This window comes from Agaricus bisporus (genome assembly GCF_000300575.1).
Source record: "Agaricus bisporus var. bisporus H97 unplaced genomic scaffold AGABI2scaffold_18, whole genome shotgun sequence".
Lineage (NCBI taxonomy): Eukaryota > Fungi > Basidiomycota > Agaricomycetes > Agaricales > Agaricaceae > Agaricus > Agaricus bisporus.
The window spans coordinates 68,464-197,004 of NW_006267353.1; the positions used below are offsets into that span (position 1 = coordinate 68,464).

Sequence of the window (128,541 nt, forward strand, 5' to 3'; positions counted from 1 at the left end):
CGATCATCGAACGACCGGTCGCGCGCGTACAAAACGACCCGTCGTGTGACCCTCATGCGTTATTCGACCATCCCCTACCCCGAACAAAAAAAGTGATTCGGCGTGACCCCGCTCCCAAAAGGATCACGCGCTGCCAGTCGACGCTCCCGAACTCTTGTTCGTGTAAATCTCGACGCTGTTAGGTGACACATGCGAGCAAAGCGGGTTACAGTACAATTTTCCCTATTGTGGGATGGGAATATCTTCAAAATTTGAATGATCATCCAGCAACGGATGGAACACGATCAACAGGGGTGATGCAATGAGCGCCGAAATGCTGTTTCCGTAACACTTGGAAATTCGAACCACCATGTCATGATCAGTGTGATCATCTCACCCGTGCTTGTGCTCCTCGTCCTCGAGCATGTCTGGCAAATCCTCTTCTAGCCGAACAAAGCATGTCTCTTCTCAGATTTCGCGCTTTAAGAACCATGTCTCCTCTATCTTCTCTCGTCCCGTTCCAGTGTCTCCTTCTGTCAGCCAGCACTCACACTACGTGAAGCAAGGACCATTCAACCGGGCCCACAATTTCGTTATGAATTCTCCTGTGTTTATCGATAACAATACTACTATGGACAACTGTAAGGGCTGTCCATTTTTGTTGCGCACATACTTGCTGAATTTTCTGTCAGTCATGAAGGAGCTTCTGCAGGCGACGATTATTGGAGCCGAGTTCGACTCCTCCGACCGCGATCCGCCCCCACGATGTCACCCTGGAACTCGCCTTGCAATCATACAACGGTGCCTTGAGTTCGTCGTTGGAGACAGTGGCGACAGAAAGCTACATTGGGTGGTTGGCCGTGCTGGAGTCGGAAAGTCGGCTATCATGCAGAGCGTTGCTGAAAAACCCCCTGAAGGTGTCATCTGTGCTTCAGTCTTCCTTTCCGTCAATGGTAGACAAGATGGATCCAAAATCTTCGTGACCATCGCATACCAGCTCGCAGTCAAGTGTGAGCTCTATCGTCAATTCATTCAGAACGAGATTAGCAGGGACCCTTCTCTCCTTCGAAAATCACTCTCGGTACATTTCAAAAGATTCATTGTTGAACCGTTTATCCATCGGCATCTATTCGATCTTTCGAATCGGTTTCTCATAATCGTTGACGGTCTCGACGAGTGCGATAATCCCTTTACACAAAAAGAACTCCTCAAGCTAATCTCCGATTTTTGTATCACGTACCCTACGTCCCCCATCACATGGACTGTCGCTAGCCGTCCAGAGCCTCACATTACTTCCTTCTTTGAGAGGTCCGAGGTCCAACAGGTTTATACAAAGGAAGAAATCGAGATAGATTCGGATGACGCATGTCAAGACGTCCAGCGATTTCTTCGCGATGAGTTGAAGAAAATTCAACTCGCATATCCTTCACTCAAACACAAACAGGAGTGGCCCTTACAGCTTGAATTTACCAAAGTTGCTGCGGCTGCCGGTGGACTATTCGCCTATTCTTCGACAGTGATCCGATATGTTGGTGACCCTCACTACCGAGATCCCGCCGCTCGACTTCGTTGTGTAATTGAGGTCATTGACTCTGTGGGAAAGGACGACTTGTCGCGAAGGGATCATCCAATGACTCAGCTTGATGCTGTGTATACTAGGATCCTCTCTAACATCCCGAGTGGTGTTATGATCAACGCCCGAAAGCTACTACTCCTGTATTCAAGCCTCGGTTGGAAGGGAGAAAAATTTCGCTCGCAATGTAATGTGCTTGGGCTGACGGAAGATGCTGTCTATGGTGTCGTTCGTCATCTCCACGCAGTCACGAAGGTCCCTGAACCAGACGGAGCTGATGATGAATGTCTCCGATATTTTCATAAATCGTTCCAGGACTTCCTATTCGACTTCAAGCGATCAGGATTTTCCGCTGACGTCAAAGAAGAGGCTCAGCTACTCAAGAGTCAGATATCAACGAGAATTGTCGAGGAGGTTCCCGATGACCCTAATGGTATGGCGAGTGATGAAGATATCAAGTGTGGTGGTGGTTCTCTGAAATGTGGCACTGAATCTATTCGCAAGATTTCACTTTCTTGGCCTGCCGATGAGCGGTACCAAATGACCGATGATGAGTTACGGCTCAAGTTGTACCGTGAAGCATTGTTGGATATGTGCCTCAACTATGACTCTGATAGTCGCTCATATGGAAGCATGCCTTGCTTTCACGCCTTGACTACACGTTTCGCTATTGCCCCTTCATATCTACCTTTTGATCAGTTGCACGAATCTGCATTCGTAAGTCCCTCTAGGTTTTGTCCCATCTACCCTACTGAAGCTTTAATTTAGGGGAATTTTCGCCAAGAACTCACGGAACTTGGCCGATTGAAGCAAGTGCCACTTCGAGCATTGGATTATGCCTCAATCAGCGGAGGCATTCAGTTACAGTTCAGAAATCCTATCGGAGTGGAAGTCGAGCTTTCTGATCCTTGGAATCCGTCTTGCCGGGTGAGTTTGAATTTCTTTGATAATCAAGTTCTCCGAATCTAAGCATATGTAGCATGAAAAGCAGGAATTGGCCGGATTACAGCAGAAGCGAGGTTGGACGACTCGGTTTGAGAGGTTTATTTCAAACGATGTGAACACTGAAGACGATGTAGCAGAGATGGATATTCCCCGGTTTAATTTCCTTGGAGGTGACCTGTCCCACTATAAAATCTTGGCTGGCTATGGACACGAGGAATGTGACTACTGCTTGCGACGCCTTGCCCGCCATTTCATCAACAACCCGGATCAACCTGTTACCATTTTTGTAGATTCGACGGATTTAGGTTATGTGGAACTCTCGTTCGTTGACCCAGATGATGGTGTATCGGAGTGGAGATATGGATTTTTTCATTCTGGAGCTCCGATGTGTGTGTTTCGATGATTAGCAGACGCGTTGGTACTGTAGGCTGTAGCTATCATTTTCTCCCGATTACTACTATGATGGATTTTTGCGTCTGTCATAATAATCTTCTATCAGGTTATTCGCCGTGCTTGCACCACACATGGGCGTCTAATGTGCTGTTTGTCCACGTTAGGGTCTACTCTGCCAGGCTTCCCTTTCCCATCCTCGAGCATGCCAGGAAAGCCACCGGCTGGCCATACAAAACGTATCTCTTCTCGGATTTCAAGCTTCAAGAAGCGGGTCTCCTCTCTTTTCTCTCACTCTGCCCCTGCGCCTCTTTCTGCCAGTCAGCGTTCTCACTTGCCCGAAAATGATGCGGGAAGGCTGGACGTACCTGCTCATCATGGACCCCCTACATATCCTGCACCCTCTTCTCCGCTTCAGCTACCAGAAGCCGAGGTATCAGCCTTTTATGATCAGGGATCAAGTGTGAGTGCCCTATTCAAACTTGACGATATTCCCTCACATGTCTCGTAGCAGCTTTCGCACTATATGGGTCAAGGCATGTTCAATCGATCCCACCACCTTTTTCTAAAGGGAAATACGTTTATCGACAATAGTATCACCGGGGACAGCTGTAAATACTGTCCACATTGTCTATCTGTGCTTTTATACTTACAATTATCTTTGGTAGTCATGGAGAAGCTTCTTCAGCACACCATTAATGGAGCAGAATTCGACTCTTCCGACCGTGACCCGCCCCCACGATGCCACCCTGGAACTCGTCTTACAATCATCCGACGGTGCCTGGACTTCATCCACGAGTGTAGCGGTCAAGAAAAACTTCGCTGGGTATTTGGTGCCGCTGGAGTCGGAAAATCTGCTGTGATGCAGATTGTTGCAGAACAGGCCCCGGATGGTGTCATCTTTGCGTCAGTCTTCCTGTCTGTCAATGGACGACGGGATGGAACGAAAACGATCGCCACCATTGCATATCAGCTCGCAGTGAGATATGCGCCCTATCGTCAATTCATTCAGAACGAGATCGCGAGAGATCCATCTCTCCCACGAAAATCACTCTCGGTACATTTCCAAAGGCTTATCATAGAACCATTCATCCATCGACACATATACAATCCTTCAGATCGGTTCCTGGTTCTCATCGACGGTCTCGACGAGTGTGACAATCCCCTCACGCAGCGAGAACTTCTCAGGCTGATCACGGATTTCTGCATTAATCACCCTGTCTCTCCTCTCGTGTGGATAGTCGCCAGTCGCCCTGAGCCTCACATCACATCGTTCTTTGATGACGCCAGGGTTACGCCAGCTTACACAAGAGAGGAAATCATGATAGATTCCGATGAAGCATGTGAAGACGTTCAACGGTATCTCCGTGCTGAGCTGAAGAAAATCCAACTCGAATACCCTACCCTCAAACGCAAGAGGGAGTGGCCCTCCGAGCTTGAGTTCACCCAGGTTACCACAGCTGCCGGTGGGTTATTCGCATATGCTTCGACTGTGGTCCGATATATCGGCGACCCTCATTTCGGAGATCCAGCCACTCAGCTACATCGTGTATTCGAGGTCATCGATACTGGTGGAAAGGATAACATATTACGAAGGGATCACCCGATGGCTCAACTTGACGCATTGTATGCTAGGATCCTCTCCAATATCCCGGATGATGTCATGATCAACACTCGAAAGCTACTGCTCCTATATAAAACTTGGAGATCGCGGACATTTCGTCTCCAATGTAATCTAGTTGGATTGAACGAAGGTGCCGCCTATGGCGCTGTCCATCATCTGCATGCAGTCGCGAGGATACCCGAGCCTGATAAAGCTGACACAGAACCTCTCCAATATTTTCACAAGTCATTTGAAGACTTCTTATTCGACTTCAACCGATCTGGATTTTCGGCTAACTTTCAACATGAGGCTGAACAACTCCAACGTCGAATGTCATGGAGAATCATCGAGGAAGTGCCAGATAAATCTGATGATATGTCCATTGCGAGGGCAGGCATAAAACACAGTATCGGTGTTCTGAAAGGAGGTTGTGAAAGCATTTCGCTCTCGTGGCCTGGCGACGAGCGTTTTCAAAGGACGGACCGTGAGCTAAGGCTCGAGCTATATCGTGGTGCAATGTATGATATATGCTCCGAATTTAACTCTGATAGCAAACTGTGTGGGACCATGTCATGCTTTCATGTGTTAACCACACGTTTCACTTCGCCACCCAATAATCTCCCATTTGATGAATTACAACACTCCGCATTTGTAAGTCCTATACTTTATGCCGTCTACGGTGCTCAAAATTCTGGTTAGGACAAGTTCCGTCGTGAACTCACGGAGCTCGGCAGGTTGAAACAGGTGCTACTCCGAACATTAGATTATGCTGCGATCTGCGGAGACATTCAATTACAGTTCACGAGTCCTACTATTGGAGCGGGTGTCGAACTTTCTGATCCCTGGAATCCATCTTGTGATGTGAGTTTTAACTTGTAATAGTCAACAGCAATTAAATCTGAGTCTATGCAGCATGAAACAAGGGGGTTAGACGGTTTACAGCATGCGCGAGGCTGGACGACCCGGTTTAGAAGATTTTTTCAATCTGAGTCAAGCATCGATAATCACTTGGACACTGGAGACGTAGCTACAGACACTCCGCGGTTTGATATTATGGTGCGCAAAGATTCTCACCGCGGGATCTTTAAGAGACCCCCTTGTGGCAAGCAATGCATCGACTGCTCGAGACGCTTTGCCCGCCAATTTGTCAATCACCGAGATCTACTCGCTTCTGTTTTTGTTGACTCGACGGAAATGGCTTATGTAGAATTCTCATTCGTCGACCCAGATGATGGTGTGTCGGAGTGGAGATACCGCTTTTTTCATTCTGGAGCTCCGATGTGTGTCGATTAGTAGCATATGTCTCTGTACCGTAACTAGTATCAGACTCTTCTGATTACTTAGAACCGGCCGGTGATCCCTCTTGCAGCCATATTTTTTCGCATTAATATTCTAGTCCGTGCTGTCTGTCACCAATTGAATTGATACCTCTTCCCGCAGTGCTAAGTAGAAGAGCAAGTTATACCACTTCTACTCTTTGGGCCAACGCTAAACTAAATATTGGCGTACAGCCATGTGTTCAAAGTCTCAGGGAAAAACTAGTACAGCACTAGTCTTCCGGACACATTGTAAATGCGCACCAGAAGATCTTTTGTCGCATCTCCATACATGTACTAGCTAAGGATTTGCTGGAGTATTTAAAGGATGCACACTCCTTCGAGAGAATCCATCGTCATTCGTCAACAGCATTTCAGTCTCACCATGAGATTTGTACTCGCTATTATCCCCGCTTTTCTCGTATTGTCGGCTTTCGGTAGTCCTATCGAACTGGACGCTCGCCAAAAGTTGCCAGATTGCAACTATAAAAGTCTGTTCTCTTCAAAACTTGCTATAAGTCATGCTCTTTGCTGATCTTTAAATTCAGAATGCCTTGCGGCGGTTGCCCCCCAATTTACACGTATTCACGCGTGTGCAGTTGCCTTGAAGAATTTTGATGATATTCGAATAGCTCAATCTATGGGCAAGCCACCTAGTGAGTATGTTTATGTAGAAATGGACGCCGTGCTGGAAACAGCTCTGTTTCTAGAGAAGGAGGATCAAGTGGGTCTTGCCGCAAACGGTGGCGAATGTCTTGTCAAAGCCTTAACTTTGAACCTCAACCCTGTAAGTCACGATTCCGACCGACAATGTGCCAGCCCAGTGTTAACCCTAAACGATCGACTGCAGCCGCCCGTCTGTAGAACCTTATTCACTACCCCAGCTTTATGTATCCCGGCCTGAGCGAGTGTGATCGAAGTTGAAGTATTTGAAGAAAGGCTCCATTTTTAAATGTGCGATGAATTGTGATGAGATGGACGAGGATAAACGTTTGAACGCCGGCAGCAGAGCACGTTCTTTGTGAGCCGCAAGTCTGAAAGACAACCGGGAGAAGGTCCGACTAACCCCGAAGTCCTACTACAGGATCGGGTGTCACGCTAAGTACGCGTGTATGGTCGGGGGCGGGCTCGACTATTCTTGAGCTTGAACTGTGTTCTACTACGTTTTCGCGTCGTGCCCACCATAGTTGTAGACAAGCGAGGCTATCAAGACTACTTCAAAACTGGTGACATATTTTAAAGAAGGGGCGAGCAACCATGGGGTATATATATCTACAGTATAAGATATTCCAGCCAATTTCTGAAGCAACGACCTATCCAGACTCTCACGGGAAATATTCAGGGAGAACGTAAGCCAGCTTTTCCAAGTCCTCCTTGTTCTGCTGCGCCGATCGAGGCATGATGCTAAATTTCATCTTCCCTATTTCGTCAAGGAACAATTTTCCGTTGTCGGGATCGTTGATCGTCGCATTTAATTCATCGAGAATCGCCTCCGCGACCAGGCGGGACGTGTCAGCGTTGGTTTTAAGTGTTTTGAAAACATCTGCAGCTGTTACGGCTGCATCGTGTGGTCTCCAAGAATCGTAATCCGTGGCGGTTGCAACAACAGCATAACTGGTATCACTTGGTGAATAGTGTATATGATTCGTCGTAGACACGTACCTTAACTCGGCTTCCCTTGCAAGCTTGGCCTCGGGTAATGTACTCATGTTAATAAGGTCACCACCCCATTGGCGATACATCTTACTCTCGGCTCTAGTGGAGAACTGAGGACCTTCCATTACAACGAGACACTTGTCTGTGAAGAGCTTAGTGTCTCGCCCTTCCAAAGCCTTGTTAATTCTGGGTTCCAACCACGTCAAGAATCCGCTACTGAAAGGATCGCCGAATGCAGTATGTGCAACGACAGACGTCCCTTCGAAGAAACTGCAAGGCCTGATGCCTTTGGTACGGTCGATGATTTGATTGGGTAGGACGAAAGATCCTGGAGAGATTTCTTCGCGAAGGGAGCCTACGGCGGAGAAAGCGAGTATGGCACGAACTCCTAAGGATTTGAGAGCGGCGATGTTGGCACGGGAAGGGACAGCTGAGGGACTGATTTCGTGGCCGGTACCATGTCGAGCGATGAAAGCGACTTGAGTTCCTGTCGGAAGGGAGGATATGACAATGGGCGAAGATGGATATCCCCAGGGCTATAATATAGTCAATCACACGAAGTAGATATGTTAAATTAGACTCACAGTTTCTGGATGAACTTTTTTTCTATAAGTTTGGGTTAGTACCTCTAGTACAAGTGACGGAGTGGGTGGGTGTGTTGAGCTCACACGAAAGTAAGGTTGTCCAAGTGGTAAAGACCACTGCCGCCAATCACTCCGATTAATACTGGACTCGAGATGAGCATTATGACGAACTAGTAAGGTATATGACCTACCTCGCTGTTCAGTCATCAGTGATAGTCGACGGCAACTGTTAAACACACTGAACGAACTTGATCTTATCATCATGAACTATTTGAAAATTGACACTCCGATCAGGAGCATTTGATATCGGCACTTGCCCCTAGATTCATACTAGGATATTCAGGCCTGTTTATGCTCGTCAACACGACAGACTTGTGAAGAAGAAATTCGCGATTGCACACACGTCGGGCAACTGTTAGAGTCTGCAAAGGGTCGCTAGTGGATTGTTTGCTAAGGGCGTGTGAAATAACTACACTCTGCTCTATCATGACATAAGCATGTTGTGATATGGTGTGATATGACTATACTTATGACTGACTACCTGGCTCTCTCGCCACCGAGCATGCGTGGAAATTGCGCCTCACTCTTCAGCCGGAAGAAAATCATTTACTTGTTACGTTATGGCTCTGGATTTGATCTCGTGTACCGCGAGTTTCCGACATCAAGAAGTCTTGGTGCCTTTGTTCGTTGCCACAATGCCACCTCCGAAATACCAATATCCGACCGTTTTTGCAGTGGCTATTTCCCTCAGGTCTGCTCTTGGCATTCCGACTTCGGGGAGATGTAGAACCGAATTTGAAACTGCCGCGTGGCGCGTGCCTTCTCCCGACGTTCTATGTTTTACACACACCAACACATTGAAAATACGAAGCGACACCTCGAGTCCCTGCACCAAAACTAGTGGCGCCTCCGTACACGACGGCAGGTGTTGCTCAGGTTCTCCCTCCCCTACGTTACCCTAACACTCCTTTGATTCAGTTCCATGAGGCTCACATTCAGCCGCTTATAATGTTACCTTAGAAACCCAATATAGCAAACAGTAAGCGGCTTTCGCTTTTTTAGCGACTATTGATATCAGCAACGCTTAGCATTCGATCAGCAGCCTACCTCGTCACCGACGTCAGCGCCCGTTGAGCGGCGTCCGAATACTTGAAGCTTGGCCTTGATCTTTCATCACCAGTAAGTATTTATACTTCATCTTCCATTTTTGAGGTCCTGAAGAGTGTTGTTCGCTTACCTTTTTGCGTGAACGCAGACATCCGCATCACTACGGAGTTGTGACCGAGTGAAGCATAAATATTTATTCGTTCCTCTTATTCGAGGTTCTGACCGTCATCTACGTCGCATGATTGTGAAAAATGCCCAGCGAAGAAACACCATTACTGTTGAAAGAGCATGATCTCATCTTTGAGCGTTTCTCGCCGGAGAAGAGGAAGATGCTCGTTGCGATTGTTTCTTGGTGTGGACTCATTGCATGTAAGCGCTTCCTAATCTCTGTGGCGCAATTCCATAAACTGATGAATTTTATACAGTTTTCTCCGCGGGGTCGTTTATACCATGTATACCACAGATTGCTCAGGAGCTAAATTCGACGGGCGAGGTTATCAGGTACTTGCCTTTTTGTCAACATCATGTCTATGACTCAATGACCTATGTCAGTTACGCTGTCAGTATATGTGTTTTCGCTGGTGCGATTGGTGGACTCATCGGATCGAAATATGCGAAATTCTGTGGGGTTAACGTTGTCGTTCTCTTACCCCCCTACTAAAACCTTGACAGATGGACGCCGTCCTTGTTACATATACCATCTACCGATCATGATCCTGGGCTCTTTGGGGACCGCATTGTCACGAACTGTGCCACACCTAATGGCGTGGCGATTTGTTCAGGCCATGGGGGCCTCTCCTGGCATTTCGGTTGGCGCTGGGGTTATTGGCGATATTTATAAACTCGAGGAACGGGGTACACCTTATGGGAGCTATTTTGGCGTGAGCCATTCTGTCGCGCTACTATCTCTGAACCTTTGACGTCTGACATTCATCAGATAGGTCTTCTCGGTTTCGCTCTTTCGCCAACGATTTCGGGTCAGTCTCTTCCTGCTTTGACTATCACGATTTATCTGACGCACCGGTCGTAGGTATTACTGCACACTATTGGTCATGGAGGGCCGTACATTATTCACTTGCTGCCTCTGGTTTTGGCGCTCTTGTTTGTATCTTTTTCTTTTTCCCAGAAACAAGCCATCCGAATTCTAGGGGAATTGATGAGTATCGCAAAGCGGGGAAAGCCCTTCCCAAGTGGAGACCGGTCATCTTGAATCCTCTATCCCAATTGTTGATGCTTCGCAGTCCAATTCTCTTATCTATGGTATACTGTTTCGTTTTCTATCACCGTCAATCTCGCCTCATTCGTACCTCTAGTCCCTCTTCACCTTTCTCGCTCTCTTCACTGACTTCGGTCAGTGTTTACTCATCATGTCCCAAAATTTGTCCTGACTATCATTCCAACTTAGCATTGACGGTCCCTCTCGCTTATACCATCGTACGTCTTATGTCGAGTTTTCTTGATCATAGGTCTTATTCCCCTCTGAATTTTCAGGGAAAGCGATATAACATAGAGAATGAAGCTTTGGTTGGTTTGTTAATCTTACCTCTCGGGGTCGGCAACGCGGGTAAGTACGAGTTCTCCCTGACAGTTCTCCCCTTTGCCAATTAATCTTCTTTCTATAGTCGGCGCACCTATGTCCGGATGGATATCAGATCAGATAGTTATTTATTACAAGGCCAAGCGTGGATATTGGTGCCCTGAGGACCGCCTCCGTGCCTGCCTCTACAGTGCTTATCTCCCGATAACTGTCCTTGCCTCGGCTCTGGTGACGAAATATGTTGATGGGACTCCTGGGCTAGCATTGAATATGGTATTATTTTTCATGAATGGCATTGGCGTGAGTGCATTCTTCATACTTTAGCCATGAGGAGCCGTTTTTTAACTGGATATGGCGGGCTTCTTAGTGTGATGTTGCGCTGACACCCTGTGGAGCATATGTCGTTGATGTATTACATTCTAATAGTGCAGAGGTCACTGCCGCGGTTAAGTATGATGATTCATTCATTTTCTTGATTGATGAAATTTACTTACGATTTTTTCTATTGCCAGTGCTTCCCGCTCTATCATTCTCGCAATATCTACAGCGGCACTTTTACCTATGATCAATACTTATGGGCATCTCTTCACAAATGCTTCTATTGCCTTAGTTGCCGCATGTGGATTTATGTGCGTTCCCAATTGCTCTATATAAAGAATTTACGTCCTAATATTCTTTTTCTTTTGGTTAATTATAGTTTACCTGTGATAGTTATCGTTCATGGAGAAGCTTTGCGCGCTTGGATCGATATTGGTTACTCAACCACGGACCACACGTAGATTTGGTCATGAATCGTATGATTGGATGTGCCGCTTAGATTCTGGTATTTAGAGGGATGTTGTCTTCAGCGATAGGAAAATTTGTGTTCTGAGTATACATATACTATATATATAACTTGTAAGTAGTATTAGAGGGTTTTGGACCTTCGTAATCTTCATAACTCCATAACTTGCGCCTGAGGGTCTGAAACTCGTAAATTTGTTCACATCTCGCGTCATACGAATAGGTAAAGCCAGAGCATGGTAAAATTTGTGGGATATGAATACTATAAGCATACCTCGGGTAGTATCGATGAGCCCCTGGTGAGTCCAGGCCACTGACGCCTGTACGTTGGTATTATGAGCTCAGTGTATGTATTCAAAGATCCGGTTTCTATCTGCCAAACAACTGGCGATGTGTTTCAAGTTCTTTGGTCTCGGCTACTCCCGATTCACTTAGTAAGTTTCGCAGTTACTCTACCGATTTGTCCTACTAGCCCATGCCTCGCCATTTGCCTCGTGCCAGGGGAACAAACAGTGCTCGAACAAATTCAAGGGTCGACATGATATTCTCATACCGTGACTCGCACCATGTCCAACATCAGCCAACCCTCACAGGATTCATGCGGATTGCCAACGGGATTGGATCGTCAGGTGGAGTTAGCTAAGGCGATATTTCACGCGGCCAGAGAGGATGAAGATCATAGACGCACATATAGGAGTCTGTTTTCAAAACGTGGAGAAATAGAAAAGCTTCACAGGTTATTCTTCAAGAAACTCGCCTTATTGATCGCGGATAGAGGAGACTAACAGGTACCGCAGGGGTTGGACTACATCGACTGTTTTGCAACTCTGTTGGACGAAAGACAGCTACAATCGTATAGAGAGTTGAGAATTGGTAAGGAGGGAGAGAAGGGTGATCCTGAGGAAAGCCGGATACGATATTTGATCACTTATAGTTCGTCCCCGGTTTTTGTATGAACCTAGGCTATGACACTCACGATCTTGATAGTTACCACGGAAGTCGAGAGCCATCGAGTGATGAAATACAGGCGGGCGTTGTCTGGTGAGTCTCTGGGACATTTCACTTCCCATGGACCACCAGTTGAGTTCTCGCCTTAGATGTCCCATCATCCGTAAAAGATGCATGGAATTTGGACTACGTGGGTAAGACTGACAAGCTATTACGAGAAGCTATATCTTCTATGTATCGCAAGTCTTCCGAGAAGCCTTATTCCAATTTTTGTCCAATAATCCAAGGATCGGGTACAGGAAAATCTAGGCTGGTGGACAAGCTCGCAGAATCCGTTTTCACGATTCCAATCACGTTGAGGCCAGAGAGTGATAGGAAAGGTGCGTTCTTTGACTTGGCATTGACATTGGGCATCATGATCAGCTAAGACCTAGTATTCGTAAAGGCTTTCCGATCGGTGACACTGCCCATGAAGATGCGCTTGTTGATTTTTTCTGCGAGCCACGCTATTCTAAGTCGCCCCCGAGTCACGCACAACTGCTCTACCTCCAATTCTTGTTGAAAGTGCTTGCCCTCGCTGATAAATGGATTGACGAATACAAGAAATCGGGCCGTGAGCTCGAAAACATGGCTGCTGAGTGGAAGAGATACCTTGGCCTTCCTCGTACTCCTAATCGCAGCAAAATGTATGGTCAGGCGATTGACAAGTCCTCTCTGGAAGGTTTTGAAAACATTTTGAACGAAAAGATTGAATTTAACGCGCTTCAAGCACGGGGTGCGTTGACCGATAGTAGCGAAAATGCCAAACGTTGACACTGTTTTTATGTATAGTGAAAACGTTCGTAGGTGCAATCGCTGAAAAGATCAAGCCTACGAGCGATGGAGAACCTTCAATACTCTTCTACTTTGACGAAGCGCAGCATCTCACCACATTTATGGTGACCAAGGAACAGGAAGAACCGAGGTGGACAGGATATCAATGCCTTTGCCAAGCTTTGGCGTACATGCTTGGCGTGCCTGTTTTTACTCTCTTTCTTTCGTCCGACTTCCGACTGTCCGAGTACTCCACCAGCGCGCGTAACTTTTGGTCGTCTCGCCTGCTATCGTCTTCATCTAAAAGCTGTGACAAAAATTTAAATCCCCCCTTTGTCGAGCTTCCCTTCGACGTATGGAAAACATCCAGTATTGTGACTGAAGGATCACACTCCGCTGACGAAATCTGTTCCCCGGCATTCATGGCGCGATTCGGCCGTCCCATGTCAGTATCTGTTTTTTCTCTCTTTATGTAGACTTGAAGTTTCGTATTTTAGGTTTTGGGCGAACTTCGAGTGGCCATATGCCGAAGATGACAGAATAGTGGATCTCGCCATGTGGAAGTTTGAATTACGTTTCGAGGATCCAACGAGAAAACAAAGGAGTGATTACCCATCCTATGAACTTATTCCTCTTCTCGCGGCTCGGCTTGATTTGACTTTCAAATCTGACCAGGATGAAGCTGTTTATCTTGAACAAGTTCTTGTGGCCAGTGGCATGCGTACTGTGTACTCGGTTCCGGAACATCGACAATATCTCTGTGGAGGATACCCATCCGAACCTTTCTTGACAGAAGCTGCTTCCCGAGTGATGTTTGCATACTTTAAACACCAGACAAAATTTGTGGGACAGGATATTACGACGATTATATCGTATTACAAGAAAAACATACCGGAGGCAATTTGTAATTGGATCTGGGGAGGGCTTATTGACGAAGGATCAAGAGGAGAGTTGGTCGCGAGGATGTTCTGCACTCTGGCACATGACTTTTCGATCTTGAAGAAACTTTCTATTGACGACATCCGCTTCCTCTCCTTCAGTCAAATGGTTCCTGTTGTTGATTTTTTTTCATGCCCTCATTGCCCCGGAGCTTGTCGACAAAATTCTAAATGCACGACCGCAGAATACAGAAGGGAGGCCCCTCAAAGAAGTGTTTGAAGATGCGTATATCCATTTTACGCAGTTTGTCAAGGCGGGCAATAAACCTGTTATATCGGACGAGGCTGCGTACTTGCTTTTTACGAGGGCCGCTGCGATTCGAAGTTGTGGTACTTTGGCTGATGTGGATTTGATTATACCCGTGTGGATTCGCGGTGAAGGCAATCCTGACCGATGGAGTATGACTGCTGTTTTTATTCAAGTGAATCATGGTGGAACTGCGAGAAGATCGATCCACAGTGATGTGCAGGAAAAGTATAACTTTTTCTCTGGGGGTAATGGACGACGACCATACATTACCATTGCGATGCAATTAGGGCTTACCGTCAAGAATAAAAATCAGGACGAGCTTGTGAAAGTTTCACCACCTCTTTTGGAAAAGCAACAGGGTAACGAAAGGATACATCCACGCTACGAGATATCCATCAACGGGTGTTCGAATGAAGTTTACGATGTGATTGGTTCTTCGAAAACCTATTATGATTGCTATTCTCGTCTTTTGGAAGATGGAGAAGATATGATATTGTCGGAGCATCCCCGTCAGGGCCGGTTCCTTGATGCAGTCAAACGGATGAAACCTTGCTGGATGTTGGGATCTTATGAAGGGGCGATGATGAAGGAGAACTCGGGATCAAAATGACAGATGGGCGAGTTAAACTCGATGGAGAACATAATGGGCGGAATGATTCATGGCATATTTAGAATTCCTCTCTTTTGCTTCGGTGTATGTTGAATGCCATTTGACTCATGTTTGACAACCGAAGTAAGCGTTCAAATGAAATTATGCACTCGGGGGGAATATAATAAATCTACTTAAAGTATCTATGTGCTGACCATTCGAGACCGTCGGATAATCTAGTACCGAAAGAGCTCGATTGTTGCAAGTTGGTATACGCACCGACCAATGATGATGATCACTACTGTAAGGGCGGAGGTAACGATGGTAAAACGCATTCTCTAACAAAATATTCGTGGAAACGGTTATCTTGAGTTAATTCTGGATGGAATGTCGTGAGGAAGTGAAGGCCTTGTTGGAGGGCTACGAATGTTTTGGGTTCGTGCGTCAAGTTTGATGAGGTGAGAGATTCGGGAAGATAGTGAGGGGAAAGTCGAGAGATGACTTTGATAGGAGGATCTTCGGGGGTTGTATCTAGTGAAAGAACCACCTATGCATGATATTAGATGGGACGGTTGTAAAAAGATTTGATGAGTCGACCCACGGGTGCTCTAATAAATATTCCAGTGAATGGACGTTCCGGATCTCTCAGCAGTGGAACATCAAGATCGGCTTCAAACGACTCGACCTGAAAGGTATATATAATTGATATTAACATCAGAGTAAAGAGTTGCACAAACGCACCTGAGATCCCCAGCCATTCCGTGCAATCGTGATGGACATTCCACCTAATAGCTCTTGTCCACCTTTCTTGGCACCTTCTACGTTTTTCGATAGAAGGATGGCTCCGGCACATGTTCCCCATACCGGTTTCGTTTTAACGAATTGCCGCAGAGGTTCTAGGAGACCTGAAAGTCGCGCGAGCAACGCTATCGTCGTCGATTCTGGTGTAAACAGATAAGCTTTACGGAGAGAAGATCATGATGTAAATCAATACGAACCTCCTCCAGGAATTACAAGTGCAGCGCATTTGGCTAATTCCTCAGCGGTACGCACTTGTATTATTTCGATCTTTTTCTGGAGAGAAATTTTCTGTAGAGCATCTTGGTGTTCGATAAAGGCACCCTGTAGAGCTGGATGCGATGTGAGCAGCGGATTCTGGTTAAGAAAGAAGTGGCTGACGCACCTAGGATGCCAATGACGATGGCTGCGTCCGGATGGGGGTGGATCATGTCTAGCGGAGGAGATTTGTCAGGATTATATGTTTTATAATTTACCTCTGACTCGATTTCTACAAGTTCAGAAAATAATAATCAGCAAGCTTGATAGCCGTTTACTGACTCGGTTAAGTCAGAAATTTGGGCGTGGAACATTCCGTGTGATCAATGTGACTAAGCGTGATCGCCACACCGCTGGTGTCACGCGCGGCTGGCACAACTTTTTCTCGCTCCAACCACGACCATGTCTGACCTCGATGCTGATCTCTACGGCGGTGCGTGTATGCTCAATCCCAGTATCTTGTTTTCTTATTATCTCTGTAGACCTCTATGGCAACGATGAGGTAGAGCTCACCGAGGATTTCCAAGAAGACGTGGATGCTGCTCAAGAACCAGCTCCGGCCGAAACATCCACTCCTACGTCTACAAAGCCAGCGGAAAGGGCACCGACGCCACCACCCCAAAAAACGGCTCAAGAGGCGCCAGTCAAGTCACAGATTCCGACGTACACAAGTTCCGGGTCTCCGGTGGCCTCGGTGAAACCTATAGCCTCGTCTTTCGGGCAGTCAGCACTCCAGCAAATACCCACGTTTGAGCAACAGCAAACTCAGGACTACCGTGACGGTCAGCTTTCGCGTAATCAAAACATTCCCGTCCCTGAACGGTCCGTGCGGCCATCAGAGATGAAAGACGAAGGGTAAGCGCGCCTATTCCCGCTTCTGACTAAACTACCTCGCGGTCCCTCCCCGCATACGGCCACCTCAGGATTTCTGCTGTTGGGCGCTCTTTGGGACGCCTGTGTCTAGGTCAACATGGCTTGCATCAGTAGATGACTCGTGTAGTCGGTCGTGTCGTCCTCTAAGCTAGCTCTAGCATATCTGCTGCCTATGTTACAACCCAGGCTAGGCTAGGCTATACCCGATAAGCTAGGCTATCCCCAATATCCACAAAGCACCACAGTAGAGTCTTCCCCTTTTCTTCCCCTTGTCATAACCTCGCTCTGTTTTAGCCTACCCATACTAATAGCAACTCTTTGCCTCCTCTACATATCTTTCACTCTTTCCTCCTCAACTTCGCCTTGAAATTCCTGGCATGCTCTCCAATATTGTAGGAAGATGTTCATCGGTGGACTTAATTGGGATACGACAGATGGTACATATACTACTTTTTTTATCTCCTCTTGAACAGGTTTTTTGATACTTCTTTCGTAGACACTCTCAGAGACTACTTTACTCAGTTTGGCAAAGTCGATGCTTGTACAATCATGAGAGATGCTGCGGGTCGTTCTCGATGCTTTGCTTTCCTGACCTTTGAAGACCCAGCAAGTGTAAATGCTGTCATGGTACGCGAACATGTACTCGACGGTAAAATTGTGCGTTTCTGCTCCCACCTATATACTACCACGCCTCATCATGCTTGCTTTAGATTGACCCCAAACGGGCGATTCCGAGGCAAGAGCATCAACGAGCCACTAAGCTTTTCATCGGTGGCCTTCCGGGAAGTGTCACATCAGAGTCTATGCGCGAATTCTTCTCGCAATTTGGCAAAGTCATTGATTCAACAGTTATGCTGGATAGAGAGACAGGACGAAGTAAAGGTTTTGGTTTCGTTTCATTTGAGAATACGGACGTTTCCTCGTTCCTCGGTTTTGGGAATCTTGAAATTGATGGGAAATTGGTAAGTGGGAGTTGTTCACTTCTGTCAAGCGCGACTAGCCAACCTCTGGGATATTCTCTTTTGTAGATTGATGTTAAGCTTGCTCAACCTCGATATCAACGTGACAGCCAATTTAGTGAAGATGGTCAACCAGAGCAAGCTACGGGCGGCACTTTCCAAAGTGGCAGTGGAGGACAAACTCGTTTCGCGAATGCCGGTGGTCAACAAGGGAACTTTAGCGGTGCAGCGGGTGGTGGTGGAGGCGCACCACAAACACCGTTCGATCCTCAAGCTTTAGCCACGCTATATACACGTATGATGCAGATGGCTGGTGGAGGGATGAATCCCGCTATGATGGGTGGTATGGGTGGTATGAATCCTATGATGGGCGGAATGGGTGGACCGGGATTTAATAATGGTATGAGACCTGGTATGGGGATGGGGATGGGGGGGATGGGGATGGGTGGTATGCCTGCTGGTATGGGGGGAATGGGACAGGCTGCTATGGGTGGAATGGGTAGAGGTATGATGCAGGGTAATGCTGGTGCAGGTGCGGGTGGTGCGGGTGGTAATATGGGTGGTAACATACCGAGAGGACCGAGAGGTGGATCTGGAGGACCTGGTGCTGGTGGTAGTATGCCATCTAATGCGAGTGTGGGACCACAGAGAACAGGTCAAAGAGGTCAACATAACTTTCATCCATACGCTCGGTAATCTTTTTCAGTCTCATTTTGTGACCTTTCCTGGTTGGGTGTCTTGATGACTGTTTCTTCTTTTTTTTGTTCTGCCGCTTTAAAAATGATGTTGGTCTGGCGGTTCGGTTGTTTGCGTATGAGATGATGAGGGAGTGATTATTAATGCTTCTGCGTCTTCCTTCTTTATGTTTCTTTTTTTCTTTCTTTCTTGAAGGCGAAGCTTGTTTGGAATGTATGCCTCCTCTCTCTCCCTCTTATATTTTGTTCTGACCTGTTTTGTGTAAAATACTATTAAAATAGCATATTACCTAGAAAAATGGCGTTTGATTTTTTTAAGTATTCAGATATACAGGTTTTTTATACTTATTTTCCAAGTAGACAAGCGATAGTTCGCCGTAGTCAAAATTTCATTATCTGCGATATGTCTGATGCATAGGTTGGCGCTGTCGGAGTCAAGCACGTCAATTCATTGATTCAATTTAATTACATCCACAATAGTCGTCGTAATGTCATAACAAAGTTCGTTATCTCAATCCACTAAGCACGCACAGAATTACATACTGAAACACCATCAAGCAATTGGGAATGTAACATCGACGAAAGCCGAACTATCCCAATCCAAAATTTCACCGGTATCAAGTATACTTTGTACGTACACTCTAACCGTAGGTAAATCTCTCAACTCGCCTGGAAGTTGAGTTCTGTCAAAAGAGAATTGGAAGTTGCCTTTGGTGAGAGAATTGTCCGGGCCAGAGGTTCCTAGCCAGATTAATCCTGGTATCGGATTGGTATCGGATGGTAATTGGAGTAAATGTTGGTGTTGTCGATTTGGCAGTTGGATGAGACTGATACCGGAAGAGGTGATGGGAGAAGGAGGTGGGGAGGCGTAAACATTGAAGTATACGAACCCAGGCCACCATTGTTTCTCTAAAGGAGGTTGTGGAGTCCAAGCGCTGTTCGGATCTTCAGGTGAAGTGATCGTGATAGGACCAACTTGAGATAACGATGTAGCCGGTTGCCAATTGACGTTCGTCACCTCTCTGGTACTACCATCGTTAAATCGAACTGAGGAACTGGAGAAATCGGACCAGAGAATACGAGGGAAGTTGGGTTGGATTGTTGAAGAAGGTGTGCTGTGGACGTTCAGTTGGCCGAGGAGAAGATTGAGTGGGAATGGTGAGATCTGGGAGGATGTGATTGTAAGGGTGAGACCGATAGAACAATCGAGAGATACGATGCCGGGAGGTGTATCGGCGATGATAAATTCCATTGTAGATTTCACCCAGTCATTTGTGAGTTCAGTGGTGGTGACCGAGTTGGGTGAAATAGCGCAGGTCATAGCGCGCATCTGGTCCTGAGTGAACGTGTCCCCGGTTTGAAGCGGGACAATAGAGAGTGCGGTGCTGAGTTCGAACGTAGTGGTGCCATCAGGTATGAGTTTGTATATGATACTCGCAGTATAGCTCTTCTGAGTGGTGACAGTCAGAGTTTGGATAGGGAATGAGAACGAACGGAAGGAGTGATCTGGATTGATTTCCTTATCGGTGAAAAGGAGGCGTATAGAAGTGCCACTATTCCATGAATCAGTCATATCGACAGAAGCAGCGACGTCAGGTAAAGGTCCCTCGGAGTTTCCCTCCAACGTAAGAGTGGGGATTGGCCAAATTAAATCTCCCATAGTAGTCTGTTTATCGACGTCCATCCATCCGGCAGGGTATTGATGCACTGGAACTCCAGCAACGAACCAAGAACGTCCAACTCCGGGACAAAAAGTCGTATGGAATGGAACATCATCAGGATCAGGAGGAGGGAGTCGAGCAAAGAACGTGCTGAGAGGTTTATACGGCCCTTCGTCGGGGGTAGGAATACTCGGTACGGGTATGACAGCATTAGGATCAGGGTTTCCGACCCAGAGATCCCGCTCATAGTTCCACCAAAGATCCCAAGTGAAGTCAGACTCATTTTCTCTGGTTTCCCAAGTCCAAGCCTGAGCAAATAGAGCTGTGCTGAGATGGGCTGGAGTGATGTGGTTCAGGGATTTATAACATCCAAATCCTCCTCCACCATAGGAACCTCGGCCCCAGACATCTATTCCCATGAGGACATCCTGAAGAGTCTTGGATCTGCTATCGGACGCAAGGCCAATAAGTTGATGGTCTAAAGAGTTGTAGTATTGAACGCTTATGTCGGTAAAGGAGGGACTCCACTAGGAAAGTAAAGTGTCATTATATGTTCTTTTGTTGATGGGCCGAAATACTCACCGAGTAGTTTGAAAAGAAACTTGTAGACGGGATGAAGAACGGCAGATTGAAAGAATTCAACCGATTTTGCCATGCCAGACTTCCGGTGAATATAACACTATCATACCAAACCGTCTCAGCATGGGGACCGACGCGTTTGACGAGCTCCGATTGAAGAAGAGTAATCCAGGCGGCGAGGCTTCGAGCTTGTTCAACACCTCCAGTCAAGACACATTCAAAATTGAGGAGATATCCATCGAAGCCCCTCTCTGCGGCAAGATCGGCAAGAGCGATAGCATAATGAGAGGAGATTGGTAGAGTTGAGGGCGCAGATGATTGCAGCGAGCCTGAAGTTTGAGGGAGTTTACCTACAATCAAACGGAGAGCTTCCGCTTGGGCGTCGCCTTCAAATATCCTGATATTTGATTAGATTATTTTTTAAATAGAGTGAAAATTAATTCACAAGACGCCAAGCATCTTGACTCCTTGACGATGAGCCGCGTTGACCCATCCCGGAGGGGGTATAGTAACACGGTGATGAGAGAAGCTGAGCAACGAATGTGAATATAGTCAACTATTTAAATAACAGAAACTTACTAGACAAATGATTCGCAGAGGGACCAATAATTAAACGTATAAGAGAGGCCTTGGGGATCTTCTACATACCCTCCCTAAAGCACGAGATAAGAAACGGAAGACGATACATAGGGTTCACCGCTACCTTGTAATCATGGCAAACCTGTTAGGTCTATCAGTAACAACATTGGACGCAGGAATGTACTCTCCAGCTTACTAGAAGTCTTCCTCGTGAACCTAGGGCCGGGGACTTTCTTGGTATCCACTCGGTCGTTTGGCTGACAGCGGGTCGTTCAGACTGTTTCTTCGTCTGATACGCGTCTAGTTCAGCCAAAGACCGAAAAAATTGATCCTTAGCAGGCAAAAGATTGGTGGTAGGCATCGAGGGACGTATTGCTCATAAGATCAAGAGCACGTTTATATAAGATCTTTGTGCCTCATTGCCGTGCGAAGCTCGGTGTGATGCATTGATGACCCTGTCCGAGTCATTGATTGGTAGGCATCTAAACCTCAAAAGTCGCTGAATAGAGCTGCTGTTGCTCACTGTCTTCCAACGTCAACTGTAATCATTTTCGTCCTGTCTAACGCCTCACAATGCACCCTATCGCACCTGAACTCTTTCACTCAGAAGACCTTGCAGCCTTAGGAGACGACGAGAAGCGCGAAAGGAACGTCTCAGGTAAAGATGCTGAAGGTATAGAGACGTGCGGGACATACGCTGAAGCGAACGTAGCAAAGCGAGACGCCTTGCATGGATATCCTCGGGGGACCGAGAGAGAAAAATATAGGACCAAAGACGGCAGAGTCAGTCTCCCTATTTCTTCTTTCACTCACTTCCCGGCATCCTGCTTTATTTAATGCTTTTATTCGCACAGCTAGTCACCGCTTACCAATGGGCTGTTTATGACTTCATCTTGCAAATTCCCAAAGGCCAGGTAACGACGTACAAAATTGTTTCCGATAACATTTCGGGTTCTGCTCAATCTGGTATGTTTCCTATCTCTCTTTCGCATCCAATCTATCTTAGGCTCTCGTTCCTAGTAGGAACTGCGTTAAAACGCAATCCGTTTAGCCCCTATATACCATGCCACCGCATCGTCACCTCAAATCTCTTTATCGGGGGTTTCTTCGGAAAACGCGCAGGACAGAAAAGTCAAGGAGACTCGAAGAAGAAAGTGTTCAAACTTAACGATGAACCACCTGAGATCAAACGAAAAATTGCTTATCTCAGAAACGAAGGCGTAGAGATCAATAGCCAAGGTTTTTTAGTCGATCATGAGATAGTCTGGAGACCCTCTGTTGTTTAGCAGTAGCGCCGCAGCATCTACTTGTTACTCCTTCTGGAGCCCTAGTCGCTTTGCATCAACCCTCGGAGAAATTCTGACATCCATTCTCCGGAAGGAAGCATTGTAGCTACCATTTCAACGGCACGCATGGTCCCGCCAGGGTTGCAGAGCTGAGGAATGCGGTGAAGAGTTATTTTTAGTCTCGAGCAAACTCGGTAGCACGAGGCTAGCTTGACCTGTTTTGGATATAAACGTTGAAGAGACAAGACTAGTTCGTTACTGTGACCTTCAAAGTACATCATGTGGTCAAAAGCACAGTCCGAGTACAGCCCGCAAAATCTAGATGATTATGTGTCCTTCTCATTCCTCGAATACCCTAGGCAAGGAGAACGGCAAAGATAAAACATGGCAGAAGATATCAGGAGCAAAGTTAACAGTCGGATAAACGAGGCGGTGAAAGAGGAAGAAGCTTGACATTCTACACAAACATTATTAACCGAAATCGGTCATGGCCACATCAACAAGGTCTACGTATCTATACATGTCGGAGGTCCGGAGTGGAACAATCTGTATCTCCACTCAGAGACACCATCATCTGGGTCGACAAACGAGAATTCTACGTAACACATTTCAGTCGAGTCAACAAAAATGGCAGCAGGTTGATCCGGGTTGTTGATGAAATGACGGGCTAAGCGTCGCGAGCAGTAATCGCATCTCACGTGGCGAAAACGACGAAATCCATGGTGATCGCTTTTACCCGCCACAAAGTGTAACCGGGGAATATCTGTATCTGCCATGCCGTCTTCAGTGACTACTTCATCTTCGCTTTCCGAGTCATGGGCCCCAAATCTACCAAAGCTAGTTGTCCAACCTTGCCAGTGCTGTAAATCATCTAATTCCCGCTTTTCATGCTACACATGCTCAGATTCAGTGAACTCAGAGTCACAAAGCTGAAACTCACATTGCAAGACTCTATCCAGCGATCAGGAAGTGTGACATCGACTCCAATAGGACTCGTGAACCGCAACTCAACGTCCCCGCAGATTGCAGCATAATCTAATGCTCGAAGCGGGACTTCCCTGAGCTTCCCAAGGTCTGTGAGTTCTTCGCGAAACTGGTCCTGATGGCTAGTTTCAGCATTATTGAAGGGATAGAGCTTTAGAACTTACGAATGCAGAGTCCCGCAAACGATTAAATGGAAAGTCGAAGGTAGGCGCAGTGAAACGCGTAGTCAGGAGATTAAAGCAGGACATGCTCTTTTGAAAGTTACAATCAAAGTTAAATGCGCGGCACATATCAAATAATGCATCGGTATGCAACTCGTGCCTTAGCTCATGATCAGTCTTTCTAAAACGTTCATCACCAGGCCAAGAGAGTGAAATGTCGTCACAACATACGGGGCGACCTCCCTGAGAACCATCACCCAAGCCAATACATTTACCAAAGGCCAAACCATCAGATTCTGAAACCTCCTCGACAATCCTCCATGATACCTGACCCTTGAGGTCCTTAACCTCGTCTACAGCATTACCAGAAAATCCAGATCGTTTGGGGTCGAATAGGAAGTCTTCAAATGATTTATGAAGATATAGGAGAGGTTCATCATCAGCGTTATCGGGCTCAGGGATTTTTGCCACTGCATGTAGATGGCGAACAGCACCATAGGCAGCATCTTCCGTCAACCCGAGTACATTACATTGCGTGCGAAATGTTTCACCGTGCCAACCGAGGCTTGAATATAGGAGTAGGAGTTTTCGAGCGTTCACCATAACATTATCCGGGATATTAGATAGGATCCTAGCATACAACGCATCAAGTTGAGCCATCGGATGATCCTTTTGCAACATGCCATTCACTCCGCCAGCATCAATGACCTCGAGTACATAGCGAAGCTGCGCAGCAGGATCCCCATAGTGAGGGTCGTCGATGTATCGGATCACTGTCGAAGCGTATGCGAATAGCCCACCGGCTGCTGTGGCAATCCTGGTGAATTCAAGCTCGGCGGGCCACTCCTGCTTGCGCTTGAGTGGGGCGTATTCAAGTTTGATTTTCTTCAACTGAGCGCGGAGATACCGTTCAACATCTTCGCATGCTTCATCAGAATCGATCACGATTTTCTCCTTCGTGAACGTGGGCTGGATCTCGGGCTTCTCGAAAAACGAAGTAATGTGGGGTTCGGGTCGACTGGCAACCATCCACACGACAGGTGAGAGAGGGTATTTGATGCAGAAATCTGTGATCAGTCTGAGGAGCTCTCGCTGGGTGCGGGGATCGTCGCACTCGTCGAGACCATCAATGATGATGAGAATTCGATCTGAAGGACTGAATAGATGCCGATGGATGAATGGCTCAACGATGAACCTTTTAAAATGTACCGAGAGTGATTTTCGAAGGAGAGACGGATCTCTCGTGATTTCATTCTGGATGAATCGACGGTAGGGCTCATACTTGACTGCGAGCTGATATGCAATGGTCACGATAGTCTTGGTTCCATCTTCTCGTCCGTTGACCGAAAGGAAGACTGATGCGCAGATGACACCATCCGGTGCCTTTTCTGCAACGATTTGCATGATAGCTGATTTTCCGGCTCCGGCGGGACCAACCACCCAACGGAGCTTTTCTTCGTCACTACACTCGAGAATGAAGTCCAGACACCGTTGGATGATTGCAAGACGAGTTCCAGGATGGCATCGTGGGGGCGGGTCGCGGTCAGAAGAGTCGAATTCCGCTCCGATAATGGTGTGCTGGAGAAATTTCTCCATGACTGACAGAAACGATAGTAAGCATATGTGTAATAGAATGGATGACCCTTACAGTTGTCAACAACGGTATTGTTATCGATGAAAACAGGATCTTTCATAACGAAATTATGAGCCTGGTTCAATATCCCTGAACTCAGGTATTGTGAATGCGGCTATGAACGTGGTGAGGGGGCGTTTCAAATTTGAACATGCCACTCACACTTGTATTTGGAGAGGTCAGTACTTGTTCTTGCGGAGGCTGGAGTGGAGAAGGGGGTGCGAGATGTGTAGAGGAATGGTTCTGACTAGCCGATTCTTTCAAGTGACGAGCAAAGGGGAGGGGACTGGCAGATGGATGGTCGGGTATGTGATTCACATTGGAATCAAGGGAGATATTCGAGACGGATTGACGATGAGAAGTGGACGCAGAGGGGAGTCTATCCTCCGCATGATGAGTAGGTATACCTAGCCTTCCTGTATCATCATCAGCCAATCGGGAACCCTGGCTGGAAGGTGAGAAGACGGAGGAAACACGGTTTTTGAAGCGAGAAATCCGAGAAGAGATACGTTTTGTATGGCCACGAGAGGGCTTGCCTGACATGCCTGACGGCGGGGGAAAGAAGGGTGATCGATGATGGTGGAAATCCCACGTCCAGTATTTGTTGACATTGCACCGACATGGCAAAACAGTACTAGGCGCCCGTTGCATATTGTCCCTGTTGATTGCCAAATATTATCCGAAAAATCAATTATCGCATCTTTCGAAGTGACCAGCTGAAGGTAAGACGTTGAGGATTCTAGCATCCGTCTACGCAAGTACTATTCTCCATATTGGAATCAAGGGAAGTCACTAGGCTTAATAGGTTCGGAAAGAGATTGAGTCAGGAAATCGCGCGACTCGCGATAATGGTGGGGTGGGGTGGAAGTGAACCGATTACATAAATCCAGCCCTTTCAAGCTCAAAGGTCCACGGTTGCTGGTAGAAAACTGAAGTATATAGTTAGTGAAGCAAGTAGTTAAATGGTAAACATTGAATAGGGGAGAATCTTGCTGGGTCGGAGCATGAGAAATTTGTGGCGGAACCACGGGAGGGGATGGAATTTTGAAGCTGCGAAAAATGTGTAGATAGTTGGGCAAAAGCCAGTTGACCACAAATATGACTCCGGTAATAATGATGTAAAACGTTCACTGAATCCTGGATGTCAGGATATAAGTAATACTAATACTAACGTGGGGAACAGAGCGTGCAAGAGCATGTCTGTAGCTTGCGATTAAGAGGAAAAATTGTTATTCCAAACATAAAGTACTAGTAGTAGTAACAAAGTAGAAGCTACGTATAAGTATTTGTCGGAAGTCCGGAATGGAGAAGTCGGTATCTCCACTCGGACACACCATCATCTGGATCGACAAACGAGAATTCGACATAACACATTTCAGTCGAGTCAACAAAAACAGTAGCAAGTTCATCAGGGTTGCGTATAAATTGGCGAGCAAGGCGTCGCGAGCAGTGCTCGCATAGACCAACGCGGTCAAAAAACTCTTGAAAGCATTCACGGTGAGGTCCTTTATGCGCGACAGCATTAAACAGGGGAATGTCCGCGTCCGGTACGTCGTCCGTATCGACTGGAAAATCTCCAGTGTATGAATCCTCCTGAACAAATCGTGTGAAATTAGTCCTCCAGCCCTGCCCCTGCTGCAAATAATCTAATTCCCAATTTTGATGCTACATCTCCTCAGAATCCCTGAACGCGACAATCACAAAAAAAACTCACTTCGCAAGACGGATTCCAGGGATCAGTACGTTCGACATCCGTCCCAATGGGACTCGTGAACCGTAATTCAATGTCTCCGCCGATCGCGGCATAATCCAATGCTCTGAGTGGTACACGCTTTAATTTGCCAAGTTCCACGAGTTCATGACGAAAATGGTTCTAATGTGAGGCTTTCAGCACTGTAAATGGATAGAGCCTTACGCAACTTACGAATGCAGAGTCTCTCAAGGCATGAAATGGAAAATAAAAGGGGGGCGAAGTGAAACGTGTAGTCAATGAATGAAAGCAGGACATGCTCCCATGAAATTTACCAAGAGGGCCGAATTTGGAGCACATATCCAACATTGCATCGCAGTACAGCTCTACCCTTAGCTCATCATCGGTTTTTTCAAAACGCTCATCACCAGGCCAAGAAAGCGAAATATTGTCACAAAGCCCAGGGCCACCTTTCAAATAACATTGACGGCACTTTATACCCTCACCACTGGACATATGATCGGAGTCATCTGGAACCTCCTCCACAACTCTCCAGGATGCCTCACTATCGACTTGATCGATATCATCTTGAATATTGTCAGAAAACCCGGATCGGTTGGAGTCGAATAGAAAGTCCTCAAACGATTTATGAAAAAATTGGAGAGGTGCTTCATCGGCACTGTCAGCCTCGGGGACTTTTGCGACTGCGTGCAGATGACGAACAGCAGCGTAGGCGTCGTCCTCTGTTAATCCTAGTGCATTACATTGCAGGCGAAATGACCGCATTTTCCGAGTTGCGTATAGGAGGAGTAGTTTTCGGGTATTAACCATAACAGCGTCAGTGATGTTAGAGAGGATCCTAGCATACAATGCATCAAGTTGAGCCATCGGGTGATCCCTTCGCAAAGTGTCATCCTTTCCACCAGCATGAATGACCCCGAGCAAATAACGAAGCTGAGCGGCTGGGTCTCCGTAGTACGGGTCATCAATGTATCGGGTCACCGTCGAGGCGTATGCGAATAACCCACCGGCAGCGGTAGCGATCTCGGTGAATTCGATCTCGCTGGGCCACTCCCTCTTTCGTTTGAGTGAGGCGTACTCAAGTTTGATTTTCTTCAGCTCAGCGCGGAGATACCGTTGAACATCTTCGCATGCCTCGTCCGAATCCATGACGATTTCCTCCCTTGAAGCTGCGTGAACCCCGGCCTTCTCGAAGAACGAAGTAATGTGAGGCTCGGGCCGACTGGCAACAATCCACGCGACAGGTGAGTCACTGTGCTTATTGCAGAAATCCGTAATCAGCCTGAGGAGCTCTCGTTGGGTGCGGGGATTGTCGCACTCGTCGAGACCGTCAATGAGGATAAGAAGTCGACGTGCAGGATAGAATATATTTTGATGGATACACGGTTCAACGATGAACCTTTTAAAATGTACCGAGAGTGATTTTCGAAGGAGAGATGGATCTCTCGTGATTTCATTCTGGATGAATCGACGATAGGGCTCAGACTTGACTGCCAGTTGATATGCGATGGTTAGGATAATTTTCGTTCCATCCTGTCGTCCATTGACAGAAAGGAAAACAGATGCAAAAATGACGCCATGAGGAGCATTTTCAGCAACGATCTGCATGATAGCCGACTTTCCGACTCCGGCAGGACCAACTAGCCAGCGCAATTTTTCCTCGTCCCTACACTCTACAATAAAATAGAGGCATCGTTGGATGATTGTAAGACGAGTTCCAGGATGGCATCGTGGGGGCGGGTCGCGGTCGGAAGAGTCGAATTCAGCTCCAATAATGGTATGCTGGAGAAACTTCTCCATGACTGACAGAAACGATAGTAAGCATATGTGTAACAAAATGGATGACTCTTACAGTTGTCAACAGTAGTATTGTTATCTATGAAAATAGGATCCTTCATCACGAAATTATGAGCCTGACCCAGCGTTCCGGAACTCAGGTATTGTGAATGCGGCTATGAGCTTGGTGAGGGAGTATTTCAAACACTTGAACGTGGTACTCACCGATACCCGTTCCCGCGGAAGCTGAAGTGGAGAAGAGGGTGCGAGATGCGTAGAGGAATAATTCTGGTGGTCTGGAGCCTTCAAGTGATCTGCGTAGAGAGATGGAATAGGCGGCGGGATAGAGGGGGACGCAGGGGGAAATTGATCCTTTGCAAGATAAGCAGGTACGGCTAGCCTTGCTCTATCGTCTCCGGACAAACGAGAATTTGGATTCGGGCTGGAAGGTGAGAAGATGGAGGAAACGCGCGCCTTGAAGCGAGAAACTCGGGAAGAGACATGATTTGAATGGCCAGTAGATGACTTTCCTGACATGCTGAAGGACGAGAAGAAGAAAGATTGTAAATCCCACGTAGGCACTGCGGCCCGGACATGTATGACAAAAACGGCACTCACGCGCCTATTCGATCCCAAACCATTTGCATGGGCGTGCGGCCGAACCACTTTCCTGAGTCTACAATGATATAAAGCCGCGATTCCTAGCATCCAATGGTTTTGATTTACCGTTAGATGGATTACAATATGGATGCATAGAAATTTGGACACATACCCGAGCTTCACAAATTTCCGAAATCCCACCGACTTCAATGGTAGGACTGTGGGACAGATAACAAAGTTTTTGTGGCTTTTGGCGTTGACTCAACGACATCGTATCGTGCCTTCTGGTGAAGATGCTTTTGGGTTGAACTACACTCTTCTGGGCCGAGAATTTAATAGACTAGATCTGATCAAGTTTTTTATAAGGGGATTTGTGGTGGTGGTTCAGGGTGACCGAGAGAAGAATTTCGGCATCGTCGGTGCCAAACTGACAAATGTGAGGATATCTTGTCGTGATAGAGGGGGAAAATTCCGTAGGTTTCCCTCGATATTGTATGCTCGGAAACATGTTAAGGGGACATGCGACACCTCGTGTTCTGTGTGTTTCCCTAATACTTGGTGGGGGTAAGAATAAACTGTGGGAACACTAGGTTTATTCCTTTTCTGGGGTTGTCGAGTCAGATTTCTATACTTGCACCAGACTCAGTAGGTCCGAATGGTTGGTCCTGAAATAAGATAAAAAGGCCAGCCTCATTTGTTTTGTCCGTATACTAACTGTGGTCTGCGACTGGGGAAGGTTCGTGCTTGTGTGGAGGCGAACCGTGGGAAGATTTCCTGGCTGGACATGGTTGGACCGACAATGCCGGCCCTTCTTTCCGTCAGTCTTCCCCCATGGCTTCAGAGCAAAATCCGCCCGACGACATGTCGGTCGACGTCGCTGGCAGCGCCCAGCAGTCTCAAGAGACCCAAAGCCCCTCAATGGGCGACAGCCCAATGCGGACAATGTCGGGGTTCGACGCCCTCCTTGCCGATCTCAAAGAGCGACCACACAACCCGGACGGATGGCGCCAGCTGGTGGAAATGGCAGAGCAAAGTGGCGAGGCGGAGAAGATTCGAACAACGTTCGATATCTTGCTCAAGCAATACCCGAATACCGTACGTGGTCTCTTGTCATGCGAGAGGCACGTCGCTGACTCAATGGCGGCAACTTAGGCCTCTGCGCAAATTGCCTATATCAACTTCTTCCTGAACGACCAGTCGACATTCTCCGACGCTGAAGAGTTGTTCAAGAAATTTCTGCGCAGCTCGCCCTCGGTTGATTTGTGGAAGTTTTACTTGACATATGTCCGGTGCGCGCGATCCGTTGGTCACGCGATTTTCGTCGATGCTGATTGATCCTAGGCGCCTGAATGCTGGACCTGGTCCACAGACAAGAGACACCGTTCGCAAGTCGTACGAATTTGCGCTGAATCACGTCGGTCAGGATAAGGATAGCGGTGAGATCTGGTCAGATTTTATCCAGTTCCTCAAATCCGCGGATGTATGCTATCCATCTTGTTCATCAGACGCTCTCGCTGACCGAGTCCTACCCCGTATAGGCCGGTACAACGTGGGAGGAGCAACAGAAAATGGACGCCCTCCGGAAAGTGTATCACCGTGCGGTACAGATACCTTTGGACAATGTAGAACGACTGTGGCAGGAACTAGAAACTTTTGAGACGAATCTAAACAAGATTACCGCAAAAAAATTCATGGCCGATCTCTCTCCAGCGCATATGCAAGCTCGAACCGTGCTTCGTCAACTCACAAACCATCTGAGCGGGCTGTTTCCTTCGTCCTCGCCCACAAAAACAATCAATGGCCGTCAAGAGATTTGGCTTCCAACATTACCCAAGTTTGACCAAGCGGAACGGACCCTCGTCGGCAAATGGAAGGCATACCTTAAATGGGAAGAAAGTAACCCGCTTGAGATTGAAGATAAAGACAAGACATCGTTAATAACTCGGCTTCAAGGTGTCTATCGCAAAGCTGTCATTCGAATGCGCTACTACTCCGAAATCTGGTATGACAACTCAAATACGCTTCGTGTGATCCTGAATCTCAATTGGTATTACTTCTTTCTCTTCGTACACGTTGTCTCAGGTACATGGCGTACATTTGGACCAGTAACGTCGGAAAGTCTGATGAAGCCCTCGCGATCCTCAAAGCCGGTATCGAAGCCAATCCGACAAGCTATCTCCTCAATTTTGCATATGTAGAAGCCCAAGAAATGCGAAAAGATGTGACGGAAGTGCATGCAGCATATGATCGATTCCTGAGTGCTCTCCGAACTGAACTTGAAACGATGGAGAAAGCAATGCCTGCTAGTGTGAATGCGAACGGAACTACGAATCCGAGTGCCGCAAATGGTGGTGCCGGAGATACTACTATGGTTGATTCAACTCTTCCTGGTGCAAGTACTTCACAACAGAGTCAATTTTCGCACGACGATAATCGCGATTCGAGAGAACTGGCCGAGAAAAAATCTGAGTATGGTGTTGCATGGGTTATGTATATGCGTTTTGGTAGGAGAGCTGAAGGTGTCAAATCGTCGAGAGCTATTTTCGGAAAGGCGCGCAAAGATCGTTGGACGCCTTGGGAGGTCTATGAAGCTGCCGGTGTGTATCGTGTTACGACAGGGCTAGCATGATCACTGAATTCAATCCAGCTCTGATGGAATACCACTGTTCAAATGACAAGAATGTTTCGAGTCGGATTTTTGAGAAAGGCCTCGATTTGTTTAGCAGTGAAGTTGACTTTGTACTGAGATACCTTGGCTTTTTGATATCGATGAATGACGAAAATAGTAAGTGTTCTCAAATTTGGCCATATCTTTCCGCTGACAGCGACGACATGATGAACAGATGCGCGTGCACTCTTCGAGAGAATGATTGGAACATTCCCTCCAGAACGTGCAAGACCGCTATGGGACCGTTGGGCGAGGTATGAGTACCAATATGGTGATCTGGAAGCAGCACAAAAACTGGAAAAGCGGATCGCCGATGTCTATCCAAACGGTATGTTCCCCGTTGTTTGCACATCTCGTTCTTTTATGCATATATCCTACGCAGATCCTCCTATCAAACGATTCGCGCAACGACACATTTATCTATCAATAGATGCCATAGCCCAGCGCGATCTCGGTTTCGCCATCGCTCGTAAAGAATCTTCAAATTCGCTTACACGTTCTGAAACTCAAACTTCTCTCTCTTATCCGAGTATGCATCAAGCTGGATCCATAAATTTGTCATCTACTAAACGACCTTCGTCTGTGGATCGTGCGCGAAGAGATGATAGTCGAGGTATACCACGGCCTAGATCAAGGTCACCATTACATCGAGAGAGGGATAGGGATAGGGATAGGGATGTGAGAGAGAGGGATGTAAGAGATAGGGAGAGAGATAGAGGTTGGGATGGACCTGGTAGAGGGAGACGGTTTTCGCCACCACCTCCGTCAGGTTGGGATAGAGATGCCGGCGGTGGAGGTGGTGGCGGTGGTGGGGGTGGAAGAGATAGATCACATCGAGGCGGTGGGGGTGGGAGGGATGATGGTGAGAAAGGAAAACATGTGGCTTTACCCCCCGTTTTACACTGGTTTATTGGAGAGTTACCTTCTCCTAATTCGTTTGATGGTCCGTATCTTTCTTTCATTATCTTCCTTTGCTTTCCTTCAACTAAAATTTGATAATCCTTTATAGGACCGGTGTTCAGAACAGAAGACTTAATGAGTGTATTCAAAAATGCCGTTATACCAAGTAGTACACCTCGAATGAGGTCTCCACCTCCACCTCCCAGAGCAGGTATGTCATCTTGAACTTCTGATGCGCCATTTATACTAATTATGCGATGGTTTAGGTGGGAGACCGCCGCCTGATTACGGACCCTATCAAGGACCTGCTGGTGGCGGTGGTGGGCGGAGAGGACGTTATTGAGTTTGTGAAGTCATCTGCGAAGATAACTTGACTGCTACCGCATTGTTTGTGTTAATTATTGCTTCCAGGATTGCCTATACTTGGGAGCAAAAGGGATGCGGAGCAGAAAAAAGGAAGAGGAGGTAGATACGTCGGTTTGGAGAGTCTAGTGGTTTCTTTCGTACTCCATTGGGTCTGAAGGGGATTGGTGGTAGGTTGGTTTGTATTCTAGTATCGGTTTTCTTTTTTTTTCACCACGTTGCATTTTTTACCCTTCTTATCCATTGCTTCACAGTTCAATAATTTGCATTCGGCAGTAGTCTTTATCTTAGAATTGAAAAAAAACCGTTTGGATGATACGCTTTGGATTGAGTGAGTGGGTATAACCCTCGTTGTGGGTGGTATGCGGTTTGCTTCGAAAGGATGTTGATATGTTTTATCGGGTTAGTTGAAATGCGGAAGGGTGAAGGATGATTTAGTGAGTCCGAATCCAAAATTCCCGGAATAATGATGGGTCTACACGAGACATAGCGAACAGTATGTCGGGAAGATGAAATTTAAGACCATGTCTCAATCAGTGGAAGGTGAATGAGAAAAACGAAATGGCCGGGCATATACTAATATTAATAATTACAATTGTGCTGTAACTGAAGTGAGTACTAGTAGATAAAGATTTTGCGATGTCACTGGAGGGAGACATCTCAATTTAAGTGAAAGAGACATAGGGATACAAGGGATACACGGCAAATAGGGTCAAACACCTTGTTAGTGCATTTTGGTTCGACCGACAACGCCGGCCGTTTGCCTTAGAGCGAACCTCGCCAGGCGACATGTCACTCGACGTCGCTGCTGGTAGCTTCCAGCAGTCGCAAGAGACCAGAGCTCCCTACTCCCCAGTGGGGACGATGTCTTCTCGCAGATCTCAAAGAGCGACCATACTAGTGGAGATGGTGGAGCAAAGATTCGAACAACGTTCGACATCTTGCTCAGGTGCAAGTATCTCACAACCGAGTCAATTTTCGCAAGACGATAACCGCTGAGAAAAGGTCTGAGTATGGTGTTGCATGGGTTATGTATCTGCGTTCTGGAAGGAGAGCTGAAGGTGTAAAATCGTCGAGAGCTATTTTCGGAAAGGCGCGCAAAGATCGTTAGGCGCTTGGGAGGTCTATGAAGCTGCCGGTGTGTACCATGTTTTGAGTCTGATTTTTTTAAAAAAGGCCTCGATTTGTTTAGTGGTGAAGTTGACTTTGTGCTGAGGTACCCTGGTTATTGATATCGATGAATGACGAGAACAGTAAGTGCTCTCAATTTTGCGCACATCTTTTCGCTGACAATGACGACTTCATAAATAGATGTGCGTTCTCTCTTCGAGAGAATGATTGGAACATTCCCCTCCAGAACGAGCAAGGCCTTTATGGGACCGTTGGGCGAGGTATGAGTCAAAAACCCAATAAGCGGATCGCAGATGTATATCCAAATAGTATGTGCCCGTTGTGTGAATATCTCATTCTTTTACGCACATATTCCACGTAGATTTTCTATCAATCGATTCGCACAACGACACATCTATCTAATGGTAAATTGGACATGATCTCGCTTTCGCCATACACATAGTGGAAGACCGTGTGAGGGATTTCGAAAGACTGTGTGAAAGAATTGATCTTCTGTTCGGATCCTAAGGTCTAAATTCCCAACTCACTATATTCTGATCCCACGGCTTCGAAACCATGCGGTTTTGAAGGTTGTGCCAGCCAATGCGCATTTAAACCAAGTTAAACGGTGATGTAAAGTACTCATCTATCTTTACTATCGGTGTAAGTAATCTTCCTGGAAGTCTGGACTCTGGACAGCCAATGAAAGCAGTTGATGTTTATGCATTTGGGGTAACCTAACTACGTTCCGACTTCAATTGAACCCCCTAGGAGTCTTCGAGCCCTCAGCTCCTAAATTTGAACTTTCATTATTGGCAACCTGGCCCATGCATGAAACAAAGGATTTTCATTTTCCCCCAATGTGAGATGCTTATCCCCGATTTTTCCGCTCACACGGTCGCCTCGAAAAAGGGCTTCGGAGTTACCCCCATCAGCTTCGGTGCAACTAATCATGGGAGGCACTTATCACTCACTCGAATAAGTATATCAGGGCCATCATATGCATACGGGATGGCTCCACCTGAAGATTCACACAATTCTGCAATCTCGTCTCATCGCACAGCTTCAAAAGCTCAATAGCATGTTCTCTCCCGGTTTTCCCACCCCCCAGGTCTTCTCCCCTCAGCAACCATGGGTGTTTCGCGGAGCATGGTAACCTCAACTATGCTTTCCGTTCTACTTGCTCTGGTACTCTTCTCGGGTTTGGTCGTGGATGCAAGGCAAATGAGGAAGGATGAGTTGAGGGAACGACAGCTTGAGGCTGCAAAACGCTTTAATGCGCCTGTGGGAAGGAGGGCAACTTCTCCTGGCGTCAAAAACATCACTTTTGCTAATCCCAAAGCAGCTGGTGAGTCATGTTTCTCGAGTGAAACTGAGGTAGATACTGACGCGTTTCATATGCTTTTGTTAGAATTCTTGGTTGATGGAACTGCTATACCCGAGGTGGATTTTGATATCGGACCAAGTTGGGCGGGATTATTGCCCATCAGCGATAAAGCGAATGAAAGTCGCCAGGTATGACTTGTATTCAAAAGCAACAGAGGCCTGCATTTCTGATTCTTCAATCTCGAGTAGCTTTTCTTTTGGTTCTTCCCACCTGGCCCGGAAGGAAGCCTTGACGATTTGATTTTTTGGACAAATGGAGGCCCGGGATGTTCATCACTTGAGGGGTTGTTACAAGAAAACGGTGTAAGCATTAAACGTGAAATGCGCGTCTAGGCTGACCTCGATATATTGACTAGCCATTCTCGTGGTCTTGGGGCCAAGCAAAGCCGACGCAGAACGATAGAAGTTGGACTAATCTGTCAAGCGTGTTGTGGGTGGAGCAACCAGTCGGAACAGGTTATTCACAAGGAGAGCCCAATATTCGAGTAAGCATCGCATTCATCTCGCAGTAACCTGACTGACTTGATTGATTTATTAGAACGAGGAAGATCTTGCGGAACAACTTGTGGGATTCCTCCAACAATTCCTAGAAGTATTTTCGGAAATGAAGGGTAAAAAGCTCTATTTGACTGGTGAAAGTGTACGTGACTTCTATTCTATGGCTTGTATATGTGGAAGGGACAGAGCTAATGTGATTTTTCTCGATAGTACGCTGGAACTTATGTGCCATGTGAGCATTATTGAATCTTCCCCTTTTGTATACTGACATGTCAACTTCGGCGTATAGATATCGCAAACCACATTTTTGAGAATCCAGACAAATTGGAACTGGATCTGCAAGGCATCTGGATTGCTGATCGTAAGTCATAGTGCTATGCTTGCAATCTCCACCTTAACCTCTTAGTCAGCTTCGCTTTCTTGGGATGTGGTACAAGAACAAATACCTGCAGTCGGTTTTGTTCATAAATATGAGCACGTCTTTGCTTTAAAGTAAGCATCCAGCCACATTTAGGCATGCTTCGCGATACTCAAACTATTTACAGCCAAACTGCTATGAAGGAACTTGACGAAATCGCCCTTCGTTGTAACTACGCGGGCTATATGGATGAATTCGTAACCTATCCGCCGAAAGGTCCTCTTCCGCTCCCTGGAAAGTCGACTTTTGCGGACCCAGGTTGTGATGTGTGGGATTTGATTTTCGAAGAAGCTATTCGAGTCAACCCGGCTTTCAATATTTATCGCATTTTCGATACTTTCCCAATCCTGTGGGATGTCCTCGGCTTCCCGTGAGCTTTCATCATTCCTTGCCCGATTTGCCTCTGAATTTTATTCTTTCTTCCCTGCTTTTCTTTCCTTTTGTCAACAGGGGTTCGTTCGAGCAGGTCCAACTTGCACCTGTCTACTTTGATAGGCCTGATGTCAAAGCAGCCATCAATGCACCCTCGGACGTGACTTGGTCTGAGTGTTCCAATGTGAGAGTCTTCCCCAAGGGGGACGGAAGTCTGCCTTCGGCTTTGACTGTTTTGCCGAATGTGATAGAGAAGAGTAATCGGAGCGTCATTATTCATGGTTTAGCCGACTTTATTCTTATTGCCGAAGGGTGAGTAGCCTATTGATATCTTTCGTATTTGCTTTAACTGAAAGGAATTGGCATGGACAGAACGAGGATTGTACTTCAAAAGTAAGTGGCTATTCGTATAAAAGAAGCGACGTTACTCAAATCACGAATTATATGAAGTATGACTTGTACGTTCTTCCACCTCTTCTCTTCATTGTGTACCGACTGATGCGGAAATGGCCTCCAGGGAACGGCAAACAAGGCTTCCAAACCCCTATTGAGGACGACAGCTTCATCGTAGATGGAGTTGGAGCGCTGGGCAATTCGCACACAGAGCGAGGGTTAACATATGTCGAAGTTGCACTTAGTGGTCATATGTGAGTCGAGATTTTTCTCTTCATTATGTTGATATTTATAACTTGGGTGATCAGGATACCTCAATTCTCGCCAGTGGTATGTTTCGCTTTTTCGGAGTTCGTTACAATGCTTATGATGCTCTTATAGGCCGCGTTCCAAAGCATGCAATATTTGATGGGATTCAGAGACAGTCCGTAATTCGAGTATTACTGCGGATCAATTTTGACGATCGAGTGGATGTAAATACAAATCATGTACAATCAATGGAATATTTGGAGTCTGCGATCGCTCTTTTCACTCTAGCGAGCAGAAATATTTTGTGCCCTCGATGTCCCCTCCAATGTTCCCATCAGTGTCAGGCAGTACAGAATTTCGAGGAAAAACTGGCTAATCGGAGAAGAAGCTGGCTAAGATGGAAATTATGACCAAACAGTGCCAAAGAGAATATATATGCTTTTTATTCAACGGTCCCGGCAAACCCTCACATTCCCTTTAGCTTGATCTCGATCTTCAGATGGAAACAGCTGAAGAATTGTTTCTTCAAGTAGTGGAGAATGATCAAGTGAAACTGGAATATAAACGCTTGTACGAGGGCGATACTGCATCCTTAGAAGAGTTGGAAGCCTGTTACTTGCCGTTCTTCAAACAACTCGCGTTGAAGATCTCCGGCAGGGATGACATACCAAAGCCTCCCGCAACGACATATTCCATCTGTTTTTATGTCCTGTGCGAGCGGAACGACGCGAGGTCGAAACGGGCGCTGATCGATTACAGTTCGTTCCTCATATCTTGCATAATCTCTTTTTACTCACGCGTTTATAGTTAGGACAGAAGCCGACAAACTTTATAAGCAAGAGTTCGAGTCAAGAACTGGTGGGGTTTCAGGGCACTCATTTTCGCATGTTCAACTAATCAAGTGCCACTCGTCTCAGCTATCGCTTTAGAGACAGCTTGGAAGGTGAAGTATGTCGGCGATTCCGACGAGTTATTGAAAGCAGCCATGGTCGCGATGTTAAAGCGCTACTTCGAACCTTTCCAGAACTTCTGCTCGATAATTCAGGGCTCGGGAGCAGGTAAATCTCGGCTGGTGGATAAGATCGCCGAATCCGTTTTCACGATCCCGATCGTGTTGCGACCGGTAGAAGATAAATTGGGTACATTCAAATTGTTGACAATGGACATCAGCTGACTTTTCGTGATTGAAGGATTTCCACCCGGTGATACTGCCAAAGGCGAAGATCTAGTTGATTACTTCTGCAATCAGTCTGGAACGGACTTTCGTGTCCAGCGTCGCTACGTTCAGTTCTTGTTGAAGACACTCGTTTTTGCTGACAAGTGGATCGACGACTTTATCAAAGAGGGACGTGCGATCGAAAATGTTGCGGCTGCGTGGCGCGAATATCTTGGGTCTCCTCGTAGCGCTCAGCGCAATGCCATGTATGCACAGGCGATTGACGACTCACCTTTGGAAAAGTTTGAAAATCTATTTCATTGGAACATTTCCATTGACGAGCTTCAAGGACAAGGTTTGTCAATGAACAGTACTGGGGCGACACAGTTCATCAACACTTGTTTGCAGTGAGGGACTTTGTCGATGTCATTGCGCAAAAAATCAAGCCCACGATCGGGGGAGAACCTATCAAAGGAGAACCTGTCATAGTTTTTTATTTCGACGAAGCACAATACCTCACCCAATCCACGGTGACGAAACAAGGGGAAGAGCCGAGGCGCACTGCTTATCAATGCCTATGCAAAGCTTTCACGTACCTGGTCTACGCACCCGTTTTTGGCCTTTTCATTTCGGCTTATTCGGGCCTAGTTGAGCACCCCCCAATCGTGCGACACTCCTGGTCGTCTCGCCTAACGACAACTACGGCCAGGGAGCATGACGATAAATTGCACGCACCCTTTGTCGAACTTCCATTTGACACTTGGAATAAGTCGTATCTCGTGTCCGAAGGGGAACACTCCGGCGACGAACTTTGTTCATTGAGGTTCATGGCGCGGTTTGGCCGGCCTATGTAAGCGTTTATATACTCCTCTCAATCCCACACTAAATTTGATTTTCTCAGGTTCTGGGCGGTATTAGAAAACAATGGAGCAGATGAAAATGATGTTATGAGATTGGCCATGTCGAAACTGGAGTTACATCTCGATCCATCAAGCGATCGCGTTCTCGAATGCCCGTTTCAGGCGCTGGTTCCTCTTCTGGCAGCTCGTGTCGATCTTTCTTTTGACTCTAGCCGAGATGAGGCCGTTTTACTTGAACGGCATCTCGTAACCAGTGGCATGCGCACTGCATTCTCGATTCCACAACATCGGCAATATATCCACGGTGGATACCCATCTGAACCCTTTCTGGCGGAGGCGGCTGCCCGGGCATTGCTCAAGCACTTCCGTGCAGATACGATAAGAGAAGGCAACGCTATAACTGATATCAACAAGATTATTGCAAAATACAAGGATCTGGTACCGTCCGCGATCTCGGCATGGATTCAAAAAGGGCTGATTGACGAAAAATCGAAAGAGGATTTAGTCACAAGATTGTTCTGTTCTCTGGCCCACGACATCTCGATCTTGGCAAAGCTCCTTTCTAGCGGAATCGAGACAAATACGCTTGATGACAGAGTCTCGTTCAGCCAGATGGTTCCTGTCCTTGATTTTCTTCGGGCCCTCATTGCGACGGAGCATGTTGAGAAGATTCTGAAGGCAAAGCCGAGTAACTTGTCGGGAACAACACTGGAGGAAGCGTTCAAACACTCCTTTGTGCATTTTACTCAATTCGTCAAGGTGGGCGACGCGTCAAGTATCACCAACGAGGGCGCATACTTTCTTTTCACAAGAGGAGCAGCCATGCAGGGCCATGGGGATATGGCTGATGCTGGTCTTGTTATCCCTGTCTGGATTCGGGGCGACGACAATCCTCACCGATGGTGTATGTCTGCGATCTTTATTCAAATGAAAAATTGGCTCTACGAAGAAGTCACTTTCGTCAATGCCGAAGATGAGTTCAGTTTCTTCTCTCCGTCGGACGTCAAAGAATACCAGGAAAGGCCGTACATCAGCATCATTATGGAGTTTCCGATGGGTGGAACTTGTGAAGAATTTCCGCCTGATGAAGTCAATGTTACCAGTTACAAACCTGATGAAGAATCTCAATCGAATGACACTCACCCGCGTTACGAGATATTTATCAGGGGATGTTCGAAACAAGTTTATAACGTCGTGGGTGATGTCTCATACTCCGATATTTTGGTGCCCGAGAATATAATGAAGGAGCATCCACGAGGTGGCGCGTTCCTGGATGCGGCGATGAGAATGAAGCCTTACTGGGAGACTGGATCGTATGATTGGGCGACGATGAGCGATACGGAACGCATCAGTACTCCTGTTGATGACCTTGGACCTGAAGAGGGCGTAAGAAAGTCTGTGCCAGGAGAGGAAAAATAATCAAGCAGCTGAAATCGAGTGGTTTATTGGCGGAGGGTGTTATTGAGATGGTACGAAACGGTTGACTGTAAGATATGGGAGGGTGAAAATTCGACTTGTGTGTTTTATTATGTTTTTGGTCAAGTAAAAATCAAAGTGGAGGAAGAGACCCTTCTCAGTCATTTTTTGTACGAATATACTGATATTCAAATTTAGTGAACCTTCTTTGTCGAACGTTGAGTTACAGATCAATTTTTCATTTGTGTAAGTAGCGGCCGATGTTCTCTTCCGCGGAAAAGTCGATTAAAAGACAACATTTTAACTAAGCACATTAAAATGAACTCCGGAAATTAGGCGAAAGGATGTATGCGCTATCGATGACTCTAGCACGATCGAGTTTCTGATTGGAGCGAAGCAACATATAACTTGGTGGACTAGTGAGAAATTTAATAGGCGAAGCACCACCCGGCAGCTAGTGAGTTCGTGAGTAACCGACAAACAAAAGGTCATTTCGATATTCCTGGACCACGGCAGGTCACGTACGGCTCACTTTCATTTCCTCAATTCATCTCCACGGCGTTCGGTTAGACCATATTCTAAGTCATGTGGGATTATGATGTGTCGGAAGAAGGTGCCAAGTTGGTCAAGACATGAAAAGTGAGATTGGCGAGAGAAAATAAACGCGAGATATGGTTTTAAGCCGCGCCGGTCCCTGGGCGGCTGAGCCTGAGTTGTTACAGGCATCGTGTCTAGTATGATGCCGAGGAAGGCATCTAACACTTTCATGACCGGTCATTACAGGGATGTTTACCTCTAATGATGCATTGATCTTCTCGGTTCATTGCGGATACCACATTCACTTTCAACACCGAGAATTTTTCATCAATCAATGGTTATCTGGCACCTCTGATGCACTAAAGATTCATTGTCATACTCGTTCGTTAGTGCCTCCGAGTCGACATCACACTTCGAAAATCGAACACCAAGCATTCCGCATAGAATTTGTCATCGAGGCTGGACCCGCTAGCGTACAAATATGAACACATGTCTTGCTGCCTGTGTCAGATTACCTTCTCATTTTGCAGTGAGTGTCAGTCGACCTCCGGACAGCGGGAATGATTTTTATGAACGTTTTACATAAAAGACGTCTGCAGGAATCGCTTCTCCCGCCGTTTCGCTCTCCTTCACCTTAGACCCTTTCTAATTCCCGCCGCCATCGCTGTGTACTATGCGAGCGTCCATGGATAACTCGTCGGGCGAGGTTGATGAGCCTTGGACTCGCCAAACGAGCGGTACCGGTGGTGGGCCTTATAAGTCAACATCACCCGCTCTTCGTACTCAAGCGCACAGCGAGCTCCACCCAAAAGGTGTCATGCGGACTCCTTTGCCAAAATTTCAACTATTCCTCGTCATGCTCATCCAGGTCGCCGAACCTATTACGGGACTAGTAATATACCCCTTCATCAACCAATTTATCAGAGATACCGGAGTGACGAAAGGAGATGATAGGAAGGTGGGGTATTACGCTGGTATCATTGTGAGTCGGGCGCTTGTTTCCTTAGTTTGTCTAATGATTTCTTGTAGGAATCGGCTTTCTTCTTTACAGAGGCACTCACGGTGTTCCAGTGGGGATGGTTATCCGACCGTATTGGAAGAAAACCCGTGTTATTACTTGGTCCACTGGGTCTCATGTGTGCGATGTTTAAGTTCGGGTACTCAACTTCGTTCTGGCCATTAGTCTGGTCTCGATGTCTTCAGGGCGCATTTAATGGTAATATTGGTGAGAATTCAGCTTCAAGTTCTAAATCGATCCATACTCAGTTTTCAAGTAGGCGTTTCAAAGACTGTTGTTATTGAAGTACGTTGCTACGCAGTATCAAAACCAGAATTTTTCTAACGAATTTTTTAGCTGACCGATGAGACGAACATTGGGGATGCCGTTGCTATGATACCTCTCATGTGGAGTTTCGGCTCGACCATCGCGTATGCCTTTCAAATCCCTCCTATGTTGACTCATGCTCATGAATAGTTGGCAGCCCGTTCATGGGTGGAATCTTGTCCAATCCCGCAAAACGATGGCCCGAAAGTTTTGGAAAATTTTCGTTCTTCACGGACCATCCCTATTTTCTACCTTGCTTTGCTGCTGGTTGCATTGCTTTGCTCGCTTTCGTCGTCACTTTGTTGGGACTTAAAGAGGTATATTTTCAGGACGCTGCTCAGTCTATGCTTCCGGTTGACTCACATGCCTCATAGACACATCCCACTGTTTTGGCTCGTGAAAGCAGCAGAAATCCGAAGACCAAGCAGTTCGTTTACGACTCCGAGGGAAACGTCAACGGTTCTACGGAAACACTTTTAGGACAAAACAATCCTGTGGTTTATGGATCAACCGATTCCACGCGCTGCCCTTCAATCGTGTCCGATTATGCCATCATAGGCGAACTCGACGCGATTCCTCAAGAACCGCCAGATCCAAATACTCCAACCCTACTTTCTGCGTTAAAATCTAGGACTCTACAGTTAACGATCGTCAATTTTGCTTTCCTCGCGTTCTCGGAAATGTGCTTTTCGGCCCTGATGCCTCTGATGTATTCTACTTCGATTGAATACGGTGGACTGGGACTGAATCCGTATGAAATAGGAGTTATTATGGGCATTTGGGGTTTTCTAAATGTCTTTGTACAGATGACTGTGCTTGGGAGCGTCATCAGGAGATTTGGGGCTAGTCGGGTTTATCAGTTCTCGTATTCGGCTTTTTTCATCGTCTTCTTGACGTTTCCTTTTTCTGCATATATGGCTCGGAGACAGGGAGGGATGGGAGCTGGCGTCTATGCCTCGATATTCATCCAGCTTACGTTCCAGTTCTTTATTCCCATGGGCTTTGGTACGTTTTCTTTGGATTACTTTTAAAAGTTTGTTATTGATAAAACCGCATACTCAAAGGATCGATACACGTCGTCATTGCCGAAACGACACCGAAACCTGTTTTGGGATCTATCAATGGTATTGCGCAGATGGTTGGATCCATGATGCGAACTATTGCTCCGACATTTGCTTCTTCGTTGTTTTCTATGTCTTTGGAAGAACGACTTCCTCTAGGGAGGAATTTTGTGTATGGTGTTATACTTGTGTTGGTTGCGGGTGGGATAGCGTGCAGTTTGACATTACCGGAACGAAAGAATAGGTTGTCGTCTGCTTCATAGCCTTTGTGGCTCAAAAAAAAAAAGACTCCTGGAAGTGGGAGTTGATTGATTGATTGATTGTTTTTTTGTGTCAGGATTTTTGTTTTCCAAGTTTTGACTTGTACGTTCTTTTTTGCATTGCGATCGTTGTATTGAGCACTTTTATGTAACCGACACTCTCTGACTTGATGCGATCCCCCCTCGTCCTCACGATGCTCTAATAATAGTAATTTCAATATTGTTGCTGCGCTGCGCAGTAAGTTACCTCGGACTGCTTACTATGTAGAAGATATTTTGGGGGGGATATAGGAGGCTGAAACGACCAGTAATACTGGTACCCCTTGAAGCTTGACGGATGACTCAAGTCTGATTGTGCAACTATTGACCAGGTCAGCGCGCCTCTCTGAATTGATATTCAATGTTTTTCGGACATTTGCGCCAGTAAGTGGGTTGATCGGCGAACATATGTATTCTCGGTTAAGCGATATATAAATATCGTTCAGCGATCACTTTGATTTGGGAATCACATCTGCATCTATAGATGCTATAACAAATGATTGAGAAGATAGCGGCAAGCTGTATTTGCGGTGGAATTCCCTTAGTGTAGATAAGTGTGATGGTTTGAAATTATGCATGCCATGGACGAGCTGCAATGACTATTATTTGGAAGAGGAGACGATGCCAAACAAACAACAATGGTACGGAGTTTCGGTTAGAAAGGTTGATATGTTCCCGAATTGATTGCTTTGCGACAAAACCAGGTGCGGCATTGATGCTGAACAAGTCAAGATTTATTTTTTGACTGACGAGATGTTCCCAGTGCGCCATCACTTTCACTCTGGATCGATTCCTGGGCAACGCTGCAGACGATGGACGTCGACGGTGGATCCATCCAGGCCGTCAAGAGTCTCCGTTCCAAGTTTGAGCAGCTTGCGGTCGATGTACGACGTCCCACAACCCCTTCGGAGTCGCTCAATAGCAAATCGGTAGATGTGTATGCTACCCAGGATCGCCTGCGTACTTCGCTCTCGTCGTCCGGGCTTAAAGTCGGCACCAAGCGCCCGCCACCGCCGCCGCCTCGAATAACCAAGCCTCCACCGTCGCCTCTGCCTTCTCGGACGCCATCACCTCTCCTGAAAGGTTTAAATGGGAGCCCGGTCGAGTGCGAGACACCGCAGGGAGTGGCCGCACTCAAGAGCAAGTTGTGAGTTGCCTTTGTCTCTTCCGAACGCTTCTCATCTTGCCACACAGCGACCCTCCTTCCAGGGCTGCTCCTCACTTGGAATGCCCTAGACCTTTGCTGCCACCTAGGCCAGGCAGAAATGGCGATGGAAACCTCCTTTCTGTGTCACCGAACAGCACTGGATCTGTTTCTCCTGTGAACTCTCGGCCCACCACTCCGAATGCTCATCATCGCCTTCCACCTCCCCCTCCAGTCTCAAAATCACGTCTCCCAGCAGAATCTAAATCGTACGCAACTTGTCGCTCTGCTTTTTCACTTGGCTAATAATCATCGTCGCTAGCCCCCAAAACCAGAACCACTCCAAGTCGTCTATTAAACCCGCCGTGCCCCCTCGCCCACCTAAATCTACAGAGCTACCTCCACCGTCTTTATTGGATGATTCTCGACCCCTTGTTCACAGTCCCGAGGCTATATCGCCCAGTCTTGAAACTTGGTCTGCTCCATCAAGTCTTCGATCATCTCGAAAACCACAACTTGAATCACCCAATCTTATTGACCTAGTCTCATTTGAGCCTGAAAACCACCAGCAGAACAGCCCTCCTGCAAAACCGTTTCGCTCTGCAATGCCCCCTCCTCCACGTCATCACACCACTGTGCTTCCGAATCCTTCAAATGGTGATGTCAGCTCAAGTACGTCGCCGCTCAAGCTTCAGCCGCGCCTTCCAATACGTCGGCCCACAGCACTCATTGGTGAAGAGCCAGTATCTCCTTCGGCATATGATAATAGTGATGTCACTACTCCCCCTACTCCCCCTCGACCGCATGAACGCAGCCCTCCATCGAGTTCATCTGATCGAAAGCCGATAGGCAACAGCAAACTTCCTCCTCCTCCTACGCGAACAATCAGTCTTGGTGACAAACTTCCACCTCCTCGTCGACCATCTCCCGCGGAATCCGACGACGAATCCGGTGCTGAAGAGGATGACCCCAAGGCACTAGCGGTTGATAATATGCCAGATATGTCAGCCTCATATCGTAGCCTTCCCGTACTCAGGTTTCGTGAGGGGCTGAGTGACCCGAAGATTCATGTTCATCCTCACTCGGGTACATTTGCGGTATCAGGGTCGTATGTGATTACAGGATATGGCAGTCAGATTAAAATCTTTGACTTGGCTATAGCTGACGTCCCGCTGCTGGGCCTTGACATGAAAGAGTCGGGTTTTGGGTTAAAGGAGTTGAAAGTCACTGCTATGACTTTCAGGCCCTCGGTTCATGAAGCTTATCGAGGAGTATTTCTATGGATTGGAACTAAAGAAGGACATTTATTCGAAATGGATATCCATGCAGGTCAAATTATTGCCGCGAAACATGTCGCACATCCGCATTCTATAACTCATATATTCCGATACGGACAATCGATGGTTACGATGGATGAATGTGGAAAGATGCTAGTCTTTTCACCGTCAGAAGATGGACAAGATATATCACTACAACATACCCAGCCTCGTGTGGTACGAACGACCGAGAAACAAGAGTTTGTAAAATTGATAGATGGGAAATTATGGACCGCTTCGCGAACGGAATCACACGGGCACCAAAAGATACCTGTTATACGCATATACGATTTATTCACTCCTGGAGCTGCTGGTGGTCGATCTTTATTACCTTCTGAACGTGTTGGTGCTGTCACGTCTGCGACTATACTTCCGAGTCAACCAGACTACGTTTACGTCGGTCACGAAGAAGGATATATATCTATCTGGGCTCTTCGTACCGATGATGGATACCCAAAATGCATTGAAGCTATTCGAGTGGCTATGTCGGATGTTTTGTGTTTGGAAGGAGTGAATGATAGATTATGGGCTGGAGCTAGGAATGGTTTGATTTCGGTTTATGACGTGTCGCAGAAACCTTGGGTGGTAACAAATAGTTGGAATGCACACCCTGGATTACCGGTGTTGAAGTTGGGCGTGAATTGTTGCGCGATTGAGAAGAATCGGGAGTTGTGTGTTGTGAGTGTTGGACGAGACGAATGTTTGAAATTGTGGGATGGTTTGTTGGGCGCTGCTTGGATTGGTAAGTTTTACCACTTGCATTACGAATTCTGACTAATTTCTCTTCTTTAGATAACGAGTTACAGAAAAGAGAATCGGAGTTTAGTGCCTTCCGCGACGTCTCCATGCTCCTCGTCTCTTGGAATTGCGACTCTGCGCGCCCTGATTCACTCGTGTCCGATCCCATCAATTACGAATTCTTAAATGACACGTTATCCAGTGTCGACTCTCCTGATATAATCACATTCGGATTCCAAGAAGTCATTGATCTGGAAAATCGAAAAATGACGGCGAAGAATGTGTTATTGGGTGGGAAGAAGAAATCGGAGGATAATGGATTGAGCGATAAAGTTACTGGAGCGTATAAACGTTGGTATGATCGATTGTCTGCGGCTGTCAGGACTTCGATGTCATCTTCGTGCCCTTATGTCTGTGTGCATACGGAGAACTTGATTGGCTTATTCACTTGCACGTTCGTCAAGCATAGTGAGAGGCAGAGGTTGAAAGATATCGCTGTTACGACTGTTAAAAGAGGTATGGGAGGGAGGTATGGTAATAAGGTCCGTTCTCATCTTGTTACGTGTGAAGAGTGATTCACTGTTGTGTTTGATTTAGGGTGCAATTGTTGCGCGGTTTGTGATTGAAGATTCGTCTATTTGCATTATCAACTGTCATTTGGCTGCGGGACAGAATGCTGTTAGAAGAAGGAATGCTGATGCTGCTGGGATTTTGGAGGAGAAGGCTGTATTTCCGGTAGGTGATCATCCGTTGGCGTATATCGGTGGTGGAGATGGCACGACGGTACTGGACCATGAGATTGTATTTGTGAGTTACCAATATGAACGTTTTCAAAGTGCCTCAAAGTTAATCTTAATTACAGTTCCACGGTGATCTCAATTATCGTCTTGATCATAGACGAGAGGCTATCATTGCTGCTGTTCGCGCTAACGACTTATCAGCGCTTTACCAACACGATCAGCTCCTTCGCGAAATCAAATATAATCGTGGATGTCGTCTACGAGGATTCTCAGAAGGTCCCTTACTCTTCGCGCCGACGTATAAATATGATCTGAGATCGGATGAGTATGATACTTCTGAAAAGCATAGGGCACCATCGTGGTGTGATAGGATTTTGTGGAGATCGAGAGTGGGATCGAGAGTGAGGTTGAGGGAATACAGGCGTTATGAAGTTGATGTATCTGATCATCGGCCGATTTCGGGAAGCTTTGATCTTATGGTTAAGGTTGTGGATTGGAGTGCGAGGGATAGGATGAAGAGAGAGATTGAGGAGTTGTGGGTTAGTGTGCAGAAGGATTTGTTGGAATCTGCGAGACAGTTTTATGTCAGTCAGATGTTGCTTTGATTATGGTGTATGTTTGGCTGTTTTCTTTTTTTTCTTTGGTTTTTAAGTATGGATGGAATTTTTTGGACCATTTTCTCCCTTCTTTTATTATTCTGGACTGTTATTAATACTATTTTTAATGTGTATGATAACCTGAGATATATACCTTCTCGCAGGCTATTAGTTTCCAGCATAACAAATATAGAGGCTGCATTTGGTAGGCGGCTTAGAAGCGGCATTAGCAATTCCCTGCGATATGTCCGGCGGTTTCTGTTCCGGTTACGTGTCGGCAGCAGTTGTTCCTTATCATCCACCACCACCACGATACCCAGGTCCTTTGCTTCACCGGACAAATGGCGTCTGCTAAGCCTCCTGGGATTGTGAGTGCTCCCAGAATCACCACACTCATCGCTTCGCTGCTGGTATCTACCAGCTCTGGAACTAACTATGTGAGTAAGAGCCGCATAGTTCTTCTTGAGGTAACTTACGCGGAAGAAACTTTCTTTCGTTCTAGGCCTTTTCTGGTGGGTGTCTTACAACCTTGGTTGATTCCTAAAAGCATATTGGGGGGGTGCGGGATTCCCCGCGTATCGGAATGCAACGAAAGAATAATGCTGACTGTGTTGGAAACGAAACACAGCTTGGGCACCTCAGCTTGGGTCTCGATTGCGCATTAATCATACAAGGCTGAATGTTATCGGATTAGCTGGAAACGGTGTGTGTCATTTCGCTAGGGTCGTGTCAATGTTGGAAATTTATAATTGTGTCTGTTCACTTTTTTTAGTTGGCGTGTACAGTTCTGGACCAATATGGGGGCGCATTGTGGATAAGAGGGGACCTCGTATTCCACTGATTGGAGCATTTGTATTGCTCTTTCTTGGATATTCTGGCGTGAAGAGTTTCTTCGATGCGGGGCTTCCTGGTGACGCTCAGACGGCGGGGCTATCGACTTTCAGTTTCATTCTGTTGGTTTTTTGCAATTACATGACCGGTTCAGGCGGGAATGGAGGCTTGACGAGTTCCGTAAATTCGACGGCGAAGACGTTCCCAGACAGGGCAGTGCGTGATTTTCCCCTTTTTTCGTGGAGAATACTGATTATGACTTTCAATAACCTTTGCGGTTGCAGCGCGCTACGGCAACGGGCTTCGTTCTCGGTGGATTCGGATTGTCTGCATTCGTTTTTTCGACCCTGGCCCATGTCATATTCGCTGGGAATACATCAGCTTTCCTGCAAATTCTGGCGCTGGGAACGTCATTACCTATGATCATCGGGTGTTTCCTTGTCAGACCCATCCCACTGCCATTGGATGTATCGGCTGGTCCTGAGCGAGGGATTGGTGCTTTGCCCGGAGCCGTGACCAGCACTTCAGCGTTGATTGATGATGACTCTCGTGGACCATTATTAGCTCGCGAGTCGGACTGGGAGTTGAATGGGCCGGAAGAGCCATCTTACAATCATGTTCGCGCGTTGTCTAGATCATCCTCCGACGCAATCTCGGCAGACGAGCTTCCTAATCGTCGCTCCCACGGACGAACCGACGACGATTTACCCAATATTACTGGAATGCAATTATGGAAGAGTGGAGATTTTTATCTGCTTTTCACGATACTCTCTATACGTATGTGCTTCTGCGCCTTCTTAATCTTGTTTCGTAATATGCTTACTGTCCCCTGTTTCGTGTACGCCCCATTCAAATCAGTCGCTGGAACGGGCTTGATGTGTGAGTCTCGCTTGACACTCTTTTTTGGAAATGTTTGCCAATATACATCTTTCCTTTCAAACGTACAGACATCAATAATGTTGGAACCATGTCTCAAACACTTTATGCGCAAAACAATTCCCAGTACGATGAGGTTGAAGCTGGGAAGTGGCAAGCTATGCAGGTATCGGTCATCAGTATTATGAACTTTTCGGGTCGCATTCTCATTGGTGAGTCGCCTGAAATTATTTTCTTGTGCTACAATCTCTTATCTAGCTCTCCTGTGTGGGTTTTGGTTTCCGCCGCTCTCCGTCGCCATTGATCCAGGTATTATTTCCGACGCCGCAAAAAATAGATTCAAGATTCCACGCTCCTACTGCCTCGTGTTGGTCTCTATTGGTGTATTCCTTTCTCAAGTCGCCGCAGCACGAATTACTATGACAAGCGATCTATGGTTAGCAAGTGCAATGCTTGGCATCTCCTATGGCGCTGTATTCTCCATTATGCCTCAAATATGTATTGAGTGGTTCGGTCTACGTGAGTGTTTTGGCATCATATAAGGGGCCTTGTGCATTCTTCGTACTCCATGGTTCACGAGTCCCATCATCCATTTTCATGACGTTTTTTTCGATTATTAATAAATCGCTTCCCGTACTAATTTCATATCCACAGAGCATTTCTCAGAAAACTGGGGATACCTATCCATGTCGCCAATGGTCGCCGGCAATTTATTCATGTTGTTTTTCGGCCGCAATTTAGATGCACACGAGCCGAGAACTTCACTGCAATCACCTTATACCGCCAGACGGGAAAATTTGTTGACCCCTGACGATATACCGCGGTGTCTGGAAGGAAAAGACTGTTACGTTGCGGCCCTGTATCTGACGATGTTCATGACGTTCACTTGTATCTTGCTGAGCGTATGGGCAGGCTGGAGGGAACACCAACGGTCGATGGATTTGGTTAGTACTGTGCCGGGAAAGCGCGGCAGGTCGCGAGGTGGCGCAAGCATCGAACGAAGGTGAAGTATATAGATGATGAAGTTCCGATGAGCATCTCTTGAGGAGTACCTCGTTCATCTATTCTATTATCCTAAAAGTCTACTATCAATATCACTTACTTGATGCTTCTCGGGATCAATCATCTGGTAACTTCGATCACGACGTATCTCAGACGTGATTGTCTCTCGCGTTGGTTGATTGTGTTGATCTTGCCGCAGATCATCCAGGTGGAGTTAAGTAAACTAGCAAATTGAAATAGACGACACACTGTTGGGCTATAAATATTCCTATGGTTAGTAGGAGGAGCCGCGCGTTATCAAATCGCAAGAAGAGAAAGTCCATCAGAACTCTATGTCGTTGCTTATCCCTGGTCCCGTCGAAGTCCTTATGGCACATTATATATCCTCCTCTAGCTTTCTACATTTCGCACGTCAGAATGTGGGTGATCTCTCCATCTCATGATTTCATGCCATCATCTTCGGCTTGACTTCATGAAATTATGAGGAATAGAAAGCAATGAAGTTGAGTTGGAATACTCACAATAATATACACTAGACCCTCAAAGTCGCTTCAAATGACACCGATCTTTTTTGGAGGAAAATGCGTAAGGTAAATACTATCATGATGATAGTTTGATCGCCTAGTAACTTGTGGGATACATACGTTCGTGTGATTTGCAACTGAAAAATGGATTTAGCCCGAAGATGGTACTACCTCGGCAGGGTTTGGCTTCGTCGGATCTAAGTAATATTGATTGGAGATCTAGGATATGCTAATCAAATTATTGCGTATCTGGGCTCCTAGATCTCCAAAATCAGGAGTCAAACCAGGTCAAAAACCGCCAAACAGAAATGTTCAACGTACTACGTATCATGCACAATGTGGATATATTCTGCAAACTTAGATACAAAGTAACATCGCTCCATGCCAATTCTCGGATCAAATCTGCACGCTTGCACGTGGGAAGAACTAGTGAAGCTTATAGTCACATGTTTGCTTTCCACTTCTCTTTTTACCTCACTGCGGAACTTTCTCGAACTATACTCGGGATTTAATACTGAGCTCAGGTCAGAGCTCATATCCGCTGGTCAATGAGCAGATGCAGTGCCCATTCAAGGAGCTTCCAGTCGAGCGGGCTGGCAAAGATATCACGTAGCTTTTGCTACTCCCATTATGCGGCGTAAAAAAGGCAGCACGAACTCACGAACTCTCAAAAAACTAACAATAGATCAAGTAAATTGATCAGGTTACTTGAATTACGCCTGCTTTCCGGCGGAAGCGTTGTTCTGATAGTATGTGGCGCACAAACCTCGGAAAAATTTGCCCATCAAGTACGTGCTTCTCCAACTTTCTGAGCCTCATAAACGCCCCTTGGTGTCGGATCTTTCGGTCTCTCATTGCCCCTGACATGTTCTCCTTTTCTAAATGTCTAGCCTTAATAGCGGGGGTCGTCGCTGGAGTCAATGCGGCGGGCCCTCTGCAGCAACAAACAGGCAGCTGGGGAGCCAATCCCACGAATGTTGGTTTTTACTACTATAAACCAGCCTCCGTATCGTCAAATCCTGCGCTCATTGTGGCTATTCACTATTGCTCGGGTACTGCGCAAGCTTTTTACTCGGGCACTAGCTATGCCAACTTAGCTGATCAACACGGATTCATCGTGATATACCCCGATGCGCCCGATGCTGGAGGTTGTTGGGATGTCCACACTACTGCTACACTTACCCATGACGGTGGGGGTGATTCGCTTGCCATCGCAAACATGGTCCGCTTCGCTATCTCGAACTGGGGAGTTGATGCGAGCCGCGTTTATATGACGGGACTCTCATCTGGAGCTATGATGACTAACGTACTTGCTGGTGCGTACCCCGACCTGTTTGCGGCGGGATCAGCATGGGCTGGCGTTCCATACGGATGTTTCGGTGGTCCGGACATGTGGAATAGCGCCTGTTCCACGGGACAAATCACAAAGTCTGGACAACAATGGGTGGGCACGATTTTGCGTAATTAAGTCCGTGTTTTTGACAGCCTTTATATCAATCAGGGTAGCGACGTGCGCTCTGGCTACCCTGGCTATACTGGCCCTCGACCAAAGTTGGAAATATGGCAAGGAACCCTGTGAGTTGATTTGCAACCCAGTCAATAAATGATTGTCTTACATGAACCATTCAGCGATACTACTCTCAATTATCACAACTTCGGTGAGGGCATCAAGCAATGGACCAATATATTTGGCTATTCCGAAACTCCGACCAAGGTTGACACGAATTGGCCCCTGCCCAACTGGACTCGGAGTGTTTACGGGCCTAACTTTCGGGCCATTAGTGCAGCTGGTGTAGACCACAATATTCAAATCCAGGCCGACCAAGTTCTTGACTGGTTCGGAATCACTGGTGACGGATCAACTCCTCCTACTTCGCCACCTCCGACTACGACCCCTCCTTCTACTACCACTTCACCAAATGGACCAGCTCAAAGCCAATGGGGGCAATGTGGCGGGTATGCTGCTTTTTCGGAAATTGGCTCTTGACATCATTAGCTGATAATGTCTAGAATCGGATGGCAAGGGCCTTTCACTTGCGTAGCGGGGACGACTTGTCAGATGATAAACCAATGGTATTCACAGGTACTTGCAACGCCTTCATTCATACCTTCGCCGGTAGATCTAATTTCGACTGTAGTGCCTTTGAACTTATGCCCAACTCTCAAACCGGCGGTAATATTTGTGTGCGACAATATTCTCTATGAATGTGATTTTGGCGTTTACTATGGAATCTTATATCGGGAAATGAACTATTTTCCAGAAAACAACATATTGTGACTTTTCGGTCCCAGTATTACATTTGGCCGGATAGTTTTCTTTCCTGCTTTCAAGCGAGCAACTTCCAGTCGGCCATCCGAAAAGTATCAGGCACTTAAGTATCCGCTGCGTTAGTGCTTATTGGATCACCAACGAAGGAAATAGTATCGGCACCGTTTATGACTCTGTACACGCGTATTTCTCCAAATCCATCAACAGCTTCTGCCACCGACCATTGCTCCATGTTGTTATGCTCTTCCATTCTGCACTATCCTCTCCATGAATAATCTTGAGCGAAAGAAGGAAGCCTCCAACAACAAAGTCCGCAAATGAAGGATTATCTCCCATGAAATACGGTCCTCTGCTCTTACTATACCAGCCATTCAATGTGTCAAAGAACTCTTCCGCCTGCGCCAAATCCTTGACCAAATACTCTCCCACAGGATAAATTTCCTCAAATGGCTTTCCGAACATCTTCTCGCGAGTATCGCGGTAGTAATCACGTGAAACCTGATTGAGCACGTTCGGAACTTTGCCGACGATGAATGGTGCAAAGGAGAAAAGTTGTTTGAAGAATTGATCATGAAAAGCGGCTTGTAAAGCTTCGCTTCCAGGAGGGAAAGCTTTGGGCGTGTCGGGATACCGCTTGTCAAGGTATTCAGCTATTTTGAACGAATCCGAGATAGCTGGTTCTGTTTCATTGTCGACAATGGCTGGCGATGTATAGAAAACCATCCCATGCTTCTCAGAGACTAAGGGCTGAGCACCTGCTTTTTGGAGTACGCCCTTGAGCTCCGGAAACTCGAGATAGATGGTTTTGTAGGGAATTTTCTTGAAATTCAAGACGTATCTACCGATTATTTCTGTGTCAGAGTGGTGTTCATAGCTCTCATGTTAGACAGCTTACCGAGTTTTCCATGTGTTTGGAGACCAAGTTTTTATCGGCTCCTTTGCCGCAAGATCATAGAAGACAAGCATGGTCGGGCACGAAGAAAAATATGATGATGATTAATCTGGAGATAGAGAGATATCTTCTCAGAGTGAGATCGATTTTCGAGTTGTTTTTATAGCTATGAGTCACCGAGATGATATATGGGATTAATAAAGCTTGGAGTGGCGCAGCGTACTGTTTCCCACGTGCTGATCGTAGAAGGGTGGAACAGCGGGAAGTGGTGTGATTTCTCGTAGTCAAAACACCACCAATTCCTACTAATACTAGTCACTGCACACCGCATACTCTAAGCTGAGTATCTCTATTCATCCCTTTAGCACTCACAAGTGACGGTTTCCCACTCCCCAGTACTGATTGAAGTTGTCCTCACCGGAAACATACCATCAATACCATCTTTCCCGCAGAACAGGTCAGTTCAGACGGACCCTCACTAGTGACCTTGTGTATGCCAACCAAGCCAAACCCGTACAGAGGGCCGGGGATTGGATAACACTGCACTATCATCTATGGAGGCTACAGCCATGATGACTCCATCAGACTTTTATCGTAGGGTTTTTCATCTCGGCAAGTATATGAAGAAGTTGATTTGTATCATAGCATACGATGCTCATCGAACTAAGTATACGAGCATCGGCCCCGTTTATGACTCTGTACACGCTAACTTTCCCAAATCCATCAACAGCTTCTCCCACCGACCATTATTCCCTGTCGATATGCTTTTCCATTCCGCACTGTCCTCTCCAAGAATAATCTTGAGGAGCTGAAGGAAGGCTCCAAGGGCGAAGTCCGCAAAAGAAGGAATATTACCCATGAAATATGGCCCTCCGCTGTGACTATACCAGCCATCCAACATATTGAAAAACTCTTCCGTTTTCCTCATTATCTCAGCCAACTCCTCTTCCACAGGATAAACCTCCTCCAATGATTTTCCCAACCACTCCTCGTGGGTATCGCGGTACCAACCAATTGAACCCTGATTGAGTATGTTCGGAATTCTGCCGTAGAAGATCGGTGCAACAGGTGGACGCGCCAGGTTGAATCGATCATAGAAAGCGGCTTGTAATGCTTCACTTCCAGAAGGGAAGGCTTTAGGTGTGTCGGGATACTGCTTGTCGAGGTATTCAGCTATTTGGTACGAATCTGAGACAGCTGATCCTGTCGCGTTGTCGACAATGGCCGGAACCGTCAGGGAAACAAATCCACCCGGTTGGCCGCCCACTCTCTGAAGTACACTTTTAAGCTCCGAGAACTCGAGATACACGGTCTTGTAGGAGAGCTTCTTGAGATCCAAAACGTATCTAGCGAGTATTTTACGGTTTCCGTCAGTGAAGCCCACATATTTCAAGTTAGGAAGCTCACCGAGTTTTCCAAGTGTTCGACGACCAATGTTTTATGGGCTCCTTTGCTGCAAGATCATAGAAAGTAATCATGGTTGGCGATTAATATGTCCGATGCAACAGAGAGAAGATATATGCCTTTTTAATGACCCCGAGTTACCTAGGTCATACTCCAATGTGGAGTTAATGGGATTGCTATAGCTAGTTAGTCAAACTCGAGTCACCTTCGGTACACATGCTTTAATAACTCTATGTTCTCGCCATATGCTGCTGATGATATCCCCGGGAGATGTATCGCGGGCGCGGTATCAGAATTCCATTGCTTCTATCTGGATCAGGGGGTCACACTAACCAAGGCTTTCTTATGCTGCACGCTGTGATTCAACATCCACTGCAAACCGTCTCTTCTCTTGTCAAGCGTCAGTACCAATCAGAACTGTGGTCAATCAGCAACTCCATCCGATAGAGAGATTATCAGTCTTCCTCAGATTTGTCTGTCCAGATGAAAGTCTCGCCGTAAGTATCCGATTCTGATTAGAACCAGTGTATGATGCTCTATCATCAATTGTAAATGAAAGCGCCCAAAGTTTTTTCTATCTCTGAATGTCGCCATACGAAAGATTTTAGTGAGTATGGGCGCACGCGCCACTGATGAGTCGTTAGCGGTAAGATCGGTGCTGAGAATCCGGCTATTTCGTCATGCATGGGCGCATCCGAGAATGGAGTCCCTTCACTGGCTTCGCCTTCCAATTCACCTTTGTTTAATTTCGTCTGTAGGGTTATGGACTCTGGAAGACAACACTTACAAAAGTGTAGCTCAGGGATAGTACGACGCACGATCTAACAGGTGTAAGCAAAAATAGAGAGGCCAAAGTGTGAATTGGGCGGCGAAGCTTGTCCAATCTTTGAAACACTCACACGGACGCGGACGCACGAGGCTTCTCGGAGAAGTTTCGTTGCGCTCGCTCCTCTTCCGGTGTTCCACAATCAGCTTCTTTACTAAGGTCCAACTTCTCGTATCATTCTTAAAACTGGATTCTGTAATATCAGGTATACTCTTCGACTCTATCGCAGAGGCTATTTTAGAAGTCGGCAACATGGGCCTCGATATCCTACTCTCATCGGCCAAAAATGAAACTAGGAATCTCGCTAGCAGGCGTAGGAGAATAATCCGGTTCCTCGAATTGGGTTATACACAAGAAATGGCACCAGTTGATCCTTTACTGAACATCTGAAAGCGCACAGATCAGAAGGAAGAGATGTGAAATATATTTAATTCTAAGCTAATTCTGACCTTCATAGTAGTACGTATTAGCAGATACCCAGATGCTAAATGCCTACATTGTTGATAGGTGTAGTACCTCTGCATCAGCAGGCACGTATACGAACTGATCACAGCAGGAGACACCAAATGAGAGCATGTAATTATGAAACAAAGCAAGGTAGTCTATGTCTATAGACAATCTGGTATGAGCGCAATAAAGCAACGGAACTTAATGCTTCCGTTTCCTAGCAGGACTTTCACCGCTTCTATCCCTGGATCTCTTCCTTCCGCCTCTCGTCGGACTCATTGGATACGTGGGTGGTACGGTTGTAAAACTATTGTTTGAAAAGGGAGTAAGAGATCCTCTTCTGACTTTCGCCGATGTCCCGCATGAACCCTCGCCTTCAAGCGTCTGACTCAGAGCAGGAGGGGTCGAAGGAGGCTCCGTGGTTGGTGGGGTAATCGCAGTAACGCCAATATATTCACCGGTAGAGATTGTCGTATTCAAATTTTCCAATATTCGCCGATATCCCGCTTGAACACGCCCCCAGTAGTCAGGTTTTTTGGTGTAGATCCGGAGTAAAATCTCAGCAAAAAGTTCGGGCTGGAGATTCGAGTAATCCCCCTTTTCGGCACTGCGGCAGCCTGAACGGAGGCTCATCCAGCGGAATAATATATGAGGGAGTATATGACGTACTAGTGGGATCACGTTTGGAATAGAATTTGACATATTTCAGCGGATTCTGTTCCTTCATTCCATAGTGCATGGTAGATAAATCCACAATAATATCGTCTTCCACTAGTTCAGGAAAACTGGCAGGGAATGGATCAGTGAGAGCGTATCGTTTGACTTCATCAAAGATTTTCCGACTGGTGACATGCGTGCGGAAGAGATCTTTGAACTGCCAGTCTATGACCTTATAATCTACGCATTTGTAGATATCACGATCACGGATCCGGCGAATTATGGACCTCGAGGCTTTCAGCTCCTGAATAATGCATGCATCAGTCTGTGTACCAACGCCATGGAATTTCTGACGTACGGGTTCAATGGACGATTCGATCTCATTCATAATGTTGTCATTCAAGAACACGAATTTTTCTGGGTCAAATACCCGTCCAACAATATGCAGGTGTGGTTCCGCAGCCAAGAGCGCATCAATCAGCATGTACTCAATAGATCTTGCTATCAAGAGCGTCAGGGACTGCGAATCACAATGCTCGAGAGTCTAATACCTGCTTTGTGATTATAAATCATTTTGTGCAACTTAAATCGCGTTGCACATATTTCGTAGAGCTGATTCGCGTCCTTGATATCATAGCAGATTTGTTCCCCAATCACACGAGCGGAATTGATGATACTGACGTTGAGCAATTGAATCAGAAAACAGCTGCCAGGAAGAACGAAAAGTACTTGCCGAGTTAAGTCGATTCGGATAGGTTCGCCAATCATCTGGGAGTCCCTTTGGATGTAATCGAATCTAGGGCTTCCAATGAGCCACATGAGTTATCACAGCCAGACCCCTTACTTATCAACGTCAAGCCCGTTACGTTTGTTCGCCACGATATCAAAGAGAAACTCCTTCTCATCTGAGCTGATTGACATAAACGTAACGTGAGTTAATTGTGTTAATCGTTTGCAGGGCCACAGAAGTACTCACCTGCATTTCGAAGGATCACCGGCGATCAAAGCCTTGATAAATTGCTGGTCCTCCTCTGGGATGGGTATTTCGTACTCGGAGATCATGAAGTCAAACATCATTTCTGACCCTTGCTCATGTCGCCATTTTTTCCCTGGTCTATGGAAGCATGTCTATCAGCCAACTCCTGTCAATCATTGAGCTTAAAGTACGTAGACGTACAGTGCTCTCGGAATGAACATCCCATCCCACACGTGGCTCCATGGTCCGTGCCCGAGATCATGGCACAAACCTGCAATCTCGACACAGTCTACGTCGCGGTCCGTGATGCAAAGCTCGGGCTGGTCCCGCTGAAGACGCGTGGCTATTAACCGGGAGAGATATGCGACACCTATTATATGACGTTCGCCTAGTATGCGCGAGAATCACCTCTCAAAAACACTGACATACCTAACGAGTGTTCAAACCGGCTATGAGAGGCGCCAGGCCAGACATAGGAAGAAGTCCCGAGCTGCTTGACGTCGCGGAGTCGTTGGAATTGTCGGCTAGTCCAGGACCAAGTATATCAGTTCGAAGAACATATAGGGGTCGCATTAAGGTCATACGTATCAATAAACTTTGATAGAAGCATGTGCACCGGGACTACAAACGTGTCACTAGTTCCAGATGCGAAGACGCGAAGTAGACGTACTGTAGTCGTGGATCGGGTCTTTAATTGATCTAACGAGGACTCTACGATTTGCTTCAATATATTCTCTGGAATGCTTGACAATATTATCGTCATCGTCGTCGCACACAGCATACTCCGTTGGTGGTGGCATGGTGGTAGAGATATGAAAAGCGTATGCTGCAGGTGGCGAACAAGGACAGAATTATGATGTCCGCACATTCCACGAATTTTACATGAGGTCGCGTACACATCTGCAAATAGTAGCATACATTGCCAAACAAATGTCCTTGCCTACGAAATTTCCTTTCCTCTTCAACCCTGCCCTGTAAGAAGCGCAGCGTGAGTGCAAGCTTAAATAGAGTAATATGTCTTCCTAAAGCTTGGCAGGTCGGTCCGTGATGGACGCAAGTATCTTGTAAAAGAGACGTCCCAACTTGTCCGGAATACGCTGAGGTATCTGCAAATTCCAGCACACCGAGTAAGTACCAGCAGTATGTTTGTAAACAAACAACACGCTAACCAAGTGACCAACTTCATTTATTTCCGTCACACTAGCAAACTTCCTGCCGGTGGATGGATCTACTAATGCTTCATGGACTTCCTTAGGGCTGCTTATTCGACGCGAATAGGTAAGATGCTCTGAAGAGACAACAAAGAAATAGCGCACACGAAATCCTTATCTCGCCCAATTATCAAGTGGACAGGAAGAAGAGAACACAGTCTTGTCAGTTCTTCCACAGGTCTTGTCGCGCCCGGTATATCAAAGTACATCGCCTAGAAAAAAGTCAATACATCGATTTATCAACACGCTGAGGTATATCAAACCACCTTCTCTTGTTCAGGAGCGCATGCTAACCTCACGGTGTTAGACGAAGCCTTTTCGGTAATTGCATGGTTCTGACAGCCAAAATGTCTATGAGTTATCCGAATTTCGGCTATTCCAAATTTCACGAACCACGAAAGCCTTGATCACTCTTACATCCCATTGAGCTACTTGCGGATGGGATACTAATGACTTATGGGCAGTCTCTCGATCTGACCATTCGGAAGTCCTCCTTTCAGCTCCCCTCCCAAGTCTCTTCCTCAATTCCGTTAATGGCTGATCACCACCCGGACTGACCATAGGTTCAACGATAATCAGCGATATAAAAGGGAAATCTGGCTTCATTCCCTGCAACAGCAACCTGGGTATCATACGGCGTCAACAAACGATTACCGATGACGTCGGGGAAAGTACTCACAATGCATTCGCGCCCAACGAGTGTCCTATGCCCACTAGCCTTCTCTTGCCAAAATCTACACCAAACACTTCTGGCGCTCTCGTCAAGAATCGATGTACGGCTGCTGCATATCTTTCACAGCTAACTGCGTTCCAACTAGTTAGTACTATTCCTGAAACCGAACGACGCGTAATGGAAATCTCACAACCACTATCACCCTTCAAGATTTCTTCATTCAAGACACCGGAGTGTCCGTGATTAGGGCAATCCACTGCCCAAACCTCTCGCACCTCCACCTTCTCAGCCCCCCAGAGAACTATAGCCTCGAATAATGCTTCCAGCGTCGGTTCCCACGTCTCTTTATGAAAACTGGTAGAATGCAGTGCTAAGATCGTCACCGGAGTTTTACCTTCATTAGGCCTATCAATCTCTCTCAGGGAATACTTTTTCGCGGCGATAAAGAACGGGTAGTCTTCTCCATTCTCGTTCATATCTGGTGGCAATACTATTGATTCCTCCGATAACATCATTGTCAGACACTTGATACCCCACACGGAGAGAGATGTGTGACTGGAGAAATTAGGGTCAAAGTCCTTCTCGGAGCTGGAGGTTGTTGATTCGTCGACGTCCGTGCACTAGGTTTATTACTCAAGGGATCACGCCGATTGGGGCACAAAAAGACAGGGCCCCTCTTTCCTGAGCCACCCGTCCTCCCACGCTCTCATTTTAAGTTTAACTTGCTTCCACAACCGTCGTAAAGCCGCATCGTTTAAAAATATCAATAGACTACATGTCATACATTTCAAAGACTGGTGCTAGCAGTAAATTGCAAGCGGAATTCGAGACGAAATTCACGTCAAGCCTTTATCTCTCCGAGGTAATCAGAAGCTCAGGTTTTGGCCGGCTGTGTTAGGGACATTGCTACGCGTTGTAGCCGCGGATTGGAGACTGTAGCTGTAGGGAGGGCTATTGAAGTTGCCTGACGGAGCCGTGTTTTCACCTCCACCGAAATCATTGCCACGAGCAACAGCGAAGCCTCCGTCAGTAGAATAGAGAGGCTTCTGCTTCGCAGGGTCTGCAAGGAACCTTATCAGCTTGGGGCTTCGGTCGCAAAATCAGGAAACGTACTCGTCCAAACATTGTTTTCAACGAGCAGCTGTGCACCATCACGAGTGTTAATGCCATCGGCGTTGGCGTCGAAGACATTGTTGAAGATGTGTCCATGACCAAACCGGAAAGAGGGGGTACGAGAGTTGAGGTTGTGCCACCAGTTGCTGGCATAGGTTACGGTCATAGGCGTGTCTTCGCTGCCGTTACTGTCAGAATGACCGACGAGAGAGCCTTTCCAGTGGTCGTGGAGCCTGGAGTTAGTGACAGTGATACCCGTGCATCCGTGGGTGATGTCAAGAAGGCCATCGTAGCTAGAAACACAATTGAGTTAGAGAAATTACAAGCGGCTTGTCTGACCCACAAGTCTTTGTCGTGGTCCCTGTCGCTGGAAAGGTCGACGTGGTCAACCCAGACCTGGTGAGCTTCTTGAATGCCAAGGGCATCGCCGACATCGGCAACGACCCTGGAGATCTTGACGTTGCGAATGATGACATTGCTCTCCCCAAGAACACGGAGCCCAACACCGTCAAGAACTAGTAACATTTGTCATATGTCAATTGAGAAAACAGCAATGTGCACGTACGGGATCCAGGTTGTCCAAGAATTGAAGTATTGGACCCTACCCTGACAACAGCGCTACCAGAGATGCGGCCTCCACGTTATGAAATAAGGATATATGAATTTCAAGAAAGAGAAAAAGGACCATACCAGAAATGAGGACAATTTTTTTGCTGTCGCCACTGACAGCGTTGGTCAATTGGTCAAGAGTAGTCACAGTAGTTTGTGACCCGCCAGAACCACCTGATGTTCTAATTTAATTATGGTCAGTATTCTATCCAATCCTCTGTACAAAAACATACCCTCCGTTGAGAGTTGCGTAACCGAGATTAGCAACGTCGTTGACGGATGCACGCCGCTGAATGGTACCGGCCTATCAAGCAGGCGGAGTCAGCGTTCATCCAGATCCAGGACATGAAGGTTGTATACATACAGCGGCAAGTTGAACAGCGGCGAAGGCCACAATAGAAGCGAGAATCCTCATTGTTGAGCAGAAAGCAGTAGAGTCAGAAGATAACAACCAAGTTCTGGTTGAAAGGTCACCCTAGAACACCTTACTTTTTATACCACTCAGTAGCATACGACCATAGCAAAGTTTTCAAAACAGAATCGTCACCAGCTGACCTCCACACCAGGTAATTAGCCCAAATCTCACTGACACCCGCCGTTTCTGATCGACAGGCCTGACAGCTGGCGATGAGATTGTATTCTTCTGCAAATAAAGAGCGGTCCGCCCGGCCCTTGGCGGTCTTCTCCAATATGTCTGTATATGCGACGAAAAAAAGGCTATTGCGTATGGACAAACAACTCCGTGAGCAATGAGGGCACTTGCTGTGAGAATGTGACGTGACTTGAAAGATAATTTTATCATGTGGAGACGAGTATCATGGAAAAATCTGATTTTTCCGAGAAGCAGCGCGTTTGTATGAACATCTCAGACTTACTAGGTATTCTTCGCCGAATAGAAACGTATTTACTTGGCCGACTCAGGGAGAGTTTCAGGCGGAATCAGTTAAACATGATAGCGAATAACCCAGCATGGCCAGCAGTTGCAACGTAGTAGCGGGCCGTCCTCCCACCACCATTCCGGTTAGCCGTTCAAGCATTCGAACAACCGGGAGAATGATACAAGAACTGTCATCTGGCTCGGCAGAAGGAACCTGAACGGTAGCATTTTGAGAGCTCGGCCACGGCAGAAGTCCATCGTTACACAGTGTATAGTTGCATCGAGCTTCTTGGGTACACGCCTCGACAGTGGTATGAGATTGACGAAACCGAGGATGATCCAGGGCAGTGGGAGTACAGATCAAGATGGTGTCATGAACTGCTGCCATCCTGAGTGCAAACATTTGTCCTTGTTGTTTGATCCCTTTGATATACTACGTGACCTTGGTCACTTTTATTTTACTTTGTTCCCAGAGACACCGGACGTCAGCGCAGAAAGCACAGTAGCTACTAGGCCACGAGGATGCCACGAGCAGTGTTGGGAGCCCAATAGCACAAAAGCAAAAACAAAGGTCACCGAACGGGCGAGTTGAAATTCACTTTGTTCCGAAAAGTCATCTCAAGAATATCGTCTCGAGATATGGGTATCATGTATCTGAGCGATTTAGCGTATTCAATCTTTGACCTCGTATACTCCTGTGCCAACATCTGAGTCGTTGTCTCGAGTACATCAGGTTTTTAAAACTGATTAGACACGCACATCCGACTGAACTTGAATCCGAGAAACGACACTTCCTATATAAATAAATACCCAGCACTATTTTCGGTCGGCCATCGCCACAAATCAATCCAACCCACCCCTGAATCAGAATCGAGTGGGTATTTTCCCAACGCCGACTGTTGAGGTTATTTGTTCTTAGACCGTACGCAGAGGATCACGGTCATTCTTCTGATTGTTTGAAGGTTAATTCAGCCTCGAAAGTACAACGCATTACGTTTCTATCCATAAACTCGCAAGAAAATGAATTTACAGGGCATCTAAATCAGCAGACACTCGATTCCTGACTAGAGTCGAGCAGATAGCAGTTAACAGACCATGTCCAATTGTCAGTGAACCAAAGGAAAACTAGCAGAATATTTCAGCAGGCGACATCGTCCTATTTGAAGATGAATTGCAGTGACCAAAATAAAGGAGGCGCATGACAGTGCAAATGGAAGCGAGTACCAGGACCGAAAGGTACAGATTTCGACCAAACATAGAATAGACCTCTTGACGAATACCCCACACGCCAGTGAGAAAGAATCGAAACTAGCTTTGTACGTGCGATATTCATTCGAGGGAGGCCCCTTTCATGACCATAAGGCTAACTCTACACCGGCATTACTTGATCATGATTAATCTTTCAAATCATCGTCCTCAAAGCCTTCCTCATATGGATGCTTTAGTCACTTGAAATTTATCCAATAGACAGGGTGAGACTGGATGTCCAAGTTTGATTTAGGACTATGATTTCTCCGGGAATACTTCGCGATGAAATTTATCCGTCGGTGACAGTATAAGCACCGAAATTCTACTCACGACGCGGAAACTAAGCGGAAGTTTAAGAACCACTTACTCGCCTCTCCCATCCTAAACGTACCGCCCGGACCGCATGCACAAGGACATTTACATCCCACCTAAAGAGCACCTCAATCTCACACCCGGTGTCACGGGCTTGCGGCAGATTGAGGTTCCATTTTCCCAAAGTCGAGAACCCAGTACTTTATTCAGGAGGCGCGTGATCAAAGGCGAAAGAGCAGAAGACAAATCAACCTGCCATTCAAATTCGTTTTACCTGATACTGTTCCCACCCGACCTCCTTTAACTTCTCAACTTTTTCGAGCACTTCCTTTTCCATGTTTTTCATATATTCTTCCATCGCTCTAACCAACGTTGGTGTTCCAGCAGATAATATCCTGACCGCCAACAGGCCGGCGTTAACGCCATTGTTAATAGCGACAGTCGCAACAGGTATTCCTCGCTATCGAACAAATATAATATGTCAATATCCCAATTTATATGATTTTGACAACTCACGGGCATTTGAACGATGCTATGAAGCGAATCGACTCCATCGAGAGTACTCCCTTTCACGGGAACACCAATGACAGGTAAGGGTGTCATAGCAGCAACCATGCCCGGTAGATGAGCTGCACCTCCTGCTCCTGCTATGATGGCTCGCAAACCCCTCGTTGTGGCAGAACGTGCGTATTCAACCAGACGATCAGGAGTTCGATGGGCAGAAACAATGGAGAGCTCATACGGAACTTCAAACTGATCAAGTATCCTCGCGGCGGGTAACATCACATGCAAATCAGAATCAGAGCCCATGATAATCCCAACAAGGGGGTTATAGCTTGAGAAGCCTGAACCAAAGACTTGAGGAGGAGGAGCGTAAGGGTCAATTTCTTCCGGGGTCGAGAAGTGCATTGATCCCAGTAGCGGCCGTAGGCGAGCTCGGATATCAGAATCAGAATTTGCAACGATGGTGATATGTCCCATTTTACGACCTTTTCGACATTCGCTCTTTCCGTAAAGGTGGACAGCGGCACCTGGAACTGTCAGTGCAGTTTGCACTAATGTTTCTACCTCCTCAATGGATGATGACCGGCCGATTAGATTCATCATGACGGCAGAGGGTACTTTCATGGCAGTGGATCCCAGAGGAAGGGAGAGAATAGCACGTAGATGATTTTCGTATTGAGACGTTTCACATGCCTCGATTGTATAGTGACCCGAATTATGGGGGCGAGGTGCGATTTCGTTGATATATATGTCACCTTCAAAGTCGTTACTAGTCAATATGGCTGAGACGCCAGGTACACGCACCGTTCTCCATCAAAAACATTTCCACACCGAAAATACCAGCACCCGAAAACGACCTAACAGCCTGCTCCGCAACCGTTCGTGCCCGAGCCTCCAAAGTCGCATCCCTCCCTCTCAAAGGTGCAAATACCAGGTGACAGATATTGTCCTTGTGGACAGTTTCTACAACAGGATAAGAAACAACATATCCGTGCGTGGCACGAACAACCATGACTGCGATTTCTTTCATGAAGGGTACCCATTTCTCTGCGTAGAGAGGGCGCCCTCCAAGTGCAGCAATCGCATCTTCAACTTGTGAGGCATTCTTTACTGCGAAGTTTCCTCGACCGTCATATGCGAGCGTGCGGCTTTTAAGCATGAACGGGTATCCAAGTGCATCTCCTGCCGCAAGCAAAGATTCTCGTGTATTTTCTACGCCTAGAAATTGAGAGACAGGAGCGCCGTGGGCAGAGAGATGTTCCTTCTGACGAAATTTGTCCTGTATGATCTTTATAGTCGAAGGGCTAGGATGTATCTCTACATTTGTGGACGCTTCAATCTGTTGAAGGGCGTCAGCATCGACGTGTTCTATTTCGACCGTCAATACATCGACTTTTGAGGCCAGTTCACGAATTTTTTCGGGGTCCGCGAATGAGCCATCGATATGAGATAGGTGAGAAGCTGTGGGTGCTGAAATTTGTTTCGCTGGTGCATGTTCTCCAGTGTCTAAGATGATAATTTTGATATTCAGAAGTGAAGCCGATGCGGCCAGCATGCGACCAAGCTGACCACCCCCTAGTGATAATAGTTGGACATGGTTATTGAAGCACAACAAAACTCATCTATAAGTCGATTGAGATCAATAAAACAACATGCCGCGAGTAGTGAACTACGCACACCGAGAATCCCGACAACTTGGTTCGACATCGTGGTGGTTGTGGAATGAAAAAGGATCTTATCTGAAAAGCAGGAAGCCCCTAGAATGGGGTTAAGGTTCGATTCAACCCACATTTTTCACATACTGTAGACCTGCCTCTCAATGCCTCCCGCCAAGGCCGCGAATTCAGCGCCCAGAAAACGGATACGAAAACGCAAACGACGAGCTGCGTCGTCTTCCAGCTCATCTTCCAGCTCAGACTCATCTTCAGATGAAGACGACTCCCCGCCAAAAATTGTCAGAACGGTACCAAAAATAGTGGACGAAAACTCGGGGGATTCAGAGTCAGAGTCAGATTCCTCGGATTCAACTTCGAGTTCAGAAGCTTCTTCACACAAGAATGCAACTACGACAAAATCAGCTTCTCCTTCAAAGCCAACAGAAATACGTCGATCACCTTCACCCTCTCCACCTCCTACAGATATTCCTTCATTTTTACCCTCACGGAACGATCCTAGTACGGAGGAAAAGGAGAGAGAAATGAAGGAGAAGTTTAGAAAATTTTGGATGACTTCTGTTGCCGAAGGATTTCGTGATGACCTCGAAGAACTGCGCAAGGTCCTCTCTTAACTCTTCTCGTCGATTTCTCTGTTACTTATGCTTCCTCAGGAATCTAACCTTGGAACTGGTCGTCTAGCGCTCCTTATAGATTCGCTGGCATCAGGCGCGGAAATTTTCTCGTCTTCAAAACACGGTGATGACACCGAGATGGATATTGTGATGGCCCCATAACAGCTACGCAGTAAGTTCTTTCCTATCCTTCTATATACTGGCGGTACTAAGATGCGGGCAGGTGTTCCGCATGTACGCTTTGACAAAGCCTAGAATGGGCCGAGTAGCTCTCATCTACACGGCGGCTCCATCTACACGGCGGCTCCGGTAATCAGCTCAGGCTGGAAGTCAAAGCGGAGTAGATAGGTACCGGTGCATCAGATTGTTCTCCGTCACGATTTCACGATTGTTGTACAAGAAACCTCCAAATACTCAGAAGTGAATCTCAAGCCATAAGCTATGTTCAAGTTATATGCTTGGCCTTGACTCGCGGCGCTTTCTTTCTTCCCATCTTACACCAGGACTCATATACTCGTCGGCTTGAACCAACTTTGGGTTAACTTGTGTCCTTGGTCTATATGAAGATCATATTCATTTTAACCTTTTACGATGTATGGACAGATATGGACAATCTCGACTGCAGCCATTCTTCCTGTAGGAGTTCTTGATACGCTAAGGCAACTCGGCTGCACACTGCTAAAAGACACAGCTCAAACAAGCAGCAGGCTGGGTTACCGTAGGATTAACGACTTTGTGCAACATCGTTATTCAAAAGTAAGACTTACAATAGCGAATCCTGCGGCGATACTCTGAAAGACGCACTGGACAGTGTTGGAGGTAAGGCCGGTCACATCAGCCTGGCCTAAACGGACACTTCAGGATTTTTAGTTTTTTTTTTTTGTATGATTGTACTTACTCGGTTGTTGACCTTGAGCAATGGCCTGACTAATATTTGCCAGGTTGTTGATAGCCAGTCCACAAGGGACTATAATTCCTGCGGTCTCGTTTCCGATTGTTTGAAGACATGCTGAAGGAAAGTTGAGTACTAATATTCTATGATAAACGATACAAGTCAACGCACTGGCAATATCACACTGCGCTTGACGAGCTTCAACCTCAAGGGTGGTGTCCCGCTTTTTGCTGGTAGGACTGCCCATGGCGGATAATGCGAAAAAGACCGAGACGATGGGTGCGAGTGCAAATTTCATGGTAAGACTTGGAAGAGCTGTTGAGGTGCACTTCTGTAGAAAAAGGACGACTCTTCGTCTCTTAAATATTCTAGCAAAAGCATGTATCCTTACTTGGTTCCCATCCAATCAGTCCCGAAAACATCTGATATATGCCAGGGAGTCTCGAAAACTTGGGAAAACTTAGTTTTACACGCCGCTAATTTACACCAGTTAGGCTACGATGTCGAACTCGAAAATGATAGCTATTCCTGATACTTCTTATTTCACACAGAATGCCTGGCCAAAGTGCGCAGTCAAGTAATATATCATTCAACTGCAATGATTGTTTGATATGACCTGAATTCCGACAGCGGTTTTTAGATCAGTGGGACTTTGATGGGAAAGTACATTCCACACTTTTAGTCGAATTTTGCTCGTTCATACCGGTATACTGAACGAAACAAGTTTGGCTTCAAAGAATTCCACGTTCAGACAACTGCATGCCGCCAAAGGCCATACCCATGAGATACAGGAATATATTCTCAAAAAGTCCATACTACGAACCCTGGAACACGGAGAAGCAATCTCTTTGACATCGTTGCGTTTGAGCCGCATCGACGTTCCACTCGTCTTCGTCCTATTGATTACTGAGCCTCATGGTCACCTAGTCTGTCGTTTATCAGATTCCTACTTGGATGAATCTCTGAGAGGGTAAACTACTAGTAAAACAATATTTCTTGACATTCCACGATCGGGAGAAGTTTCCATCGCTGGAATTTTACTCTGACGGTGTAAGCTGAAAAAGATATATGAAGCCAAGTGTTTACAATAAGTCACTCTCGTCAATGGGCCCTGAAACAGATTCTCATTCTTCACACGTGTACCTAGGCACAGATTCGAAATCGGAGTCTTTCTTATACTACAATATCAACCACCCTCATTCAAGCTGGGAAACCGGGGAAACCGGGTGCTGGGAAACCGGTCGCTGGGCCACCGGGTGGGGCACCAATGCAACCATTACAACCGGCCGGCTGTGGCAATCGTTTAGGGCTCACGAGCTGGCACATTGTTGTCACTCGAAATGGGACTTACAATAGCGAAGCCGGCCGCAATGCTGGCGGAAATACATTTGATTGTGTTGGAGACAAGGCTGAACTGATCAGCTTGACCTAGAAAAAGAGGTGTTTCAACACGGTGTCTATGTTCTATGTGAATGTGCTCACTAGGTTGCATGCCCTGAGCTTGAGCTTGTTGAATTTTAGCAAGATTGCCAACGGCATCTGCACAGGGAGCAATAATTGCGCCAGGCTGAGAGCCAATCGTCGAAATGCATTCTGAGTGAAAGGTAAGCAAAGGAGGCTATGATCAAATTGAGTGTTGAAGAGAACGTACTAGCAACGTCGCACATCGGCATTTGACGAGCGTCCAGTTCAACGGGGTTACCGAAAGCCGACAATGCGAAGAAGGCAGGGAGAATTGCAAGAGTGAATTTCATGATGAGACTGGAAAGCTGTTGACGATGGCTTCTGAGGAATGTAAGTCGAATCCTGCTCCTTTAAATATTCCAGCAAATCTTTAGCTAGTACGTTGAAGGTGTGTAGCAAAAATATCTTGCGCGCACCGATGCGTCTAGAAGACTGGTGCTGTTCTGGTTTTGCGTCTGAGTCACCCACCCGCGGTTATAGGCTGCCAATATTTAGTTTAGCGTTAACCCGAAGCGTATTACAAGTGAAATAACTTGCTCATGTATCTGGGGCCAAAGGTCACTTGATGGCAAGCAGCACAGACTAGAATGCAAAAACATAGCAATATCGAAGGACTCTGTTTGTTCGAGATTCGGATTAGCTTGAATATTCAGGTATGGAACCATCGATTAGACGACATGCATTGCTTTCCGGAGGGCAAACTCGCCGGAGAAGAGTCGAGAATTAGACCCCAGTAAGTTGGTGTTGTTCTGGTTTAAACCCAGTCATCAGGTCCTAAATTGAACGTAATGGGATTGCAAAAGTAGATTTGGAAATGCCGAAGAGCCGCATCTAAATCTACAAAGGAGTCGAGCAACAATCACGCAGCATGAGTCATTTCAACCATTCCATATGTCAAATCATTGCCTCGAGGAAAAGCCGTTGAATTGACGATCTCAAGATAAATTTACACCTTGTTTGATAGGTCATTTCTTGCCCTTCTGACTTGTGCTATTCAGACATAGCTTCCTTCTTCACGAAGGAGTGAATGCGACGGCTAGCTGCTTAATGCATTAGCACATTGGCAAAACTGGGAATATCAAAACATTCTACAGTATTCCTTCCTTTTGATGAATAGATAAATTATAACCACTTTTCCTAGAGGACTGGTGCTGTTCCGGGTTTGCGCCTGAGTCTTACACCCGCGGTTATCTGCAAATATTCAGGATAGCGTTAGCCCGAAGCGTAGAAGTGCAACAATTTGTTTTTATGTTTTAGCGTTGAAGGCGCCGAAGGGAAGTCCACTTGATGACAGGCTCCACAGACTAGAATGCAAAAACATAAAAATATGGAAAGACCGTTTGTTCGAGATTGGTTAGCTTGAAAACTCAAGCTCGAGCTTCGAACCTTCGGTTTGACTTACATTACTTTCCGGAAGGCACATTCGCCGGGGAAGAGTCGAGATTAGATCCTAATTGAGCCTGTTCATCTGGTGTAGACCCACGCTATTCCTCCTGAAGTCAACGAAGTAACAGGACTCGGTATGTATTTTCAATACATTTAATCAAAAACCAAATCAAGTTACCGTCAATGAGTAGCATTGTGGTACGCCTGGTCGCTGGTACAATCTTTGATGGTAAATGTCGGTCCCGCCGGGTTCGACGACCCAAAGGTTATGCGATTTCACATCAACAGTCACCTTCTCCGATTTACCGGGATTGTAAACTAGTTAGTGATCAAATCACAACAAGGTTAGTATGGGAATCCAATCAACCCTTGGTTCGGAGTTACGACGGAGCTGCGGTCACCAGTAGCATACTATACCCGAACCACCTCTTTCCCTGCCAGGATGGCTGCCCGTGTTGGCGATGGTGACAGAAACATTCATGGAATCGGCTGTGTCAACGTTTGACGGAGAGAATTCCAGGTTCGAGCTGTTGCAATTAAATAAGCTCCAATGCACTCCACGAGTTATGATATACTGAGATATTCCTCGTTATCATATACAACGTTAGAGTAGACGGTGTGATATATTCGAATCAAGGTTCCGCTCTTCGATTTCTTATCGCCTTGTCATTAAATTTGTGTAAGCGGGCTTTAAGCTCAATCAATTTTATTTGTGTTACATACCCACCTTAGTATGTCAACGACGAAGACGATCTCATTTGTCCTTCCCATATAACAACATCTTCATGATATCAGGGTCATTTCCCCATGCCTCAGGCTTGTTGCTCATTTCAAAGACAAGATCTCCGCCGTTGATAAATTGGGACCAGTTGACGAAAGGTGTCTCAATAGGCTTCCCATTCAGAGTTACCGACTTGACATATGGATTCTTGGCTGCTCCCTTTGCCGTGATGGTCAAACGATTGGAGCCACTGCCGTCCATTCGGGGTAGATCAATAGTCATCTTGTCATAGAAAGGGCTATTGAAACATTGAAAGTCATTTTCTAGTATTATGTCAAAAGTTGAATAACAAACGTACGATCCCACAGCATATATAGCGTCTGCCGGGTTGACTGCGTACATTCCCATAGAACTCCAAATGAACCAAGCGCTCATCTGACCACAATCTTCGTTCTACACACAAATAAATTTTAACAAGCTGCTTGAGTGCAAAAGTCGAGGTAGACTCACGCCAGAGATTCCAATTGGCGTATTGTTATAGTTTTGGGTGGCCATCTCGCGTACTCTTTCTTGCGTCTTCATTGCAGCTCCAGCGTAGTTATACAAATAAGTGACATGTTCGGATGGCTATATCCTCTGGTCAGCGACATAGATTTGCTGAATTCGGAATCGAAAGGCATACCTCGTTCGTAAACTGATTGTGACCACCGTTGTAAAACTCTTCTAGACTCTTCACGAAACCGGTCCGGCCACCTCGGTATTCGATAAGCTTATCCATGGCCTGAACGACATCAAAGGTATAGACCCATTTGTCACCTTCAGGAGTTTCCAGGTTCAGTGATAGATTCAACGGCGGTGGTGAACACTGACCCTCTGTCCAGCAAGCATCCGGTCCTGCCCAACTTCCATCGGCATTGCGGGCCTCCATGAACCCGGTCTCGTTGTTCCAAATAGTGAAGGGGTTCTTTTGAGAACGCTCGTAAAGGAAGTCTGTGACATTGTCTGGTTTCCCCATGATTTGAGCAATCTTGTATACACAGTAATCTTCGTCTGTACGATTATAAAATATTTAATGACCCGATTAATCATCGATTAGTCCAAAAGGCTTACAAGCATAATCCAGGGTCCGCGAGCCAGCCTCTGAGTGAACGTCACATGCCACCCATCCTTCCGTGGAATAGTTAGAGCCAAGGCCGGCGCGGGCTTCGTAGTCAACATTCTACGTCAAGTTAATGCCAAGTTCACCTGGATGGTTTGCCATATCTCACCTCTTCGCGGTCGGAAAACCTGCAATATCATAAGTTAACGGTCATGATAATCATCCAGTAGTTACCTTGTGTTCGTATCATGAAGCGGTGGGACTGTTGCATCCTTCCACACTGCTTCCCATACAAGGTCAAGATCAAAGCCGGTGAAGTTCTTGACCATTACCTCCGCGCACATACTATCTGCGGTCGTTCCGACCTATTACAATGATATTCAGTCCAAGTCCTGCCCTTCACTTTCTACTAAGTGTTCACCATGATGTTGGTCTCAGCAATGTTTTTCCACATTGGCAATCGGCCGGTCTCTCCGCTCTTTCAACAGTGCTCAGCATAAAGCAGAGGATATGACAGAAATTGAGTACCTCCACATAGTCCTGCAGCATACTCCGCATCATACCGGGTATCCTTTCTGGTGCCATCATGGTTATAAATCCCCACTCTCCCCGAAACACATCCTTAAGACAACTAATCGTCAATTCCAGGTATTTCATAAGGCATAATTCCTCACCCAGTTTGAATACCCGTTGTAAGAATCACCTTCATGGATCTTGTTATCGTAAGCCGAGTAGTACTGGCCATTTTCATGAGTTTCGTAAGGATAAGTCATGGCATGAACCATGGCAGTATAGAAGACTTCGAGCTGCTCAGGAGTAGCCCCCTGGATTGCAACGCGATCAAGTTTTTCCGCCCAAGTAGTTCTCGTCTGCCGAGCGATTGCCTCGAAAGCTCCTGATAAGAATTCAGTAAACCTAGAAGGGATGGTGTGTTCTTCAACATACCGTTTTGCTGAGACGAGTCTGGAATTTCCATTTCGAGGTTCTTCCTCGCCTGCTCTATCGAAATGAAACTGGTTCCCACTATTACACTAACGACGAACGGTTTCTCTTCCCCATGGTACATAACGTACGCATTCAGCATAGGACCAGTTATGCTCGTTCCGTTTACCAAAGTGTCGTTGGCAATAAGGCCGACAGTCACATTTGAAGACGATAGAGGAGGATCAAATCTAGCAACAAAGAATCCCTTGAAATGATCTGCAGATTCTTTGCCTGAGTTTGGTGTGATGATCGAGTCCTGACGTTCACTGGAATAACCAGATATTTCGTTCGAGGCCACAGAAATATTGACGTGTCCGATAGGGAATGTGTAGTTGGATTCAGTAGATGTTTGTGTTGATCGACGAGCAGCGTCAATCAAGATGTAAGGGGTTGCCGCATCCGAAGAGTCTGGACCTGGAGTGAAGGTGAAGCGTGTATAACCAACACGAGAGGCTGAAAGCGAAACGGGAAATATTTTTGAGTAAATATACCACATAAAGTAGGGCTTCGTACTCACTTGCGGTAAGCTCAGCAAAAATTTCTCCGCCATAAGTATCTTCTAGCTCAACACTGTAGTATGACGGACTCATCATCTCATTTCCTTTCTTCTCCAGCCCTCCTACGTAAGGTAAACCGCGACGGGTGAAATTGGCCTCGACTCCTGCAGGGCTTCCATCAGGTGAAACTCCGGAAACAATAGCGTGACTGCAGCTCTCGCCCATCCATATCGCAGGTTGATGTGTGCTCTGCATCCCATGGTGCTTGGTGTGCGTGTAGTTATACGGCAAGGAAGAAACATAATTGTAGGCCGTTTGCGCAACCCAGCGAGTCATGCCAAATGGCGGCCCGACGGCCGGGATCATACCTCCTGAACCATCTGGAGTTACGCCGCCATTTCCTATCAACCTATTAGGAATCAGTAAACCAATAAATCGCTCGAAACAGAACAGGGAATCGTACCCATTAACCGCGTCAACTTGAGCACTCTCAGGAAGCCTGAACTTTTTATACGGAAGAAGACGGCCAGTAGGGTAATGTTCTAATGGGTCTGAGTTCCCGGAGATGACGAGAGTAGAGGCTGAGATGACGAACAAGGGCAACAGCGCCGAGCGAAGGAGCCGCATTGGGGAGCCTCAGCCTCCAACCGGGACGTGCCGTCGCATTATATACTGGCGAGCAACCCAGCGGTATCGAATGTTGATTCGAATCCAAGTCTGCTGAGAAGATGCCGGAGAAGATACAGAAACATATGAAAACTGAATTGAAAGGGCATGTGCATTGTGGAGAGGGCCAAACTGCAAGGTCAAATGAACATCAACTGATCATGATCACACGTTCGGTCACCGGGTCATGATCAGAAGCGGCACCACCATCCGGCTGTACTTAGTTTTAGTTCAAATGTCCGCATTTCTAGAAACGATTGTCATATTCCTACCATCATCAGTTCGTTGCAAGACCACGGTTCCCGCATCTCCAACCGCACCAGCAGCAATCAAAAAGTCTTCTCCGCCTTGACTCGATGGTCCAAATTCCATTCCTCTAATTTGTATGAGGCCTGTGAAGATTTGATTAACGAGTTGCAAAGACTCATTCTACGTTCCCTTCTTAACCAATTCAAAAATCGCGCATCTAACAACATCTTCCACAAATCAACCGAGGGCGAGCTGCGCAGAAATTTCTTGAACAGCTCTTCAGCGTCGGAAAATGTCGACTGGTCGTTCAGGAAGAAGTTGATATAGGCAATTTGCGCAGAGGCCTAAGTTGCCGGCTGGCGTCAAACAAATGACGTTTGTAAGTACGGCACGTGATTTCCGAGTGCCTCAACGTAGGTCTAGTCTCTTTTCTAAGTTCTTGCTCCCATACTATCTTGACACCAAAAATGCGCTACAGAGTCGCGAGCAATCCCAACAATTTTCATGAAGCAATGAATTTGAACCATTTCTTCTGTGTGGCAGAAAATGAAATTGAGGACGAGATGCTGACTGAGATCTACAACGGTGTGAAACTTCCAACTACAGTCAACAATGACGAGGTACAGCAATGGCAATTTATCTGATATCACCAACTAAGCCAGTTTCGTAGTTCAAGCAATGGTCCTTTCAGGTTTCGGGCCAGCATATCGCATTTGAACACTATCCCCTATCCCCCGATGACCCTTACGACATTTCACATTTGAAATTCATGTTGCTCAAGCTGTGGCACCATCATATTCTTGCTTCCGAACGACTACAAAAGTCGGAATATGATCTTCGGAGTGCCATTGATACCCTAATGCGCGAAGCATTTGATAGCAATTGCAGAAAGTACCATGGGCTAACACATGATACTTCTTTCCGGTAAGTATCATGAATACTGATAATTTAGGAGAATACTGCTGACCAATCGCAGAACCGAACAGGAATTGTGTCTTCCAGCAGTACCTCCAGGTATAGCGAAAGCCGATGCGGTTGTTTGGTCGCAAATCCCCCTTCCATTAGAACTTCTCTTCGATTTTGTACCCAACCACTATGTTTTTTCGGCTGAAGGGAGCGAAAGGCACCACATGATAGCCACCTTTGCATTCGAAGCAAATGTCGAAGACGAAGACGCCGCCAGATCGCAACTATGTTTTGATTTATGCTCAGCGCAGCATCAGCGCCGTGCGTTTGGATTCACAAATCACCGGATCTACGGTGCGCTGTTGGTTGAAAGTGAATACAAATTGTATTGCTCGAAATGGATCGAGGAGCGCGTCGTGCGTCCTTTTTTTTCCTTCCAATTTTATCGCCCTCCATTAATACGCATTAACCAGCGCATATATCCAACTACTATCAGTGCATTTGACTTGCTACAATTCCCAGAATTTCTTAAGCTTTTCATCTTCCTCTGCCGACTTGCCGAGGAGATCTATACTCAGGTGCAGGAGATGAAGAATGAAGTGCAGGAGAACGAGGAGGGTTTCAAGAAACGCTTCATGGATGCTGCTCAGAACCCATGGCGACCTCGGGAACATTTTCTTGGACCAGATTCGGGAGGAAAATCCCACCAGGATGGTTCTGTCGATGATTCGCTAGGGGAAGGAATCAGTGATGGTATGGATTTGGACAATATTCAAAGTGACGGCCGGGAAATATGCCATCAGCATTCCTATGTCAAACAACTTCGATCGTCTCCAATGGAGGTTAAGAGCTGGGTTAACCTGACCACAGAAGACTTAATCAACGCCCCAGAGTAATTTACACAGTGACCGTTATGCTGCCCCCGCAACTTCTAGTACTCACTTTTGTCAATATGTTACATCATTCTTGTAATGTTTAATATTGGTATATGTTTCATCCTCCATTGATGAGACATGGTCTTAAATTCATCCTCTACAGTTATTTACAAGCTATCTACAAATACGCTATTTCTCATGTAGACTTATTGCTCGTCGAATCAGATTGTTCTCTATCATTATTCCGGGAATCATGTTTTCTCGCGGCTCCTGCTTGCTCAAGATTCACCCTCCTTCTCGTATCCGGACCTAGCAAGGTTCTGCCCAACTCATCGCCCACAGTGTTCCCGACCTGTTCATGCGGTGCACCTGGTCTCATTCGAAATTATTTGATTCACCAACGCTATTCCTTGATACCTCAGGTATATAGATTTCAAGGACGAACCATTGGTATTTTACCAAGGGTATCAACACTTCTAAAACATGCGGAACCAAGGAAAATAGGCTGTAGAAGGGTTTAGAAACAGGTCGGTGGAATATGTTTGAATTGCTAGTGACTTATCATTAGTTGGCCACCTTGTAACTTCGCGCTAGTCTGCTTGGACATGGAAGGAAATAAAAAATGATATAGCAAACTCAACCGTTGGTTCGAAGGAGAAGTTGCCGGAACATCTGGAAACTGAATTAAGGGGGTATGTGCATTGTGGAGAGAGTCAAATCGCAAGGTCAAATGAACATCAACTGATTGAGTCACACGTACGGTCACCGGGTCGTGATCAGAAGTTGAGATAGCTACACCACCATCGCCGTTCTTAGGATCATAAAGTTGAGAACAGTTGTTTATAACCTTTTTTTGCTCCCTCCACGCGTAGTGATTCCACATTGTATCAAAATCAAAACTCGATTTACGTCCAGCTCGAGCGTCGTTCCAGAATCGTCAAGGCCGTCAAATGTCATGGTACAGTAGTAGGCTAATGAAGTGCAACACAAGCCCAGATAGATTTAGATCCAAAGGAAACTGGTACGAGTAGGGATGTCCGCATTTCTAGAAACGACTGTCATATTCCTACCACCATCAGTTCGTTGCAAGACCACGGTTCCCGCATCTCCAACCACACCAGCAGCAATCAAAAAGTCTTCTCCGCCTTGACTCGATGGTCCAAATTCCATTCCTCTAATTTGTGTGAGGCCTGTGAAAATCTGATTAACGAGTTGCAAAGACTCGTCCTGCGTTCCCTTGTTAACCAATTCAAAAATCGCGATGGAATCTCCTCGAGGATCAAGTGCTCTCCCAATATTCCTGTTTGAGACGTAGATATAGGGAGTGGGGAATTTCGAAGTAGGACTTGGGATAAGGATTTCTGCAGCAGCGAATTGTGAACCTTGAGGTTGATCAGGAGGGATGATTGACACCGAGGAAGTTATCTGCGTAGTCTCATCGAGTGAAGCCGGTACTGCCTGAACGGTCAATGTGGAGGAGAGCTCGTGTATCGTAAACAATCGATCCTCTGCATAGTTGTCAACTTTTGCTTAACGATAATATAAATGGGGAAGACGTACCATGAATGGCAATATGACGCGGGCCGCTTCCAAGCGGGTGAGGAAGGGATCCATGGATCACGAAGGAACTAGGGTTGCTCCCGTTCTGGACTAGTCGCCAGATCTTGTCTTGTCCCTTGAATATACATGAACACCAGTCAAGGACAGAACGAAGATGTAATAACTACTGACCAAATCTGGGACATATATCTCACCTCCGTGCTCCAAAGCCATGTGTGGGTGAGAAACAGAAGTACTATTTTCAAGTGGAAACTTTTCCACGGCAGCATTTTGTTCGAAAACCAAACCCTCGTTGGTAGGAACCACACGCCCGTTACCAGTATTATAGTTCATCACCGCAACTTGTCCCGTTGAAAGAGCTACCGCGAATGCCGGCGAGTCTCCGCCAGATGAAACCGTATCTTGGGTTACTAGGGATCCATCCGAGTTGATGGTGAATGACTGTAAACCGCCATCTGCATTCTCATTGGTAGCACTAACCACGTGGTTATCGAAGATGATCATGGAACGAGGGATTTACCAGATACTCACTAGAAGATGCTCGCATTGGTGGGGTGGCCCGTGAGCCATGATGGATTTATACCGGTTGTAGAGCGGCTTGCGACCGAGAGGGAAGATGATTGTGGGTCGAATAGATAGGTGGCAACGAAGTTGTCATATCCTCCGGCAAGGATTCTGAACGCCATTTCAATGAGACAGGTTAAGGGCACACAAACTAGTAGGAAGGGAAGAGATGGAAGTCGAAATGTTTCGAAGATGGGAACACCTTTTATGTGTTACGTGTCATAGCCTCGGTGGAACCAGTGTTGGATATAAATATATTAAAAGTATAACAATTAGGAGAGAGAACCAGAGAGAGCTGGATAATTGAACCTCGTGGCCAGGGCGAGAGAATGCTTGATTGCTTTCCCGGGGATTTCGATCAGGATCTTTTGAAGCACCAGAGATTCGGCGGTCCAATAAACGACGATGGTGAGGAGGCCCGAGAATTCCGTCCCGTTGTAGTGTTGCACCCCCTCGTTGTATTCAAGACTACAACAACCAGTGACGGTCAATAGCCAACACGACAAATCATGCCGTGATTACTAATGTTGCAACACGCTCGGCATCCCCCGCAAGCGAGGAAACAACGTTCACTGTAACGCTGATGACTTTTTGTGAACCATGCTCTTCCCTTGTGTTATGGTTATTATGTTCCACAAGAGCACCATCCTCGATTGTCGAAAACAGTGTTTTGGTTGTCTTGTTGTCAAGGTGACGACGTCGAGTTCTTTCCTCCCACTGTGATGTGGATAGCCAGTTGTCTTCTTGTTCTTCAGCTTCACGTTGTCCGATTCGAGCATAAGTGATTTGTGCCACTGGTGTCAACAATTGAGAAACGTATTTTCCAATAGACCTCTAGCTGGCTTGGCGTCAAAGGGGTGATACGCGATATAGGGGCATGCCAGTGCAAGCACAGCTGGCTGGCGTGTGGTGGCACGTGCATCGTTCTCGGAGGCTCTGGCCGCCGCTCTGAGCGTCCTAATAGACGCACTTTCTTTCTCAACGTGTAAACAGTAGTATTTCAGGAGTTCCAATGGAGCTGATGTAGAGCCATGTGTGGCCCGACATCCGCGGGAGCGTTGTAGAATTTGTGCAGAATCTACACTGTTCACATGTTCACCCTAGCGTCCACCAGTGCACCTTTGTGTAACTCTAAGTTTGACTTGGCAAAGTATCAAGTCGATCTACGTACCGGTGGATTATTATAGTCCCGCTGGTGACATCGGCATCAAGCGATCCTTTCGGCAGCAAGTTCATGATCAGTGAAGGCGAGTTCTGCCATCTGGTCGATTCTGGCCTTCTGCACGATAATCTCCGGGATCACTCCGTCCGGACGTTGCATTAACGTTACTCCTAGAATAAAACCGGCTGGTGAAACCTTGGATTTTTTGGGTAATGTGTGTCAGTACGTGTCATCGACTATTCGGAGACATTAGCTGAATGCCAAGTATTGAATTTTCTGTAGTACGATTGACGAGAAAGGATTACTCGATGGAAAACTGAGAACACCGTACTACAGCGATGATCAAACACCAGACGTTTGGCCCATCGAAGGATCCATTGGTTGAAACCTACTTGTACCGCCGATGGAGTTGGCGATTGGCGTATTTTACACGTTGTACTTCAAGAGTTTGACTGATGCCGGCGTTGATACCCCTTTTACTCTTAATTACACCACGCCACTATTGCCTGTCATTCAGGATGCAATTCAGAAAGTCAAGAACATCCGCTTCCCAGAGTTCGAATTCAGACAAACGTCGGAAAGCCATTTCGAGATGATTGTCATGTCATAGAGACAAATGCCGATAATTCCGGTGGAAAACACGATTTTGATCAATGAAGTGTATCACTGTGAGAAGGAAAATCTCGGGGAGAGGTGATCATGTTATATATATTGATACGTATCGAGAGAGAGACAGTTATGTTCCAAAATTTATCAACGGTATTAAGATTATCGCCACATGTGATGCTCATCTATCCCCGTAGAAACTCCTACATCAATTTTCTCAGCAAATCGTTCGCAACACCCATGAGCCCTCCCTCGCCTTTACTTTTATTTCCATACCGCCACCTCATATTACCACCAGAAATATGGTCTATCCGAGGTAAAACGAAGAGGACTAAAATCCTCTTGTCAGTTATTTAGAGGTGGCGGCGGTCAACGTCGCGATCCCGATTTCACGCCGCAGTAGCAGCTGATTGATTCCATGAGGGAGTTCACTGGCAAGTGATTCTTGCATTTAGGAGGCACCTCGGGCCTCTTCGTGACAGTGGAGTCAATCTAGATAACTCAAAGTAGGAGCAATCTTGACGTTCCAGTTCCGATACGACTGGCGATGTAATACCTCGGCCCTAGTAATGTCATGGGGGTTGGCTGCGTATTCCAGTAAAAAGTATGAGGTAACTAGTTTGGTCCGGACCTGATCGTTGGAACATACCTTCTTTCATACATGATTATCCGTTGAACGAGCGTGAACCAGTGTCTTTCTCATTTGAGGAGACGAATGTTTCCTCCTGTCTGAATGATCGTCCTTAGTGAAGTCGTTCAGAGTTGATGACTTTCAGCTCAAGACATTATAATTCAACTACGGGACACTTATCTTTGAGAGCAAGAGATTTTTTTTCTCTCTCTCTTCTCCTTTTTTCCGAGAGACATCCGGACGCTTGATGATTATGCAGCGTGGAGTCCTTCTATCCTTGTCCAACCCTAGATTGCCTTTGGGACAGCCGAATCGTCCATAAGGTTTGTCCCGCATGCACGTTTTAGAACCTGGAGACCTTGGTCACCCCCCGTCAATTCCAACTTCAGTCGGGTCCTCTAAAAGTATATTCGTCAAATTTTTGCTTTATGATAATACACTAGATCTGGTAGATAATGGCCAAACCTTGAAGGCCTGAGCCGGAATTAAATTCATTGCGACACAAAAAGGCGCCCGATGGATTATTCGATTTCATCCCGCTTTCACATTTTAATCCGCGTAGTTAACACAAAACAACCCGTCTCCCCCGCTCATGTGAATTGACTAGTTTGATGACAGTTTACCTTATAACCTCATATAAGTTTTCAACATGCGGAACAGGCGTTGATGTTCTGATACCAAAGCTTAAATTTGATATGGATTGAATATGGAGGAACCGAAGTCGGCCAAACTCTCTGTTTTCGCAATTAGAGTTATTCACCCTTACCCCGAAGTCAGCTCACTTCTGCGGCGGTGCTACGAATCATTTCTGAAGTCTTCAAGAGTCATGGCGACAAATTTCAACCACTAAGTACGCCGTCTGGTTGACTGAGCTCGGTCCAAAGTATTTCAACCGCGGCATTTTTGTTTGTCCTTTAACTTCAAAGCTCATAAGCCGCTTCTACTGCTCGTAACTTCCTCTTATTCCTTCTCCACCAGTTGGGCCACTTCCACGAGCAGCCTGTGAGTCACTTGATTAGTCAAAGTTTCAGCTTCCCCAATGCCACGCGTCTGCAAGGGCAAGGAAGGTACCCGGAAACAGAAATGTGAAGGATGAACATAAGCAGGTTAAATGTAAGCTCCGTGATTTCGACCATGTGCGTTTAAAAATACCCGACCGCATTCGACCTGAATCAGATGCGTTTCATTGACGTTGAGAAGAAACGAGTTCTATTTCGTTTACTTATAGACACTCAACTCGAGTTTTACTTCACATATTGATCGCAGTGCCTTGTAGTGGAAGTTGACTTCCACTGTGGAGGCTACACACCGGTTAGCTGTGGCTTCCTCATGTCCAACTGTTGAACTGCAGAAGAGAAAGGCCGGTAATAACGGGTCGATTCAGGGTGATTCCGAGTTAGTCGTGATCAGAATGACTATGCCACTGTCATCGAGCACATCCCTCGTGAAGCACTGTGGGTGTGTGGCTATTCATTTCCGTCATCGGAACTTGGAAAATTAAGGTTCTGTTCTGTTGTCTTTGACGATAAACGATCAGCTAACAGTCATCTCGGGCATGTATGGATTCACAACTAGATCACTACAGTCATCCATATGACTTCAATTCACCTGAACCTCCTGCTGGGGTTTCGCCTGCCCGACCATTCCCGTTCTTTAATTACTTAACGGTATAGCTTTTAATCAGCTGTAGCCACGGATCAACCAAAGATTTGAACCACTGGATCCCATATGGGGTTTCAAAGGACTAGTTTCCGAGCACGAACTAACTTCGTTGGTGCCCCGCAAATTCACTGGGACCAGAAATTTTTCTTGCCCGAGCCCCCCTCATTATTCAACCGATAAAGCCACATCGTGTAGTAATAGTTTTCCGAGTACGCTAACATTAACATTTATACAGGCCGCCCGGGGACGCGAATCATAGACATTCTAGATGGCAATCACCAAATTCCACTCATTAGTGCCAAAATTCACACCGGTTCAGAGCTGTTGTTATTGTAGACCTTGTAGAGGATGCAGCTGGCCTTGGTATTGGCTCAGATTAAGCCCCAAACACAATTATAAGTATAAAGATGTTGTGCCAATCGTTCGTCTTCTCAAGAACTCCACCGCTATACCCTTAAACGTACCCTGAAGTGGACTTAGAGAGAGACTATACGTGAAGTGAAGAATATGTCGTCTGCGTAACATCATTTTGCACAAGCACTGATTCATGAGTTCGCTCGCCGAGACAATTTGGAAAATCAGGTGGGTTGAATCGTGGGAAAGACTCTGTGAAATGGCGTGAGCCAAGAAAAGACTAAAGAAATCCCACGACATGTTTTTAGCCTGAAACCTCAAAGTCGGAATCCCGTTTCTTGCTTGAATCAACGTAAAATTGTAATCTACATAGTACTCAAAATCGACGTATGGGGGAAGGGGTCGTGATTTCACTGTTTCAAGGTCAGCTGTTGTCCTTGGTGACTCATGAATTGAAGTAATAGGTGACCTACAACCTCATCAGAACACCACCAGGTGACATGCGGTAGCTATCTACCATCCCCAAGAAGCATGCAGGTACAAGTGGCATCTCCCACAAAACATGCTTTACTACTTGCCGTAATGGTGGCACGGTGATCACCTGTGATTGTGGCTAATCGGAGGTAGATTGGAGGTAAGGTTATAGTTATATATCGTTATCATACCTGTTGGTTTGAATGCTTCGCGTATCAGGGCCATCAGATATTCATATCTTTCTGACAATTTATTTTAACCGTGTGCAGGCCGTGTGAGTGCCGCCGATCACATAGAGTTGATTGATTCCTTTTCCCTGATTTTCGTTTTATTTAAATTGGCCCTGATACTGAGAACATTAACCAGTTCATGATTCATTGCTGAGACCGGAACCGATGAAGCTAGAAAGACATTCCCACCTCACAGCACTCTCTACAGTTGCGTCGTTCACGAGCCTCCGATGGGGCTACACTCGGGTTAAGGGTAATCTTTAACTCATGTTGCATGATGGGTCTTCAGATCACCCATTATGAAAAAGACTTTTGAGAGGATTATTTCTCATGACTTTGTATTTGCGCAGGGCAAATGCCGACAAGCGTGTTACATCGTGTGTTCCGATATAAAATTATCTTACCGAGGAACCCGTTACACCCGTTCGCCAACCCCTTTTGGTCACACCCTTCCACATGTGGGTACTGACGAACGGACGAAGCCAGCCTCGCTTGCATGAAAATGACGCGGCTTTAAGAGATTGTTGGATATATCCCAGCGCTAGGTTAAATTCTACCTTGCTCAGCATGGTAATTAATAGCGTGCGTTATTCTGGGCTCACTGAGACGGTCTTTCATAGCAGTAAGAGTTGTATAATACCTAGTAAAGTTTCAGTCGGAAAGATTTTTGGGCATATGGCTGACTTGAGTACAAAGTGTCGTTGCAGATAGTCCCGAATGCGATAGGGAATACAGATGAAATCCCGGCATGAGATCCACAGATTCCACTTTTGAGTGACACACCCCCACCTCCTGTGCAGTAACGCCTAATAACGAATTAGCGATCCAGGATTGCCAATATTTCGTCTCATGAAGTTGACCAAATTCTTTCTCGAGGCACAGCGTGTTATTTGCTGAAAAATCGAATTATTTGCATCGGAGCGACTTCCTTCACCTAGGGATCAGACCAATGATCCCCTTCGCTTCAGATGAAGTGTGTGGAGTACACTACTTCGCCTCCGACTACAACACTTTTACTTAGTTCATGCATACGGGTATGATGACTTCTCCACTGAGAAATGCGCTGTCAACGCAGCCTTCAACACAGCGCCAGTATATGCTACAAGTTTGATTGATACTGTACTACAGTATCAATCAAAATCTCATACACTTATCTGACTGAGGAAAATCATTCGAAATCACTAACTGGTAACAGATAACGCAACTGTATCATGATCACTAATATAGGCCATGCCTGTTCGGCTAGAGCGTTTAAATGAGACTGAAGTAAGTCGTCACGGAATATTGATTCAAGCAGCCCAAGAGAGTTGCTTCCTCGGTTTCGTCCGATCTTATCTTTTTTTAAACATGTTTTGTAGCGATATTTTGACATAGTTTGGTTTTTGATATGCCCCCGTACATGCGATTTTCTCGGCGTTCTGAGTCGCTCTCACGGGCCTTCTACCCGTCAACCAGATCTTGAAGTGATAGATGGAAGCAAAATTTGCATAGTAACGCGAACAAGTAAAAAAATCATTTGTTTTTCGTTGACCATGCGTATACTTATAGAGAGATTATGGCATGATAGGTTGGACCTTTTGAGCGTTTCAGCTCTGATATAGTTTTTAGCCAGTGTCTGATCAAAACAAAAAGGTAAAATTTCCCATTCCAACAGGGGCCTTTCACTGATATCCAATAGTTCTCCATACCCGTTGCGTGCGATTCATTCTGTACCATCATGAGGCACGGAGTCAACGAACAGCGCTCGCCGCTCATGACCTTCCCCCTGATTGACAATGACGCGGCCCATCGGCAACTTCCAAATTTGGGAATCATGGATTTGAGCTCCGAACTCATACGCCATCAAAACACACGCGGCCCACACATTGTCATCCAGATTACCATGGCTGCCGCCTCCGCCGCACCCCTTTGTGTTCTCATTTTTCATGTGAAATACAGCGAGTGTCTTCCCTTAACAAAAGAATAGAGATAGATAAACGCAGAGGCACTTAGTTTGCGTACTTTTCCCAAGAATGTCAAAAGGTACAGGTTTAAACGAACATGAGATGATCATTAATCATAGGGACAGTGCCACAATTCGGAAACTCCAAATACTTACCAGTAACCTGGTTTGATCTCTATCCTAATAACCACTCCCACACCATATCGAAACAGAGATATGGAAATGAAAAGAAGTTAGGGAACGAATGATGTGTGTCTATCACCGTACATCTCACTCATATTAAAAAGAGACTTGGCATTACTGTGTACTGCGGTGGGCTGAGCGGAATAGACGGAGTAAATCCTGAAAACCCGGATTCTCACAGCCTCAGAACACCCACACTGCATGCGTGATGATTGAAGGTAAATGAAACCTTTGGTTCTAGGTTTCCATGTGCTTAATTGTAAGTAAAGATTTTACCTTTAAGTCTCGCTCCCTGTGCCAGAAACGTATTCGCCGGTTTCTGATTCGTAGAGGTTATTTGACAAATTTACCCGTTAAAGCTTACAAAAAAACTGAGTTACATACATACGCTATGACTCAGACTGGATGGAACCTTGGCCGTCGGAGTGGAGTTGGACTTTTGAGTTACCACGGTGCGGTGGATCGATAACTCATCATAAGAGCTGCGTGCAAGCCTGCATCAAGCACTACGTCGATGATCATGACGACTCACATGGGGAATCAAATTCACTTGAAAATGAAACATTACATTGTAATCAGGACCTTGTTTTGATATAAATATGCATTTGTGAGCGGTCATGAGCTCAATTACACAACAGGTCGCACAACCGAATAAAACAGCTACGGACATCGAATTCCCATAATCGAAACAACAACGTTTACGGGGGTCTCTCGAAACACAAGAAACAAGTAACCAAGGATAACAAATTGGGGATCCTACAAGTAGCACAAAAAGGCTAAAATAAAATTTAAACGCGGATGAAATTTATCGTCGAGGTGCGGTATAATGGCCGCTAGTATTGAATACCGGCCGTAAGGCAGTAGAAACGTGAGAATCTCGGGTCCCTCTGAGATAGGGCATGGAAGGACTGTATTGGATTTGATTGTGTTGCCGCGGTTGCAGCGCTGGTGACTGAGAAGGGGAAGCGTACGTGGAAGGTGGAGGAGAAGTAGATGAAGAAGTCGGAGACACAGATGGTGATGGCGAGGGGGATGGCGAAGAGGAGTGGAAGCTTGATCCAGGGGTCAGCGCACGCATGGGAATGTTGGCGGAAGAACCAGAATGAGAGCGAGAGTGAGAATGGTAATCCTCCTGAGAAATTGACACTGCATTGTGCCTAGGAATGTTACCACGAGGTTCTACTGCTGACGTCTGAGGACCTCTCGTAATGGGCATATGCATCCGCATGTGGCGGTGAGAATCTTCAGATGCATGATGATATTCATCCATTTCATCCGGATCCATACCTCCTTGATAATCTTTAGGATAGTCATAGACTCTGTATCGCATGTAATGATGCGACGCTTCAGAGAGAGATGGAACGATGTGTTGCGGAGGCGGAAGTTGGTGACGGGACGAACTGTGATGGGGGGCGCTTGCCGACTGTTGCATTGTTGTTACGGCACTCTGCAAGGAGTTTGCGCTGGATCGTCGACGCCGGCGACGTATACCATCGTCGGGAACCTCCTGGCCGGAGGTTATAGTGTGGTTGCGGAGATGCCTCCTCATGTTTGAATTTACATTAAACTCACGACCGCATCTAGGCCAAGGGCAACGGAAGGCTGAAACATGAATAATAGTTAAGCAGTCTGCGTTACCAACGTCGAGATAGGAAACCTACGAGTTGCACCGGTATGAGTGTTATAGTGGATCTTGAGGGAACTCGGACGGTTAAAAGCCTTGCGGCATATGGGACAAACGTGCTTTCGCGGGACACCGGAAGGTGCGCCTGCTGTAGGGGTTTCGTCGTCGGTGAGACACTCAGAATCGTTGAGACCATGTGGAGATGGCCCTGAGTGACAGTCAGACCAAAGATCTGGCCGATCCGAGGAGAGTTGAGAGTCGAGGTAAGTACGACGGTCTGGACCTGCCTGCCCCCGTGCCGAGTGATTCACTGGCACTGCTGGAAGCGCTGGATGGCTGCGCTGATAATTGTCTTCACCCATCGACACGGAGTGTGAAAGACGAGGGGGCATAGCATCAGCTGATTCTGAAGCGGTGTGTGGAGCCCGTGGCAATGCAGGACGTTGAGAATGGCTAGAGTATTCCTCTGCTCGGCGTTGACCGCCTAGGTGAGAAGGCCCAGAGGAGAGTTGGCCTTGAAGTGGAACTCGTAGGGGTGGATTGCAACTACTTCGAACTCTGTCAAAACGTGCATGCGATGGGGGAGTAGACGTCTGCAAGGGACGTGAGTTGATTGAACAACACGAGCTTCAACCCGTAACTTACTCTAGGCGAGGGAGGAGAGTTCATAAGATGTTCTGTAATTGGTGAGGTCAGTCAAGTATGGCGACGGCCAAGGAGGACATACCTGGAAATAATTCATGGATGCTGGGGAGGGAAACGGATTGGGGAGACATTGGGAGGAGTAAGGGGCGGAGATGGGAAGGGTGAGATGGAGGGTTATAAGGGGAGGAGGCGATCTAATAAGAAACCGATATGGCTAAAAAAAAAGTGAGATTTGTAGTGAATCCAAGGACGCCCGGTGACTGATTGTTGTGGACGGATATGGACTCCCTTACACGAACAAAATCGCCTGCAACCTGATCCTTTAAATGAGTTACCCAATGTAACGCCCAGAACGTGTGACGACATGTCCCGATATAGTCATTGTCTACGATGCCAACAGGATTTGCGTCTTGCCCCTGGCTCTCATACACAGTGGCGAAGCCATGTGCACCCAACCTGCATCAGCGTTTCATATACCTCTTTGATCCTCCAGCTCTCGTACACGAGCACTTGCATGGGCACCCGCAGTGAAATGTAGCGGAAAGACACATGCCACGGATCGTCGTTTCAGCAATCGAGATCTAGATGCCGGTCACATTGGCGTGACATTGGCGTCGATCGCATCGCACGCAAGTGGTGGGCTTTTTGTGGGCTTCTCGGCACGGACGGCGGAGAAGGGGGTGGCTTTTCCGAGATAGGAAGGCGAGCCGATGCCAACGCCAGCCAACACCTTGGCGTTTTCCGCGTCGATTCCCCGGCATTCAGAGTATTCCCCGCACTAATGACTCAGTGTCGTTAGGACCCCGGAATAGTCCTTCAGGATTAGATCCCGATTCTGCTGGTGTTCACTTTTTTGCCAGGATATTTGCGAGATATTCCCACACTCTTTTTACAACAGATTTCCGTGTTGCTCGTTGTTTCGGATGAAATGTTTTTCACGGCCACAATTTGTCCGTTATTGAACCCCTTATGGGAGGAATCCGGGGTCCCGTGCCGATCTGGGTGCCAGCACGTTGCTTCGGCGTTCAAAGCAGCAGATCAGGATGATTTACAAGTCTCTCTTCCAGGGCCGCGGAACACCACCCAGTCTACACGCTGGCGAATCACTGCACTCATACGTACTGCGCTGGAGGATCGCCCATCCCCAGTACCCCATCATGGCTATCCATCCTCCAAACTGGCCTCCGTCTCGCTCGCTCAGATAATTTTGCCCTTCATTCAAGTTCCCGAACGCAGCGTCCTTGGACAGCGCGGATAAGAACTAAGCCGCTTGCCCCCCCTTGTCTCCCTCTCCCCCTGCTTCGGCCCATAATTCCCAAGGCGTGTCGCATTAACTCCGGTTCAGAACATGCGAAGGAAATACGCCAGTCAAATCTCATTATGCTCAAGATTTATGCCTCTTTCTGAATTCCATCCTACCCATCGTCACTCACTCAAACTATCGCTCACCTGAATTTGTTGGTATGGGATTTATCGGCAGATCTGATCATCAATGGTCATTATGCATTTCAAATCCAGCGAAAGGCCCTGTAGGCATGTGGCTAATAATCGCGAGGGAATGGACACTGGAGCGGACTAGCGGCTATGTCCACGCCGTTTTCATTTCATGGCTCCACAACCTCCGGTGATCAGTGACAGTCAGTGACGTTATTACCGTACCGGGACTATACAAGTGAGTCGCTGTAGTTTATTTACAAGTGTCACTCACGCCCAACGGCCACGCCTCCTTGTAAATTGCTATAGAATGTTAAAGTAACGAGATAAGTTATCCATAAGGTAGGACCTCAAATTCCAATCCGGTACAACACCAATCTTAATTGAGTCAACCTTCTTTCCCGGCATCCAACCTGACCCTCAAACTCTACTGCGCAACGAAACTCAATTCTTGCTTCTCCGCTGCGTTCACAGTGGGCTATAGAGACTACCGGTTCATTTGGTGCTTCCCGACCTCCTCGGCAATCCAATAAGCATTGATATTGGATGACAGCCTAACGGCAGGGTTGCACATGTTCAAAAAACAATCTAGGCAGCCATCCTCGATCCTTTGCCACTGGTTCAGGACTTGAATGTTCATTACTCCTTCTCTATTCATTTGCTCTTCTCAGCACGCTGTATTCACACACAATCGCGTGGCTTCGCCGGTGTATCCGAAACCCGAAAATCGTCTTTCCAGCACCTTCCAGCACCTTCCCGCTGCAATTATTATCTAACTAGGTATTACCGGTATTTCAACGTCGGAGACATCTAGCGGCCAATTTACACAATTGGTCCGTTTTTCTAAATCGTGCTTAAATCATCTTGATGCTTAAATAAAGTTTTTACGAATCACGATGAAATCACAAATATGAATGAAAAAATTCGTGGGAACAGAGAATGGTTCTACCTCAAGTCTAACCGACCCGAACGGGCGTTACTGACCACCGACTGGTGGGTGTGTCTGTTATGGAACGATGATCGGTTCTTACAAACTAACAACCTGGTCTTAGTGATTCATCAATCATTTCACAGTCACCCCAAATACCAAATTAAGAAATCGGGAAGTGATGATCGTACAAAGTTCTATTATTCTCTTCCATCTTTACTTTTCCACCAAGAGGCTTCCTAGAACTGCCACGGTAACTATATTGTTCACCGGAACTATCGCGCAGTAAGTTGAGCATAATTGATGAATCGATGATAGATGCGCTCGAAGGAATAAAGAGGGACGTTTGGTTCCCTTTTTTTTTTACAGGGTTTCCTACTGTCGAGGGAAGTCACAAAATCAGTACTGGTTCGTATGCGTACTGAGGTTTTCAAGACACAAGGTAATTACTTACCAGACAACCATCGGGTTATCCATGATGCACGAAAGAGAAGCAGCAGTTATGCATCACATGGTTTGAGGTTTCGAGTTCTATCGGAATTTCGGTGGGGACAAATCGGAGAAGTGACACTTGAAAAAAGCAAACAGGACCCGGCCACTGAACTCAAAACTTGCAACATAGTGACACGCGGTCGCCAATACCACAGCCTAAACACCTGAAAGTCGAACTAGGGAATGATTACAGGCTATGTTATGATTTGATACGAGATTATAGCACAAGTTGAAAGATTCACCAATAGCCTAAATAAGCGATGGTTTCGTCTTCGCTTACAGATGGGAACCGCAGGGTCGATACCTGGGGGTACTAAGGGTGTCCGCGATACACGAGTATATCTCCTCAAGCAAAGGTAAGACAGACTGATATGGGTTTCTCGGCCTCTAGTATCTATCGGGATCTATTTGTGGGTCATTTGTGACAGATTTCAGAACCCCTTGATCATCGGCAGGCTAAAGAACCATGTCTGACGTTTCTTTTGCATAGGGATGAGAAAAAGATACAGGTACTAAACATATTTGAATGGGATTATCGCTCATCGTCAAACATATGATCATCCATATAGGATCATTCCTATGTCATATTGTCCGTGATGTGGGATTTAACAGAAAGGCTCATCTGTGAGAAATGTTTAATCCACGCGAATGATCGCCACAAACTCGGCCTAAAGATGCCCGTTGCTAAAAACATGATTTTATGAAGTTGGAACCGGCCCGAACCGGTGCGGCTTTGCCAAAGTTAAGGAAAGTTTTATGCGCATTCTAGCCATATTTTGAACCAAATTTGCGAGGTCATCGGAAAAGACGTTAGTGCGAAGTAGAAGGCCTTGACGCGTTGCCTCTTCAGTCAAGCGTTGCCCATCGCTCTTCTATCTGTTTACCGGTAGAAGTCTTCTGTCCATACGTCCAATGCTCTAAATTCAGCCATACCCTACTTTGATATCCTCTTTATGAACCCCCGCGGCAAACCTTGTAGACAGTATTATTATATGTAGAAACCCTCAGCCATGGTACTCGGACACACAGCTGGGTCAGTCAAAAGAATTAGTCCTTCTCTTCGGCGAGTAATCCTGATGTGGGGATTGATGATAATGGAGCTTTGGGAATATCCTTTCCTTTTCGAGTTGAATCAGTTCTCTATTTTGGCGACTCAGCTTCTTACCCAGCGCCCAAATACTTGAATAATTCATCAAGATCAGCCCAACTTTCCGATGATTCGCGAACATAATGATAATTATGATGATGATGTGGTGCTACAATATCAAGTGATCAACATAGTTCGACTTCATCAGCCGATGATTAATTATCATGTAACCGATTGTGATCAGCAGCCGTAAGGTTCACAACGTAAAGAAATGGGACTTGATTCCGATACGCACTGGTGTAATTCTACATCTCTTATATGTAGCTAGTAGTTATCGCCCCGTTTCTAATCAGAGTCTAATTGCTCCCGAGCCCCTTATCGGCAGGTGATTCGACAAAAGGAGGAATTTCCCAGGTCTGGAAAACGTAATTCAATTGATGATGTAACGCAGATAAACGTGGATATGTTAATCCCTGTCTTCTCGGATGTGCGGACAAATTCAGGTCCAGATCTGGACAGCATCCGCGTGCCTAAATTTGGACTTACCGTGGTGCCCGACGGTAAGACCTAAAAAAGTAATTATATCGTAGAAAGCACAAACCCTGAGAAACCTCATCAAAAAACAACAAAGGCTGTTTCACAGCATCTAGAAAAGCTGGCGTGAAACCCTTTTGAATCACATGGATCCTAGGCTATAAATGAGAATCGTGAGACACTGAAATAAAAATGTATGTGTAGGTGTGGTCTGCCTGGGTTGTCGGGCGAGGTGGGGAGAAAGTTTATTAGACATATGGTGTTCCCGTGTAACGAAGGAGAAACTTCTGATTTTCCTGCGGTGACTAGCGAGAATTAAAGTCGCTCTGTTGGTACTATAGATGGTGGTGAAACCCGAGTTTGGTTACTAAGGTCCCTCAATCCTCTCACCTCTAGTCGAGATTGTCTCGGTTTGCACAGGCGTATTCAGTCAGAACCCTCTCCACACACTCAGCAAACGAGCTGAACACCTCGTCAGGCGGCACTATTCCTGGACGCGCTTCGTCGCCGGCTCGGTATTTTCCGGTCTTAACTTAACAATTATCCGGTCAACGCTTTTCAGTAGAGTAGATCTGAGACCCAGGACGCGCGCAACTTACCGAGAATCCTCCAGAGACCCAATTCAACAGCGCCATCACCCAGGTCGGTTTCCACGTCGTCTCCAATGATGACAATCCTTCCATTGCGTCCAATTTTGTCCAGCTCTCCTGTTCTATAAAAGTCGTCTATCACAGTCTCGAAAAATAGTTTTGTCGGTTTTCCGATAACATGGGCTTTAACATTTGCAGCCGTCTCGAGCGCCGTAACGAATGGACCGGGTCCCAATGATAAACCGACAGGATTTTCAGTTTGAATATACTTGGCCTTGTGTGTAGCAATTAATGGTGGTGAACGGTATGGAGCCTTCCTAGAACTATTGTTGCTTTTCTGGAGTCCATCAGAAACATTCGACTCTACATTCTGTTCACCTATCAATACCCTGAAGGCGGTGTTCATATGGGAATAATCCAATAATTCAGGAACGAGTCCCACAACGACAGAATCATAAGGTGAGTCACAGCTTTCATCACTGACTCCACCTAGGACAGGGAACACCTCTTCTTTTGCGGATGGTGAGAGAAGAAGATATGGCCTTGTAACCATCATGAGTTGGTCATCCTCTCAATATGGGGCTCGATGTGAAAGGAACCCACCTTTTGAGACATTGATTCTGCATGTATTGAGCCACGGCGCCGATACTTGTCCACACCTCCTGCCTTTCGTGAAGCCGCCGGACGGGGTGTTGCTCACCAACGGGTAGGTCAGGTGCTGAGTCAGTGAACGGCCTAGTGTTTGGAGATGGTTTCACGTTGAAACCTAGTTTGTTTAATCGCTGAACAACTGAAGCCGTTGATTCTTTACTAGTGTTACTGCAAAGACGAAAAGGAATACCGGATGCGCGAAGGCGGTGGAATGCCTCGACAGCACCTGGCGTTGGCTTCGACCCGACATGCAGATTTCCCGATATATCGATCAGAAACGCTCGGATTAACGGCCGCGCGCGAGGTTTGGACATTTTCGATTATGTGTCGTTAGATCTAATCCGATCTCTAGTGATTTTGATGATATTGGAGGAAAATATTGGTCAAGACCCCGAAGGCTATTACCTGTGGTAGGTGTATCAGCGGTGTCTTCGAGAGAAATTCGTTGACGTTCAAAGAAGCGTGCCTATAGGATGCCGACAGTCAGTTTAACTAGATCGCGTTCGAGTGCGGTGAGCCAAATGATGAATTTGCTCATTATGTCATGGCCCGGACTTGGCGATGACGTGACCCTGATGTCACTTTCCTGCAGTGCCATATCCGCCGGTGCATTGATTTTGACGGCCGTGCGTACGAGCCATCTACCCTCCTTCGTCTTTCTAATTCCAGTGTCGGTGGCGCAAAGAGATTGTTGTCTGCGCTGAGTTTAACAGTTACGCCACATACCCCTTTTGATCCTTCGTTCTCTTCTCAGCACCCAGTTGTTATTTTTCTGATTAGTATGTAAACTTCGCCCTGCCAGAATGCTGGCTATACGATTTCTCTCTATCGGCTCTTCATAAAATAGTCATATCCAGTAATCATTAAAGTTTCCGACTCGGATTGTGTGAGCTAACTACTTTGAATATAATACACGTTGATAATTGATTGACACAGCCCATTGCAATTACGCGATTAATCTCGCCATTACTGTGACCTTTTTTGATAAATACCCAGAACGCAACGTAATGAGTAAAGCGGAGGGAAATGTGGGTTTGGCCGAGGGAGCCTAGTCACTTGACTACGATTGACAATCATCTTGGTATTCAAATTTCCCTGAGTGAGATTAGGTTAAGTAGATTCCGAGGACACATGTGACCCTTGAATTCATACGCACATTGTACTTACCTAGACGCGCAGGAGATTGTCAGGAGAGGAAGATCTCGTGTACATGACGTGTCGTGACATATAGTTATCAGGGCAGAGGCAGTCGATTGGTACGGACGGCAGCATTAGCGCAGCGCCACCAGACCGAATGACCGAGTAGCTGCTGTCAAGTTTGAACTCGACCATGAGTGGTGAGTACTATGACCCGGGACGACCAGCTGCAAGGCATTTTAGAACTTGATTTCTTTTTATAATTCCCTTTGTCGCCGAGGCATTGATAAGTCCAAAATGAACAAGTCGAAAGCCGAGTGGCGTGATGATTGGCGGTTGCGAACAGGTTGCGAATATATGAACCGACAGACTCCACTTTTTCTCCGAGAGACCAACGTCATGAGTTACACTAGTTATACGAGAAAAATGATACGATCGACTGTTACATGAGATGCCAAGATGATCTTTCGCGTCCCAAGGCCGAATAACTTAGATCAAATTCACTTACGCGGCCGGAAGTCCGATTTATTCATCAGTAAATTACCCGAAGATTTTCAACTTTTGCTTGAAAGTGATTGACCAGGCTATATATCCGAGAACGGGGTTCTCGATTGATAATGGAGGGAAGCCATCGATGGCAAATACGTACTCGGATTTTCTACTCGGATGCACTGAGAATGGAACACTACGGTATAACCAAATTTGGTATTGAAACATTCTGACGCCACAATGGCCGCCACGATCAACGAACTTGTCTTCATTTCATCCAATATGCACAACCATTGCTATAACATATCTGGCTTCTAGAGGCATACAGGCGTTGGAGACTTACATATCGCGTCAAGAACTAGTCCCACCCAAGCGCAGGACCTTACTATTACAAAACGGACCAACCAAGGCCTTGCGACGATGCTTTCTCGCCCCTCCCAATGTTCTCTTCCATCCTTCAACGTATCATGGCACCGACAGTTTTCGATCTTATTTCCCTCTCCGCCGTTTCTCTCTTAATAACGCTGGCAATCTTCAAAGGCTCCAAGATCAACACCCCACTTAGAGGTCCGAGGAGCCCAAGTTTTATTTTCGGACATTATCGCCACATTCAAGAACAAAACGATCCCGAACTCGTCTACGAAAAATGGGCAAAAAAATACGGTCCAGCCTATCAAGTTACTGGGCCCTTTGGATCTAAACGAATTGTTATCTGCGATCCAAAGGCTAATGCACATTTCTACTCCCGCGAAACAAACGGTTATGTTCAGACAAAATTAGCTCATGTTTTTATAGAAAATTTGGTGAGTTTCGATCTACAACTTGGTTCTTCTATCGCGCAAGTCCGAGAAGAGTGATCGGCCTTGGTTCTGACAGTTTGGTCGGGGAGTACTTTGGGCCGAGGCGGATAGTCACAAGAGGTGCGAATATCATGATCTTTGTCCCGGGAAGTTGTTGATGGGTTCATTAAAATGACTATAGGCAGCGTAAAACTCTCATGCCTGCCTTTAGTAATGCCGCAATAAGACGATTGTCAACCGTTTTCTATGATGCCGTGTATAAAGTAAGGGTGTCATAATGCGGGTGCTTTTCATGGGTGACATGTCAACGATCAGATGAAGACGTCGTGGGATACTACAATCGATAATGCAAAAGCAGAGTACGCCGTTATTGATGTTCAGAAATGGTTCGTATGACAATTTCTACTTGAACGTCGTAACAATGTTTCACCGTGCTTACCCTTCACCAAAAGGATGAATCACGTCTCGTAAGTCATACAAATCTGCTGGACTGACAAGACAGAAATCTCAATCGGACTGGATTCAGGTTGGATTCCATTGGTATCGGTGGATTCGGTCATGACTTCAAAGCATTGGAAAACAAAAATACCTCCGTAGTGGAGGTGTTTGATTCATTCGACGATGCCAATACGGACTTTTTCTCTCGCCTCATCTTCTTTCTTGGGCCCGTATTCCCGACACTGCAGAATCTCCCCACGAAGGGCAACCGTATGCTCCGTCAATTAAGAGAAACCATGGGTAAAATCGCCGATGAACTCCTCAAGAGAAGCAGAAGGGTTAGCGATGAGAAGGAAGACAGTGTCATAGCAGACAAGTCCATTATTGGAATTCTCGGTGTGTTCTGATTTCTCCACATTTGACTGATATTAAACATTTAGCCATTTTCAGTAAGGTCCGAGAATGCAGGCACAAAACTTGAAATGTCATCAGAAGAAGTTCTGGCTCAAATGGTATGTTGTATGTCATCATTATTATGAAAATAAGTGAGGTACGAGGGAATTGATTTACGGCTTCAGAACACGCTTTTAGTTGCTGGTACGCGGCGAACTAGCTACCGTATTCAAAAGTGTCTAAATAAATTTTCTAGGTTACGCCACAACCTCAAGTGCGTTTCACATCCCAACTATATATATACCCCTGCATTTCTAACGTATACCCACCACGGCGCGAACAGTCAGCTTAACTGTAAGACTTTTGAACAACTACTTTGTCAAGTTTCTCATTCAAATGTCTTTTTTTTTCGGGGGGCAGTGGGCTCTAATTGAATTATCCCGAGCAATTGAAAAACAGGATAAATTAAGGATCGAGATTGCAGGATTGGGTGGTACAGATCCCACTTGGGAACAATTAACGTCAGGTCTTCCGTACCTCAACGCCGTAGTACATGAAGTACTTCGCCTTCATCCGCCGGTTGGCGAGACCACACGTGTAGTACGTATACCTTAATCTATCCAAAACCATATATCTTATTTTCATGACAGGCAACGGAAGACGATATCATTCCCTTCACATCTCCAATAATCACATCCCAAGGTTTACCCACGGACAAACTCTCCATAACCAAAGGAACCATCATCAGTTCACCTATTGGTTATATGAACACTAGCACTACATTCTGGGGACCCGACGCAAGAGAATTCAAACCCGAAAGGTGGTTAGAAGAAGATGCCTTGTGTAATTTAAGAGCCAAAGAAATTCAAGGACATCGTCATATACTCACCTTTTCCGATGGACCTAGAACATGTCTAGGAAAAACATTTGCTCTGACTGAATTCAAGGTGAGCATTGAAACGCCTATATTCTTTTCCTTTCTTTCTTTCTGACATATCTCAATTCGTCCGTCTAGATTACCTTAGCAGTCCTCATCCGTCATTATCTATTCGAATTACTCGACGGACCGAATACTCAAATTGACAAACATCCTTCGATATTGCCTAGACCCAAAATGAGGGGTTACGAAGGTGCTGTAGTACCTCTCAAAGTCAGGCGAATTGAAGGCGAATAATCGGATTCGCATGAAATCAAATGCCAAGTGAATCAAAGCATGTAGCTTACGATAGTTTCTGGTGATGAAGAAGATCCATGTACTAGAATGAATTTTCAGCACGAACATATCCTTCTGCCACTGATCTGACGATCGTAACATTAGACGCTTTCTCATCCACAAAACGTATAGCATAAAAACAACATGAACAACATGGTATATCGGCTAGAAAACAAAAACAAAAAAACAAAAGCAAATCTGTTGTTACAGATAAGAAAAGGAGTGTTAGGAGTGTTTTATAAACCGCAGTTGGATATATGTAAAAAAAAATTGCAATAGTCCGAACTAGCGAAACAAAGCAATTGAAAGAACGAAATTCGAAATTCGAAAAAGAGGTATCATTCAGGTATCACATTTCCATAGTAGACGTATGTTTACTAGCTGTTGTTACAGAAAAAAAAAGCAAAAAAAAAAGTTAAAACAAACCAGAACGAGCGTAGATGAGTTAAATTTGGCATAACCATGTTCTTTTTGTCTTTAGCAGTTCCGAAAAAAGCAGAAGTGTTTTTTTTCTCTCAACTCGACATCAAGAATGGGCGGTAGTTCCGAGAGACGCCAGAGAAGATTCATAAGCATCCATAGCTATTGAGATAAATGAGCGAGGATGCAAGAGAAAAAAAATTGATACAAGGCTTACTTACTCGGCATGGCTATTCATCGTAGGGTTGAGAAACTGATAAAGGAACGTGAACCATAACGAGCATAACCAACTCACCCTGACTATTCTGCAAACTCTTCATACATTGCGCTTCATCGATCCCTCCCTGATCTTCATCCTCCTCGGTAATACCCTGATGTGACAGAGACACATTCGCGGTTGGCGTAGGATTATTCAAATTTCCAGAATTGTTCCTCAAAGACGAAGGTCTCCCTTCAACATGTCTAACAAATTCACCCCAATACGCTCTATCATCATGTCCCATAGCTTCATATTGAGTTTTAACGCCCACATGAGCCCGTTTCCAAACACCACGATGCCGACAAACGGTACTCTTAACATAACGACTGCCAAAAACGCGCTCAAAAGCGGCTTTATGGGTCATTGTTGATCCATTGGCGGATTGGGCCACAAGTGCATCCATTGCGTTAAATCCGGCGGAGATCTCTGCGACTGTGTAGTCGTTTGGCCAACGTTTGAGTGGTGGGTGGGGGGGATAAGGGGAAATTGGTATGGGGATGCTTGAGGGAGAGTTTGATAATGTTGTTGTTGTTGTTGTTGCTGCTGTTGATGATGATGGGCAGCCTGGTTGTGTTGAGGATGTTGCGGGTGCGCCTGAAGTTGAGGTGACATCGTATATTGCTCCTGGGTAGGTGAAATCGTCTGCTGAAACATTTGATGATGATGATGAAGGTGGTGTGGGTAAGGATTGGGCTGCGGCGGCGTGGGCGCCACTTGCGGCGGAGAGGGAACCTGAAATTGTTGTTGTTGTTGACGTTGCTGTTGCTGCTGCTGTTGGTGACGTTGCCGCTGCTGGCGCTGTTGTTCCATTGTCAGCTGAGAGATATCCTCTCTCGTCGTCATCGGCATCTGCGTGGTGGTGGTCCTCGCGGCGGCGTACGATGGACTGCTGGGTGAGGTAGAAGTTGTTGGGTATGCGGACCTTGCGGCTTGTTGGTGAGTCTGAGTCTGATTCGATGTCGATTGAGCCGCGTTTGCAGATACATCGGTGCGACGACGACTCCCCTCTGGATTTTGCTGCAGCTGAGGTGGCTGACGCTGAACAGTCTGAGTAGCTCCGAAAGGACTTGAGAAATCGACGTTGGATCTTGAGTTCTTCGTCAATTTGAAGACATTCACTGTCTTTCAGACCTTCCAGGAGGCTTTTACGGATGCGATAAAGCAATCGCTGTTGCGATTCGACCTTGCGCACGGACGTGATGCGGAGCTGGTCCCACTGGCCTGTTTCGGGATTGTAAATCTCGAGATAGGTGCTGGGGGTCAAACGGAGCTCGGCTACAATGTTTGTCATCTCGGAGAGCTTGAAGTAAGGAAAAGTAGGGATCGTTTGGTTGATTCTGATCGGCGACGCATTTGCCTGGACCAGGTCCATCAATGATGTGCGGATGGAACGAAGACGGGAAACGGCCTTACCTCGTACCAGAGTATAACTGTAACAGACTTTTTGTATTCTTCCTCCTGGCGATGGATGTCCTATTCGGATGATCTGAGCAAACTAAAGACGCTTTTTCTTTTATTTGTTGCCACAAGGGCTGCTGACCTGCATGGAGAGAGGGTCGGCATGCTTGGCGGTGTTGCTCATCGCCAGTGAAGCGACTGATAGCGCACGTTCAGACTATCGGCTCCCGTCGACGGGGAGGAACACAGACCAGCACACGCTCACAGGAACCTCGGGTAATCACCGTGGGACCACACAAATACCTATCAACAGGTCTATATACATCTACGGACAGAACGTCACAGCCCACCCATGGTCTCCTGCAGAGCACCCCCGCACCGGAAAATCTCCCCCACACCCAGACAGATCCTGCAAGCAACGTTGGTATGTCTTTAAGGCCGCAGAATAACACACTCACCCCGGGAGGATACGCCTGGGTGCATCCGCAGTTGACATTCGTGCACGTCACGGTATCACAGCCGTTCACTGCAATAGCGATGGACTGCGTGAAACCCTGCATTCAATGTCAGCCTATCTATCAATCACAACAGGAAGCGATATGTATATACCTGAATGTTCGATATATCGTACGCCTAGCAAGGGTCAGAGAACCGAGTGCAAGGCTCGATTTATACACATACCTGTGCTGTGAATTGGTTACCTGTATCGAGATTAAACTCGGTTAAAGTGCAACTCTCTCCCTTTGGCCCGCAAGCTCCGTTCTGAGCAAAAATACGTCCATTCCACTGCGGTCACAATGTCAAGTAGGTTCTTTAACATCCGCAGATTTAATTACCTGACGATTGATAGTCAATGTCTGGCTGGCACCTGGTCCCAAAACTTGGGGCTGTGGTCCCGTGTATGAAATAGCTGGGTTTGGCTGTTCGCAAAAAGCAAATGAGCTTATTCGAATCCTGCTTAATTTGAAAAAGTATATAGATACGTACCACGCCCCCGGAACCTGGTGTATCGCAGCGAGGAGAATAACCGCAATTGACATTGGCAATTATAGGTCGAATGTTCGAACCGCAGTTATTCCTGAATGTGACTAGTAAAACGAATAATTTAGCACAATCGACTACAAATGAGCAAGAATGACGTTACAGCTATGGTCGGCATGCACGCCGGCAATTAATGCAAGACCAACGAATAGAGCAGTAACAAAAAAAACCATGTTGTGAATGTCGTCAAACTTCCAGGAAGTGAAGACGAACGATGGAAACTGAAGAAAAACGGCTTTTAAACCAGCAAGAGAATGTGCTACAGATGAACCCGTCTACCCCGGCTAGAAGAATCAACATTAATAGAAAGAGAAAACCCACGTCTTCACAAATAATCTAACGGAGGTGAGAGGCCGCACCTTGTGCATCCATCAGAATAATGACTGGCAGATGCCGGTTAGTCCGAGAACAATGGACAGCTTTCCACTGGAGATAAGTAGCAAGAAGACGAACCTGTGAGACGAACCAGATAATGTCCCGGTTCTTTTTCGGACAAACCGATAATAATTAATATATCGGGTTCATATGTTACCGGATCTCTTGCAAGTACTTCTCTTATAGATGACGGATTCGTCGGGGATATAAAGTCTATATAACTTTCATTTCACAAAATCACAGATCTGAAATATTTAACATTCTTATCAACTTGTTTATCTTATCAGAGGTGCCCTGGTGGTGGTGTCAATGGGAAGGAGCCTCGGGTAAGCGAAGTCTCTGGACCACACAAACACCCCCGCAAAGGTCCATAGCCAATGAACCGTAATGCTACTATGGGCAAAATGTGACAGTAAAGTGGTGGTCACCCGCCGAGCAACCACGCACAGGAGAATCATTTCCACACCCAGAAAGGTCCTGCCAGCGAATCAGCTCATAAACGTTTCATAGTGATCAAATTGAATACTCACACCGGGAGGATACGCCTGACGACAGGGACAACCAACATCCCTGCAAGTCACAGTCTCACAACCATTCACTCCAATAGCGGTAGACTGCGTGAATCCCTTGGTATAGTCAAAAGAGTCAGTCAAAGTTTCAATCAACGAATGAATTAAAATCTACCTGAATGTTCGATATGTCGTATGCCTAGTAACAATTGGTCAGAACATTCTTTTTTTTTTTTTGCAAATCAATTTGAACATACTTGAGGAGTAAAATTGTTACCAGTATCGAGATTAAACTCGGTCTGAGTACAACTCTCTCCCTTTGACCCGCAAGCTCCGTTCTGAGCAAAAATACGTCCATTCCACTAGTATAAAGTTGGCAATGTAAGTTGTTAGTCCTGATATCAGGAAGTTGAGATGTTACCTGACGGTTAATATTCAATGTCTGGCTGGCGCCAGGTCCCAAATTTCTGGGTTGCGGACCATTGTATGAGATTGCAGGATTTGGCTTTTTCACAATTGAAAAAATATCGCGTTATTGGAACCGTAAGACACGTACCACACCTCCGGAACCTGGTGTATCGCAGCGAGGAGAGTAACCGCAATTGACATTGGCAATCACAGGTTGGATGTTAGAACCACAATTGTTCTTGAGTGTGACTAGAAATGAAATGATTAATCTAGGATTATCAACCACCATGTCAAGACAAGTCGGAACGTACATTGGTGATCAGCGTGAACGCCAGCAATCAAAGCAAGGCCAACAAATGCAAGATTGACAAAAGAAACCATTCTTCAGTTGAGTTAGTGTTGTCAAAGGGTATGAAGATGAAGGATGGAAATGCAACGACTGGAGTATTTAACGAATTCGGATGAAACACTTGCAAACGATTCCCGACTCCAACGGTGCATTGATATAAGCTAGAACGCCATGTGTACTAAAAAAAATTATGTGCCCGCATGCGATAAGGAGATGGATGACGGCCGAGAACGCTCATGCTATACCATGCTCGGAAACTCGATCACCGAACCTTGGAGTATTGTAGATATTAGCGGTAAGAAAAAAGATTTCAAGGAGTAGAAATAGAACACGGAAGACTCTATTTCCGAGACCGTGCGCTCGCACGAATCATCAACAACTCCAACGGCCGAGAATGGTACAGTTTCGAGCAAGTTAAGGAGTTGACATCATAAACAAAATGCTTCTATCATTTCTTTTGTTCTGATTAGTTTCGAATAGAAAAAGCTTAGCTACTTGATGAGACGGTAGGCTTGTGATGAGAGTGTCTAGTTGCTGATACAAAGACCAGAAGCCAGCTGTTGGGGGTTCGGAAAAGTTGGGAGTTTGGCGGTGAGTACAAATGATGGATTAGTAACGATCATAAAAATCTCACGCCGGGCCGCTCAGATTTGTGATGCTGCACTTTTTGACATCAACCAAACACATGCAATAATTTTATTGACCATGTCAACTCAACCACCGCCCTCCAAAAAACGCAAACTAGAACAACCCAATAAAACACCTAAATTCACTACTGCAGATCAAATCCGACAAGCTCTCCAAAACCAAAATCAAAGTAATCCAAATGCGATCGTTGACGGTGCGGAAATGGCTAGCATCAGCAAAATAATGTTTACTCTTCTCCAAAGCTGACTAGCACTTTGTTGTTGTTCTTTTTAGTGCTGAATCAAATTAGGAATCAATTCACGATAAGATCGGATGAAGGCGTGATTTCACCTCAGGATGAAAGATTGGCTATTGCTGAACAATGGTTAACGAAGAATCCAGGCGCTCAGGATATTTTCAACTTGTGGGAGACATCTAACCCAGTAAGTGCTTCAACCATCCAGAATGAGTATTATCTTACAAAACAATTTACGAGCAGAGGCAACACAACTTGCTAGTATCCATAATCTCCGTTCTTGCTGCTCTTCTACCGCTATTATCATCGCATTACACGTATCATGCTCTCGGCTACCCCATCGTCAAAACCCTATTGACGCAACAGTGGATGAGGAAATTGAATTCGTATATTGGAGGAGCGCATAACGAATTGATTCTCGTCACGCTGAAACTTTTCAATGCCATTTCAGGGTTTGCGGGAGGAAAGGAAAAGAAGTCGCTGCTTGACGCGTTTCAATGGGAGATCAAGGTGTGTTTGCTCCTTTTTTTGGTCTTTTTTTCTCAATATACATTCTCGTAGAGCTTGCCGAAATTATTGTCTCTTAGGAGGAAAGGCAAGGCAGAACATAACCCTCTTGCAAAACCAGGTATGCTTCTAATCGTATCATCTCCTGTGCGAAGTACTCACATCTTCTGATAGACATCCGTTCCTTGTACATCCTATTCTTGCTCTCCTTCCTCGACGCACCAACGCAAACGAAAAATACATTCCTAGAACAGCACAGAGACGTGTTTTCATCTATATTCAAAGGTCTTGCTCAAGATCATTATATATTCATTCGCCATATCTTTGAGGTGGTATGGGTCCATCTCTGGTCGGATCCCAAAATCAAACGAATTACAAAGATCGGGATTTTCAATGAAACGACTGTTTCTAATGTATGTTCATTTTCTTGACGTCGTGAAATCATCTTTCTCATTAAAATTAGCTTCTTAAAATATATGACAGGACGACTTCAAGTGATGGTGATATGGAACATGTACCAGCGGATTTGGCACACCATTTCCTTCTCGCCATCACCACACGTCCTGGATCTGGTATCTGTTTCAAAGATCGTGGATGGTATTCTCGTGAAGATGCCGATGACAACAATAATAACGAAAAGAGTGGAAAGCTGCACAACAAGATTCTCGCGAATATATTGAAGACTCTGAAAGTCAACGAAGATTCGCGGCAACAGGAACTTGCGAGGAGAATACTCGAAGCTTGTCCGGAACTCGTCGCGGGGTGCATATACATACTTTTTCGTCTATCTTCATTAACCAATATGATTGCAGGTACTGGTCTTCAGCACAATTGACCTTGGAACCACGACTCTCGACTAAATGGATCACCAACATTTCTTTCTTCGGTACCATAATCTCCTTGCCCGTCCCTTCAACCTCATTCTTCCTTCCGAACACCAAAAATAGCCTATACAATCCCACTCCCCCTCCACTTCAAACCATTCTCTCGAACATCCTTCCCTCCGACATTTCTCCAAAACTTATCTTTTCAAAAGGTCTCCAGTCTGTTTCGGGCCTGGTTCAACATTGCACAGCGCTTGCGTTGGCGAAATGTTTGATCAAGTATGCGAAAGTGGTGGAAGCGATTAAGGGGATTGAAGAGGTTTTGGAGATGGGCGATACGGAAGAAGGGTTATGGGGAAAGAGGAGACGGGAGGTTGAGAAGGAGGTGAGGAAACGGGTGCCCGAATTTCAAGTCATCGTTGGATTTTCGCAACAGAAGACTCAGAGCGTTCAACAACGGCCGAAACCTAACCTCATTCGGGGCGCGTTGTTGCAAGAAAGTGCACAAAGGTTGCTGCTGTTGTATCATATCCACTTACCGGAAGTGGTTGCTGAGGCGAGATTCGATGTTGGAAAGGCCCTCACGAGTTTTATGCTCCCCGCAAATACTGGAGATGAAGATGGTGCCGTGAAGAAGTTCAACCTAGTTCAGCAATTGCATGTCCTGCAAATGCTGAAAGAGAGCAGTAACTTTGTGTGGACGAACAAATCTTGTGCGTTGCCTTTTTAGATTTTCGAACATACTGACTGATCTTTCATTTCAGCAAATTCTCGTACATACCTCTATACCCTTCTCAAGTCCTACACTTCATCCTATATTCCTGCTCTTAAATCCACTCTCCTCGACCTTCTCTCGCACCTCCTTTCCAATACCATCTTTTTTCAAGAAACGCCTACCGAACCTCACCTCTGGCTCTTATCTCTACCAAATCTCGTACGAGCGCCTGATGCCACGTCATTGGATCAAGCGAAACTTACAGACGAAGCTGAAAGTGTCGTGACGTTCCTCGAAGATTGTATTCAAAGATGTCTCAAGACGCCGTATCGTTACATTGAAGACATGCAAAAACTTCCTGCCTCCCATTCGCCTTCTTCCTCGGGGGAATTGAATTCCGATGTCTATCCGAGTCCCCTCGTTATAACTCTCGTTGAACAATTAGAAGCTAAATTGAAAATCGGAGGACTGCTAACTCCTTCGGATGTATTGGCTATCGTGTCATTTTTGAGGAAATTAGTGTTTAGGTTGTCAAGTCGAGTTAGGGAGTTGATGTTCTTTGAAGCATTTGTTGCGTGGGTTGTTCGAGTAATTGACGCTGAGGAGGGGAGAGGGTGGTGTTTGGAATACCCGCAGACGAAGATGGCCATTAGGAAAGAGATGATGATGATGAGGGAGATACTCAACCCTGGGGAGCTGAAGCCTTCTCCATCGAATTTAGACTTCGAAGCGTATTTGGGTGAAGTCGAAGGTTTATCTATCGGTGAGCAATGCTTCTCTTTGTGTTGATCAAGTTTCTCATGGCACGGTTTAGGGGAAAAGTCTGATGAGCACATGATTTTCGCTCACTCGATAATAGATCGACTTAGATTCACGGAAGGGGTAATCCCAGCCGCTGAAATCAAACGGCTCATACTCGCCGTTCAGAGACATTGGGCTCCTGCATTGCGAGATCTTGCACAGTATCTTCCTCCTCGGTCAGGTTACTTGTGGGAGAATCATATTTTGGTTGGAACAGACGTTGGCACACCGTGAGTAGTCCTCAATTTACGGACTACAATTCCCTCATAAGACTCTTTAGGATACCCGCGGTATGGCTCTTTTACGACGCCACGAAAGAACAGATCCTCGACTCGGATTACCGAATCAATTTTGCTGCCACTTTTTTCTCCGGCAGACCTTCGTTGCACTCCTGTTTAGAGCTGATTAGGCTTGTCGAGCATCGGGTACGGGGTGTCGATGAAGATGAAACTTGTGGATTATTATCTCTTTTATCTGTGCTTATTCGTGGAGCTTCTTTGGTGCTGAAGAAGAACGATCTGCTTACGTTGAAGGAGAACCTTGTCGCTCGCCAGAGTATCGTGAAGCAACTCGCTATGAAGCAGCACGTCGATGGGCGAATACGAGCCGGCCTTCGAGATATGGTGCAAGATTTGTTCAACCCGCGGTCTATTGCTGATAGGCGGTGTATATCAGAAATTAGTGCTTATTGGTTGGCACTTCTTCAGGAGCAACTTACTTTGGGTGCATACGATAAGGTAAACATAGTTCAATTTTATTTTCTTTGAGCCACAAACAAATACTAATGAATTTTATAGGTTGGCGATGCGGCTATATGGGTCCAATATCTTCCGCTAGAACCAATTCTTCATCTTCTGGACAGCCTCACCAACGACGATACACTGTTACACGACCATCATTTCAGTTCTCTCCTTCAATCTATTCTCGGCGTTATTCAATCATCAGTTGAGGACAACGTGGTCAATCAAAATGCGCTTCGCGAGCGTATACCCCGACTTCTCAAAGTTCGAAAGCAACTTTTGGGGTTACGTGTAGTGGATGATTTACTGCTCCTGTCTATCGATTCAGCTCTCCCTCTTGGATACTCCCCTTATCAAAGTTGGGATAGTGAAAGCGAGCTACCTGGTTCGCTCATGACGCTTATGGAACGTGCAAAGATATGTTGGGATCAAAAAGCTCAACCTTTGGGATGTACCTTACCTCTTGCTGACTTTCTCGACTTCGATACATGGACGCCGTCAACTCCTAGGATCATTTCCGGTCTCATTTACAAACAAGGTTTTGACCCCCGGCAGTTTGAGAATTGGCTGGGCTCAGAAAGCTGTTCATCATGCTCCAACGAAGCTTTGGCTATTATCCTCCAGTCGGCCTTGGACGTCCACCACTGCCTATCACCAAACATGGATTCGCTGAGTGCGAACATTTGGGTCCCGCATTTTCCCAGAATCACTGCGTTATGTTTCAACCCCTCTACCGACGCTCCGATAAGACAGGTATCGGCATCGTGTATAGAACTTGCACTAGATACTTTTGCAGATCATTCGGAGGAGTTAATTGGTCTCTTGAGACGACAGGTGGAAGAAGATCGGGGCAGTCAACCTACTTTGGAAGCCATCCGACTCGGTTTGCGCCCAGACGTTGGTCGAATATTACAAGAATGGGTGGTACATTCGCTAATAGAGAGGCTCGCGGGAGATATGTCATTGTCGTCGGATACATTGCAACTTCTTAATGCTGCCGGTAAGTCGTCATGGACGCTTGTGGTGTTCGTCGCTGATAAGCGTTCAGGTCAACTTCTTCGATCTTGCGACTCAATCAAGGGCCACCAAGTCGAAACCGCATTGGGAATTGTCATACAACACCATCTCTCGCGATCTTCTCCCATGCGGCTCGTTATTGAATGTATTAATCATACACATCTGAAGGTGTGTCAACCCTGAGCATGGAGATAACCATATCGATGTTGACCCTAATGTCAAAGCCGGTCGCTGTCAATCGATATATTCAAAGCATCCTCAATCATCCCCATTTCTACAAATACACAAACGAGAATAACTCGGATCCCGACTCACGTTCCCACATCATCGACCTTTTGCATGTACTTTTCAACCTTCATCCGACAAATACATGTCAAATTACTCAAATCGAGCCTCTGCTTTCCATTTATCATGGCACCATGTCAAAGGATGACATCAAATTATTTTCTGTCTTCCAGCTGTTTGAAGTACAACGGAAAACGTCATTAGCTCCGCTGTTCAACCATTGGTCATCGTCTAACGAGGTCCCATGCTCCTCGGCTCTTGACGCATTGTTATCCCTTGACGCGGTCAAGGTTTTTCGGACGACTCTACAATTTCCCAAAGGGAGGAAGCTATCAATTGATGCGATACATTCAAACAGTCAATATGATGCTCAAATATACGATCCAATTTTTTTGATGTTGCTCGTCCATTTGGTATTATCTGAATATCATCCAACAACTCCATTCGGCTGGATTGAGTTGTTGAGAACAAATGTTGTAGGCCTCTGTATACGGTCGTTGTCTTCGAAGGATCAATCTGTCAGAGAATTAGGTCTTTCTCTACTCGCTTCATTATACGAGTGCATTGAAGTAGGCATCCTCTTCTGAGTTTTACTTCTTATTCACTGAGGGTTTTATAGGGCTTGGAATTTCAAGAAAGAGTGCATGTGTCGTACATCCTCAATCTCCTCAGAGACCTTTTTCCTGCATCTACCATTGGCGACACGTTACGTCGTTTACCATCATATACAACACTCATTCTGGCCCACGCGCTGCGTGGCGTCTTTTACCCCTCAAATTTCATATATCCTCTCACTTCCCGATTTCTCTTACAAAGACCAGAACTGGATGCGAACGATGTACCTATGCTCTATAGCATGTTGTATAGTCCCACCGATGAGTGGAAAAAGGACCGTGGCTGGATCGTCCGTTTTCTTGCAGACGGTATGATGAGTTCTGATGACTGGAGAGTCCTGAAACGCAGACACACCTGGGATTTACTGGCTAGTCTTTTTCAAAGCTCAAATGAAGACCCGGCATTACGTCGGGGCATTTTTGAGGTAGGCTGTGCCTCAACTTTGACTTTCTCACTTATATCTAACGTCGCCGATCGAAAGGTTATCGCTAACCTAACATGCAATCGTCAAGCAACGATGTCTATGATTATCAAGTCATCCTTCCTCGTTTGGCTCGAAATGCAGCTGGTAAGGGTGGACGACGACGAGGACGCCAAGTGGGCGAAGATTTTGGGAAACATTGTTCTCATCGTGGATCACTCCAAACTCGACTCCGTGTTTAAAGAGGCGTGGAAGGCCAGTATTTTCCGTTGTTTGTCTATATTGCTATCGCGATGTGAGTATTGCGCGTCTCCGCTGAGAACTTTTGACTAAATTCTTTTCTAGCGAAAGATGGCCTGATTCTTCCTCTTGTCGCTCCATCCATCTTTAGACTTGACCAATCTTCCACCACACTAGTCCCAGAGCTGGAAGAGGCCGTCGTTCTTGCAACCCAAGCCGTAATTGCTTTAAAACCCCTCTGTGACGCAGTCGGTGACTCCGCAGAGACGGAATCCCTCAAACTCCCTGGTTTTTATCCCAGTTATGCCATACACGAATCTGACCATCTTTCGCGATCCTACTGGCGTTGGTTGGACTGTGTAGTTCTCTTATGGAGGATCACTATGAAACCCGATCACAAGTCACGTTCATGGGATCTTTTGACCTCTCAACTTTTGGCGAGCCAACTTCACGGGAGACCGAAGCATGCAGAAATTGATTGGGTGAGAAAAGAGGTGGTTCGATCACTACAAAAGTATTCTATCTGTTAAATTAATCCACTCTTCTGATCTATTAAACCGTGGATGTAAAATTCTAGTGATGAGTTATGCAAATCGTAATACGGTGCCATTTACACCCTTTTCAGCTTCCAATGCGCTTCGCATTCTTACCCTGGGACGTCAAGGCGTATCCCCCATCTACATGAGAGCTAAAGAAAATCAGGGGAAGATCGGCGAATGGTCTAGGCGAATGTCACTCTTCCCTGAACCCAACATATCTCCATTCGTGGCGAAAGTAGTTCATTTCCGCCACAAAGTTTGCGAAATTCCAAGTCCCCATATTAGCTTCCAAAAACCCATGCCTGCGAAGTCGTTCCAAAGCGTTGAAAACATAGATTTCTGGCGACATCTGCTCCATAGAATGAACCTTTCCATCGTCTGCTTCAATCAATGTGGGGAGCGAACGGGGATTCACCAACTCCGCCACTCGGACATAGCCTAGAACATCCTGGTGATGGAGAGCGTTGTAGACAGACATGGTTCCGTTTGTGGGTTGACTGGGTGGTAAAAAGGACCAGTAATGACCCTCCAGAAATGGTTCCGTTTTGAGTGAGCCGGTGATTGGCAGAAAAGTTGGTTTTTCCTGATAGAAAAATCCGAGCGATTTCACCGTTGTTGGAGGCGACACATCGCCTGGAGTAGAGGATTGGATTGTCTTTTCGATGATTGCTACATATAGAGCGCCAGGCAGGAAGCCAGGGGGTGGAATGACGAGTTGCCGGAGAGTTTGTGGGGAGGACGACGAAGAACTTTGTGACATAGCAAACGAATGGACAGTGGGGGATTGGTGGCGAAGTATTGCCAAAAAGCAGGAAAAGCTGCAGCTTTTAAATCGTCCTATGGCCAGGGTAAGCGCTTTGACTTGTCAAATGCACTGGGATAAAAGCACCATAGTTGACGGTCAAACAACCCGTGCTTTCGTCTAGCGCAAAGAAGAAGGAAAGAAAAGTACCGGCATCCCGTCCAAGCGCTTGAACATCTCCTTTGAAGGTTTGCCATACAGGTTTGCTATCGCCTGGACTGTTGAGAGCGAATTTAGCCCGTGTTTTTGAATTCAGCTACCTTGGAGGAAAAAAGATAGCCTCTCGAGCCTGGCAGGGATTGGGCGAAAAGGGAAGAAGCCTCACCCCCGCATTGACCATCATGGCTCCGAAACCGCGTATATGGACTGTGGCTAGGAAGCTCATTTGAGTTCTTGTTATTGTTCCAAGCCAATGCGCTATATTGTTCCTGCAGGGACTATCATTTTTGATCCATCCCCAACCCGAAGTGTGCACGAACGGGCATTTGAGCATACGAAAATGTAACTGCGGAGTTTTCTCATTGCCACTCGCGTGTGTACAACGCTAGCAGCGAAAAACGCCCGCTTCAATAACTTCAAGAGCGATTGACCTGGATTACCTGAGCGGCTGTCGCGTGCATCTCACCGAGTGGAAGGGTTGAAAATTGAGATAATGAAGATTGGACATTTGGACAGGTAACCTTGGGTGGAAAGACTCCGCCTCCTCCCCCAGACTAACCAGTGCACGCTGCCACATGCAGATCGCTCCGACGGTGACCAAAAGTTACGGGGCTTCCCACAATAGATTTTATTTATATCTGTTTGCCCCGCCCGAACAAGACGGGATTGAGAACGTATTGAGAACGTAAAGGAGCTGGTTAGGCCTCCTAGCTCGAAGTCTATGATGTATGAATATTTACAGGAAACACAACCAAACAATTTCTCTTGTTCAACCTTCTCCGAAACTCAGGTTGGCACACTTCTCAAAACATATTTTAAAGGCTGGGTGTTCTACAATGAAGCCAGGTCAAGGTATCGACCAGTGAAGAATGAAGAGTGCCAAAGCCAAATGCCGACTGTCAAATGATGCCACCTTCAATGGGACATTGCCGAGCGCCCAACAGCCTCTGCTTTCGGGGATGTCGTCTTTCCTCCCATCACCACCTCCGTTTCCCCACCTGCCAGTGCACGAAATGACTTCCAGGAGTAAAAGAGATAGGCTGAAGGTGTGGCTGTCGGGTTTTTTTTCTCCGAAGGACGAGATTCATTACATGCCTGACGGTCAGAACGTCAACGACAACACACAATGATACTGAATGGAGTCTACCTATAGGTCCCCAACGCCACTCCAGGCAAAGGAGCTTTATCAGTCATTCACAAGATGTTGCTCTGCACAATACCATGATGACAGTTGTAGAGGGAGACCAACATACGGTGACATATGTACAAGGAGACCGCAACTTGATGCCACAGAGTAAGTGATACTATATTCTGTTTTACACTACCGAGCTCATGTAATTGATGTACAGTTATGAAGCTGCTCTCGGATCATATCATCATCGGTGCAGCACATGATGATTCCGCTCGCGTACCACCCCCGAGATGCCACCCCGGCACGCGCATCAAATTAATTGCTCGAATCACCACATGGTTCAATGATGAAGCACGACCCGAGCTGCTTCTGTGGATCACTGGCCCCGCTGGCGTCGGAAAATCAGCCGTTGTTCAGACATTTGCTGAGTATCTCGTAGAGGCAAAGCTCCTCGGAGCCTCTATATTCTGTTCTCGGCCAAACAAACGCAACAACCCCCATCGCATCTTCATCACCATCGCTTATCAGCTAGCAGTTCGGATTGGTGAATATCGCGAGTTTATCGTTGAGCGACTAACCCTCGACCCTCAATTGTTGAATAGGGATATGGCAACACAATTCAAGACCTTCATCTTTGAACCATTCGTTGAGAAGAAGATTGGAGCCGGAGGGAAGCGATGGGGTATACTGTTGGATGGACTCGATGAGCTCGAAGGAGAAGACGCCCAATGTGACATCATCCGACTTATCAGCACCTTTGCTCATGAGCATCGCGATGCTCCCCTGGTCTGGATAATAGCGAGCCGCCCGGAACCACACATATGCAATACATTCAATGATGCCGCAGATCTAAGTCATTGGTCAGAATACATCCCTATCGATTCTACCGAAGCTTGCAACGATGTTGAGCGCTTTCTACGATCAAGTTTCGCGATGACGCGTAGACGATTCCGACAATGCGTTCCCAGAGACTGGCCTAGTGATATCGAGTTCCTGAAACTCACAGCTGCAGCATCGGGACTTTTCGTCTACGCTGAAGTAGTAATGCAGTTCATCAGAGATCCGGACAACGCCGATCCGGTTTCGCAATTTGAGATTGTCTTATTGGTTATCGACCGTTCGGGGGCTATCCCGACCAAAGAAAATCCCTTTGTCCAGTTGGACGCACTTTATCACGAAATCATGTCTTCGATTTCGCCGAAACTGTGGCCAACAACAAAACGATTGCTAGGCCTCTTGATTTACATAGGAAATCCTTCCTCTTATGCTCCGGTGCAGCTGGGAACCCCGAGAGGAATTTCCATACTCTTCGGCCTCACTCGACATGTCATTTATGCGTGCTTACTCAAATGTCACTCGACGGTTAGAGTACCGGGTTGGAAAGTCGCCTACAAGGAGAAATTGACGATCCTCCATGCGTCATTTGCTGACTATTTGAAGGATTCAAGTCGATCTGGGGAGTTTCACGTTGGTGATAAGCATGCTAAAGAAGACATGCTATGCAGCCTCTTGGGGGTTTGGAACATGTGTAGCGGAGACAATATCAACACAGGTAAGTGCTGTCTTCCGCATTGTTATAGTAATTAACGTTGTGTTCGCTCCAGCGTCAGTCGAATCCACGTGGCACCGATACTGCTTGAAATTGGATGACAAGACGCTGTCACGCGCCATTACAAAATTTCATGCAACTCTCTTTTACGATATGGTTTTCTGTTTACGACAATGGATATGGGTTCTCATGAGACTACCAACAGAGGCTCCCACACTACGTGCACAGCTACACCAGGTTCACATGATCAAACTATGCTATTATTTTGATGCGTACAACTTGCGGGATTTTGTAGAGGCCCTGGTGGTAAAGTGTTCCCAACTTATCATTTAAATCCGAGTTGTCGACGCTTTTTACAGAATCATAAGAGCGGTTTCAATGATATTGGACTCCTCCGGGAAGTACAGCTCAAAGAGCTCAAGTTTGGACATCTTGACTGGAAAGATATGAGTCCTGCACATGTCCGCCATGGGAAGGGGAGTAAAACGTCCAAGGGGTCAGAGTTCATATTACATCGGGTGAGTGTATACAATTCGTCAGAATCCTCATTTTTGAACTATTTGTTGCCTTTATACTACTATAGCCACGTTCAAGTACTGATTTGAAGACGTTTATTTCGGAACTGAAGTCCAGTCAAGAACGTTCACCGGAGATTAAGGTTATTATTTTCGGGGGTATACCTGAAGGTCGAGTTGCAGCCTTTCGCCTTTCTCTGACGAGTGAGTCTGGTGACTCCAAATCTGAAGATTTTACGTATTATGTCATTCCGTATCCTCAAGAGGTCTGTCTAATATCATCCCTCGAACTTCGTTCTGACTTAATGCAGGCGGTATCAAATCCCATCCAGGAAGTCATATACTAAGTGATAAAGCAATTAGTACTACCTCGTTTTCATCTCCCCCTACACATGTCATTGCCGGGTTAAATAGGGCACAGTCGGGCGCATTATTGTGGCATTGGCGGCCTAAGGGACTGTATTCAAATTCTTAGAGAATTTGTATTGATTGAAATACTGACCATCTTTCGAGAAACGTACTTTGTCTTCTCGCCTTAAGAGACAAGAAAACCATGCCTTGATTTTTTTCTCTCTTCTTTCTTGAGCTTGAACCATCATTACGGACAGGGGGTATAGGAAGTGGAGGGGATGAGAGGTGTATTCGGCTTGCTCTCCCAACGCAAGTCGTAGCAGTGTGGCCACGGGTAGCGGAGCACTGAGTCTCACTTCGATACACAGTTTCTTCTTGGATCTCTGCCGGCAGAGACTCATCTGGGATGGCTGATTGAGCGAGTACCAAGCGAGAGAATTATCTGGTCACGTTTGCACCATTCTTTAACGCAAGAGTAATTATAAGTACTCGAGCTCAGCGTGCGCGTGAGAGGAGGTAGAATTTCTTCAAATGACTACCGCAGTTTTATACATTCGAATACGCCAGCGAACACACGTAAAGGTTTGCCTATCTAGCATTTACCATACCTAACCCACAACAAGAGTGATCGTACACAAGTATCAAAGCCTTACAATTAGTCATACAGTCAACGTCTCATTCGCTAGATCACTACTCCGCTTGAAGGCGATCTTCACTAATCGCCATGAGGACTTTCTCGGCATCGGATTCCTCCATATTCGTCAACTTCTCGGGACCTGAAAACGAATACTGGTCCCACATGGCGGCAGTCGCCTCAAGACCTGTCAAAGGACGGTGTTCATCAACCACTTGAGTTTCAGGAGTGTGCTGAACCGGGTCGATCGCGGACACCAAATTAACATTGGCGACACGGCGCTCGGATCTCGGTAGGAGAGAGTTTAGAACAGGGCGCAATTTTTCGGGTAATTTGGGAGAAATGGACTGAGTGAAGCGGAAGAAGTTTGTGCCATCCCAGGTTGCTTTGATGGCCTGTAATTCAGCGTAATTTGTGCCATAATAAGCGTAAGGCCAGTCCTTAACCGTCGGGTCGATGTAATTCACATACGCCGCTTTACCTTCAAGAGCAAATTGCAAAAGTGTCCTCTTGACCTTCTCCGAAAATTCGAGGCAAGATTTCTGCATCGCGCGGTACCGCCACTGTATCTTGAAGCATCCAACATAGATACCTTGACGCCAATAGTAAGGGGTGGCATGTGGTGCGACGGTCGTAGTCTCATGGCCCGCCATGTCCCACAAGATGTACGCTTTCCCACTGTCAACCAGAAGCTGGTTAGCTTCTTCCATGAGCGAGATGATGGCATTGGCGACCGGAGGTTCGATGGCACCTCCGCCGAAGATGAAGGAAGCACGGTGGTGAAAGTTAGAAGATTCGACGTCATGCCCTTGTTCGGTGACGCAATCGTGCCATTGCATCTCCTTGGGGTCGCATTCAGTTGGTTGGAACTCGAGAAGGGGATCCAGAATCTCCAAACATTTATCCAGTTTCCCATTGTATATCACCGTCATCTCTCCCCAGAGTTTTTCGTCCTTGTACTGCCATATCGCATTGATTGTAAGTTCCTTAGGCCATGCACCGGCGTTGAGGGCATTCATAGCACCTAGAAACCGACCTCTCGTATTGTTATCCGATAAATCCCAACTCAGAGGGATATAAGCGACTTTGCCATCCGGGTCCTTGAGTCGGTGAAGTTTCGTTTGGAATTCGACCAAGACGCCAAAGTTCCCCCCTCCCCCTCCACACATTGCCCAGAATAGCTTCCTTTCCTGCTCATCGTCTACTGTATCATGAAGTTTGAGGACGTCTCCGGCAGCGGTGACGACAGTCATCGCAGCCACGTTGTCGATACCAAGACCATAGCTACGAGAAAAAGCACTCAGGCCACCACCGAGAGTAAAACCAGAAACGCCAACGGTAGGACATCGGCTACCGACAACGATGTAGGAGGGATCTCGGGCTTTAAGAGCGTCGTATACATCCTGCCAGACGCACCCAGCTTGGATGGTTACGATGTCCTGCTTATCGTCTATGCGTACATCCTTGAACGAAGTCAAATCGATAACAAGTCCACCGTGGCAAATGCTGTAGCGAGCGAAAGAATGACCACCATTTTTAATGGCGAGATGGATATGTTTCGCGCGAGCATAGGAAACGACCGATGCGATCTGCTGCTCGGTATAGGGGACTACGACCGCTCCAGGCCGCTTTTTAGTGTATAATAGGTTCTCTGTGAGGATAGCGGCTTGATAGGCAGGAGTACCTGGGATGAGGAGTTGGTCAATGGACGACAGGCGTCTAAAGATTGCCCTCAGCTCTTTCACAGAGAGGTCACCGGTTGGCCGAGAAGCCATGTTAACGATCTGCAACCTGTCAGGAAGAGAGTCTGTGAATCATTCTTGGGTTTACCTTCTGGGTCGGAGGATACTGGGTATGAGTGCTCAGCCGAGGAGTCGGTGGCCTGTTATTTTATACCAGCAGAAGCCACCCGATGGAAAAGAAAAAGGGAGCAGGTCTGGCACTCTTTCGTTGGATAGAAGCTCCCAAAATATCCCTGACATCCAGAACGTTGCCAAGTCGCATGAAGAAAGTCCTATGACCTGCGCGTGATAACGGAAATTAAACCTCGTACCGTTATCATCTACGCAGACAGGCATCGTTTTCGCGAACAAGTTCTACGATGGGATTGATTAAAACGATTGTGGCGCCGTAAGTTACGCCCAGCAAGAGGACGAGTTTGGTATCCGGGCCGCCCCGAGCTTACATAACCCCTTGATCTCTTCAGTTGTCCGGACACTTTCCGGGCATCTTATCTAGCTCAAACTCTTTTCTCCCTCACCCAGTGAACTGGCACGTCGCGTAATTATCACCATTGTTTAAACGTTAGTCAACTGGCAATCCGAATCAAGGCATCCCCGAGTTGTGACTTGACCACTGAGCGACTCAATGTCGAACCCGAATTTCCGAACAGCTGGATTCAATAATCGTCTGTCACTCATTTTTCGCAAGTATAATTTTTTCATTCTCTGGGTTGCCGCTCTCTCATATGTTTCTAATTAAGTCTAATAGGTACACATGGCATAACCCACCAGTATGAGCAGGGTTCATCAGCTAAATAGGTGCCCGAATACTCAGCATTGTCTCTTGAGTCCATCATGGTGACTGTCGCCGTGCTATCGACTTTGATTCAAGCTCTCGTCAAGCGGGGTGAGGTGCCGCCCTTGTGGAGAAGCTTTGAAAGCGAAGCAGATCGGAGTCGATTATCTGGCTCAAGCTTGAGTTTAGCCATACTGTATTTGATCTCACGTGGAATGGGTGGATGGGCGGGGGGCATGTTATAATGAAACAGTGAGTCTAGCATTTTGCCTCCTTATTGTCGAACATTTTTACAACTCCACAGACTTTTCTTAATATGCGAAACCCTAAATACCCCAGTGATCAAGTGTAAGGTCAAAGGATTAATATGCTTATCTGCCTCCTTGATTCAAACCTTTGGGTGTTATCACAACTTCTTGCACTAGAGGGCTTTATCCAAATGAACCTTTGCTTCGAACATGCCTCGACATTCTCGAAACATGGTGGAGTGGAAGTGGCGCAGGTGTCTTCTTCGCTGCTTCTGCTAATGCTTCTTTTTGCACTCAGTCAGTCCTTTCTCGTCATCTCCCTCGACTTTTTCGTCGATCGTCGTTTATAGATTTATCACCATACATCGTGACAATTTCATCATTGCGATAATTAGGTTTTCCGTCAATTCTTGGCGAATTCCTGTAATGTGTATGCGTTTCTGGGGTAGATCCAGCATATAACGGGTGGTTTGACTGTTTTCTAGACAGACGGCCCATAGATTCAGAATTGTTATCTCTTCCTCAATGGGTTCAGAGATCATGTATCATGTTCGTAAGTTTCGTTATGTTCCCCTTCTGAAGTTAATCGATTATTTCAAATCTTGATGCCTTCCTACAGTCTGAATACACGTCGCAGTAGCTAGCTATCTCTCTTTTTCATGCCTAGCGAAGGGAGTGACTACCGGCCGGTAACCCATTGGTCTCGCAAGTATTACTGCATTAATTGAATACACTATATAGGTTCTGGCATAGTTGAATTGGAAAAAGATAGTCTGGCTTTCGGTGAGACTCTTCTGATGCCTCGTGGGCAAGTTCCGATGCTGATGGATATATAGGGGGTGGTCACAAGCTTGCCCTGCGCCTTTATTATAATACACATGTTGTCATTCATGATCATGTTAGCAATATAGCCTGCCATGGACGTCAGCCTTGAAAGTCTACAGATCCTTGATCATTTGTGGACTAACCCTTGTGCCGTAAAGGGGCACATTTCTATTACATGTCCTCCTTCCAAGGATTTCTAATAAGCAGATGCGTAAGGATTTCGTTCAATTCTGCTGCTACCTTCTGATCTCCTTGAAACAGACGAAGACGACGTGTTCGGAACATGTGCACAAGTTTCCATCGTATCACAAATCGGTGGCGCACTAGTCAGAGGTTGATGCTGATAAAACGGCGAAGGCTCAGTCCCAGTCAAAACTACTTAGAGTGAATTAGATCTTTTTTAGATATCACGAGTTGGCATCTCACTTAACGATTTACGGTGATAGCCATTGAGAAAATAGGTTTTACTCGGCAAAAGTCAATGAGCATCTATTGTCACGTGGAAAACGTATAAATCGACCAAATGTACATTTGCCGATAGAACTCAAATGTATTTGAAGAATCTAAATACTTAGAAGAGAGCAAGGTATCTTAACAGGTCAAGGTGCCGATTATGAAGGAGGGACGAACTTAGTAGAACGCCAGGTCAAGCATTGGGTTCTTGGGACGTTGCCGAGCGCCATACAGATGTCACCATCAGGATGATGCCGCTTTCGTTTCCGCCACCACCTCTGCTCCCCCCCTCTGCACGGAATGACACCCAGAAGGAAGTTCAAGGAATGGCTGTCACGTTTCTTTTCTCCAAAGGACAAGATTCTCTACGTACCTGAGGGTCAGACCGTCGATAAAAGCACACAATGATACTGAACGGAGTCTGCTTATAGGTCCTCAACGTCGCTCCGGGCCCCGAAACTTTATCAGCCATGCACAAGACTTTGCTCTACACAATGCCACGATGACAGCTGTAGAAGGAGATCAATATACGGTGACATATGTACAAGGAGACCGCAACTTGATGCCACAGAGTAAGTGATACTATATTCCGCTTTACGCTACCCAGCTCATGTAATCGATGTGCAGTTATGAAGTTGCTCTCGGATCATATCATCCTCGGTGCAGCACATGATGATTCCGCTCGCGTACCACCTCCGAGATGCCACCCTGGCACACGCATCAAATTGATTGCTCGAATCACCGCATAGTTCAATGGTGAAGCAAGACGCGAGCTGCTTCTGTGGATCACTGGCCCCGCTGGCGTCGGAAAATCAGCCGTTGTGCAGACATTTGCTGAGTATCTCGTAGAGGCAAAGCTTCTCGGAGCTTCTATATTCTGTTCTCGGCCAAACAAACGCAACAACCCCCATCGCATCTTCATCACCATCGCTTATCAGCTAGCAGTTCGAATTGGTGGATATCGCGAATTTATCGTTGAGCGGCTCACCCTCGACCCGCAGTTACTGAATAGGGATATGGCAACACAATTCAAGACCTTCATTCTTGAACCATTCGTGGAGAAGAAGATTGGAGCAGGAGGGAACCAATGGGGTATATTACTGGACGGACTCGACGAGCTTGAAGGAGAAGACGCGCAATGTGAAATCGTCCGACTCGTCAGCACCTTTGCTCATGAGCATCGCGATACTCCTCTCGTCTGGATAATAGCGAGTCGTCCGGAACCACACATATGCAATACATTCAGCGATGCCGCAGATCTAAGTCACTGGTCAGAATACATCCCTATCGACTCTACCGAAGCCTGCGACGATGTTGAGCGTTTTCTACGATCAAGTTTCGCGATGACGCGGAGAAGATTCCGACAATGCGTTCCAAGTGATTGGCCCAGTGATAGCGAGTTCCTGAAACTCACAGCTGCAGCATCGGGACTTTTTGTGTACGCTGAGGTAGTGATGCAGTTCATCAGAGATTCGGACAATGCCGATCCGGTGTCGCAGTTCGAGACAGTCTTATTGGTTATCGACCGTTCGGGGGCCATTCCAACCAAAGAGAATCCTTTCGTCCAGTTGGACGCCCTTTACCGGGAAATTCTCTCTTCTATTTCGCCGAAACTGTGGCCAACAACAAAACGATTGCTAGGCTTTTTGATTTGTCAACAGCGTCTTTCTTTTTATATTGCCAACAGGATCAGAACACTTAGAGGGACTTCCTTGCTCTTTGGCCTGACTCGATCGGTCATGTATCCGTGCTTAATCAAATGCCACTCGACGGTCAGAGTACCGGATTGGAATGTCGCCCATGAGGTGACATTAGGGATTCTCCATGCATCGTTTGCCGACTATTTGAAAGATCCAAGTAGATCCGGGGACTTTCATGTGAATAATAAGGACGCCAAAGATGACATGCTATTCCGCCTTTTAGAGGTTTGGAACATATGTAGCGGAGACAATATCCCCACAGGTATATATAACTTCTGCAGTTCTTGACAAAAATTGACGTTATATTGGCTCCAGCGTCAGTCGAATCCATGTGGCACCGATACTGTCTGAAATTGGGCGACAAGACGCCGTCACGGACCATCGCAAAATTTCATACAGATCTTTTCTATGACGTAGTTTATTGCCTACGGACGTCGATGTCATTTATTATGCGAGCGCCCGTGGAGTCTCCCATACTATATCCGCAGCTGCGCAAGGTTCACATGATAAAACTGTGCTACTATTTCAATGGGTATGATTTGCGGACCTTTGCAGATACCCTTGTAGTAAGTGCTCCCAAACTTATTATTTAAATTTGGGTTGTTAATGATTTTGCAGCGTGATGCACACCATGTCAATGACATTGAACTTCTCCGGGAAGTCCAACTCAAAGACCTCAAATTCGGACGACTTGACTGGAAAGAGATGAGTCCTGGGCGTGCCCATTATTGGAAGAGCAGCCAAAGTTCTATTGTGCCAGATCATATACTTAACCGGGTGAGTGACACGGCGTACGTTTCGCTAGGGCTCAAAGTTTTTAACTATCTTTATGATACTATTATAGCCACGCTCAAGTACCGAGCTAAAAACATTTATATCAGAGTTGGAGTCAATTCAGAAACGTTCACCGGAGATTAAGGTTGTTGTCTTCGGTGTTGTACCTGAAGGGCGGGTTGCAGCCTTTCGCTATTCTTTGACGAATCAACCAGATGACTCTGAAGATTTCATGTATTATGTCATTCCGTACCCTGAGGATGTATAATTTCATCGCTCATTAGTTTTCAAGCCCTTTCAGGGAAAGCTTTGAATCAAGACGTGAGTATCAAAGCCTCGGGGGCTTTCTTTAACTGCATGATCAACATAGACAAATTAACTCGGCCGCCAACATCAGGACATGGGAGGCGCCGTATCAATGAAATTAATGACCTAAATTCACATAGAATCTAAATACACGAAGTAATGCAGGCGGTACTAGAGTCCAACCCATTCGAATGTGATTTAAATGGTAAAGCAATTATTTGCTAATGTAGCAGCTATACGAAACATCGTTTGAATCAATTGTGTCTTTCATCTGGTATAACCACTCACATGTAGTGACCGTCACAAGCATTTGAGTGCCCACTTGTGCTTCCATAGTTCAATCGCTAGAAAGAAGGACAAATCAATTGTTTGTTGATCAATGAATTTCATTATATTTACCCAGCGGTTTCCTTCATCAACCATGTCATCGGGGTTTCCGAGCGAAACGTCACCATGTTGATCACCATTCTTGGGAATGTCTGAATGTGTTTATAGAGTTAAAGCTCAGTGACTTGATGACGCGAAATGTGAATATACTTACAACAGATGTAGTGACCAGGGCAAGCATTTGAATGCCCGTCTGTACTACCGAAGTTTAGCTTGAACCGGTTGCCTTGATCAGTGACAAGGTCAGGATTTCCGTATGAGGTTTCCCTCTTGACGATCTATGGAACATGTAAGCTTCTAACGTTGACTGGCCAGCGGATCGAGTGAATACTGACAGTGGGTTCTTCATGGTCAGCGACAGGGTTAGCTGCAACGGTAGCAATAGCAGCAGCGAAGAGAGCAATGCGAGTAACGGAGAACAACATTTTGGATGGAATGTTAGAGGCAGTTGGCAGATATGAGTTGTGAGTGTAGGATGAAAGGCCAGGTTCTGGTTTTCCCCAAGGTTTTCGTCCTAGTATTTATACTATTCGTCTTGCTTCAAAATTTCGCTGCACCGGAAAGGCATGTGCTTTCAAGTGCGCCGATGGAAGCGGCGGTGTACTAGTAGCATCACACGACTCCACTGCCGAAACGTAGGTTTCGGGAGGGCGCTCGGTTTGGGATACTGATTGAGGTAAGTACTACGAAGATGTAGCGATTTGCAGTCAAGGGCCGCTAAGTGGCGTACCGTACACACCGCCCAAGGGCTCCACGCTGACTTTTCTATTGTGCAAAGAGTTTCGGCTTCATTTTCTTGCGGTTATGAAACAAACGTTTCTCCGGATATCTTTTCGCCTTGAATTCTCCACTTGAGCACTTGACCCAATGTTTTGCACGAAAAGACAGTTTGACGACTGAGCCTCAGAGACTGAAGATCGGACGGCATAATGGCTGTAATGGCTCCGGGGTGTTACCGAGAATCATGAATTTTCAACCAACGAGGCAGTGAAAAGGCAGCGAAATCAAAGGAGAGATGTATATCTCGGCCGAGGCCTTGAGAGCACACGATCAGCGCAACTTAAGCGCAACTCCACAGTTTCAACATGTGCAAGTGCGACGGCCGCACCCATTATCAATCATCGGAGACTTCGCAACTGAAAACATTCAAGACGACCTAGCCACCAAGTGTTAATAGCTCGCCAACACCTTTCTCGAAAATCTTCCAGAATGCGATGCGTTTCACGTACCAAGTTTCGGTATGTATCCAAAACGTTTCGTGTATTTTGAGAGATTGGCAGGATTCGCAAGCTACGGCCTGAGAAGATTCTTCCATAAGCTTAACGACGGAGGAGGAGCGGTCCGTGTTGGCGAGTGGTATTGCAGGTTTTGGAAATAAATGAGATCACAGGGTAGTGACCGTGGGAATGCTACGTGTCTATGTTCAATTATAGACTTTGAACACTGAGTGCCTCTTAACACAATGCGTCTACCTCGGCTGGTTCTGGGTCTGCTCTGTCTAGGCGGTGCCTACGCTGACCAGGGCGGGCTGTATCCTCCAGGACTCCTACCACTCATTAACAGAGCTAATGCTCTTCTTTCTACCGGCCAGTTCAGTGAAGCGGCCAAGATATACACCGAAGCCATCGGTATGGTTCAGTTCTACTTGTACAGGAAATTGTATAGCTGACGGTTAGTCCACAGACCAATCACCTGCAGATTATTTATTATATTATAAACGCGCTACTGCCCAACTCTCTCTCCAACGACATGCCGCAGCTCTCGAGGACTTTAACAAAGTCCTGTCGCTGACCTCAAACACTTTTGACAACGCCCACCTCATGAAGGCTCGTATCTATATCAAAGAAGGCCAGTATGACCTAGCAAGACCTTCCCTCAAACTCTACATGAAGGCCAAGAGTAAAGACCAGGATGCGGAAGAGTTGGAGAAAGAAATTGAAGAGGGGGAACAGCTCTATTTGAAACTTGACAAGGAGAGAAAATCGCAGCTATGGACAGCTTGCGTGGACACCGCCAGCTCACTCTTGAGGAAAGCCAGCCACGCTGTTGAGGTGCGGAGTTGGCGCGCCGAATGTGCTTTTGCTTCGGGAGACCTCGAGAGTGCCGCTGGTGACCTTTCGTAAGCGATCGTTCTCTCATTGTGGCGAAATTATCCAACTTATCGCTTGATAGTCGTTTGTCACATCTCTTGCAGCCATCTACCACGCTTCTCAGCCACATATTTCGACTCTCATATTTCCTACTACCACCGTCACCTGGTGCGATGAACGCACTCAAGCAATGCCTTCTCTACGACCCGGATTCCAAGATCTGTCTTCCGCAACACCGTCTCGTAAAGAACTTGGATAAAGGTTTTGCGCAAGTAGATGAACTGCTGGGAAAAGAAGATTGGCGTGGTGTCGTGAAGCTATTACTCACCTCAGGTGGTGGTAAGACAAGCGATCTCTGGCGTAAATTTGAAGATGCTATGGAAGAAAACGTGAAGGAGGATGCTATTCTACCTCTCATTCCTCCAGAACTCCTCGAGAGCGCTATTCCCGACGCCAACAAGAAAACAAAGAAGCTCGTTCTAAAGTCCTTACCCATGCCCAACGCGTCGAAAATATCCGTTCAACGACAGACTCTTGTCCGTGCTCTATGTAAATCATTCACACATCTCGCCGACCAATCTAAAGGAGATGAGTATAAGAGACAAATGGGTAAATGGTGTTCTGAGCTGTTGACGTTGGAAGGATGTGCGGATGATATGGACGGTCTGGTTGGAAAGGGTGAAGATCATCTGGGGAATGAGGAGTACGATGAGGCTGTGAGGGTTTTTGAAAAAGCTTTCGAGGCCAGTGGACGTAGCGACCGTAACGTAAGCTTTCATTTTTTCCTCAAATACCTCCTATGTATCTTATAACCCCTCATCTAGATCCATTCTCGCCTTCAGAAAGCTCAGAAACTCCTCAAACAGTCGAAACAAAAAGACTATTACAAAGTCCTCGGAGTTTCTCGCGATGCAGACGAAAAGACTATTAGAAAGGCATTCCGTCAAGCCGCCAAATCTGCTCATCCTGATAAGGGTGGATCTGAAGCCAAAATGTCAACAATCAATGAGGCTTATGAGGTTCTTACCGATCCGGAATTGCGAGCTCGGTTTGATGCTGGTGACGATCCGAATGACCCGAGTGGTGGTATGGGAGGGAATCCTTTCGCTCAGGGTGGTCATCCGTTTGGTCAATTCTTTAACAGTGGTGGGTTCCCTGGTGGTTCTGGAGGTTTCCAATTCCACTTCAATGGTCATGCTGGAGGGCGGAAGGGTCATTAGATGTTTCGAATGTTTTTTATTGTATTATTTGTATATCCACATTTTTTTCGATATTCGCGCCGTTGCATTAAGTGTTTTGATCGCTTTAGTGAGGCATTTGGACTGAGCGTCTTTATGGGGTTCTCACTTGCTCCGGTGATCCCGATTTGAACATAAGCACTCGGGTTTGATGCTAGTTTGGCGCTCGAGAATGTAACCGTCGCCAAAGTTTAAATAAGGCAGGTTTATATACATATAAGGATCGCGAAGTTTCCAAACAGATAGTAGAATTGCACAGTCTTTATGGAGGCTACTGTGCTTGCTCAAGCTCCTCGAAACCGGCCCA

General features: G+C 46.3%; 43 protein-coding genes across 43 annotated transcripts; 19 read left to right on the forward strand and 24 right to left on the reverse strand.

The window, feature by feature from the left end:
• Window positions 1-3,557: 3,557 nt before the first annotated feature.
• AGABI2DRAFT_79996 (hypothetical protein) lies at window positions 3,558-5,189 on the forward strand (the record flags this gene model as incomplete). Its single annotated transcript, XM_006457499.1, has 1 exon — window positions 3,558-5,189. The coding sequence occupies one exon, from the start codon at window positions 3,558-3,560 to the stop codon at window positions 5,187-5,189; it is 1,632 nt and encodes a 543-aa protein (XP_006457562.1).
• Window positions 5,190-6,170: 981 nt separating this feature from the next.
• AGABI2DRAFT_196201 (hypothetical protein) lies at window positions 6,171-6,764 on the forward strand. Its single transcript, XM_006457500.1, has 4 exons — window positions 6,171-6,297; window positions 6,355-6,462; window positions 6,517-6,593; window positions 6,657-6,764. Exons 1-4 carry the CDS (start codon window positions 6,192-6,194, stop codon window positions 6,708-6,710), a joined length of 345 nt encoding a protein of 114 aa, XP_006457563.1. The 5' UTR covers window positions 6,171-6,191; the 3' UTR covers window positions 6,711-6,764.
• A 231-nt stretch (window positions 6,765-6,995) lies between these two features.
• Window positions 6,996-8,267, reverse strand: AGABI2DRAFT_196202 (hypothetical protein). Its single transcript, XM_006457501.1, has 5 exons — window positions 8,238-8,267; window positions 8,131-8,188; window positions 8,047-8,068; window positions 7,469-7,998; window positions 6,996-7,420 (listed from the first exon to the last, which is right to left on the reverse strand). Exons 1-5 carry the CDS (start codon window positions 8,251-8,253, stop codon window positions 7,132-7,134), a joined length of 915 nt encoding a protein of 304 aa, XP_006457564.1. The 5' UTR covers window positions 8,254-8,267; the 3' UTR covers window positions 6,996-7,131.
• A 1,137-nt stretch (window positions 8,268-9,404) lies between these two features.
• On the forward strand, window positions 9,405-11,014 carry AGABI2DRAFT_79926 (hypothetical protein; the record flags this gene model as incomplete). The annotated part of the gene is made up of 9 exons (XM_006457502.1): window positions 9,405-9,522; window positions 9,579-9,654; window positions 9,706-9,776; window positions 9,826-10,034; window positions 10,091-10,130; window positions 10,184-10,438; window positions 10,559-10,587; window positions 10,645-10,717; window positions 10,776-11,014. The coding sequence occupies 9 exons, from the start codon at window positions 9,405-9,407 to the stop codon at window positions 11,012-11,014; spliced, it is 1,110 nt and encodes a 369-aa protein (XP_006457565.1).
• A 4,130-nt stretch (window positions 11,015-15,144) lies between these two features.
• On the reverse strand, window positions 15,145-16,343 carry AGABI2DRAFT_230018 (hypothetical protein). Its single transcript, XM_006457503.1, has 5 exons — window positions 16,195-16,343; window positions 16,010-16,141; window positions 15,753-15,952; window positions 15,613-15,696; window positions 15,145-15,558 (listed from the first exon to the last, which is right to left on the reverse strand). Exons 1-5 carry the CDS (start codon window positions 16,238-16,240, stop codon window positions 15,310-15,312), a joined length of 711 nt encoding a protein of 236 aa, XP_006457566.1. The 5' UTR covers window positions 16,241-16,343; the 3' UTR covers window positions 15,145-15,309.
• Window positions 16,344-16,464: 121 nt separating this feature from the next.
• Window positions 16,465-17,326, forward strand: AGABI2DRAFT_139863 (hypothetical protein). The gene is made up of 2 exons (XM_006457504.1): window positions 16,465-16,500; window positions 16,550-17,326. The coding sequence occupies exons 1-2, from the start codon at window positions 16,470-16,472 to the stop codon at window positions 16,924-16,926; spliced, it is 408 nt and encodes a 135-aa protein (XP_006457567.1). The 5' UTR covers window positions 16,465-16,469; the 3' UTR covers window positions 16,927-17,326.
• Window positions 17,327-17,340: 14 nt separating this feature from the next.
• On the forward strand, window positions 17,341-18,595 carry AGABI2DRAFT_80008 (hypothetical protein; the record flags this gene model as incomplete). The annotated part of the gene is made up of 4 exons (XM_006457505.1): window positions 17,341-17,377; window positions 17,437-17,597; window positions 17,651-17,902; window positions 17,981-18,595. The coding sequence occupies 4 exons, from the start codon at window positions 17,341-17,343 to the stop codon at window positions 18,593-18,595; spliced, it is 1,065 nt and encodes a 354-aa protein (XP_006457568.1).
• A 473-nt stretch (window positions 18,596-19,068) lies between these two features.
• On the reverse strand, window positions 19,069-21,774 carry AGABI2DRAFT_181728 (hypothetical protein; the record flags this gene model as incomplete). The annotated part of the gene is made up of 6 exons (XM_006457506.1): window positions 19,069-20,782; window positions 20,838-21,231; window positions 21,280-21,363; window positions 21,414-21,487; window positions 21,538-21,555; window positions 21,610-21,774. 6 exons carry the CDS (start codon window positions 21,772-21,774, stop codon window positions 19,148-19,150), a joined length of 2,370 nt encoding a protein of 789 aa, XP_006457569.1. The 3' UTR covers window positions 19,069-19,147.
• A 146-nt stretch (window positions 21,775-21,920) lies between these two features.
• On the forward strand, window positions 21,921-22,787 carry AGABI2DRAFT_196205 (hypothetical protein). Its single transcript, XM_006457507.1, has 4 exons — window positions 21,921-22,071; window positions 22,126-22,196; window positions 22,268-22,379; window positions 22,434-22,787. Exons 1-4 carry the CDS (start codon window positions 21,987-21,989, stop codon window positions 22,697-22,699), a joined length of 534 nt encoding a protein of 177 aa, XP_006457570.1. The 5' UTR covers window positions 21,921-21,986; the 3' UTR covers window positions 22,700-22,787.
• A 153-nt stretch (window positions 22,788-22,940) lies between these two features.
• Window positions 22,941-25,442, reverse strand: AGABI2DRAFT_230027 (hypothetical protein; the record flags this gene model as incomplete). The annotated part of the gene is made up of 3 exons (XM_006457508.1): window positions 22,941-23,589; window positions 23,640-23,798; window positions 23,848-25,442. Coding segments are annotated over 3 exons (2,138 nt in total), but the record flags the coding sequence as incomplete, so codon positions are not given.
• A 1,307-nt stretch (window positions 25,443-26,749) lies between these two features.
• Window positions 26,750-29,501, reverse strand: AGABI2DRAFT_123428 (hypothetical protein; the record flags this gene model as incomplete). Its single annotated transcript, XM_006457509.1, has 5 exons — window positions 26,750-27,142; window positions 27,192-27,350; window positions 27,402-28,990; window positions 29,041-29,140; window positions 29,190-29,501. 5 exons carry the CDS (start codon window positions 29,499-29,501, stop codon window positions 26,750-26,752), a joined length of 2,553 nt encoding a protein of 850 aa, XP_006457572.1.
• A 708-nt stretch (window positions 29,502-30,209) lies between these two features.
• AGABI2DRAFT_230031 (hypothetical protein) lies at window positions 30,210-33,572 on the forward strand. The gene is made up of 10 exons (XM_006457510.1): window positions 30,210-30,659; window positions 30,717-30,853; window positions 30,906-31,044; window positions 31,103-31,566; window positions 31,647-32,161; window positions 32,212-32,349; window positions 32,408-32,560; window positions 32,615-33,175; window positions 33,242-33,343; window positions 33,399-33,572. Exons 1-10 carry the CDS (start codon window positions 30,396-30,398, stop codon window positions 33,473-33,475), a joined length of 2,550 nt encoding a protein of 849 aa, XP_006457573.1. The 5' UTR covers window positions 30,210-30,395; the 3' UTR covers window positions 33,476-33,572.
• A 640-nt stretch (window positions 33,573-34,212) lies between these two features.
• On the reverse strand, window positions 34,213-34,519 carry AGABI2DRAFT_196208 (hypothetical protein). The gene has a single exon (XM_006457511.1). The coding sequence runs from the start codon at window positions 34,433-34,435 to the stop codon at window positions 34,220-34,222; it is 216 nt and encodes a 71-aa protein (XP_006457574.1). The 5' UTR covers window positions 34,436-34,519; the 3' UTR covers window positions 34,213-34,219.
• Window positions 34,520-36,003: 1,484 nt separating this feature from the next.
• Window positions 36,004-38,104, forward strand: AGABI2DRAFT_79914 (hypothetical protein; the record flags this gene model as incomplete). Its single annotated transcript, XM_006457512.1, has 14 exons — window positions 36,004-36,120; window positions 36,181-36,294; window positions 36,348-36,476; window positions 36,530-36,631; window positions 36,700-36,721; window positions 36,779-36,850; window positions 36,900-36,981; window positions 37,035-37,277; window positions 37,358-37,591; window positions 37,652-37,672; window positions 37,730-37,737; window positions 37,797-37,926; window positions 37,981-38,002; window positions 38,054-38,104. 14 exons carry the CDS (start codon window positions 36,004-36,006, stop codon window positions 38,102-38,104), a joined length of 1,347 nt encoding a protein of 448 aa, XP_006457575.1.
• Window positions 38,105-42,707: 4,603 nt separating this feature from the next.
• Window positions 42,708-44,538, forward strand: AGABI2DRAFT_79957 (hypothetical protein; the record flags this gene model as incomplete). The annotated part of the gene is made up of 7 exons (XM_006457513.1): window positions 42,708-42,872; window positions 42,920-43,115; window positions 43,165-43,193; window positions 43,245-43,318; window positions 43,372-43,531; window positions 43,589-44,219; window positions 44,279-44,538. 7 exons carry the CDS (start codon window positions 42,708-42,710, stop codon window positions 44,536-44,538), a joined length of 1,515 nt encoding a protein of 504 aa, XP_006457576.1.
• Window positions 44,539-45,386: 848 nt separating this feature from the next.
• On the forward strand, window positions 45,387-49,117 carry AGABI2DRAFT_123432 (hypothetical protein; the record flags this gene model as incomplete). The annotated part of the gene is made up of 6 exons (XM_006457514.1): window positions 45,387-45,721; window positions 45,769-45,987; window positions 46,041-47,776; window positions 47,827-48,314; window positions 48,370-48,579; window positions 48,635-49,117. 6 exons carry the CDS (start codon window positions 45,387-45,389, stop codon window positions 49,115-49,117), a joined length of 3,471 nt encoding a protein of 1,156 aa, XP_006457577.1.
• A 332-nt stretch (window positions 49,118-49,449) lies between these two features.
• Window positions 49,450-51,822, forward strand: AGABI2DRAFT_154754 (hypothetical protein; the record flags this gene model as incomplete). Its single annotated transcript, XM_006457515.1, has 8 exons — window positions 49,450-49,549; window positions 49,737-49,811; window positions 49,881-50,155; window positions 50,224-50,716; window positions 50,798-50,818; window positions 50,887-51,027; window positions 51,125-51,334; window positions 51,470-51,822. The coding sequence occupies 8 exons, from the start codon at window positions 49,450-49,452 to the stop codon at window positions 51,820-51,822; spliced, it is 1,668 nt and encodes a 555-aa protein (XP_006457578.1).
• A 1,365-nt stretch (window positions 51,823-53,187) lies between these two features.
• AGABI2DRAFT_196213 (hypothetical protein) lies at window positions 53,188-54,724 on the forward strand. Its single transcript, XM_006457516.1, has 6 exons — window positions 53,188-53,785; window positions 53,843-53,916; window positions 53,971-54,297; window positions 54,352-54,424; window positions 54,480-54,525; window positions 54,603-54,724. The coding sequence occupies exons 1-5, from the start codon at window positions 53,207-53,209 to the stop codon at window positions 54,486-54,488; spliced, it is 1,062 nt and encodes a 353-aa protein (XP_006457579.1). The 5' UTR covers window positions 53,188-53,206; the 3' UTR covers window positions 54,489-54,525; window positions 54,603-54,724.
• A 51-nt stretch (window positions 54,725-54,775) lies between these two features.
• AGABI2DRAFT_213043 (hypothetical protein) lies at window positions 54,776-55,615 on the reverse strand (the record flags this gene model as incomplete). The annotated part of the gene is made up of 2 exons (XM_006457517.1): window positions 55,506-55,615; window positions 54,776-55,448 (listed from the first exon to the last, which is right to left on the reverse strand). The coding sequence occupies exons 1-2, from the start codon at window positions 55,574-55,576 to the stop codon at window positions 54,776-54,778; spliced, it is 744 nt and encodes a 247-aa protein (XP_006457580.1). The 5' UTR covers window positions 55,577-55,615.
• Window positions 55,616-56,114: 499 nt separating this feature from the next.
• AGABI2DRAFT_196214 (hypothetical protein) lies at window positions 56,115-57,000 on the reverse strand. Its single transcript, XM_006457518.1, has 2 exons — window positions 56,910-57,000; window positions 56,115-56,848 (listed from the first exon to the last, which is right to left on the reverse strand). The coding sequence occupies exons 1-2, from the start codon at window positions 56,978-56,980 to the stop codon at window positions 56,191-56,193; spliced, it is 729 nt and encodes a 242-aa protein (XP_006457581.1). The 5' UTR covers window positions 56,981-57,000; the 3' UTR covers window positions 56,115-56,190.
• A 1,216-nt stretch (window positions 57,001-58,216) lies between these two features.
• On the reverse strand, window positions 58,217-60,432 carry AGABI2DRAFT_213044 (hypothetical protein). The gene is made up of 9 exons (XM_006457519.1): window positions 60,397-60,432; window positions 60,242-60,336; window positions 60,014-60,182; window positions 59,813-59,950; window positions 59,681-59,746; window positions 59,388-59,632; window positions 59,195-59,337; window positions 58,849-59,140; window positions 58,217-58,796 (listed from the first exon to the last, which is right to left on the reverse strand). Exons 1-9 carry the CDS (start codon window positions 60,420-60,422, stop codon window positions 58,381-58,383), a joined length of 1,590 nt encoding a protein of 529 aa, XP_006457582.1. The 5' UTR covers window positions 60,423-60,432; the 3' UTR covers window positions 58,217-58,380.
• A 402-nt stretch (window positions 60,433-60,834) lies between these two features.
• AGABI2DRAFT_79986 (hypothetical protein) lies at window positions 60,835-62,208 on the reverse strand (the record flags this gene model as incomplete). Its single annotated transcript, XM_006457520.1, has 7 exons — window positions 60,835-60,918; window positions 60,982-61,069; window positions 61,129-61,235; window positions 61,290-61,358; window positions 61,417-61,645; window positions 61,703-61,826; window positions 61,890-62,208. The coding sequence occupies 7 exons, from the start codon at window positions 62,206-62,208 to the stop codon at window positions 60,835-60,837; spliced, it is 1,020 nt and encodes a 339-aa protein (XP_006457583.1).
• A 226-nt stretch (window positions 62,209-62,434) lies between these two features.
• On the reverse strand, window positions 62,435-64,123 carry AGABI2DRAFT_139877 (hypothetical protein). The gene is made up of 7 exons (XM_006457521.1): window positions 63,783-64,123; window positions 63,652-63,722; window positions 63,500-63,600; window positions 63,375-63,443; window positions 63,153-63,324; window positions 62,810-63,102; window positions 62,435-62,756 (listed from the first exon to the last, which is right to left on the reverse strand). Exons 1-7 carry the CDS (start codon window positions 63,831-63,833, stop codon window positions 62,563-62,565), a joined length of 951 nt encoding a protein of 316 aa, XP_006457584.1. The 5' UTR covers window positions 63,834-64,123; the 3' UTR covers window positions 62,435-62,562.
• Window positions 64,124-66,036: 1,913 nt separating this feature from the next.
• AGABI2DRAFT_230061 (hypothetical protein) lies at window positions 66,037-68,068 on the reverse strand (the record flags this gene model as incomplete). Its single annotated transcript, XM_006457522.1, has 4 exons — window positions 66,037-66,315; window positions 66,372-67,114; window positions 67,164-67,934; window positions 68,039-68,068. Coding segments are annotated over 4 exons (1,745 nt in total), but the record flags the coding sequence as incomplete, so codon positions are not given.
• A 110-nt stretch (window positions 68,069-68,178) lies between these two features.
• On the forward strand, window positions 68,179-69,059 carry AGABI2DRAFT_189064 (hypothetical protein; the record flags this gene model as incomplete). Its single annotated transcript, XM_006457523.1, has 3 exons — window positions 68,179-68,634; window positions 68,686-68,818; window positions 68,870-69,059. 2 exons carry the CDS (start codon window positions 68,179-68,181, stop codon window positions 68,806-68,808), a joined length of 579 nt encoding a protein of 192 aa, XP_006457586.1. The 3' UTR covers window positions 68,809-68,818; window positions 68,870-69,059.
• Window positions 69,060-69,324: 265 nt separating this feature from the next.
• On the reverse strand, window positions 69,325-69,836 carry AGABI2DRAFT_123441 (hypothetical protein; the record flags this gene model as incomplete). Its single annotated transcript, XM_006457524.1, has 4 exons — window positions 69,325-69,354; window positions 69,414-69,490; window positions 69,545-69,655; window positions 69,710-69,836. The coding sequence occupies 4 exons, from the start codon at window positions 69,834-69,836 to the stop codon at window positions 69,325-69,327; spliced, it is 345 nt and encodes a 114-aa protein (XP_006457587.1).
• A 761-nt stretch (window positions 69,837-70,597) lies between these two features.
• AGABI2DRAFT_196217 (hypothetical protein) lies at window positions 70,598-71,566 on the reverse strand. Its single transcript, XM_006457525.1, has 5 exons — window positions 71,540-71,566; window positions 71,190-71,483; window positions 71,021-71,130; window positions 70,890-70,966; window positions 70,598-70,828 (listed from the first exon to the last, which is right to left on the reverse strand). Exons 2-5 carry the CDS (start codon window positions 71,290-71,292, stop codon window positions 70,735-70,737), a joined length of 384 nt encoding a protein of 127 aa, XP_006457588.1. The 5' UTR covers window positions 71,293-71,483; window positions 71,540-71,566; the 3' UTR covers window positions 70,598-70,734.
• Window positions 71,567-73,142: 1,576 nt separating this feature from the next.
• On the reverse strand, window positions 73,143-76,316 carry AGABI2DRAFT_123443 (hypothetical protein; the record flags this gene model as incomplete). Its single annotated transcript, XM_006457526.1, has 13 exons — window positions 73,143-73,407; window positions 73,468-73,562; window positions 73,620-73,736; window positions 73,792-74,159; window positions 74,220-74,328; window positions 74,378-74,396; window positions 74,443-74,573; window positions 74,630-74,686; window positions 74,737-74,829; window positions 74,883-75,103; window positions 75,154-75,645; window positions 75,710-76,098; window positions 76,153-76,316. 13 exons carry the CDS (start codon window positions 76,314-76,316, stop codon window positions 73,143-73,145), a joined length of 2,520 nt encoding a protein of 839 aa, XP_006457589.1.
• Window positions 76,317-77,071: 755 nt separating this feature from the next.
• AGABI2DRAFT_181742 (hypothetical protein) lies at window positions 77,072-78,490 on the forward strand (the record flags this gene model as incomplete). Its single annotated transcript, XM_006457527.1, has 4 exons — window positions 77,072-77,224; window positions 77,296-77,528; window positions 77,581-77,926; window positions 77,984-78,490. The coding sequence occupies 4 exons, from the start codon at window positions 77,072-77,074 to the stop codon at window positions 78,404-78,406; spliced, it is 1,155 nt and encodes a 384-aa protein (XP_006457590.1). The 3' UTR covers window positions 78,407-78,490.
• Window positions 78,491-79,255: 765 nt separating this feature from the next.
• Window positions 79,256-80,665, reverse strand: AGABI2DRAFT_196220 (hypothetical protein). Its single transcript, XM_006457528.1, has 4 exons — window positions 80,477-80,665; window positions 80,117-80,420; window positions 79,946-80,060; window positions 79,256-79,893 (listed from the first exon to the last, which is right to left on the reverse strand). The coding sequence occupies exons 1-4, from the start codon at window positions 80,629-80,631 to the stop codon at window positions 79,388-79,390; spliced, it is 1,080 nt and encodes a 359-aa protein (XP_006457591.1). The 5' UTR covers window positions 80,632-80,665; the 3' UTR covers window positions 79,256-79,387.
• Window positions 80,666-88,277: 7,612 nt separating this feature from the next.
• AGABI2DRAFT_230069 (hypothetical protein) lies at window positions 88,278-90,159 on the reverse strand. Its single transcript, XM_006457529.1, has 4 exons — window positions 90,105-90,159; window positions 90,023-90,054; window positions 89,415-89,970; window positions 88,278-89,355 (listed from the first exon to the last, which is right to left on the reverse strand). Exons 1-4 carry the CDS (start codon window positions 90,151-90,153, stop codon window positions 88,559-88,561), a joined length of 1,434 nt encoding a protein of 477 aa, XP_006457592.1. The 5' UTR covers window positions 90,154-90,159; the 3' UTR covers window positions 88,278-88,558.
• Window positions 90,160-94,889: 4,730 nt separating this feature from the next.
• Window positions 94,890-96,211, reverse strand: AGABI2DRAFT_189068 (hypothetical protein; the record flags this gene model as incomplete). Its single annotated transcript, XM_006457530.1, has 3 exons — window positions 95,691-96,211; window positions 95,097-95,629; window positions 94,890-95,029 (listed from the first exon to the last, which is right to left on the reverse strand). Exons 1-3 carry the CDS (start codon window positions 96,050-96,052, stop codon window positions 94,890-94,892), a joined length of 1,035 nt encoding a protein of 344 aa, XP_006457593.1. The 5' UTR covers window positions 96,053-96,211.
• Window positions 96,212-96,748: 537 nt separating this feature from the next.
• Window positions 96,749-97,075, reverse strand: AGABI2DRAFT_196223 (hypothetical protein). The gene is made up of 2 exons (XM_006457531.1): window positions 96,895-97,075; window positions 96,749-96,833 (listed from the first exon to the last, which is right to left on the reverse strand). The coding sequence occupies exon 1, from the start codon at window positions 97,068-97,070 to the stop codon at window positions 96,906-96,908; it is 165 nt and encodes a 54-aa protein (XP_006457594.1). The 5' UTR covers window positions 97,071-97,075; the 3' UTR covers window positions 96,749-96,833; window positions 96,895-96,905.
• A 729-nt stretch (window positions 97,076-97,804) lies between these two features.
• On the forward strand, window positions 97,805-100,169 carry AGABI2DRAFT_123448 (hypothetical protein; the record flags this gene model as incomplete). The annotated part of the gene is made up of 13 exons (XM_006457532.1): window positions 97,805-98,167; window positions 98,241-98,284; window positions 98,346-98,427; window positions 98,480-98,550; window positions 98,617-98,631; window positions 98,691-98,998; window positions 99,053-99,114; window positions 99,181-99,199; window positions 99,252-99,269; window positions 99,339-99,349; window positions 99,416-99,595; window positions 99,646-99,942; window positions 100,011-100,169. The coding sequence occupies 13 exons, from the start codon at window positions 97,805-97,807 to the stop codon at window positions 100,167-100,169; spliced, it is 1,629 nt and encodes a 542-aa protein (XP_006457595.1).
• A 544-nt stretch (window positions 100,170-100,713) lies between these two features.
• Window positions 100,714-102,521, reverse strand: AGABI2DRAFT_196224 (hypothetical protein). Its single transcript, XM_006457533.1, has 5 exons — window positions 102,428-102,521; window positions 102,301-102,360; window positions 100,924-102,244; window positions 100,850-100,858; window positions 100,714-100,790 (listed from the first exon to the last, which is right to left on the reverse strand). Exons 1-5 carry the CDS (start codon window positions 102,467-102,469, stop codon window positions 100,735-100,737), a joined length of 1,488 nt encoding a protein of 495 aa, XP_006457596.1. The 5' UTR covers window positions 102,470-102,521; the 3' UTR covers window positions 100,714-100,734.
• Window positions 102,522-102,547: 26 nt separating this feature from the next.
• On the reverse strand, window positions 102,548-103,520 carry AGABI2DRAFT_196225 (hypothetical protein). Its single transcript, XM_006457534.1, has 7 exons — window positions 103,430-103,520; window positions 103,273-103,373; window positions 103,122-103,205; window positions 102,967-103,071; window positions 102,895-102,918; window positions 102,744-102,839; window positions 102,548-102,694 (listed from the first exon to the last, which is right to left on the reverse strand). Exons 1-7 carry the CDS (start codon window positions 103,497-103,499, stop codon window positions 102,611-102,613), a joined length of 564 nt encoding a protein of 187 aa, XP_006457597.1. The 5' UTR covers window positions 103,500-103,520; the 3' UTR covers window positions 102,548-102,610.
• A 2,152-nt stretch (window positions 103,521-105,672) lies between these two features.
• AGABI2DRAFT_123450 (hypothetical protein) lies at window positions 105,673-112,545 on the forward strand (the record flags this gene model as incomplete). The annotated part of the gene is made up of 16 exons (XM_006457535.1): window positions 105,673-105,808; window positions 105,889-106,037; window positions 106,094-106,360; window positions 106,412-106,478; window positions 106,532-106,770; window positions 106,821-107,119; window positions 107,170-107,894; window positions 107,946-108,659; window positions 108,711-108,927; window positions 108,978-109,434; window positions 109,495-110,437; window positions 110,486-110,622; window positions 110,679-111,308; window positions 111,359-111,778; window positions 111,836-112,070; window positions 112,121-112,545. The coding sequence occupies 16 exons, from the start codon at window positions 105,673-105,675 to the stop codon at window positions 112,543-112,545; spliced, it is 6,060 nt and encodes a 2,019-aa protein (XP_006457598.1).
• A 202-nt stretch (window positions 112,546-112,747) lies between these two features.
• On the reverse strand, window positions 112,748-113,314 carry AGABI2DRAFT_123451 (hypothetical protein; the record flags this gene model as incomplete). Its single annotated transcript, XM_006457536.1, has 1 exon — window positions 112,748-113,314. One exon carries the CDS (start codon window positions 113,312-113,314, stop codon window positions 112,748-112,750), a length of 567 nt encoding a protein of 188 aa, XP_006457599.1.
• A 1,374-nt stretch (window positions 113,315-114,688) lies between these two features.
• AGABI2DRAFT_230078 (hypothetical protein) lies at window positions 114,689-115,751 on the forward strand (the record flags this gene model as incomplete). The annotated part of the gene is made up of 2 exons (XM_006457537.1): window positions 114,689-114,809; window positions 114,865-115,751. Coding segments are annotated over exons 1-2 (960 nt in total), but the record flags the coding sequence as incomplete, so codon positions are not given.
• Window positions 115,752-117,567: 1,816 nt separating this feature from the next.
• Window positions 117,568-119,596, reverse strand: AGABI2DRAFT_196226 (hypothetical protein). The gene is made up of 2 exons (XM_006457538.1): window positions 119,527-119,596; window positions 117,568-119,480 (listed from the first exon to the last, which is right to left on the reverse strand). The coding sequence occupies exon 2, from the start codon at window positions 119,469-119,471 to the stop codon at window positions 117,753-117,755; it is 1,719 nt and encodes a 572-aa protein (XP_006457601.1). The 5' UTR covers window positions 119,472-119,480; window positions 119,527-119,596; the 3' UTR covers window positions 117,568-117,752.
• Window positions 119,597-122,039: 2,443 nt separating this feature from the next.
• AGABI2DRAFT_123454 (hypothetical protein) lies at window positions 122,040-124,481 on the forward strand (the record flags this gene model as incomplete). The annotated part of the gene is made up of 7 exons (XM_006457539.1): window positions 122,040-122,118; window positions 122,171-122,311; window positions 122,367-122,425; window positions 122,489-123,701; window positions 123,755-124,005; window positions 124,058-124,216; window positions 124,284-124,481. 7 exons carry the CDS (start codon window positions 122,040-122,042, stop codon window positions 124,479-124,481), a joined length of 2,100 nt encoding a protein of 699 aa, XP_006457602.1.
• A 104-nt stretch (window positions 124,482-124,585) lies between these two features.
• Window positions 124,586-125,331, reverse strand: AGABI2DRAFT_189073 (hypothetical protein; the record flags this gene model as incomplete). Its single annotated transcript, XM_006457540.1, has 5 exons — window positions 124,586-124,752; window positions 124,808-124,863; window positions 124,919-124,998; window positions 125,061-125,184; window positions 125,242-125,331. 5 exons carry the CDS (start codon window positions 125,329-125,331, stop codon window positions 124,734-124,736), a joined length of 369 nt encoding a protein of 122 aa, XP_006457603.1. The 3' UTR covers window positions 124,586-124,733.
• Window positions 125,332-126,363: 1,032 nt separating this feature from the next.
• On the forward strand, window positions 126,364-128,263 carry AGABI2DRAFT_196227 (hypothetical protein). The gene is made up of 4 exons (XM_006457541.1): window positions 126,364-126,534; window positions 126,590-127,025; window positions 127,079-127,763; window positions 127,821-128,263. Exons 1-4 carry the CDS (start codon window positions 126,369-126,371, stop codon window positions 128,214-128,216), a joined length of 1,683 nt encoding a protein of 560 aa, XP_006457604.1. The 5' UTR covers window positions 126,364-126,368; the 3' UTR covers window positions 128,217-128,263.
• The last annotated feature ends 278 nt before the right edge of the window (window positions 128,264-128,541 follow it).

Coding starts and splice junctions, on each gene's coding strand:
- AGABI2DRAFT_196201 (XM_006457500.1), top strand. CDS start 6,192: ATGAGATTTGTACTCGCTATTATCCCCGCTTTTCTCGTATTGTCGGCT. Junction 6,463..6,516: donor ATCTATGGGCAAGCCACCTA/GTGAGTATGTTT, acceptor CTCTGTTTCTAG/AGAAGGAGGATCAAGTGGGT. Junction 6,594..6,656: donor TAACTTTGAACCTCAACCCT/GTAAGTCACGAT, acceptor GATCGACTGCAG/CCGCCCGTCTGTAGAACCTT.
- AGABI2DRAFT_196202 (XM_006457501.1), bottom strand. Junction 7,999..8,046: donor AAAAAGTTCATCCAGAAACT/GTGAGTCTAATT, acceptor ACTATATTATAG/CCCTGGGGATATCCATCTTC. Junction 7,421..7,468: donor GCAAGGGAAGCCGAGTTAAG/GTACGTGTCTAC, acceptor AAGTGATACCAG/TTATGCTGTTGTTGCAACCG.
- AGABI2DRAFT_230018 (XM_006457503.1), bottom strand. CDS start 16,240: ATGATCCACCCCCATCCGGACGCAGCCATCGTCATTGGCATCCTAG. Junction 16,142..16,194: donor CATCGTCATTGGCATCCTAG/GTGCGTCAGCCA, acceptor CATCGCATCCAG/CTCTACAGGGTGCCTTTATC. Junction 15,697..15,752: donor GGAATGGCTGGGGATCTCAG/GTGCGTTTGTGC, acceptor TATACCTTTCAG/GTCGAGTCGTTTGAAGCCGA.
- AGABI2DRAFT_139863 (XM_006457504.1), top strand. CDS start 16,470: ATGTCTGACCTCGATGCTGATCTCTACGGCG. Junction 16,501..16,549: donor CGATGCTGATCTCTACGGCG/GTGCGTGTATGC, acceptor TTATCTCTGTAG/ACCTCTATGGCAACGATGAG.
- AGABI2DRAFT_196205 (XM_006457507.1), top strand. CDS start 21,987: ATGCACCCTATCGCACCTGAACTCTTTCACTCAGAAGACCTTGCAGCC. Junction 22,197..22,267: donor ATAGGACCAAAGACGGCAGA/GTCAGTCTCCCT, acceptor TTATTCGCACAG/CTAGTCACCGCTTACCAATG. Junction 22,380..22,433: donor TTCGGGTTCTGCTCAATCTG/GTATGTTTCCTA, acceptor TCTCGTTCCTAG/TAGGAACTGCGTTAAAACGC.
- AGABI2DRAFT_230031 (XM_006457510.1), top strand. CDS start 30,396: ATGGCTTCAGAGCAAAATCCGCCCGACGACATGTCGGTCGACGTCGCT. Junction 30,660..30,716: donor TCAAGCAATACCCGAATACC/GTACGTGGTCTC, acceptor GCGGCAACTTAG/GCCTCTGCGCAAATTGCCTA. Junction 31,045..31,102: donor AGTTCCTCAAATCCGCGGAT/GTATGCTATCCA, acceptor TACCCCGTATAG/GCCGGTACAACGTGGGAGGA.
- AGABI2DRAFT_196208 (XM_006457511.1), bottom strand. CDS start 34,435: ATGTCGAACGTTGTTCGAATCTTTGCTCCACCATCTCCACTAGTATGG.
- AGABI2DRAFT_196213 (XM_006457516.1), top strand. CDS start 53,207: ATGTTCTCCTTTTCTAAATGTCTAGCCTTAATAGCGGGGGTCGTCGCT. Junction 53,786..53,842: donor CAAAGTCTGGACAACAATGG/GTGGGCACGATT, acceptor TATATCAATCAG/GGTAGCGACGTGCGCTCTGG. Junction 54,298..54,351: donor CAATGGGGGCAATGTGGCGG/GTATGCTGCTTT, acceptor GATAATGTCTAG/AATCGGATGGCAAGGGCCTT.
- AGABI2DRAFT_196214 (XM_006457518.1), bottom strand. CDS start 56,980: ATGATTACTTTCTATGATCTTGCAGCAAAGGAGCCCATAAAACATTGG. Junction 56,849..56,909: donor TCGAACACTTGGAAAACTCG/GTGAGCTTCCTA, acceptor AATACTCGCTAG/ATACGTTTTGGATCTCAAGA.
- AGABI2DRAFT_213044 (XM_006457519.1), bottom strand. CDS start 60,422: ATGCTTCTATCAAAGTTTATTGATAC. Junction 59,747..59,812: donor GGTGATCCTTCGAAATGCAG/GTGAGTACTTCT, acceptor TATGTCAATCAG/CTCAGATGAGAAGGAGTTTC. Junction 59,633..59,680: donor AACGGGCTTGACGTTGATAA/GTAAGGGGTCTG, acceptor TGGAAGCCCTAG/ATTCGATTACATCCAAAGGG.
- AGABI2DRAFT_139877 (XM_006457521.1), bottom strand. CDS start 63,833: ATGAGGATTCTCGCTTCTATTGTGGCCTTCGCCGCTGTTCAACTTGCC. Junction 63,325..63,374: donor TCTTGGACAACCTGGATCCC/GTACGTGCACAT, acceptor AAATGTTACTAG/TTCTTGACGGTGTTGGGCTC. Junction 62,757..62,809: donor TGAAAACAATGTTTGGACGA/GTACGTTTCCTG, acceptor GGTTCCTTGCAG/ACCCTGCGAAGCAGAAGCCT.
- AGABI2DRAFT_196217 (XM_006457525.1), bottom strand. CDS start 71,292: ATGAAATTCACTCTTGCAATTCTCCCTGCCTTCTTCGCATTGTCGGCT. Junction 71,131..71,189: donor GCCGATGTGCGACGTTGCTA/GTACGTTCTCTT, acceptor CTTTCACTCAGA/ATGCATTTCGACGATTGGCT. Junction 70,829..70,889: donor TTGCGGCCGGCTTCGCTATT/GTAAGTCCCATT, acceptor CGATTGCCACAG/CCGGCCGGTTGTAATGGTTG.
- AGABI2DRAFT_196220 (XM_006457528.1), bottom strand. CDS start 80,631: ATGGCGTTCAGAATCCTTGCCGGAGGATATGACAACTTCGTTGCCACC. Junction 80,421..80,476: donor ACCAATGCGAGCATCTTCTA/GTGAGTATCTGG, acceptor CCACGTGGTTAG/TGCTACCAATGAGAATGCAG. Junction 79,894..79,945: donor GCGTCATATTGCCATTCATG/GTACGTCTTCCC, acceptor ACAACTATGCAG/AGGATCGATTGTTTACGATA.
- AGABI2DRAFT_230069 (XM_006457529.1), bottom strand. CDS start 90,153: ATGTCTCCCCAATCCGTTTCCCTCCCCAGCATCCATGAATTATTTCCA. Junction 89,971..90,022: donor ACTCTCCTCCCTCGCCTAGA/GTAAGTTACGGG, acceptor CGTCCCTTGCAG/ACGTCTACTCCCCCATCGCA. Junction 89,356..89,414: donor CACTCATACCGGTGCAACTC/GTAGGTTTCCTA, acceptor TTCATGTTTCAG/CCTTCCGTTGCCCTTGGCCT.
- AGABI2DRAFT_196223 (XM_006457531.1), bottom strand. CDS start 97,070: ATGGTCGAGTTCAAACTTGACAGCAGCTACTCGGTCATTCGGTCTGGT.
- AGABI2DRAFT_196224 (XM_006457533.1), bottom strand. CDS start 102,469: ATGAGCAACACCGCCAAGCATGCCGACCCTCTCTCCATGCAG. Junction 102,361..102,427: donor CCGACCCTCTCTCCATGCAG/GTCAGCAGCCCT, acceptor TCATCCGAATAG/GACATCCATCGCCAGGAGGA. Junction 102,245..102,300: donor CAGTTATACTCTGGTACGAG/GTAAGGCCGTTT, acceptor GACCTGGTCCAG/GCAAATGCGTCGCCGATCAG.
- AGABI2DRAFT_196225 (XM_006457534.1), bottom strand. CDS start 103,499: ATGGTTTTTTTTGTTACTGCTCTATTCGTTGGTCTTGCATTAATTGCC. Junction 103,206..103,272: donor CACCAGGTTCCGGGGGCGTG/GTACGTATCTAT, acceptor TTTTGCGAACAG/CCAAACCCAGCTATTTCATA. Junction 103,072..103,121: donor CATTGACTATCAATCGTCAG/GTAATTAAATCT, acceptor TTGTGACCGCAG/TGGAATGGACGTATTTTTGC.
- AGABI2DRAFT_196226 (XM_006457538.1), bottom strand. CDS start 119,471: ATGGCTTCTCGGCCAACCGGTGACCTCTCTGTGAAAGAGCTGAGGGCA.
- AGABI2DRAFT_196227 (XM_006457541.1), top strand. CDS start 126,369: ATGCGTCTACCTCGGCTGGTTCTGGGTCTGCTCTGTCTAGGCGGTGCC. Junction 127,026..127,078: donor AGTGCCGCTGGTGACCTTTC/GTAAGCGATCGT, acceptor ATCGCTTGATAG/TCGTTTGTCACATCTCTTGC. Junction 127,764..127,820: donor GTGGACGTAGCGACCGTAAC/GTAAGCTTTCAT, acceptor CCCCTCATCTAG/ATCCATTCTCGCCTTCAGAA.